Source organism: Sorex fumeus, unplaced genomic scaffold (assembly GCF_029834395.1).
Source record: "Sorex fumeus unplaced genomic scaffold, SorFum_2.1 ptg000010l, whole genome shotgun sequence".
Lineage (NCBI taxonomy): Eukaryota > Metazoa > Chordata > Mammalia > Eulipotyphla > Soricidae > Sorex > Sorex fumeus.
In genome coordinates, this window is record NW_026606067.1 from 6052734 (window position 1) to 6196912 (window position 144179).

General features: G+C 39.4%; 3 protein-coding genes across 5 annotated transcripts; all 3 read left to right on the forward strand.

Moving 5' to 3' along the window:
• Positions 1–525: 525 nt before the first annotated feature.
• On the forward strand, positions 526–44672 carry ZBTB41 (zinc finger and BTB domain containing 41). Its single transcript, XM_056110677.1, has 11 exons — positions 526–619; positions 1446–2625; positions 12500–12707; positions 14061–14130; positions 19819–19966; positions 27624–27753; positions 32811–32906; positions 33471–33577; positions 35326–35431; positions 36360–36448; positions 38638–44672. The coding sequence occupies exons 2-11, from the start codon at positions 1497–1499 to the stop codon at positions 39291–39293; spliced, it is 2739 nt and encodes a 912-aa protein (XP_055966652.1). The 5' UTR covers positions 526–619; positions 1446–1496; the 3' UTR covers positions 39294–44672.
• Positions 44673–48445: 3773 nt separating this feature from the next.
• Positions 48446–92748, forward strand: ASPM (assembly factor for spindle microtubules). The gene is made up of 26 exons (XM_056110729.1): positions 48446–48727; positions 52138–52281; positions 52433–53954; positions 56057–56161; positions 57153–57299; positions 59021–59266; positions 59785–59852; positions 63075–63216; positions 64134–64264; positions 64643–64818; positions 65366–65511; positions 65595–65680; positions 68049–68270; positions 68695–68902; positions 69004–69146; positions 69246–69374; positions 71112–71306; positions 72430–77175; positions 78586–78795; positions 79643–79792; positions 80505–80696; positions 81131–81323; positions 81463–81617; positions 83237–83413; positions 88416–88582; positions 92632–92748. Exons 1-26 carry the CDS (start codon positions 48446–48448, stop codon positions 92735–92737), a joined length of 10188 nt encoding a protein of 3395 aa, XP_055966704.1. The 3' UTR covers positions 92738–92748.
• A 5659-nt stretch (positions 92749–98407) lies between these two features.
• F13B (coagulation factor XIII B chain) lies at positions 98408–126627 on the forward strand. 3 transcript variants are annotated; one of them, XM_056110695.1, is made up of 12 exons: positions 98412–98708; positions 104313–104513; positions 105756–105941; positions 106617–106793; positions 107678–107854; positions 109660–109839; positions 109927–110109; positions 111283–111465; positions 117260–117460; positions 118647–118829; positions 124833–125046; positions 126414–126627. In XM_056110695.1, exons 1-12 carry the CDS (start codon positions 98597–98599, stop codon positions 126445–126447), a joined length of 2031 nt encoding a protein of 676 aa, XP_055966670.1. In that variant the 5' UTR covers positions 98412–98596; the 3' UTR covers positions 126448–126627. The 3 variants fall into 3 exon arrangements, with proteins under 3 accessions (XP_055966671.1, XP_055966672.1, XP_055966670.1); XM_056110696.1 differs by lacking the exon at positions 106617–106793 and having other exon boundaries at positions 98408–98708; XM_056110697.1 differs by lacking the exon at positions 111283–111465 and having other exon boundaries at positions 98410–98708.
• The last annotated feature ends 17552 nt before the right edge of the window (positions 126628–144179 follow it).

The window sequence follows — 144179 nt, forward strand, 5'->3', positions numbered from 1 at the left end:
AAACTAGTACCTTGCCTCATAACTTGTCCTACGACCGGCCAAATTCGTGTCCCCAGAACTGTGTTCGAAACGCAAAATCCTAACGCCAGCTCCGGAAGGCGTCCTCGCACATTTCTTTTTGTTCGGGGCTTCCGGTCCGATGCTGACGGCAGAACTCCTGCGTGCCGCCAGGCTTTCCCCTAAACTCCCCATCATCCGTCCTCTCTCTTCCGTTCCCCTCCCGCGCCACCCGCTCCGCTGTCAGCAGGTCAAGCCACCCCAGGGAAAACCCCGAGTAACGGACCCGGGTCGATGCTAAAGCCGCACCGAGGGAGCGTGGCAGAGCGAGGGCGCCTGCGCGGGGGTCGAGGGCGCGCACATGCGCAGTGGCCCGCGCCGGGCCGCGCGCCGGGCGCTGAGGGCGGCTGCGCGGCTGCGCGCCGGCTTGACGTGTGGGGCGGCTGCGGAGGCGGCGGCGGCGGCGGCGGCGGCGGCGGCGGCGAGGCTCGGGGAGGGACGCGCGCGGGGAGGGAGGGCCGAGCGGTGGGGGGGCTGAACCCGGAAGTGGGTAGCGCCGGAGCGGGCGCGCCCGGAGTGGAGCTCGGCGGCCGCGAGCCAGCGGGGGAGCCCCGGGTTCCCGGTAATGCATCTGTCGGGCGTGCGCCCTGGGGAGCTGCAGGGTGGGCAGCGGGGAGAGGGTCGCCTCCGGGGAGCGCAGTCGCCGCCAGGGCAGGGCCTCGGGACGGCTCTGGTAGTTGCCTGAGTCGTGCCCGCGGGTGACGGTCCGGCTCCTGCCCTGCCCCTCTTGGGGCGATCTCCCCCCCCCCACCCGCCGGGTGCTGAGGGCCGAGGGGCGCTCCGGGTCCGAGATGAGCGGTCCCCTGCCCGTGCCTGGGCAAACTTGTCAAGGGGGAGACACGGATTTTCGCCGCCGCCGCGACGGCCTTATTGTCACCAGCCCTGCACCACGAGACCCCACGAATGTGGGACCCCCACCCCCTTACTCCCCTTTTTTGCACCCTCCCTCCCCCCCCTCGTACTCCCCACTCCCTTCCCCCAGTTGGTGGATCGCGCCTGAAAGGTGTGCCCTGGCTTGGTTTAAAATTATTCTTTTGTTGGCCGCCTGTTCTAACCCGGCCCTCCTTGTTCTCCGCCCTAAAATCTTCAGCATGAATGGAGCTTTGGGGGAGATTAAAAAAAAGGGGGGGTGTGGAGGAAAGAAAAGCAGTTTTGGCCATTCCTGAGTTGTAATAGAGCAAAGGCGTGCGTGGACAAATGTCAGGAATGCATTTGGGGTGGCTTTGCCTTGCCGTGGAGTTCTTTTACCTGCTTCTCACTCTCTTGCAGACCATGAAACCTGGGGCCCGCCCCTCCAAAAACTATTCACCAAGACAATCTAGTTTTATTTTATTTTATTTTATTTTTGTTTTTGTTTTTTCCTCCCCTCTTCTCCTCCTCTCTCGAAGTCCTTTCTGAGACACTTATGAAGTTTCTAGTTCTGAATCTGTCGTACTGCAATGAAGAAAAGGAGAAAGGTGCCTGCAGATCTTGATGAGAGGATTCATCTAGGCTACCACAAGGAAGTGTGCGCAGGCGATGTTGCAGTGGAATGTGGCCACGTAACCTATGGTCACCCGGCAGAGAGGACCAGCCCAGGAGCTCTTCACCCCGGCTACGAGGAGCTACCGCCCTCGCCCTCGCCAGATCAGAGGAAACTTCTGAGTTCCCTGCAGTACAACAAGAACTTGCTCAAGTATTTAAACGATGATCGGCAGAAGCAACCGTCCTTCTGTGACCTGCTGATCGTCGTGGAGGGCAAGGAGTTCAGTGCACACAAAGTCGTCGTGGCCGTGGGCAGCAGCTATTTCCACGCCTGTCTGAGCAAAAATCCGAGCACGGATGTTGTCACCCTGGATCACGTAACACACTCGGTGTTTCAACATCTGCTGGAGTTTCTCTACACCTCCGAGTTCTTCGTGTACAAATATGAGATACCTCTGGTGCTCGAGGCGGCGAAATTCCTGGACATCATCGATGCCGTGAAGCTGCTCAATAATGAGAGCGAGGCCACGTTCCAGTCTGAGCTCAGTGACAAGTCCTCACCGGAAGAGACTCTGAACGAATTAACTGGAAGACTCTCAGATAATCATCAGTGTAAATTCTGCAGTAGACATTTTTGTTATAAAAAGTCCTTAGAGAATCATTTGGCGAAAACGCACCGGTCCCTTCTGTTGGGGAAGAAGCATGGGTTAAAAATGCTGGAGAGAAGTTTTTCTGCAAGAAGGTCCAAAAGGAGTCGCAAGTGCCCCGTGAAGTTCGACGACACCAGTGACGATGAGCAAGAAAGCGGGGAGGGCTCAGACCCCTTGAACGAAGAACACTTTGAGAAAGGCAAGTCCGACAGGAATGATTCCGAGGACCCTGGGAGTGAATGCAATGCGGAAGAAGATGACCTAGACGAGGAAATGTCAGATGAGTACTCCGACACTGAAGAGCCGAGTGAAAAAGAGCCTGATGCAGAAGAGGAACCCGAGGCCGGTGACTCTGTGGGAAGCATTCATGAAGGGTTAACGCCCGTGGTAATTCAGAACAGTAACAAAAAAATCTTGCAGTGCCCTAAGTGTGATAAAACATTTGATCGAATAGGTAAGAAAAGAAAGCACCTCTGTCTGATTCCTTACATTTCGTGGCTATTTTTAAGGTGATCATTGAAAACTCAACTTTGGAAGTAATTCTTTAGAAGAGTGTTTCTCAAGGGCTGTTTTAAATTTTGTTGTGACTCAGGAGTTTATTTCTAATAGCTTGTATTTTCTGTTTGGGACATAAATAGAAAATACAAGCCTCAGTTGATATATTTCCTTTGAAAAGCTAGATTGTTAATAATTGTGAATGTGGAACTTGGATTTGCATGCTAATTAATTTTCATAGGTGCTGCTTTGGGGTTATGGAAAATTACATTTAGTCGTTTTTATTTTGCTATCTTCTGAGTATGATTATATGTGACTTAGAAATATGGTTAACTTTACGATATACAGAATTGGGATTTTTCAGATTAGACTAATCTAGTTTAAAAAAAATTGCACCAAATTTAATACTGCAGGTTGGAGATTTTAGAAGTGTCCTAATTAGTAGTCCTCTGGCTGTTATAGTAACACAAATCAACTTTTTCTTTATTGGAAAAGTTCGTGTGGTTTGTAACTGTAAGTTAAAATTTTCTCTGACTAATCTTAAGACATTATATGTTTAATAGTAAAATAATTTTTGAACTGTTTTGTGAATTTTAAAATTGCACAATTAGGCTGTTTTAATCAAAATCAGAGTTTTGAATTGGGAACATACTAAACACATATAATAATAAAAAAATGTTTTTTACCTGCATTTTGACTTTGTAAAATGATATGCAGAGTTAAAGAATTCTCCATGAGCGTTGCCATATTGAATTACTTAAGTTATTAATGATCAGTTTCATAAAATTATTTCCCTTACTTGTGCTTATAATATTCTACAGTGCACACTCTGGCCTATGATGAACTTATTTTTCCTTTTCATTATGCTTTTAGATATTCTTTAAATACAATACTTTTGATAGTCCAGTTAAATAACTGCTTTTACTATGTTCGAGCTCTATAGAAACATGGATAAAATAACTTTTCCGGGGTTATTGGAAATTGGAAGAACATTTGTATACCAGTAACTTTGTTAAATACTTATGTAGAACCATATGTAAGTACTATCGGGGCTACCAAGAAAATTTTTGGATGGAGATCCCTAAGAGAAGCATCTTACACTTTCTTCTTTCTAGACTTTGTATTCTTAGCACACACTACTTAATTTGACCTAATTTGTCTGGGAGATGGGTAAATAGAGGTCAGTTCACAAACTGAGTTGTGGGCCTCACATTGAACATTCTATTGAACACTCGGCCTAGTGAGATGCCTTATGAGTCAGGGAGTCTACTCTAGTAAGGCCAGAAGCACTATGTACTGTAATTCAACATCTGGGTTAACTCTTGCATTCGCTAAAGAATGTGACATCATTAAAAACAGACTGTGAATTATAGAACATAGTTTTTCTTTGTGTGACTTTTCCTCAAAATTTTTTATTGCAAGACATTCTTGGGGGTACTTCTTTTAATATTGAAACTGGAGTTTTGCACACACATTTTGGAAAAATACTGCTCAAGATGAAGATCCTGTTAACTAGGAGGGAGGCATTTGCAACTTTAAGCAAAGAAGCTCAGATGATTGTGGAAATCAGCAGATCGTAATTTTAGCAGGTGGCTAGTTTCCAGCCACCTTTTCAAATGTGTTTAGCTTTGGACTCCTCTTTTGCTTAGCCTAACTGGGGTTGCTGACTTTTTTTTCCTTCACAAATAAAGTTTTTTAAAAAATTTTTATTAATTAATTTATTTTGAATACCCATCCCTCCACCAGTGACCATTTCCCACCACCACGGATCCCAGTATCCCTCCCACCCCCCATCTCCCCATCCCACCCTGCCTCTGTGGCAGGGAATTTCCTTTTGTTCTCTCTCTCCTATTGGGTGTTGTGGTTTGTAAAAGAGTTAAGCCTGATTTTCAGGGAGAAACGTTGGATGATTTACTTTCCATTGATCACTTTGTATATGAGGAGATGTTGCACGCCGCGCAGTTTGGAGTAAAAGTCCTGGTTTCCTCATGCCTGAGCTATGCTTGTAGAGGCTCATGGTCACCAGGGTTCCATCTGCAGGAGGCAGGAGGCAGGAGGCAGGATGCGGCACCTACACCATCTGGGACTTCCCTGTGATCTCGGCTCTGTTTGGGACCTGGAGCATTCTCCGGGAGCTGTGGAGCCTCCCAGCGGCCTTTTTTCTCTGTGGCTGTGTGCTCGGTTGCTGACTTTTTTCCCAGTACAAAATTGAGAGAGAATATGTGTAGTACTTTTAAATATGAACTGTGATAATGTCAGACTACATGAATTTTTGAATTCAGGGTTAGGTGAGCTCTTAACCTATTTAATCTTGCTTTTCTTCATCCTTACTGTACAAGGAAGCTAATAAGATTACGTTATTTTTTCATACAGGTTATTGGAGTAGATAGAGTAGACTTGTGAAACACTTAGAATATTATGTTAGATTTTGGTTTTAAGGAATGCAAGTTATTTTTATTCATCTTTGTTTAATAGAAGTTATGTGTCTTGAACGTGCCAATGATGCAAAACCAATATGAAACATATTCTCTGCCCTCATTAATGAATGAATACATACAAAACACCCATGTTAAAAGAATGTTAACATGGATAAGTGTAGAGGATGAAAGAAATCAGGAAAGAGCTCTAGATCTGAGATAAAGAAGAATAGAGAGGAATTTACAAAGCAAAAAGTACAGCATGTGCAAAGACATTGTGATAGCTGTGTTCTGGAAAGGGTAGATAATTTCATGATAGGTATGAGACTGCATGAAAATGCTAAAATATAAAGTCCGGCAAAAAAAGAAAATTTTGAATGGCATATATACTGTACTGAGGAATTCAGAGTTTGTCCACTAAGTGAAAGTTGAAAAACAAAAAAACTGCTTTAGGAAATAACCTTATGAAGGAAGTTTTGAAAGATAAATTTTGATGCCAGTGTGGAGAAGAAAATCAGAAAAGGTTGCAAGGATAACTGTAGGCTTAGTTGGTATAGCAAGCTGGGCATTGAGATGTGGTACATCACTGTTGGAATCAGTATAGCAAGGGAACTGGTGATAGCATAAAAATATGTTGAAGAAGACCTAGAATTAACAATTGTCCCCCTTTTACTATCTTTATCAGCCATTCTAATCTTTCCAACAAAAAGTTCAAGGGCCACTTTCTAATCTTCATTATTGATACACTCATTCTTAAGATTAATAGTTTGCTGCTATTTATCTCAGTAGATTGTGAACCTCAGGGTTGTAAATATTTACTTTTGATTAGTATCTTTGTAATACCCTTTGTCATTTCACAAAGAAATGTTTTGTTTTGTGTTTTGGACTACACCTGGTAATTCCCAGGGCTTATGCCTGGCTCTGCTCAGGAATTATTCCTGGTGGGCTCAGGGTACTTTATGGGTTGCTAGGACTTGAACTGGGATCAGCCCCATGCATGGCAAGCACCCTACCTGCTGTACTATTTCTCCAGCCCCTCAAAGAATTTTTGAACACACTGTTGTTTAATTGAACAGAGTTGAAAGGCTTGCTTCTGACTTGGCTTTAAGACTTTTAAGAAGCTCAGGAGACTTGCTTCTGATCTTCCAACCTTGGTATCTTGAAGGGAGTTTATAAAGATAAGACCTTCTACAGGAACGGTTTGTTCCACAATATTCAGTCTCCTTATTTGTCTTTGAATTTTTATCCTTTCTGATAAAAATTTTATCCATGTCTTTGAATTTTTATCCTTTCTGATTCAGGCAGTAGTAGTTGGACTGAGGCTCCCGATCCAATCATATTTCTCCCTAGGCTATCAGCTGTCCTCCTCTTTGCCTATTTTCATGTAAATATTCTTTGACCTTTCACCTTCCCACCAAAACCTAGCGGGTGAAAAAGCAAAAACTGGGAGAAGGTGACAGATGGGGGGGGGGGGGGGAAATTCGGGTAATTTGTCTTTTTGATTTGTTCATATTTGTTCATATGTTCACTTATTGTTCATAAATCTTTCCTTTAATTTTGCAGTCTCTTCTAGAGGTAGAAAATGTTTTGTAGCTTTTTAACAAAAGTAAACTGTGATTCACTAGACCACACTGATAGTGGAGCCACTTGATTTGTAGTAGATAAGACTAGTAATGGTGGCACAATTCCCTAAGGTATTCTTAGTAGGCCAAATGAAACGTTTAATATGTAATTTAAGATTTAGCAGTATCAGGTGCTTAATCAGCTAATTTGGTATTTCTCTTTGTAAAAACTGCATGCAACAAACCTCTCCATAAGTTTATGTTATACGTATAGGGAAATGAGTTGTGTATCACACATCAAGTCAAATGTTTTCATGTGGAAAATATCCTTAGTTCATGTCTTCTGATCAGGACAGTTTTTATCCATATTCTATTCAGAAAAATTCTCTGGATGAAATTTTATACTTATTTTTGGTTGAAGCTATTGACTATGTTTGTAATGTAATGATATGTACGTTATTGTTGAATTCCACGACCATAAAAGTAGAAAAAAACAGGTATAAAATAGATTTAAATATTAACAGTTTATGCTGGAAGTAGCCCCTTAAGCCTGTATTAAGTGATTTAAAATTGGGGTTTATTTGGAAATTGATCAGACTTTTTTTCACTATTCCCTGAAGATATATCAGACTCTTCGGGTTTTATCTTTCTCTAAGAAATTGTTTCTCCTTCTTCAGATATTTGGATATATGGAGATAAGAGGCCCTGTAATATCCCTGTGCATACAATTTCAATTTGCAACTTAATTCATAAAAAAATTTTTATTTTAAAGTACAAAATCATGATGAGATTTTTTAAAAAACTTAATGTATTTTCATTTGTCTCTTTGGGCATTGTTGAATTTAAAGTAATTAAAAAAATTTAATTCTTTTGGTTTAAATTTTCAAACTTTCTGTTTTCTTTCTTAATTCGATCATAATGTCTACTGGTATGTGGTAGATATTTTTAGTTCTTTTGGTTTAAATTTCCAAACTTTTCTATTTTCTATCTTGATTCAATCAATGTCTACTGGTGTAAAGGTAAAGGTAAAGGTAAAGGCCCTCCCGTTGATCGTCGATTTGCTCGAGCGGGCCCAGTAACGTCTCCATTGGAGACTTTGTTGTTACTGTGTCTGGCATATCGAATACTCTCGGTAGCTTGCCGGGCTCTCCGAGAGGGGTGGAGGAATCGAAGTCGGGTGGGCCATGTTGGCCGCTTGTAAGGCGAACACCCTACCCGCTGTGCTATTGCTCCAGCCACTATAAAAGTTTAATAGTCAAAAGTTATTTTTAATTCAAGTGTCATCGTTTTAGTATTCAGCTACTTGTAATTTAATACTTATTTGTAAGAAAGCAAGAATTTTTTTTCTCTAAAGGGAAAATGCTATTTTCTTTAAAAAAAAATTTTTTTTTTAGTGAAGCAAAATAGTTTCTTAAAGAGATATACTTAGAGAAGTGCAAGAGGAAAGAAATTGTATGTACAAGAGGGAACATGGGCTTCTCCAGAGTGGAAAAGGCTGCTAATTGTTAATTCAACTTCTTTTCAGCAAACATTTTCAGGGAACATACTCACACAGAGATTCTATTCAGTCACCTCTATCTCTGCCAAATTAAAACTCTGGGCTATTAATATGTATTGACACTGTCGAATTCTGTCCTTTATCTCATAACCAATAATGTATAAAAAATGTTAAGGAATCCAAAATATATATATATATCATATTATGATATAAAAAAATCACATCAGAAAACATTTTCCCAAAGAAATGGTGAGCAATGATGGCCTCGGCAGTATTCTGTAAGAGTAATTATAAATTAGTGTTTTTCCAACTCTTATGTGGTGGTTCAAGGTTAGAAACACATAAATTAACATCCAAATATATGTCCACATATTATTTTAGGCAGTATTGAAGAACAAATTGGATGATGGTGTGCACAAGAAGCCATCATTAACAGTATTGTGATTCAAGGATCTCAATAAGACTATTTTTTAAAAACTTGGATGATAGTAACATAAATGAACCGTATTTTCTACTCTATTCTTTCTAGTCCCTTTCTTCCCACCAGTGCTTGTTGTAACCCAGGGATTCATTTTGTGAACACTGACAGATATTAGTTTTGAAATGCTAGTTAAAACCCTAACATAACTCAGCCCTTATTTCATAGGACCTACTTATTATTTATGTCAGTGAACAAGAACATCTTTTTTCCAATTAAGTCTCATCATCAGTCTTACTTGTGAAAACAGTAGGGAAAGGAACTTGCCTTGCACGCAGCCTACCTGGGTTTATTCCCCAACATCTCATATGGTCCCCCAGCACTGGTAGGAATAGTTCCTTAGTGCAGAGCCATAAGTAACCCCAAAACATTGCCGGATGTGGCCCAGAACAAACAAACAAAAAACAAAAGATGGGATGTGGTATAGTAAAGTGTAAATTTATGCATGGATAAATGGAGAGTCTATCCCAGCAGAGGCAGAAGGAAAAATGATGACATGAAACAGCTTTTTACAATGGCAAGGAAACGACCAAGTTCATTTATCAATTTTTTTCTGATAAACCCCAGGTGATCAATTGAAAAGTACAACTCATATTTATTCCTATGTTTATATGTAAGAGTTCTCTACATGTCTATGGTGAATAAGAATCCGTATGGTAATAGTAGTGACTAAATATTTGTGCTTACTAGATGCTGGGGTATTTTAAATGTTGTGAATATATTAACTCATTTACTTCTCATAATGCATGAAGTGTTTATACATTCAGGTAGTGAGTATTAAATTATTGGCTTACTTAAGATTACACACCTATTTTTTAGGTGTCCAAATGTAGTTTTTTGACTCTATGTATCATCTATTGGTCTATTTACCTTATGGGTTTTCATCATAATTTTTTTCTTAGCCAAAGATTGTTATTCTTCCTCTTTCTCAAGAAAAATACCTGGTTTCCTTTTCCTAGTATTTCTTATCCAAATGCAGTGTAATTTTAGGTAATATTGTATTCAACCATATATAATAAATTGACATATTCATTTTATTAAATAGATCTGTAGCACTGTCCTCCCCTTGTTCATTGATTTGCTCGCGCGGGCCCAGTAAGGTCTCCATTGTGAGATTTGTTGTTACTGTGTTTGGCATATTGAATATGTCACAGGTAGCTTACCAGGCTTTGCCTTGCGGGCGAGATACTCTCGGTAGCTTGCCGGGCTCTCCGAGAGGGGCAGAGGAATCGAACTCTGGTCAGCCGGGTTGGCTGTGTGCAAGGCAAACGCCTTACCCGCTGTGCTATCCTTCCAGCCCATTTAGATAGATAGCACTGTTTATAGCACTGTCCTCCCATTGTTCATTGGTTTGCTCGAGTGGGCACAAGTAACATCTCCATTGTGAGACTTGTTACTGATTTTGGCATATCAAATACGTCACGGTTAGCTTGCCAAGCTTTGCCATGGGGGTGCAATACTCTTGGTAGCTGGCCGGGCTCTCTGAGAGGGGTGGAGGAGTCGAACCAGGGTCGACCTGGGTCGGCTGCATGTAAGGCAAGTGCCTTGCCACTGTGTTATCGCTCCGCCCCTTATAGATAAATAATGTAATTACTATTTTTCTCCGTGTTCTTGGAATGTTTTTAGGTTTTCTTTATTTCTATGATATATAGGATTTATTTTTTAAGGTACGGGGGGAACCATTCCTGGCTATATGCTCAGGGGACCAAGTGGTACCTGGGATTATACCTGGGCCTCTGTATTGCAAAGTATGTGCTCCACTGCTTTGAGTTGTCTCTGCAGTTCTGTCATAGATGGCTGAAATATACATTCACTAGGGCGTTTGCCTTGCATGCGGCTGACCCGGGTTTGATTCCTCCACCCTTTTGGAGAGCCTGGCAAGCTACCGAGTGTATCCCGCCTGCACGGCAGAGCCTGGCAAGCTCCCTGTGGCATATTCAATATGCCAAAAACAGTAACAACATGTCTCACAATAGAGACGTTACTGGTGCCCGCTTGAGCAAATCGATGGACACCAGGAGGACAGTGTTACAGTGCTACTTCCTCACACAAATTAGCTCTGGCTAATTAGCAGTTGTTATGCATTTAATTTTTAGGAAAAAACTTAGGTTTTTAATGAAAATTTAAGCTTTCATTAGAAATTAATAATTAGGATTATTAGAATCAATTAGGATTATAAGACTCAGGATATTGAGAGTATTGCCTTTTGCTTAAAAGTAAAATTAGTTAAAATTGCTCCTTTAAGTTACTAGTTGTGCACATTCACAACTTTGGTTGCAGAATAAAGCAGGAGCAGCCAATGTTAGTTTTGATGGCTGATGATGTCAGACATTGTGTAAGTGCTTTATGTGTATTGATTTGTTTATTAGTACATCCGTTGAGGTAAATACTGTTCCATTTTTTTCGTATTAGGAAGATTTGAGGCATAGAAAGGGTGCTTGTCCAAGGTCACAGAACCTCTAATTTAGAGTCAGGATTCATATCCAGGCACATGAGGTTAGGATCTGCACCCTTATCTGATGCTGTTACCTGTCTCTACAATGTGAAAAAACACATTCTCAATCATAAGGTGAAAGGATGGTAGTCTTAACTAGGAATATAAATGCAAATTAAGTCCAAGTATATCTTTTTTATTTAATTTTTTATTGTAACTTTTCTCTTTCGAAAGTCTGTGTTAAAATTTCTTGATACTGTGGAGTTCATGCCCAATTCAATCAGCCTAATCAATGGCTGAATAAATAGCAATACTTCTACATTAAAAACAAAAATTCTTGGTACTTTCTGTTGGAAAGATCTGAAACATTTGTACAGAACTCAAATATATATTCAGGATATAGTGCATACAAATCTCACAGCTGGTGTGACTTTGCATTATAACTGGTCATCTTTTCCTACTTTTTCTGTTAATGCTTGTATAGGCTGACTTCAGTTTGTTATTGATCATGCAGTCAAATAGAAGTGAATTGCTTATTTCCTAGTGTCTGCTAAGCTAGAAAAGTTTTATGGAATAGGTGGTATAAAGTATGAAGTTCTGTTGAGTATTCTAGATTGTAGTATTCTTCCCAGATTGCTTCCTCTAGGAAGAGTGATGAAAATAGCCTATGTTATTTTTCCTGTCTAATGATATTTTTTAATTGGGGATGACCACCCAGTAGAGCTTGGGGGGGGTCCCAGGAGCTAAGACCAAAAGTGCTCAGGGGACATGCCTTGCTGGGCATTGCGCTGAGGGCCTTCATTGCACTGAGGACCTTCACATGCTAAGCATGACCTCTGCCATTTAAGCTGGCCATAGAATATTTTTTTAAAGTCATCAAATCTGAAGATTCCTTATAATATGAATATTAGTTTTGAAAGTAAAGTATGAAAGTTCTACTTCTATCAACTAAATGTTCTATTTAAAATTTTAAATGTGCCTTTTAATTTTTTTTTTTTTTTTTATAGAAGACACATTCTGTAGGCCCAGGGCCACTCTTGGCAGCTCTTGACCTGGTCTGGCAGAAATGCTCAAGGGTCACAAGTTCTGTATCTAGCATTGATTGGGAAGTCATGTGGAGCAGGGATTGAACTCGGGGCCTTGCATTTTCTGGCATGTGGTCTACCATTTGATTTGTCTTTCTGGCCCCTAAAATAAAATAAAATTTTATTTAAGGAAATTCAGGGAAAAATTTTAAGTCAATTTTCTTGAATTTGTGACATATGTAATCTTTGAACCATAAACTCAAAATGTAAGCCTTTGAAGCTTATCAGAGATACACGTTTAGATGAGCTTCTGGTTTTGATGTGTGTTTAAGTATTCTATATTCATGATATTTTATTCTCTGGACATATTTCAACTGCTGAAGAATATGTACCAAATTTAACTTTCTCTCTTTTTATAGGGAAATATGAGAGCCACACACGTGTTCACACAGGTGAGAAGCCCTTTGAGTGTGATATTTGTCATCAGCGCTATTCAACGAAGTCTAACCTAACAGTTCACAGAAAGAAGCACAGTAATGAGACAGAATTTCATAAGAAGGAGCACAAGTGCCCTTATTGTAATAAACTTCATGCAAGCAAGAAGACTTTAGCCAAGCATGTTAAGAGGCAAGTATTATCTTGCTTCTGTAGTAGAGTTTATTGTGCCTTTAAAATATGTAATAGCCTATATGCAGCTATCAAGTGCTTTTCTCCAGTTCTTTAATTACTTAACATTTTGCCAGGCTACAAGTTTATTAAGATTAAGTAAAAAGTAAAGGCCCTCCCGTTGATCGTCGATTTGCTCGAGCGGGCCCAGTAACGTCTCCATTGGAGACTTTGTTGTTACTGTGTCTGGCATATTGAATACTCTCGGTAGCTTGCCGGGCTCTCCGAGAGGGGCAGAGGAATCGAACTCGGGTCGGCCGCTTGTAAGGCGAACGCCCTACCCGCTGTGCTATCGCTCCAGGCAGAGGGCTGGAGCGATAGCACAGCGGGTAGGGCGTTCGCCTTACAAGCGGCCAACATGGCCGACCCGAGTTCGATTCCTCCGCCCCTCTCGGAGAGCCCGGCAAGCTACCGAGAGTATTCGATATGCCAGACACAGTAACAACAAAGTCTCCAATGGAGACGTTACTGGGCCCACTCGAGCAAATCGACGATCAACGGGAGGGCCTTTACCTTTACCTTTTATTAAGATTAGAGCAAAAAATGTAAATTTGAGTTTTTGTTTGGTTTTGGTTTTGGTGCTCAGGGCTTACTCCTGGAAGTGATCCAGGGACCATATGTGATGGTCAAATCTTATTTGGCGGCCATGCAATGCAGGTGCCTTAATCCCAGTACTATCTGACTGCAGTTTATTCATATTGTAAAATTAATATTATTGAAATGAAATATTTTGATGTTGAAACAAGAACTAATACTATAAAAGTTTTGAGATACAGCACTTCGTTTGTTTTCTGCCAGCCTCTGGCAAGAATGTTGTCAGATATATGGTTTTTAACATTCTAGGGAATTTATTCTTCAGACTCAGTTTTGTCTTTAACATATAAAAAAATTGCAAGAGAAATGATATTTTCATGTGGTATTGGGGACTTAAATTTGAGACAGGAAGCCAGTACAGGGGTCTTATCGGTCTGAAGTGACCCAGGAGCATTGCTTGGGAGATCCCCATCCCTTCAAAAAAGAACATTAAAAAGGTAATAACTAAAATCTGTCCTAAAAAACTCAAGTAAATTACTTTGAATATTATCCATAAATAACTGAACTCCTGAATATAATTAAAGTATGAATAGGCTTCTCTGTTTCTGTGTGAACTTAGGTATAAGTTTACATTTATTAAAATAATAATGCTCCCTACCTAAATACTTTAAAATTGTGCCTATTTCTTTAAAAATAATCTCTGACTAGTTCTTATAATCACTATCAGTAGATAATCCTTAACATTATTTTTCTACTAATGCTCTGTTTTTAATTTTACAGATTTCACCCTGAAAATGCACAAGAATTTATTTCCATTAAGAAGACTAAGAGTGAAAGTTGGAAATGTGATGTAAGAGCTTTTCATTTGCTGTAGAAAACCAAAATAGATGAATGTTACACTTGGAAAGGTTTTAAAATCCTGGAAACTTACCTTTGATTTATATAAAATTTCTCTAACTTTTCTGGATTCTTAGATGATCAACTTGAGAAGGAAATCTTAATATTCATTTTTATTGTACTGAGTGTACCATTGTAGCACCGTAGCACTGTCCTTCCGTTGTTCATCGATTTGCTAGAGCGGGCACCAATAATGTCTCCATTGTGAAACTTGTTACTGTTTTTGGCATATCAGATACTCTCCGTAGCTTGCTGGGCTCTCCAAGAGGGACAGAGGAATCGAACCCAGGTCAGCTGTGTGCAAGGCAAATGCCCTACTTGCTGTGCTGTCGCTCCAGCCCATGAGTATACCATATATCCATAATTGTGTAGGTGAACTATGACAGTACTATAGTATGTTAGAATCATTCCTCTCTGTCCCAAAGCTTCATGGCCTTAAGCAGCCAATCACTTTTTTTTTTTTTTTTTTTTTTTTTGGTTTTTGGGTCACACCCGGCCATGCTCAGGGGTTACTCCTGGCTCATGCACTCAGGAATTGCTCCTGGCGGTGCTCGGGGGACCATATGGGGTGCTGGGAATCGAACCTGTGTCGGTCATGTTGGCTGCGTGCAAGGCAAACGCCCTACCCGCTATGCTATCGGTCCAGCCCCAGTCAATCACTTTTTTTTTTTATTTATTTATTGAATCACTGTGGGAAAGGTTACAAAGCTTTCAGGTTTATGTCTCAGTCATGCAAATATCAAACACATTTCCCTTTACCAATACTTATTTTTTACCATGAAGAACCCCAATAAAACCCCACCCCCCACCCCTCCCCGTCCCTGTGAGGCAGATGAATTCTAGTTAACACTCTATCTGCTTTGATTAGATTCATTGTTTCAATAAAAGATTCACCACTATTATTTAGAGTTTACCCCCCCCCCCCAAATCAGACATGCTGAAAAAGCATTGTGAAGTGATTTGCTTTCTACAGCTGGGTTCAAGAATTAAATGTTGTTTTGGATTTCTGCTATTTTACCTATTGACCCTGGAAGTATTTCTACTGAAAGTCAGATAGTTAAGAAATTGGTCTCTGTGCACTGGAGAAGTGGCCGTGCTGGAGAGCCGCTCACGGGGGGCAACCGGTGGCCTCGGTAGGGCGTGAAGGGCGGAGCGAAACGCCCCCCTTCCCATGAGGTTTTAGTCGCCCCCACACTCCCAGCTCATACCTGCTGTCCACAAGGCTCCCATGTGGCCGCCATCTTTCTTTCTAGAGAGGAGAGGGCGAATGGGGCAACACCCTTTCCCCTCCGGCAGACTTGATGGGCTGAATCAACGCATAGTCCGTTCACTTTTCTGCTCCAAGCTGCTGGGTTCTGCATTAAGTCCTTGTGCTTCTGGGGCCATGGCCGTGCTGGATAGCTGCTCGCGGGGGGCGACTGGTGACCTCGGTAGGGCGTGAAGGACGGACCGGAACGCCCCCCGACCCATGAGGTTTTAGTCGCCCCCACTCCCCCGGCTCATACCTGCTGTCCACAAGGCTCCCATGTGGCCGCCATCTTTCTTTCCAGAGGGAGGAGGGCGGAAGGGAGCAACACCCTTTCCCCTCTGGGCAGAAATGATTGCCTGGATTAACGCATAGTCCTTTCACTTTTCTGCTCCAAGCTGCTGGGTTCTGCATTAGGTCATTGTGCTTCTGGGGCTGTGGCCGTGCTGGAGAGCCGCTCGTGGGGGCAGCTGGTGGCCTCGGTAGGGCGTGAAGGGCGGACCGAAACGCCCCCCTTCCCATGAGGTTTTAGTCGCCCCCACACTCCCGGCTCATACCTGCTGTCCACAAGGCTCCCATGTGGCCGCCATCTTTCTTTCCAGAGAGGAGAGGGCGAATGGGGCAACACCCTTTCCCCTCCGGCAGACTTGATGGGCTGGATCAACGCATAGTCCATTCACTTTTCTGCTCCAAGCTGCTGGGTTCTGCATTAAGTCCTTGTGCTTCTGGAGCCGTGGCTGTGCTGGAGAGCCGCTCGTGGGGGGTGACTGGTGACCTCGGTAGGGCGTGAAGGACGGACTGGAACGCCCCCCTTCCCATGAGGTTTTAGTCGCCCCCACACCCCCGGCTCATACCTGCTGTCCACAAGGCTCCCATGTGGCTGCCATCTTTCTTTCCAGAGGGAGGAGGGCGGAAGGGAGCAACACCCTTTCCCCTCTGGGCAGAAATGATTGCCTGGATTAACGCATAGTCCTTTCACTTTTCTGCTCCAAGCTGCTGGGTTCTGCATTAAGCCCTTGTGCTTCTGGGGCTGTGGCCGTGCTGGAGAGCCGCTCGTGGGGGGCAACTGGTGACCTCGGTAGGGCGTGAAGGACGGACCGGAACGCCCCCCTTCCCATGAGGTTTTAGTCGCCCCCACACCCCTGGCTCATACCTGCTGTCCACAAGGCTCCCATGCGGCCGCCATCCTTCTTTCCAGACAAGAGAGGGCGAATGGGGCAACACCCTTTCCCCTCTGGGCAGAAATGATGGCCTGGGTTAACTCGTCCGTTCACTTTTCTGCTCTAAGCTGCTGGGTTCTGCATTAAGTCCTTGTGTTTCTGGGGCTGTGGCCGTGCTCCAAACTTAAGTCTGATTTTCAGGGAGAAAGATTGGGTCGTTTACTTCTCATTGATCACTTTGTATATAGAGAGATGTCGGTTTTGAGAAAAAGTCCTCGTTCCCGCATACTCGAGCTGTGTTTGTAGAGGCTTCTGGTCACCGGGGTTCCATCTGGGGGAGGCGGGATGCGGCACCTACTCCATCTGGAACTTGCCGGTGATCTCGGCTCTTTTTGGAACCTGTTTTTTCTTTTTTTTTTTTTTCCTCCGGGATCCCGCACCCTCCATGTGTTCCTTCTCTTATGCTGAACGCTTCAAAGATGGCGCTGGGGGGCGGGCTGTGGGCGTGACTTCCGGAATCAGAGGTTACCTGGGAGGTGTAGTCCGGCAGATTTGAGAAAAAGTCCTCGTTCCCGCATACTCGAGCTGTGTTTGTAGAGGCTTCTGGTCACCGGGGTTCCATCTGGGGGAGGCGGGATGCGGCACCTACTCCATCTGGAACTTGCCGGTGATCTCGGCTCTTTTTGGAACCTGTTTTTTCTTTTTTTTTTTTTCCTCCGGGATCCTGCACCCTCCATGTGTTCCTTCTCTTATGCTGAACGCTTCGAGTCAATCACTTTTATCTCACCATTTTGTGGGTTATCTAAATTTGAGGCTGAACTGCGTTAGGTAACTCTACACAACATGGCATCAGCTGTGTTCAATTTTCAACTTGTGATATTCTAATCTGGTATGATTCGATGTGAGACCACTTCCAAAGTGACTCTTTCAGTTGATTGGCAACCTGGGTATAGGTGGATGACTAGTGTCTTGCTTAGGACCATTGCTTATGAGCCTTGATACTTCTCCACTTGGATCTTTCCACGGAGCAACCTGAGCCCAGTCTGTCATGGCAGCTAGCCTCCAAGCGTGCGTGTGTTCGCAGAAGCCTAGGTCAAGTGTGAGGCAGAGTCCCAGAGGATCACTCCCAAGACTGTCGGCCAAGCAGGTCTCCACGGCTAGGGAAGAACTATGGGAGAAGTGGTCTGCATTTTTAGCGGGAGGAGTGGAGAAAGACTTGGAGATGACTTTATCCCCAACAGTAGTTCTTGTGTATTACATGTTGACATTAGCTATCACTTTGTCTTCCTTACTTCCCAGCTTCAGTTATGCTCACAGCAAAAAATCTCATCCTTTCTCTCATTACAGCTTCTAGAAAATTCAGGTTAGTAAGTATTTGCATCTACTTTAGATGACATTTTATTTTTAAATTTCATCATCCTCATTTCAAAAAGGAGGATGATAATTATGTTTGCTTCTTAGGATTATTGTGATTCCTAGGTGAAATAATCCTTGAATTCCTTGAATTAGAATCATGCCTGGGTATATGTATATGTATATGCTATTATTGTTTTTGTCATTACTATTAGGTAAGCCCCCTCCTCCAGCCCCCCCCTTAATATGTCTGCCAGATGTTTTCTAAAGGTATATCTCTTCATTCTGATCACTTGAAGATACAAATTTTAAAGTGACCTTTCTGGGGTATCTTTTTCTTCTTTCTAATCAATATATGGCAGTAGTAATAAAATCTCTTATTCATGCCATATAAGTTATTTAAAATATATGATATGTGTAAACTCACACAAGAGAGGGCACGGCACCCACAGCGGCGGTGGCTCTATCTCTCCCGCCACCCGCGTTCGGTAGTCTCACCCTTCTCCCACCCCGGAGAGGTCCATGGCGATGGTCAGGCAGAGGAAGGAACGAGGGCCAGGCTGGTAGGTATTAGTCGTAGTTTATTCTGATTCTCTCCTCATCTCTCCTTCTGTCTCTGCCCCCCCTGCCCAATCTACAGTCTCCTTATATCTCTCTCCAAGAGAATGGGGGAAACAATTACATAGGTGCAGTCACAATCAATAGGGGTAGAAATCTTAGCCTCAGGGAAGGCCGCTCCTAGGACAGATCCTCTCTCAGCATGAGGACCCACTAAAGCATAATCCCATGGGCGTGCCTCTCTCTCCTTGTCCGACAAGCATACAAGAATATAATATAAATCATTTTGTATGGAGACAGTAAGAAATATCTTAAACTTATAGAATTGTTCTCCTAGGGCCATCTCGATCTCAGACTATGGTGCTCAGGCCAGATAGTCTTTCCCACCCCTAGCAGGATCCTAGTCTTGTCGTTACCTTTGGATCATGACAGCATTTGTCTATGATCAAACTCTTAACTTATAGTTAAGAATCGTGACACTTTGGGCTGGCCCATTTCGCTGCCAGGGTAGCTCATCGCTTGCCCTGGGTCCATTCAGTCCCTCGTCGGGACCCTGCTTTTGGGGTGTTAGGAACTAAGGGCAACTGAGGCTAAGTCGAGAAAGCAGATGCCCGGGAGTGAATAATATTCAAGGCCAATCAAATCCTAAATTACAAAGCATAATGTTAACGGTCTTCCTGTATCTATACAAAAAGGATATTACTTTAAGGTAAACTATTCATAAGGCATAAGGAGAGGAGAAAGGCAATATTTCACTCATATATATAAAATCATAGATTTCTGGGAAACTGATCTTACAAATTAACAAAGTCTGATTACGGGGAAAGCTGATTAACTGGGTGGGAAGGAGAGCATCGGGAAGACTGTTTACATGTTTACATGTAAACACAATGGAAGTGGAAGTGCCTCTGGAGCACTGTGGTGGGTGTAACCAGATTGATGGATGTAACCAGATTAATGGGTGTAACCAGATAAATCTAAGCTTCTTGTTGAAGGACAAAGCAATGTTACCCAACAATGATAGATCTAGAAATTTGACTAGAATTAAGATTGTGAAATAACTGAAATATTAGAAATTCGGTTTTAAGAAATGTGACAAGTTGAAACTGAGTGATTTGTAGTACTAACTTAATTTTTCAATTCCTCCAATTCCCCCACCCCCACCCCACTGCATTATAGAATTTACTTACGCTTTTGGTAAGTGTCCTGTTGGGAGAAATTTTCCTTTACTAGAGTTTGTGTGTTTATTTCTCATCATAGAATTTGTATTTGAAAATTTGATTCAGATTGTCTTACAATTTTTGTGCTTTTTGTTTTTCTTCAGATTTGTAAGAAATCTTTTACTCGAAGACCACACTTGGAAGAACACATGATTCTACATTCTCAGGATAAACCTTTTAAGTGTACGTATTGTGAGGAACATTTCAAATCTCGCTTTGCACGATTGAAGCATCAAGAAAAGTTCCATCTGGGTAAGCAAGTTACGTTTTCTCGAAGCAGTCACAGCGATTATTGATTCTCATGTCGCACAGGAAGGAGCTGGTTGCCACTGAACCACAGAGAGAGCTGTGAATTGGGAAGAGCATATGATTTGCTGTACTTCCAGGCATGACTAATTCAAGGATTATTTCACCTAGGGATCACAATAATCCTAAGAAGCAGACATAATTATCATCCTCATTTTAGAAATGAGGATGATGAAATTTAAAAATAAAATGTCATCTAAGGTAGATGCAAATACTTACTAACCTAAATTTGCTAGAAGCTGAGGATGAGGAAATAGGTTTATTCTGTGATATTGTTTTGGTGGTAGATGTGTTCCTGGTCGTAAGCTATGTTTATTCACAGTGATTGTTGGATACATGTGTGAGTGCTCAGGATATGGAATTTTGTTTTGAAAAACAGTATTTTTCAGGTGTTGTGATAAATAATAGGTTTGAAATGTAATATTTTTATTTGTCAAATTATCTACCTAATGCCACGCCCAAAATGGGGGCTTGTGGTCTAAATAGGCTTGTAGTACAAGTAGGTCCATGTAGGACATTTAATTCCCATGTATATTATTGCAATCCAAAGTGAAATAATCCCATTCTAGTTCATGTGTCATTGTATTTAATGAAAACTTGAGTAAAATATATGTTTCATGCTTATTAAATTTTCAGGTCACAAAAAACTGACAGGGTAGACCAAAAACAGAAAGATAACCCGAAATTTACCTGTATAAAAGGCCAAAACAAATCAAACTAAAACTCAGAATAGACACAAAATTTTAAGGATGGGAATGATCTGACTTTTAATCACTGGAGATTATAGAACTATAAAAAGGCATAGAATCCAGATTTCTTTTTTATATATAAGGTTACTGGGCTGGATCGATAGCACAGCAGTAGGGCGTTTGCCTTGCATGCAGCCAACATGGCCAACCCGAGTTCGATTCCTCCGCCCCTCTCTGAGAGCCCAGCAAGCTACCGAGAGTATCTCGCCCGCACGGCAGAGCCTGGCAAGCTCCCCGTGATGTATTCGATATGCCAAACACAGTAACAACAAAGTCTCCAATGGATACGTTACTGGGCCCGCTCGAGCAAATCAACGAACAACGGGAGGACAGTGACAGATAAAAGGTTACTAGCAGAGACCTTTTAGACACAATCTGAACAAATACCATATGACTGACAGAGATCAGGGTGGTTATAAACTATATTAACATAAATGTTTGTGGGAACTGAGAATGGAGTGAAGTGGGAGAGCTTAGGGAAACAGGACCTGGGGCCAATGGTGGAAGGGTGTTGGCATTGTGGTAGTGAATGTAGTACAGTAGCACAGGAAGTGGCAAACAACAATTATTGTACTATTATAAACCATGATAATGTAATTTAAAAAATTATATACTCAGAATTAGGGTTGTAATTTACTTATTTCAGATTAATCTGAATTACATTTGTTTCTGGATATGGCATTAAAGTTAAATACAACAAATAACTCATAAAGAATCTATCTTTATAAAACTTGGGTCGGCCAATAGCACAGCAGGTAGGGCATTTGCCTTGCATGCGGCCTACTTGGCGACCTGAGTTCAATTCCTCCGCCCCTCTCGGAGAGCCTGGCAAGCTACTGAGAGTATCTCACCCACACGGCAAAGCCTGGAAAGCTACCCGTGACGTATCCGACGTGCCAAACACAGTAACAACAAGTCTCATGATGGAGACATTACTTGGCCTGCTCAAGCAAATTGATGAACAACGGGAGGACAGTGCTACAGTGCTACAGGTGGGTAATAATTATGGTAAGTGGGGCTGGAGCTATAGCATGGCAGGTAGGGCATTTGCCTTGCACACGGCCGACCTGGGTTCGATTCCCAACATCCCATATGGTCCCCCAAGCACCTCCAGGAGTAATTTCTGAGTGCATGAGCTAGGAGTAACCTCTGTGTATCTCTGGGTGTGATCCCCCCCAAAAAAAAATTATGGTAAGATAGGGTCTTTGTGAGACCTGGGGGCTTGGGCCGCACCCAGGTTGCTCAGAGTTTAATCCTGGCTATGTGCTCAGTTATTACTTTTGGCAGTACTCAGGGTACCATAACGTGGTGCTAGGGGTTGGACCCTGGTCCACTGTGTGCAAGGCAAGCACCCTGCGACTTGAAGTATTTCTTCTCTCGCCCAGCTGGCATCTTAAAATTCTGCCACTTGAGAAACATTTGAAGGAATTTTTTGTCTGGGAAAGGCATATAAAGTATCTATCTTCAAATAGTTTTTAAATCTCAGTTTTACAGTAAGAAATACATATTTTTTTCACTCTACTAATGTATTAGTCTACTATACATAAGTTAGAATATGCTAAAACAGTTTATCTTTTAACTTTATCCCTCTTCGTTAATTGCTTTTAATAAATTGCTCTATTATAATATTTCATTTCAACCTCTAAAACACTATCATACGGAAATAGGTTTTGTAATAATCAGAGCTATAATTAGAGTTTGTTTATGATTACATGTTACATGTGAGAAATTTTTTATATTCTGATTTTAAGGAAAACCATTTTATTAAGGAATTGATAGGCTTCTTTTTTGAAATGAAAATCATAGATAATATTTTCTTGTCCAGTGTTATAGAAAATCATAATAAAAAGTGGTATTTTTATGTCAAAAATATTTGCATCTATATCCTTTGTTTTTTTTAGTTTTATTAAATATATCTTTTACTGAAAGAATGTCTATAGCACTGTAGCACTGTCCTCCGATTGTTCATCAATTTGCTTGAGCAGGTACCAGTAACATCTCTATTGTGAGACTTGTTGTTACTGTTTTAGGCATATCGAATATGCCACAGGGAGCTTGCCAGGCTCTTCCGTGCGAGCGGGATACTCTCGATAGCTTGCTGGGCTCTCGGAAAGAATAAGCATTCTAAAATAATTGAAAGTTCTAAGACATTGGTTTAGTTTCACTTTAGAAATAATTTTTTTCAGTATTGGAATTTACAAATTGAAGTATCTTTTTCCACCCTGAATTTGGGTCCACACCCGGCTCAGGGGACCATATGTGGCTTGAATTCAGGTCGTCTGCATGCAAGGCAAATGCCCTGCTTGCCAGACTTTCTCTCTGGGCCATGGATAGAAGTATCCTGGCACTTCCACAGCACTTTCCTGTCAGTGAAAGTTCATAAGCAGATGCTAAACTAATGAGCAGTTAGAGTTGTTGAAGCAAACACTTCTGAAAAGGTGGTTGGACTAGATTTTTAAAAATAATTTGTTGCTTTGTAGAGATTCCTTTTCTCTCACCTGCAGAATTTCAGTAAAGACAATTCCTGAAATGTCACAAGCTAAGTTTACAGAGAAAGTCATCCCATGGAAATATATTCCGCTTTCAGAGCAGTAAATATTTAGTTAACTATATTATCAGCTCTGTGTCAAGATCTAGGGCAATTCCTGCCCAAATTAATTGCAGTCCAGTAGGTAATCAAACCAGTCATCTTGTTTTATTGCTATGCCTACACAAACAATTTTCAAATAAATTGTTTAATTTTTAATGAGTTGCTATTTACTTCGTTAGGTTAATGTTTATAAGAAGGCAAGCTATTAGTAGGTATAGCATGATGGAGAAATGGAAACTGAAAGACTGTATTCCTGGGCTTGTTTCCCACGTGTGACTTAACCACTTAGTGTGGAGCTGTGAGAGCCTCACAGAGCTCCAGGTTTCTGTTCATTAAAGGAAGAAAATTAATACTTGCCTCATGGATATTGTTGGGGATCAAATAAATGTGTTCCCAGAGCCAAGCAGAGAGGGTCATTGTCTGCTTTCTCTTTTTCTGAATACATTATTGTTATTATAATTATTTCAGATGTCTGAGAAATATGATTTATGAAATAAAGTAGCAGCTTTGCATTTTCTTCCATTTGTTACTTATGAAAAAATATATATATATATACCAAATGGGAGACAACTTTGAGTGCTTTATGTGATTAAAACATATGGGTTGGTATAGTTACCATATTAAATATGGTAACTATATCATATTAAATTATGTATTACATACAAGCTTATATTTAATATATGTGTGTATATGTATATATCGTCCTTTGCATTCCATCTCTATCATCTCTTTTCACAATATGTTTTAGGTTAGTGGTTCATGTCTGAGAATCTGCATTTCTAACTAGTTCCTAGGTAATATTGATGGTCACAATGCTGCACACCTGGGAGTCACTGGTTTAGGATGTTCAGAGCTATACTCATGATACTTATATTAGAACTAAGTATTCTGTAATGAGGGAGAGAGAACTACCAAGTAGAATCTAGGTTTAGACACAGTTTTGTTACACTTTTATTACAAGTGTAAAAACTAATTTGGCTTTAGAAAGCTCAGTTTGGAACAGGGAAGTAGTTCAGGGATGAGGGCATAACCCCAGAGACCCTCACCTGGTGTGGCTTGGAGGTTCCCCAAGCACTGAGAGGAATGTCTTGGGTGGTCTCTGGCACCAAAGGGCCCAAGTTGATCCACATTTTCTGGCCCTGGCATGAAACCATGGGACCACAACCTGGCTCAGTATTGTCGTGACAACCCCCATGTCCCCTGAACACCACCTTTAGTAGGCGCAACCACCCTCCCCAATAAATATTTTAAATGCAATTTTAGAAAGTCAAATTTGATTCTGTCTAGTGTTGGTTTGAAGTGCTGCTTTAGTTTAAGTCCCCAGCTTGATGTCATGAATTAATTCTAAAGAGGATTAGCACCATGCAAAACTGGACATTCAGTAAAGGGGGAAACTGATTTTTCGTTTTCTTAAAAAACTCTTGAGTAAGTGACACTATGAGAAGGTGACAGTGCTTTCACCCAGCTGCAGCCCTCCATGGAGTTAAGAGTTGATAAAAATTTGTATTACTGGATACGTCATTCTTGACCCATCATCATCATTACACTTCCCCTAATGTGTTTAGTTTGGAACTTGTATTTGCTTTGTCTATTTTTTTTTCTTTTTGGGTCACACCCGGCGATACTTAGGGGTTACTCCTGGCTCATGCACTCAGGAATCACTCCTGGCGGTGCTCAGGGGACCATATGGGATGCTGGGAATCGAACCTGTGTTGGCCATGTTGGCTGCGTGTAAGGCAAACGTCCTACCTGCTGTGCTATCGCTCTAGCCCCTGCTTTGTCTATTTATTTTCAAGTTTATATATGCTGATTCTTCTTTTCCCAGTATACTGGAACTCTTTGAGAAGAGGTCTAGGATAGGTGGGATTCTTCTTGTACTTTCCTAAATTAAGTCCCAGATGTGAAGTAAAAATTAAATATTTGTTGAATTAGTTCATAAGTGAATAAAAAGCCCAAGTCCCATGAAATATTAAATATTCTAATGAGAATATATTAAAGGTAAGTATATATTTTAAGGATATCATTCTTTTCTGATGTACAAAACGTATGTTGAAATTCACCAAATTATGCAACTATGGAGGACTGTTAAGAATGTTTCTGAGTGAAAACAGAGATAGATAAATGGGACTATCTTAAACTAAGAAGCTTCTGCACCTCCAAAGAAACAGTGACCAAAATACAAAGACAGTCTACAGAATGGGAAAGGATATTCGCTGAATACACATCTGACAAGGGATTGATATCCAGGATATACAAAATACTGGTTAAACTCCACAAGAAGAAAACATCCAACCCCATCCAAAAATGGGGCAATGAAATGAACAGAAACTTTCTCAAAGAAGAAATCCGAATGGCAAAAAAGCACATGAGAAAATGCTCTACATCATTAATCATCAGGGAGATGCAGATCAAAACAACAATGAGATACCATCTCACACCTCAGAGCCTGGCCCACATTCAAAAGAACAAAAGCAACCGATGCTGGCGCGGATGTGGCGAGAAAGGGACACTCCTTCACTGTTGGTGGGAATGCCGACTGGTTCAGCCCTTCTGGAAAACAGTATGGACAATTCTCAAAAAATTAGAAATTGAGCTCCCATTTGACCCAGCAATACCACTCCTGGGAATATATCCCAGAGAGGCAAAAATGTATAGTCGAAGTGACATCTGCACTTGTTTGTTCATTGCAGCACTCTTTACAATAGCCAGAAACTGGAAGAAACCTGAATGCCCAAGAACAGATGACTGGTTAAAGAAACTTTGGTACATCTACACAATGGAGTACTATAGCTCTTAGAAAAGATGAAGTCATAAAATTTACATACAAGTGGTACAACATGGAAAGTATCATGCTAAGCGAAATGAGTCAGATAGACTCAGATAGAGAGGGATAGACATAGAAAGATTGCATTCATCTGGGGGATATAAAGTAACAAAATATGAGATTAATACCCAAGAATAGCTGAGATCAGCACCAGGAGGATTACTCCATAGCTTAGAGGCCAGCCGGGCATTCTAGGGGAAAGGGCAGCTCAGATAGAGAAGGGAGCACCAAATAAAGGGTGTTTGGAGGATCCTCCCAGGAGGGTAGATGCATGTCGAAAGTAGACTATGGACTGAACATGTTTGCCACTCAATGCCTCTTTTGCAGACCACAACACCCAAAAGGAGAGAGAGAACACAAGGGATTGCCCTGCCACAGAGACAGGGGGGATGGGGGGATGGGGGTGGGGGGGATATTATCCATGGTGGTGGAAAATGGGCACTGGTGGAGGGATGGGTATCTGATCATTGTATAATCGAAACCCAAGCACAAAAAATTGTAAATCTACAACTGTACCTCATGGTGTTTCACTAATAAAAAAAAAAAGAAAGTAAAAAAAAAAAAAGAATGTTTCTGAGTATCATTGTTCATATGCCATTTTTTCCCAATGTGCCACAGTGATTAATTTTTTTAATTAGAAGTCTGTCTTCAGGTTTTTTTCCCCTCAAATTCTGAGATACCTTTTTACAGTCTTCCTTGAACTCTTATCAAGGGCCTTCCTTTCACACATTCTTTTTATTTTATTTGCCATTTCATAGAACTCATATTTATTTGGTCAAATCTTGGTGAAATTTGAGAACCATCTATTATTAAGTTTACTGTGAAAAATATGGGTTAAATTTTATAAAAATAAAAGGTCACATTATTTTTAGTATACCCATCATTAAAAATTTTATAGTTATACAGATTAATCGAACTCGGGTCAGCCATGTTGGCTGCGTGCAAGGCAAATACCCTACCGCTGTGTTATCGCTCCAGCCAACAGAGTCTCCAATGGAGATGTTACTGGGCCCGCTTGAGCAAATCGATGAACAGCGGGAGGACAGTGACCATGACAGATTAATACATTTATAGCCACAAAATCTAAACTCTTTTAAGTCTTTTACCTATTCTTCCAAATTTTCTCTTTAATCTTTTATTCCAGAAGTTTTAATATGTAACATTTTCTACCCTGTTGCAGTCTTATTTTAAAGAATGTTCATTTTAATATATCACTTTATTCAAAATTATATGACATGCTTGAAACTATACTCAATTCTAGAGATTGTAGAGATGATTATGATGTGCATTCTAAATAATCAACAGTCTAGAAGGGAAGAGAATACTATAATTGTGCTGTGTTATGAAACATGTATGATTAATAATAGGCATAAAATTATGCATATTTTAATTTAGTCTTTACTCTTTAAACTAAAAGTACCCACTATTTTATTCTTTTAGGTCCTTTTCCATGTGACATATGTGGTCGCCAATTTAATGACACTGGAAATTTGAAACGCCATATAGAATGCACCCATGGTGGAAAGAGAAAATGGACTTGCTTTATCTGTGGAAAATCAGTTCGAGAAAGGTAAGGCATTATCTACATATCTAGAAAAGGTCAGTGCTGTTATATAGAAATAATGAATAGATGTAATTCTTAAGTGTTAAAAAAGATACTTAAATCATGCTTTAGTTTAAACTCTCATGATAGGGGCAAGAGTGATAGTGTAGCAGTTAGAGCTTTTGCCTTTGCATGTGGCTGACCTGGGTATGATCCCATATTCCATATGGTTCCCTGGGCCCGCTAGTTCCCTGGCCTGGAGTGATCCCTGAGCATAGGGCCAGGAGTAAGCCCTGAGCTCCTCCAAAACAAAAAAGAAAAAAGAAAAATGTAAGGATAGACGTTATATTAAAAATGTTATAGAAGAAAACTAAAAAGCAGACATACTGCGTTTGGAAGGTGATAAATCCATTTGGCAAGAGTTATCCATATAACAATCAGAGCTCCGAGAAATTTGAGACCTGATAGAAACCTTGAGAGAAAGGTTGAGGGATATTTTATCAAAATGCAGAGCAAGAAGATAGAACAGATCAAATACAGATTAGATTGGATAAAGTATTAGGATGACGTGGACTAGGAACATTAGAAGTCAATGCAGGTCCTTCAGTATTGTAAACTAGACTTGTGTATACCTGGTCAAACAATCAAGGTGAGGGAAATACAGCTGTTTTTTGATGGCAAGAAATTAGTCTGTTTTGCAACCAGAGAAAATGCTTAAGCAGAATGAGAAGGTAAACTGATCAAGAGGAAGATTGGTGACAGGAACTGGGAATGTTGACAGGGTTTAAAGAGGCAACAGAAACTCTTAGGGAGATGGTGAATGACTAGACCATGATGTCACATGTGTAACATACTTGTGGTGGACATTCAGCCTCCACCAGAAAAGGTGGTGGGTGGCAGTGGTTGTGATGTATTGATGTCACATGCCTTGTTGAGGGCTGTTGTCGCCAAGATCTCTGGCAGCATGTTTCTTCTTTTAAAACACTGTCACTGTCACTCCCGTTGTTCATCTATTTGCTCGAGCGGGCCCAGTAACGTCTCCATTGTGACAATTGTTACTGTGTTTGGCATATCGAATACGCCACAGGTAGCTTAGAAGGCTTTGCCATAAGGGCTAGATACTCTCAATAGCTTGCCGGGCTCTCCAAGAGGGGTGGAGGAATCGAACCTGGGTCGGCCAGGTCGGCTGCGTTACAAGGCAAACACCCTACCTGCTGTGCTATGGTGAAAAGAATAAAAGTCAATAACAATAAATTTAGTAAACACTTTGATAAAGCTGAAATGTCCATTTCCTCAACTTCCATATTGGTTTGTGTAGTACATGGAGATCTCAAACATGATCAAAAAGAGAAAGATAATCAAAAACTGGCAGAGTCTTCTAGACTAGAATAAAACTGTGATTTTAAAAAACATGGCTCTGGAAGGAAATAATACAATAGCTCTGATCCAAACATTTGGGCTGGGCAGAGTAGGAATCATATAATGTAATAATTAACATCTTAACAACTACGCACTCAAGATTATTTGCCATTCTGGCCTGAGAGATAGTAGAGCAAGTAGAACACTTACCTTGCATACTCACCAGGGGCCAATCCCTGCCACCCCATATGGTCCCTGGACCCCTGCCAGGAGTGATCCCTGAGCGCAGACACTGCCGGATGTCACCCCAAACAACAGCAACAACAAAAAAAGATTATTTGCCATAAATAAAAGGTCAAGTGTTGTTTGTCAAATCTTTAGAATATATTCATGTTGCATAACCTAGACATTATAAGGCTTGAATAACAGCTTCCTATTTCCCCCTCCCTGACCCAAATTCTTATCTGCCCTCCATGTAGTTAGTACCTGTGTATTGATGAGCTCTCATGCTTCTCTGTTAGTATTGCTGCTTGAATTAACTGGGGACACTGGCTTAATTTCACAGAAATGTTCTCCCTGCCCCTTATTCATGAGAATTAGAGATAGACCATAATAAACTTAGAAGCTAATATCTAGAGCAATCTTTTCACATTGACCTTATTTCTGCCAGACTTCTAGTATCTGATCACTCAAGTATGTCACACGCTCTAATTGTGGTGACATCTGTGTTTTTCCCTATCCGTCACTTCAGTCACTGAAAGAAACCTTTGACTGTGCCTAAGGGTTACAGCCAAGGATTGATACAAAGATAATGTTCGCATTGTCTTGTTGGTCAGTCCTTTATCAAATGTTGGTAATATAGTTAGGATTGTGCTTACTTCTTGACTTCTCAAAAAAAAAGACTAGTGATAAATACTATGTAGTGATAGTAATTGTGCTATCAGCTGAGACAAAACTACTTAGGTAATAAAAAAATAAGAAAGGGAATGCTTCATGTGTTTACTTCTAAAGAACACTAGGGCTGATAAGGGCATGGAGGGATGTGTGGAGGTATTCTTAGTTACAGTAGTGGACTTTATCTTTGTCTGCATGCACTTAATTATTATTCTTTAAATAGTCTGTATAAATGGTATGCTCTTCTGTATATAACATTAAAATCCGATAATTTAAAAAAGCTAAAAATGCCACTTTCTTAAAATAACAGATGGATATGATGGCAGTATAGCAATATCAGTGTGCTGCATTTATATGAAAGTTAACCGGATTGAAATGTTTATTTTTTGTCTCATAAATTTTTTTAGGGTCTGGAGAGAGAGTACAGCAGGTAGGGCCCTTACTTTGCACACTGTGGCCCAGGGATCTCCATGCATCCCCTATGGACCGCTGAGCATTTTTAGGGGTAATTCTGGAGTGCAGAGTCAGGAGTAATCCTGAGCATTTCTAGGTGTGCCCGTCCCTCCCCCCCAAAAAATTCCAACCCTCCTAAAATCTAAAATTATTTTTATTCATAAAGACCTTTCTGTTAAAACTAAAAGTTAACAAAACAAAAAAGAATCAGTGAACTCTTCCTTTTTTTTTTCTTGTTGTTTATTTATTTTTTTATTAGTGAAACACCATGAGGTACAGTTATAGACTTACAAATTTCTGTGCTTGGGTTTCAGTTATACAATGATTAAGTACCCGTCCCTCCACCAGCGCCCATCCTCCACCACCACGGGTCCCAGCATCCCTCCCACCCCCCAAACCCCCCATCCCGCCCTGCCTCTGTGGCAGGGCATTCCCTTTTGTTCTCTCTCTTTTTTTTGGGTCCTGTGATTTGCAAAAGAGGCATTGAGTGGCAGTCATGTTTGGTCTATAGTCTACTTTCAGCATGCTTCTCCCACCTTGGGAGGATCCTCCCAACACCCTTTATTTGGTGCTCTCTTCTCTATCTGAGCTTCCTTTTCCCCTAGCACGTGTGGCTGGCCTCGAAGTCATGGAGCAAAATTCCTGGTACTAATCTCGGCCACTCCTGGGTGTTAGTCTCCCATTTTGTTGCTTTATGTTCCCCAGATGAATGCAGTCTTTCTGTGTCTATCCCGCTCTTTCCGACTCATTTCGCTTAACATGATACTTTCCATGTAGTACCACTTATATGTAAATTGTATAACTTCATCTTTTCTAACAGCTACATAGTACTCCATTGTGTAAATGTTCCAAAGTTTCTTAACAGTCATCTGTTCTTGGGCACTTAGGTGTTTTCCAGATTCTGGCTATTGTGCTGAAATGAACAAACAAGTGTAGACGTCACTTCGACTATACTTTTTTGCCTTTCTGGGATATATTCCCAAGAGTGGTATTGCTGGGTCAAATGGGAGATCAAATTCTAATTTTTTGAGAATCGTCCATACTGTTTTCCAAAAGGGTTGAACCAGTCGGCATTCCCACCAGAAGTGAAGGAGAGTCTTCCATTTTTTAAACTTTGTTGTTGTTTGGTTAAGATTTATTCCTGATTCTGTCTTTAGGAATCACATGTGGCCATGCTAGAGGGAACCCTCTGTGGTGACAAACACCTCATTTCTCTCTTCAGGAGTCTCCCCTCCCACCCCCCTTTTTTTAACTTTTAATTGCTTATGAGGTAGAAGTTTGGAGTGCTTTTAGGGATATATTCTACAAAGCCCCGATACCTTTTGAGTAGCTTCCCTAATGTTGGTGTCCAAGTAGAAGAGCGCCATCTACTGGCACATATCGACCTTTGTTCAGATTCAGCTTCAGCCTGTAGACATAGCAGGGAACTGAAATAATAGCAGGCGGTAGTCACAGTTTAAAGGCCCGCAGTGGTCAGAGTACATTCGTTGTCTTTTAGTTTCTAGCCCCCCTGAAAGAATTTGTGAATCCATATTCACCATTTTACAAATACGAGAGATCTCAGAGTGTTAGAACTGTAGGAAATTGTGGAGCTGTGGAACCCAGAGCAGCAATGGGTTCCACGGTAGCCCCCACCAGGATCAGCGGGTCTGGAGGATTTAGGACTCAATAATTTTATCTCTTACTTGGTCTCTCTTTTGACACTGGTATTTGGAAAATTCTATTACCTGGAAAGTTTTCTTCCTAAAATACAATACTGAACACCTGTTTGAAAGGAATAGTACTGATAAACTGAATTATTCCTCCGCCCCTCTCGGAGAGCCCGGCAAGCTACCGAGAGTATCTCGCCTGTACGGCAGAGCCTGGCAAGCTCCCTGTGACGTATTCGATATGCCAGATACAGTAACAACAAAGTCTCCAATGGAGACGTTACTGGGCCCGCTCGAGCAAATCGATGATCAACGGGAGGGCCTTTACTTTACTTTTTTTTATTTATGAAATATTAACCTCCCATCAAAGTTCACAGCAGTTTTACTTAATTTAATTGTGAAAGATTGAGATTTTGAATTCTTGAATGTTTACTCAAGCTATATGGCTAAATCTGTTAGCTAATTAGTCATGAAGAAGACCAAAGTTAAACTTTCTAATTTTTACATTTAAAAGAAATAGCAAGTGTCTTTTTCTGTAGGTGAGAGTTCTTTATTAAGGAACAAAATTATTGTAGAAGAAAGAATTACCAAAGTATCTGTTTTCTTGAATACCTTTCTAGTTTGCTTTCTGGAAATCTCTAGTATATAAATGCCATTAAAATAATCATTATGTATATATGTATATACACATATATGTATACATATATAATACTTTTTTTTTCAAACTAGGACTACTTTGAAAGAACATTTAAGAATTCATAGTGGAGAAAAACCTCATCTCTGTAGTATTTGTGGGCAGAGTTTTCGTCATGGAAGCTCATACAGGTATGCTATTTTTTTCCTAACTTAATATAAAATTATATCCAGTGTTGAATACAATTCCACAAGTTTGAGGCCTGGGTTGAGTCCCAACACCCCCCAAAAAATCTGCATTTTAATTTTTTTGTAATTTTTGGGCTGTTGAGAAAAAGATTTTAGCCCTTTTCATAAGCAAATTTATGCAAAAAAACCCCACATATCGACCTATCCTCTGTATTTCAACTTACAATATTGTCTTTGTTCTGTTATACAATATTATAAGGTAAAGGTAAAGGTAAAGGCCCTCCCGTTGTTCATCAATTTGCTCGAGCGGGCCCAGTAATGTCTCCATCGTGAGACTTTGTTGTTACTGTGTTTGGCATATCGAATACATCATGGGGAGCTTGCCAGGCTCTGCCGTGCGGGCGAGATACTCTCGGTAGCTTGTCGGGCTCTCCGAGAGGGGCGGAGGAATCGAACTCGGGTCGGCCATGTTGGCTGCATGCAAGGCAAACGCCCTACCGCTGTGCTATACAATATTATAAACTTTTTTTCATCCCCAAGTTTGCTGAATGTTTTGCTGTCTTATAGACTTCATTTACGAGTACATCATGATGATAAAAGATACGAGTGTGATGAATGTGGGAAGACGTTTATTCGTCATGACCACCTTACAAAGCACAAAAAAATACATTCAGGTAAGGTGTATTTTGTGATGTTGTTTCCCAAATCCTTCTACAAAGCTTCTGAAAGGGATATATGGCATCATGTCTCGATTGGCTGTCTAATTTTAATAATTTGGTTGATCAACAAGTTTTAAAAGCATGTGACAGAATATAATTTGATAACATGTTCTGTTCACTGCAGTTTTAATAATTTAGTCACTGTTTATAAACTGAACTAAACATTTAAGTCTGCTTTAATTGAATTCCCAAAATTTTATTTTGCGTTAATAATTATGTAGATATGTGCAGTAATTTATTGTTTTTTTGGGGGGGGTTTGTTTGTTTGTGTTGTCTTGCTGTGCTGGGTATAGAACCCAGGGATGAATGCTGTATAGCTGAGCTACATCCCCAGTCCCTTTTGGCACTTTCTTAGAGACAGAAGCCATGATCAGATTTCTTGGGTTTCTTTGGTTCTGAAAGAAAAAAACTGAGGTGTCTGAAGAAAAATTCACAGTTGAGTGTTAAAAATCATTTAGAAGTAGATTTTTTGAAACATTCTCTTTGGAAAAGACTACCTTAATAATCCTGATCCATTTCAGATCTTTGTACCGTATTTATAATTTTTATATCCTGGGGATTTCTTTCATATTTTCCTCTCAGATTGATGTTCAGGAAAAGCTCAGAGAGCCAACTATGTGAGCACAATAATGGGAAAGAGCCGTCTCTATGAGCACAGTAGAACAGGTGATTATCATTATTATTATAACCATAATTCAAACATCAAGTATGAAACAGAGAGCAATTCTTTTCTTAAATGGTCCCCATGAGGTAGGTTGGTAGTGGTTACCTCCACTGTTTTTTTTTTTTTTTCTTTTGGTGGGTGGGACCTCCCCAGCATTGCTCAGAAGCCCAGTGGTCGCTCCTGGTGACACTCAGAACTGCAGGGCAAGGTGTGTTGGTTTTGTTCGGACCCAGTGATGCCTTGCTACTCCCGTCTGGTGTGTGATGGGGCCACCAGAACTCCTGGCCTCACCAGGCAAGTGCTTTGCCCTTTGAACTTTCTGCCCCAGCCCCAGTTATCCCTACTTTTAAATCTGCGAAAGTTCGGATGACTCTTTCACTGGAGTTACTTATTTTCATTTCTAGAAAGAAAATTTTAATTCCTAATTCTAGAGGTCACGTGGTTCAGTCGCACATAGATGTAAGCTGAGACGGTGCTTTATAACAGTCAGTCCTTTGTAACTGAGTATATGTATAGAGATTAGTAATTGAAGTCATCCAGAATTTTCTTTATATTTGTACTTTGGCTCATGCAAACAAAAGAAATACTCACAGATAAAAAAATTCGTAAAAAAAAATCAAAAGTAAAGTACAAAGATCTGAAAATGTTCAGGTCCTTTTTATAAACAATAAAATAGACTCATCTTTATTCACTGTTCATTTGAGGGATTTGACTTTCAGACTTACATATCCTTAAAAATATCCTAAGTTTTGAAGTAATTTCATTTATCTGTGTTCCATGGAAAGGTAAGGTTTGAAGTCTGCAGAAAAGGCTACCGATTTCTTCTTCAGGTGTTGAAAAGGTTTCACTTCCATGAAAGTTAGCAAAATCATTGAGGAAAGATTTGAGTGAAGAATAGAAAGCAAATAGGCCAGAATAAAGGGTGGCTTTAGATTTCCAGCTTATTTCCCACCATTTTATCTCACTGTTTGATGGTTTTTTTTCTGGGTGGGGTGGGACCCGAAATGCATATTGTAATAAAAATATTTGGGTCTTTAAGGTGAAAAGGCTCATCAGTGTGAAGAATGTGGAAAGTGTTTTGGTCGTAGGGATCATCTCACTGTGCATTATAAAAGCGTACACCTTGGAGAGAAAGTGTGGCAAAAGTAAGTAACGAGGGGGAAAGAGCATTTAAAATTGGAGTTTTTCCTATTTCCTTACCTTATCCTTCCCTTTTTGTGGATATGTTAAGGAAGAACATAGTGAGTATCAGTACACTCTGGTGTGAATACCTTGTTTAGAAAGGCCAATAATGTCACAGTATTGCTATGAGAGTAACTTTGACTCTCTTGTCCCACTGGAAGGTTTTAGAAATCCATTTCTGCCCATGAGGACCCACGGATCTGACCTGCTGGCCCACCTAATCTCAGAATCAGGACCCTGCTGGCCCACGTAATCTCAGAATCAGAACCCGGCTCTTTGTTCCAGAGCCAGTTTACTATGGTCTGGAATGTGGAGCCATACAGATATATTGTGGAATCTGTCTTTAATTACTTGTGATTAAAAAGCCATTGAAGGGATTTGAACGATAGCACAGCGGGTAGAGCGTTTGCCTTGCATGTGTCCTACCCGGGTTCAATTCCCAGCATCCCATATGGACCCCTGAGTAATTCCTGAGTGCAGAGCCAGGAGTAACCCCTGTGCATTGCCAGATGTGACCCAAAAAGCAAAAAAAAAAAAAAGCCATTGAAGATTTTGATCAATAGGGTGATAGGTTAGAGCTTTCTTTACTACTGGAGCTCTCCCTGGCCCTTTCTTCCTTACAATTGAAAACAATAATAAGTTAGAAATATAAAACTTGAAATTAAGTTATATAAAGAACCACTTCCTATAGATTTGTTTGCTGAAATATACCAGAAGGAGAAAGAAACCAGAGGTAAGTATAATTGTTAAAAATAGTTCTATCTTTTTTTGGAATTCCTTGTTTCCTTGATATGAGAATTTTATATAAATTTGTAAATAATAATGTTAAAACTTATTTTAATCATGTTATGTATTAAAAATTATATAGAAAATCTCAAACTTTTCTTTTAGATATAAAACAACATTTCATCAATGTGATGTTTGTAAGAAAATTTTTAAAGGAAAATCAAGTCTAGAAATGCATTTTCGAACACATTCAGGTAAAACTTAATGGGTAGTTTGTGTGTTTCTGTGTAATTACCGAACTGTAAAATATTGGCATTTTAACTTTCCTTAAGGTTCCTCCTCCCAAGTGAAAGCTTTATTGATCTGTTCAGTAAGATCATAGTATCATTCATGGTCACGGTCACGGTCCTCCCATTGTTCATTGATTTGCTCGAGTGGACCCAGTAACATCTCCATCGTGAGACTTGTTACTGTGTTTGGCATATTGAATACGTCACAGGGAGCTTGCCAGGCTTTGCCGTGTGGGCGAGATACTCTCGGTAGCTTGCCGGGCTCTCCTAGAGGGGTGGAGGAATTGAACTTGGGTCGGCAATATTGGCCGCATGCAAGGCAAACGCCTTACCCGCTTTGCTATCACTCCAGCCATAGTATCATTCATTCATTAAAATTGATTTCATGAATGAGTAATATTATGATCTTACTCTATATAGAGAGAGTGGGTCTGGAAATAGTCCAATTGGTAAGGTATTTATCTTCCATGTATATGACCTGGGTTCAATCCCCAGTATTCCATATGGTTCCCTGAGCCCTGCCAGGATGATCCCTGAGCACAGAGTAATGAGTAAACCTTGAGCACTGCAGGGTGTGACCCCAAAACAAAAGAGTAATTTTAATATCCTTATTCTTTGGTAATGAAAAACCTCGTTATGATTACTTTGGTAATTTTAGATGCAGTATTTTGTATCCATTGTTACAAATACTGTTTTTTTAATCTTTGCTTAATATGTTGTGCCCTTATTTTCATGACATCTGACATGGTAATTGTACAGAAGCAAGTTGAAATCTAATAATAACAGAAATCCTGAATTCTAGCTTGTGCAAATTTTCTCTCACTGGGTTTTGAATGTTCTGATGGGCTAAAAAATAAGAAACAATAATATTTAACAACAAATCATTTTATATTAGTAATTAATTCTGGCAAGCTACCCCTGACATATTCGATATGTCAGAAACAGTAACAATAACGGGTCTCATTCCCTGACCCTGAAAGAGCAGATTACCAAAAAAAAAAGTAGAACAAAATAATAGAACAAATTACCACAAAAATCATAGAAAATACTATGAACTTATGATCATATAGCTCTGCGGCCAAGATATCTGACTCCAGCTAAAACCCAGATGTTGGCTAGGTCTTACTTCTTTCTGAAGACTTAAAGGAAGAATTTGCTTCCTGCTCATCTGGGTTTCTAGTAAGTCGATGCTTGGAGTTGTAGGACCAGGATCCAAACTCCAGTTTTCCCACGGGTTCTAGGCTGAGAGACTCCAAGCTTCCGGGGTGGGGGTGGGGGGAGCACATTCCTTGGGTCTTGCAATTTTCAAAGCCAGAAATGCTTGCTGTGTTCAGCACACTCTTGCTTCTCTCTGACCTATTTTCCCTTCAGTTAAGCTGCCATTTTTAAGCATTTCATTATATCTGCAATGTCCCCTTTGCCTGTAAGGTTCTGGGGGGACAGAAAATGTGGGTCTTTGGGAGGCCATTATTCTGCTGACCAGACTGAGTGACCAATGTTTTGTAACCTTTTAAAAACCAAACTGCAGTGTAGAATATAACTCTGGAGAAATGGAAAATTTGCTTAGCTTCCTTGTCCTTTTCTATGATTAACTTTCCTTGTTTTGACCTCAGACTAACAATGAGTATCACAACTTTTAATTTTTATCTAAAACACCAAGTTGTCGGTTAACTATTTTTGTTTCTATGCTTCTTGAGTAGGAGGGAATCAAGTGTTTAGTTTTGCAACTTTTTTCAGAGGTTATAAGAACATAATAGCAATAATAACATAATAGCCTAGGTTTATGGCCTTTTTATTGCATGCAAGTTGTAATTCTTAGCACTATTCCTTTATTTACCCATTTAATACATTAACTCTCTTTGAGGTAAGTACTATAGTTTTATCATTTCATAAGGAGGAGACTACAGTTAAACACTGGACCTCTTGCTCAAGTTTGGCAAATAATGATTTTTAGTTAGAATTCAAGCCCAGATCTTTCTTTGTTTGAGCCTGTTCTCTTTACCTTCTCATACTTTTCCCCATTTTTTGTTTCTTAAGAATGTTGCTGTTTTGATTAAGTTCTTGTGAGCATTCACATGAAAAATTTGTTTCTTCAGGTTAGTGTTTTCCCAGCAGAATGTACTTTACATTGAAATTCAGCTTTGTTCACACAGGTGAAAAACCATACAAATGTCAGATTTGCAGTCAATCTTTTAGAATTAAGAAAACTTTAACCAAACACCTGGTTATTCATTCTGATGCACGGCCTTTCAACTGTCAGCACTGCAACGCCACGTTTAAGCGGAAAGATAAGCTAAAGTACCACATTGACCATGTGCATGGCATCAAATCTCCTGACGATCCTCTCAGTACTTCTGAGGAGAAACTTGTGTCTCTGCCGGTGGAGTACTCCTCTGATGATAAAATCTTCCAAGCAGAAACGAAACAGTATATGAACCAGCCCAAAGTTTATCCATCGGAGGCCAAGACTATGCTGCCGAATGTGTCTGCTGAGGTATGTGTGCCAGTGACGCTGGTTCCTGTTCAGATGCCCGACACCCAAAGCGACCTGGTGCGCCACACCACCACACTCCCACCATCATCTCATGAGATCCTGTCGCCACAGCCACCATCAGCTGATTACCCACGAGGAGCTGATCTTGCTTTCCTGGAAAAATATACTCTTACTCCTCCACCTGCAAATATAGTTCATCCAGTCAGACCTGAACAGATGCTAGATCCTAGAGAACAGTCTTATCTCGGGACGTTGCTGGGCCTGGATAACACGACTGCTGTGCAAAACATTTCTAATACTGAACATCACTCATGACTCATTCGACACATTCCACAGACTTTTTGGGATGGTTGTGTACTAATGGTAGCCTTTAGCTGATGGCTTGGTATTAGTAAGGCTGCTATATTTTTTTCTCATTTTCTCTCATTTCTCAAGTCCTCAGAACCATTTCTAATCAGGCAAAGTTTGCATCTCTATTTACTGAACATGAGTATTTGGACACACTTTGAGGCATAATTTTTGAAATGCATTTTAGTGATTTTAAAAGATTATTTAGGGGCCATTTTTAGTGGTTTCTCCAGCTTTTAGCATTAATGGTTGTTGACATGATGGGAGTATTTTTTTCTTAATTTTTAATCATCAGTAAAAGTTTTTGTTAGTCACATTCTCTTTTCCCTTCCCCATTTGTAAACACATTTAAGGACCATGTAGCCTTTAAGAAAGAATATAAGTGTATACTGATAATTGCAACTACTACTTATCATAGCTTAAGATTCATCAGCAATTTTTTGAATTTAAAATTGAAATTAGGAACTGAATTTGTAAGAATATCTTGGTTATATGTTATATGGTTTTTCTTCTGGCCATAATTTCTAGTTATTATCCTTTGGATATTGGACAAACTTAATGACAGAAAACTAATGAAAGATTAGCTTTTTAAATGAAATGAAAAGTTACCCGAATTGATTGACTTTTCCCTATGCCTCCATTATGAACAAGGAATGCAAATATAGATCTAGGCATTTAATTATACAAATTAAAAATGTGTTGAAAGCAACACCTGACAATTTGAGCTTGGTATCTTTCAATTTACCTTTTTTATTGTGCCATATCAGGAACAACATATCATGGTACATATCTTCATCTTTCTAAGGAGGTGCAGTTATTGTAACTAATTAGTAACTAAAAAGCTACTTTGGTCTCATTAATTTTGGCTAACTGAAACTCTGGGAAACAGAATCTAGGTATTCTATGTATAGTTTTTAGAAAAGGTGCCAAACAAATGTATCTGACTAAATTTAATGTTTACTTTAATCAAAGGGAACCACTGCTGGTATACAGATTTGTATGTAATCTGATCTTTATTTTTGCTTTTTGCATAAGCCCAATATCTGTAATTAGCCCTTGATTTTTATTTTTATAGTAGGAAAAAGTTGAGGACTTGGTGAAAGAAAATAGTTATTGCATAACCTTGCTGATAAATTGAGGGAAAAGTCAAAATTATAGCGTAACCTTTAAAGGTGTGCACTTTTCATATTTTCAAGTCAATTTAAATTTAAACTAGGATAATACTTCCTAGTGAAGCTGCTTGAAGGATTAGAATAGGCAGGGTTGATTTATTATTAGCATGTCGTTTTAATGTAAACTACTGGAAAATAGCAATCTTAAGAGTTTTCTATTTCAGTTTTGTTTACACTCCTAATTGCTTTAAGCACTTTTTTTGTGTGTAAACTGTAAAGTCTGGCCCAGCCCTTGTGAAAAAAAATCACAAATAAAATAATGAACTTTTAACGAATTAAATTTAGCCACCTAATAATGAGAAAACTTGTTTGCTGAAGCACTTAAGAAAAGAAGGTACTTTAAGGAACATTTACCTTAGGAGTGAAAATAAAATAAAAGGAAAAAAAACAATGTTGACAATTGAGGCATTTAACCAAAGTATTCATATAGGAAAACCAGCCTGAGTTTGTTCTCATTTATATAGGGTTGGTCACAATTATCCTCAGTTTCATAGATAATAGTGTATTGTTTTAAAAGCATTCTTACTTTGTGTGGAAATACTACATTTGGGTATTTACATTATTGAACTTGACTGTATGAGGTACTATTAGCCCGTTACTCTTTCAGACCCATTAAAAAAATATATGAACAATGGGAGGATCGTGACTGTGATCTTTATAAAGAAGGACAAAAAGTGTCAATGTGCCCTGCCTTATATATAAGTCAGTAAAGATTGGACTTACTAAAAAAGGCAAATGGTATATTTGTTCATATGTATGGTGTATTGTATGTTTAATAGCTGAAAAAGAGGGTGTCACATTTTCACATTGAAAAGAATGCTTTGCTTTTTGAAGGTATTTAGGGTTCTTTTAATCTAATCATCTAAACATGATTTGATTGTAGGAATTGGTTTACAGTATAGAACTTTCTGGAATACATTTCTTATATATAAAGTGAAATATATTTAGTTATTATTGTAGATGACTTTAACTTGAAGAGTGGTTTACTGTTTTGTAAAATGCTTTCGTATACATTTTATCCAGTAAACCTCTTAACTAGCTTTGAAATAGAAATTCTTGTGTTCCTAATTTAGAAATAAAGAATTTGAGGTTAATATAAAATTCAGTTTAGCTCATCATTAAGCAGTAGAGGAAGAACGCCAGCATTAACAGATGCTTACTCAGTGCCAGGAACTACATTTTCACTCGTAACCTTAGTCTGGGAAGTAGATAGGACCATTCTTAAGAAGAAGTAGTCTCAGTGAGCAAACAAAATAACCTGCTGCCTCGAGAGTATTAGAGATTTTTAAATTGTGAGGACCTCATGGATATGGGCAAACTGAATGTATTTTTCTTTTTTCTTGGCACAAGCTATAAAATGAGGCCGACTCTTTTAAGTTAACTTTTTGTAATAATTTGTTTTGGACTATTTTGGACACATTTTCACAACTCTGAAATACATCAATTCTGTAGCTATACTTAAAAATTTTGACCTGGCAAGTAAGTTTAGCCTCATTCAGAATTTTTTGATGACCTTAATTTATTGTTTTAAATTAATTTTTAGCTGATAGCAATTAGTGAATAATGTGTAAATTTGATAATTTATAAAATGTAGAAATTTGTTAACATAATCGGTTTTTACTTAAATGCACCAAAGACTTTTAGTAGGTATTAAAGTAGTTTAAAGGAAATTAAGGTTTTCATTGTTTGAATACATATTTGTCCAAAGAAGCACAGTTGAAGACCTAGAATTATGTGGGTTTTTTTTCTTTTTTAAGAAAAAAATTGTTAGTTTGAATACTAAGATAAAGTGTTTGTGTTTATCTGTATAAAAGGAGAAAATACTCTGGGAATAGTTGTACTGACAAACCAATCACAAGTAAAATACTTAGTTTTTCTCAGTTTAATTAAATGAATGTTATTTTTTAAGTGGACACTATCACTTGCTAAGAAATATGTTTACTTTTTACACTACATTATTAAAATAATTTTGCCTTAGAATTTTTAAAAAAGATTTAGTTATTTTTGGTCAGGAAGCCCCACCTGAGTTTTGCAACCTAAAATATCATTTAAGGTTAGGATTTGTTCTTCATATCAGAAAGATTTAACCAGTAATGGTCAAGGTAATAAATATTTGCATACCTGTACATACCCATTTATTGCTGGGACGAGAGCAGTGAAAAGTTAGGATTCATATCTGGTGCTTTAATATGTGATTTTCTGTTAAGGAAGGTATGCTGTTGAACAGGTTCACTAATAGTTGTCTGTCACCTGAACACTGTCAAAACATTGACAGAATGATAAACCTGTAGTCAAGTGCTACTAAGGAAATACTGTTTATTGCTTTTGACTCTTGTTACACACAAAATACAGTTAAATTGTACGTGCAAAAGTTTGCATTTTCTTCCTGTCATACCAGAATGCGCATAATCAATGCTGGAAAGTCAGTTTGGAGCATTAGCCCTTTGGCAGTGTCCATTTATACCCATTTTTTTCTGGATTGAATGCTTTGTGCCTTTTCCATGTGTTGTAGATGCTTCGAGTTTATTCTGCAGGCTAGATTGTGTTAGTTAATAAATGGTTTTGATTTTGTTGTTGTTAGGGGTCTTGTGTTACCTGCTGGTTGGGAAACACTTTTTTTTTTGATATTTTGTTTATGTAGTGAAAAAATTTACACAAAGTACTGGTACAAACAATTGTCATTGTCCTTTAAAATCTCTGCTGTGGCCTTTAGAGTTAACTGGGAAGCCATCCTGGTCCTGTCTCTAGATTGCTCATTAGAGGAATCTGACAAAAGAAAATGAGTAGCCTGTCTCTCTGTCTCCCCTTCCCATCTGCCCACCCTCTGAAAAAGAAAATAGTTGGTCTCATGACCACACAGCACTACAATGAATGACTTCTTACTTCAGTTTTCCGAAAACTGAACAAGAGGTGATGGTTTGAGATGCATTTCTTGTTAGAACAGCAATGTGATGAATGCAGGGAAACTTAGGACTTTTAAAGTCATGTTTGGGTTATCCTAAAATTCAGTGCCAAATTTGAATTTTGTTATTTAGTAAGGAGCAAGTAGCATTTCCAAAACTTTAAAAAGTATTTTGGTAAATGATATTTGCCATTAGAGTGAATAAATGGAGAATTTTCTACCCAAGTTCTAAGGAACTAGGTAATTCTTCCCTTTATTTTGCACATTCCTCTTAATAAAGTCAAATAGTGGATTTCTGGTGGGGGAAATCACCCTCTTATTCCTCAAATTATTTCTGCTTAAAAATACTTTTATCCTAGATTGTTAGCGTGTCATTATGTTCTTTTTCATGGAGATCACATTTATGAGATATAAGTAATAGGATTAGATAATGTGGAAGGTGAGAGATTTTGATAGAGTTCCCTCTGTTTTGTTTAATCTTAGTGTTTCAGCTTACTGTATATTGATCATAATTCTATGACTATTTAACAAAACCCCCAAATTATCTAAATTTAACCTCTGCAGCTATTTATTCTTTGCAGATAAGAAATATATTCAGAAAACTGGTTATCATGACGTAGGTCTCCTTTCTTTCAAATTCTTAGGTCCAGCAGTAATATCAGTGCTTGCATTATTGTGGGAAATTCTGAAACAGTTCTTGAATGAAGAGCATGTATGCATTTCATTGTTCTTTCACCTCTTTGCTTGATATTCCTGCTCGTATTAAAGTTGGATAGTATACGGTGAAACTACAAAAATTGTGTTCAACAATTGAACTTATCTCTCTAGCTGAAACTGTTACAGTTGATGAGTATGACTGCCAAAAATAGTACAGGGGTGGGCATTTAGCTGCTCTACATCATATAACAAATGTTCCGCTTAAGGGGATTTATGATAGAAATTAAAGTGGAAATGCTTTTGAACTGAGTTTTTTACTCTCAAATTGTTTTGTTGTTGTTTTTTATTTTAATCATTATGGATACTTAAAGGCAATTACAAAGGAAAAAATCTCAACTCTCAATTCATTATTTTGTCAACTGTATGTGAAATATCTTCTGAGTTTTACATATATTTTGACTGTCTTGTGTTTAAGTACAAATGTCTAGAAAAAATTCAGTTCTCTGTGAAGATTATAGGAAGTGTATTGTATATTGAACTAGTTCTTTGTGTTATTTTGATATTTAAAATAAATATGATTCTTTGGTCCTAATAAAGTATATGTAGATTTTGTTGAACACATTTGCATAGTATGGAAACACTGTGTTCTGCTTACTTATACCTCCTTAAATGAATGCGGAGGCTGAAAAGCTGACTCCACATGCTTTGCATTCAGGGGACTTGGGTAACACATGGACTCCTGATCACCACCAGGAGCAATTTCTGAGCACTTCTGGGTGTGACCCTCTAAAACTGAAAAGACAGAAAAGAAAAAAGCAACAACTATGAACAAAGGGAAAGCAAATATTTAGTGGCACATTAAAGTTCATTTCTTGGGGCTAGAGCGATAGTACAGCGGGTAGAGCATTTGCCTTGTATGTGGCCGACCTAGGTTCGATCCCTTGCATCCCGTATGGTCCTCCAAGCACCACCAGGAGTAGTTCCTGAGTGCAGAGCCAGGAGAAATCCCTGAGCATCACTGGGCATGACCTAAAAAGCAAAAAAAAAATTTTTTTTCTCAAAAGTTAAATATTTTTGAGGTTTTAATAGATGGATAAACAAGCTAAAGATTTATATGACTTATTTGTAAGCAGGTATTTTAGAAGTGTGGTATGGGCAAATGCCATGTTATACTAGGATCACTCCTGCTACCCCTCATTCTCAGAACTACACATTCTATTATGAAAGTGACTTTTTATCAGTTTCAGGTACAAGCTATAAAACCTTATAGGTCCTCAACCCTGCAAACAGGTACTCTATCCAATTCCATAAATCAGGCTTCAGTAGCTGCTCTTCTGTATAAGAAGTACAATAAATTTACGGACATGGGCTCATTTCTGCAAATACTTAGAATCTTCTCATTGGAAATAATATTTAGGATATAAGTTACCTAATGCTACACAACAGATTATTTCACACTAGGCTTAGAACAGAAGCAGATGTTTATTCACTTGCAGTATCCATAGTTCAGGAATACTGGTGTAGCTTAGCAGGTGGTTCTGGCGCTAAATCTCATGAGGTTCAAGTCAAACTACCTCAGTAAGGGTACAATAATTAGGGCTTTAGTCTCCAGAAGAGGGAAACCCACTCATGAGTCTGTTGAGCCTCTCTATAGCTCTGTCTCGTTATACAGCTTCCTCCTGTCCTGCCAAAAGAAACAAACACAAAATGAGAATATAAACAGACTGTAGGTTTCTGCTCTTCCTAACCTAATCTAGGAAGAAGTGATACTGCATTATCTCCACCACTGCGCCAGTATATGTATTCAACACCCACAAATCAAGCTTTCACTCTTGAATAGAGGGGTAGTAAAGAATTGTTGAGGCTGGAGAAATAAGAGTAGGACACTTGCGTTGCAGCAATGTAGGTTTTGATACCCAGCACCACATTATTTACTGTCCTCTGAGACCTGTCAGGAGTGATCCCTGAGCTTCACTAGGTTTCGCCCAAAAACAAACCAAGAAAAAATTTGGGATGTTTGTTTTGAAAACTATTGTAGTAATTCTATCTAGAGAAAGCATTCTCTGAGATCATGGGTAAGTACAATAACCTATCCTACAAAAGTGCATCTATCCGAAAGAGGAAAAGCAATTTTGTTTGTAAGCGCTCTATAGTTGCCAGGTAAAACCATTAATAATCTTATAACTATTAATTGCTGGCATAGCAACTGTGTCACAGTCACATGATTTGTGGATGAATTGTTCTGATCATTTCATCTCATTACTTGTCAAACATGAACCCTCCATTCAGAGTCCAACCTAAGAGTCCAGTGACTAAGGCTACTTTTTAAAGGGTTACAAAGGAAACTGTGATGCAGCCCAGTTTAGTGTAAACCTAGGAAAGTTGTTTTTTGTTTTTTTTTTTTTTTTTTGCTATTTGCAAAGAGGTGACCAGGATCTAGCAATAGTGTATATAGATAAGAGAGATAACAAACCCTAGCCGTGAAGGACTCAGGAGAGACCCAGAAGGCAGCTCTTTAGGTGGAGTTATGTTGTGATATAGCCAGCTAGACCCAAGGACTGTGGTTGTCAGAAGTACCCTTACCTTCCACCTGCCTTGGTGATGCTTTGTGTAGCTAACCAGAAGCCACCAAGTGAGGAAGAAGAAAATTGCTGTAGCAAACAGAATACAGTTGAGCATTCCACAGCAAAAAGCAAGTTTTAAAAGACTAGAGAGGGGAAATGAACTATACAATGGCTATAAAGGGCCTGGAGCGATAGCACAGCAGGTAGGGCATTTTTGCCTTGCACGTGGCCAACCCGGGTTTGATTCCCAGCATCCAATTCCCAGCATCCCCAGAGCACTACCAGGAGTAACCCCTGTGCACCGCCAGATGTGACCCAAAAAGTCACTGTCACTGTCACTGTTCTCCCATTGTTCATTGATTTGCTTGAGCGGGTCCAGTAACATTGTGAGACTTGTTACTGTGTTTGGCATATCAAATACATCAAGAAGAAGAAGAAGAATTAAAAAATAAAATGGCTATAAAAATAGCCATTACAGTTTTTTTTTTATTTAACTGTGCTATTCACTTTGGTTTATGAAGGAGAGAAGGTAGAAACAAAACAAACCATCACTGTACCAGCAGTTGAAACCAATATTTCAGTGACTTCAGGGAGCTTCTCTTCGCAGTTTTAATTTGATGAATTAAAATCTTAATTAATCACAGTTTTAATTTGATGAATTAAAATCTTAAGATAACAGGTTTGACTGTGGTTCAGATTGGGCGTTAGCATAGTTTCAAATTTATCTACCTTATTTTTTTCCTTGCAAGGACTTTGCTTTTTACGTGTTTGTTTACCCATAACCATACCTTATTTTTAATTTCCTCCTATCTATAGAGGTAGTGTGGATAGTATGTAGAAGCAAGAATACAGTCAAAATGCCTGCCACTAGAACTGGCTCTTACCACTTCCTACTTGGTTTGTAAACTCTGAATTCTTTTGTAAAACCCATATGATTTGATACCTATCCCATAGTGCTAAATGAAAGTTGAGATACAAAGTAAAACAATCCCAAGCATGTAATAACATTAATACTTACAACAGACTAGAGTTACTTAAAATGAAAACCCAGAGGCATATCTGCCAAGAACGCTGACTGCAGGTTTCACGATTGTTTTGTGTTGCTCCCAGCATCCCTGGAAGGAGGCAGTATGTAAATGTTCCGTCTCTGCTATAGTCACAGCATAATCATCCGCAGACAACCCCCTAGTTTTCTTTTTTTCACTCCTTTCCCACTCGTCCCTGAACATCGGGATAGTAAAGCGAAGGAGTATAATTCTGAGCCGGGTAGATTGCACAAGAAACAAGAAGCCCGTTGTTGCCCCTTTAAAAGTTTTACCGAAGTCAACCCTGGCAAATACAACAGGCGCTGAGACTTAATCGTGTAAATGCTGCTACTCATTTTTCTGCTGCTACTCATTTTTCTGCTGCTACATAACCTATTTACAAAACCAACCGTCACACCAAAACCCGGGCTTCAGGGCTGCACAAAAGACGGAGCAGCGCCCTCCGCCGGGGGCTGCCCTGAGCCCAAGCAATCTTTTGAACAAGGCGCTGGCGTTTCACTGGCCAGGGGCTGCTGCTCGCTGATTGGCCCCTGGGGGAGGTGGGCGGGCCCCGGGAGCGTTCATTGGTGGAGGTGGGAAGTTTAAACGGAAGCAAAGGGGCTCCCGGGGTCGGGCCGTTTTGGGGCTGCCTGCGAGTCTGTAGAATTTGGTTCCTTTTCCAAACTCTTTTTTTTCCCCACCTGTCGGCGAGTGGACGGAGAAGGGGATCGACTTCTCTCCTCGGCCCTGGCGAGAGGCGGCCGGCGTGCCTGAGGACTCCGAGCCTGTCGGAGTAGCCATGGCGACCCGGCCGGGCGGCCGCAGCCGCTGGGAGGTGGGTCCCGGCGAGCCGAGGCTGGAGCCCCCGGGTCGGCCCGAGCCCACGTCCCCCGCCGTCCTATTGCTCAGCCACTTCTGCAGGTCGCCCTTCCTCTGCTTCGGGGAGCTGCGGCTGGGCGCATCGCGGACGCTGTCTCTCACGCTGGACAACCCCAACGAGGAGGTGGCCGAGGTGAAGGTCTCTCGCTTCCCCGCCGCCGAGCGCGGCTTCAGCATCTCGCAGCGCCGTTTCGTGCTGCAGGTAAGGAGCCGGCGGTCGGCTCTCGGCTCTTCTCGCCTCGCCTCATCCCACTTGCAGTGCTGCAGGGAAGAGAGACGCTCCGGCGCAAGCCCCTTGGAGAATAATGTCAGGGGCGTCTCGGTGCCGGTGGAGGAGGGGGAGGCCCCAGAGCGGTCGCTGCTGCAGGCGGGGACCTGGGCGGCGGCCGCGCGCATCCCTGCACGCGCCCTGCGTCTGGAGCAACCTTCCTCCCCGGGGAAGCATTGCTAACCGACCTCTCAGGCGTTGGCCAGCAGGACTCGCGGTTCTGAAGCAATACCCGTTTGTTTCTGTTGTATTTCTCGACTTAGCTTTTGAAGATCCCGAGGAGTAGCTTGGGTTTGAGCAGCAGCGTAGCTCGTCAGGATGCCAGATGTTTTTAATGCACTCTTCTCCCGGGCAAAGCAAGCGATGTTGGTTTTGTCGTGTTGGTTTTGTTGGTTGGTTTTGTCGTGTCAGAGTGTTTGCATTCATTTGCCTGCTAAGCTGTAGGGTGTATCCTGGAGTCAGGTGCAAGCGACTCCAGGTCGGATGCAGTCAATCACTAGCTGTTGTGGTTTTGGCGAAATGCTTGTGGACTTTCATCACTTCAACTGTGAGATCGGCGTCAACACAGTATTCGATTTTAAAAACAAATTCAGTATTGATCGTGGGCAATCACGCTTCCTCGGGAGTTAGAATTTATTTGCATTTTGTTGTTGTTGACTTAATGTGGTTAACAACAGTTTTCATGTTACTCTTTTATGCTTGCAATGCTGTCCCCACACCCCACCCTCAGAGTGCCCAGTATCCTCCCGGGCTCCAGTGATCCAGTGACTCATATCTTTTGGTTTCTCTGAATTGCTTTGGCTCTTCTGGTCGTTTTATGGTTCCAAATACATTTTAGAAGTGTTTGTTCTGCATATGTAGGGAATTCAGTAGGTAGGAATTTTGATGGAGAGTGCACTGAATCTGTAAAGTGTTTTGGGTAGGATGGTCATTTGAACAGTATTGAATCAACCAACTCACAAGAACTATGCATCCATTTCCTTTTGTCTTTATTTCATTCAATAATAATAATAATAAGTCTTCATTAAATAGATCTTTCACCTCTATTGTAAAGGTGAGTCCTATATATTTGAGATTTTTTTTAGCATTATTGTGATTTTATTTTAAGGCTTATTTCTTTTATACATTGTCGCTTACATGTACGGATGCAACAGATTTCTGTACACTGGTTTTGTAGCCTGCTACTTTACTGTTTACGTTTAATTGTTTAAGAGTTTCTTTGGTTTTTTTTTTAGGGCTTTTAATATCCAATATCATCTGCAAATAATAATAGTTTGAATTTTTTATTATCAATTTTAATCATTTTAATTCCTCTCTCATTGCTGTAGCCAAGATTTCTAATACTGTTAAATAATAATGGTGAGAATGAGCGTCTCTGTCTTTTGCCTGATCGCAGAGGAAAGGCTTTAAGTTTTTCCTCATTGAGTATAATGTTGCCTGTGAGTTTGTTATATATGGCCTTTTATATACTTGGGTGAGTTCCTTCAGCCTCCATCTTGTTAAGGATTTTTGTTATAGATGGATGTTGAATCTTGTTGAATGCTTCTGTGCATCTATGGAGAGGATCACATATATGCCTTGCTGTTGATATTTTCCTTCGGTTCTGCTAGTAATTTCTTTCTATATCTTGGAGCTCCTTCATTTGATAAGTGTATGTTAATGATTGTTATGTCTTTTTGATGTATTGTATGATGACCATCTCTGTCTTTACTGCCTTTTTTACTTTGAAATCTGAGTTACAAATGATTTAAGTACTTTGATAGAAGTACGGCTGTCTTTTAGTCTGTGTGTGTGTGTGTGTGGTTGTTTCCAAGCCTTTTGAATTGAGTCCGTGTATCATGACTGTTCTTGTAGCAGAAGGTTGAATTGACCTTTCTTATTCATATTTATCCAGCTCCAATTTCCCCCCGCCCCCCGCCCTTTTTCTTTCTATTTCTCCTGGGACTCTACATTTCTCTTAAAACTTGCAGATATCTCTGATGTTTTCCTCATTCTTAATTCTTTTTTCTTTTTACTCTTCTGGTTGGTTTCTTACATGTTATCTTTGATCTCCTTATTTGATCAGTTGCTTCTCCCATTCTGCTCCTTCTTCTGTCCATGGTGTTCTTACTTGTTCAGTTTCCAACCATGCTCTTCAGTTCAGTGGATTCTGATCCAAGTTTTCTCATACTTTCTCATTCCTGGCTGGAGTTCTTCTAATTGACATCTTCAGTGTAGTGAACAGCCTAGCCATTTTCACTTTAAATTCCTCACCAGAGAGGTTTGGGATCTATAGTGTACTTGAGGACATTCCCAAGTTATTGATATCATGCATTGGCATCAGTGAATTCCTGCACTTCTTTATTATTTCTGGTGCTACCTGAGTGCTTGTGTTGAGGGTCTAGTTTCATGATGGCCCGAATGGCTTCTGTGGGTCTTGTTTGCAGATTCACTCCTTGTAGCAGAAGGTTGGATTAACTTTTCTGATCTGTATTTTATCCAGCCCCAATCCCCCCCCCCCCCTTTCCCCTACTATTCCTCCTGAAACTCTACTTTTCTCTTAAAACTTTCAGATATCTCTGATGTTTTCTTCGTTATTAATTCAGAAATAGGGTTGTTGCTGGGTTGCTGTCTTCGGTTATTGGCTCATTTGGTTACTGATTACTCTCCTTTTGATAATGAGCTGCAGTTCCCTGCCTTTTCCTGAGGTCAGGGGTGTTTGGGTCACTGTGTAGGACCACCAGCCAATTCCAGCACTGTAAGAAAACAGTACCCCTTCCTTTGTCCTGAAACCTGTCTCAAGGACAAGCATTGGATGTGACAGGCAGGAAGGAGTGCCTTCCTACTCTTGAGGGAAGTGAGGATTGAAAGAGTTAAGTAAGATACCAGAAACATCTTGAAACAAAATGAATGAATAATGTCAGTAACATTGAGTTTGGGGTAGTTAATTTTAGAAGAGTTTGTGGAGAACAGGAATTCAGTTGAAAAAAAGTGTTCAAATTGCAGTCATTATATTTGTAATTAAAATAATATACTAATTCTAAGTAGGAATATACAGAAATTAAAAAATCATCCATTAAAATGCAAACTGATTTGGAGATTATTGGTGCTATTGCTTTCTTATGCAATTAAGATTTTAATGATTTTATTTTGTTTTGAACCTGATAATTACTAGTGACTTTTAAAAAAAATGAAATGAGCATATTAAATAGGAAATATGAGTTCTTAAAGTTATAGAGTTTCAGCAACAGTTACGATTTATGGTGGATATAGTATTTTATACTACATGTAGTATATATCTTATATTTTAGTTATTAGATATCATTCTTTATATAGTCACCTAAAATATTTTCTTTTGATTATAGCCTAAAGAAAGAATTGTCGTTTCTGTTAACTGGACACCACTTGAAGGAGGCCGAGTAAGAGAGATTATAACATTTCTTGTAAATGATGTTTTGAAACACCAAGCCATATTACTTGGAAATGCAGAAGAAAAGAAAAAGAAAAAGGTAATATGATTTGATTATTCTGTCACTTAGCCTAAGACAGTTCTGGTAATGTGTAAAAATTACTTCAATGAGGTGAGGTGTTACATCATGTTACTTCTGTAACAGGAATACCAAATAGCTCTCAATTTATTCTGTTCTGCTTATTTGACAGAGGAGTCTCTGGGATACCATTAGTAAAAAGAAAGTTTCAACCTCTTCAAGTCATAACAAGAAAGTTTCATCCTTTTCAAGTCATAACAAGAGAAATCCAAATACTCATGGTATTAATAAAACATTTGATGTTTCCCAACAAGTTGGCAGAGTTAGGAGCCCTCTTCAAGCCTGTGAAAATCTGACTGGGAATGAAGGTTGTTCCCCAGCAGAAAACAATTCTTTAGTTCTCCAAGTCAGCAAAATACCCCTGTCACCGATTAGCCCCACTTTCAAAAACAGCTGTGGGGACACCGGCCTGCCTCTGTCTGCAAGTTCGGATGCCACCTTCACTTCTCTCCATGTGCCCGAAAGTGGAAAACATTTAGAAGTAGAAAATGCCAACGTCTTGAAAGACTTTAGTTTCAGTGAGAAAATAGTCACTGAAACTTCCTTTAACTCCGAAAGTAATATGAACAATCTCAGTGAAGAGGATGGTACACTGACTCGTATCCCAAACTATTCTTCAACTTTGAATGTTACACAAACCCAACAACATTTTCTAAGTCCAGACTCCTTTGTAAATAATATATATGCAGCTAACAATGACCTGGGTTTAATAACTTGTCTTTCTTCAGATATATTTAAGAAAGAGAATTCAAGACCTGGGCATTTGGAGTCAAACAATGTCCATAAAGTTTGTCGGACAATTTTAAGTCCAGATTCTTTCGTAAGGGATAGTTGTGGAATAAATCTAGATCTGGAATCAGAGTCCATTCCTCCCATTCTGTCCCCAAATCAATTTTTAAAGGATAACATCTTATATTTACGTACATCCCCACAAACATGTACATTTTCACCAGTATCAAATGAAAATTCTCAGGCCTTGCAGCCTCCTCCAGATCTGAGAAAAAGTGAAGCATTGCCTTGTATTCCTAAATATCAGGATCCAGAATCTCCCAAAATTCTATTTAAGAAGACTGAAACTACAGAACTGAAGTCAGCAAACCATCACTCCACAAAACAAAAACAGCCAAAATTATTTGCAGTTGAGGATGTTTCTAGTCACAGCCATGATAAACAACTTAAGAGACGCCCAATACTTTGTTCTACGGTTACCAAAAAAAAGCATGTTTGTGCAGGAGAAAGCCAAATGGACACCAATAAACCACGGGCGAAAAGATGTCTCAGTGGTCCGGTAGAGGAATTAAACATTGTAAGAGATAATCAAGAGAAAGATGCTTTTCTTCTGAATCTTCCAGTTATAGATCCATTATTAAATAAATCTAGGCATTACAAAAATGATTCAGCTCCTCCTGCAGAGATGGTGTCAGTTGTTCGTAAGAGGAAGAATGAGGGAAACATGAAAAATGCAACAATGAGGGCTACAATTACAGGGCATACAGAAGTCCAAGAACCCAAAAGAATCCATTTCTCTCCTGCGCCTTCTAAAACATCAACTGTTAAAAAAACCAGAAAGGTGACAACACCCCTTTCAAAACGTGTTAGCAATCGAGAGAAATTCACTGTCAAAAAGAAATCCGGTGAGTGTTATTTATAAAAGCCTATTTTCTCCCACTCTTGGTTTAGGAAATTTGAACCTGCTAAGCTTGAATGAGTCCCCTTTTCACTAACTGGCGTGTTTACTGGAAGGTGGGTGGATGTGGAGTAGTTTCAGGATTAATTCTAAATGTTTGTGATATGGTTCATGTTTAAACTTTTGATTTTTTTTCTATCCTGATGTGACTTCAGCTTTTAAAAAATACTTTAAAGTACCTGATAACCAAAATTCCAACCACATCTACTTCCATATTACTTCTCTTTCTTTTAAAAACTAGAAGAAAACAACAGAACTGTTTGAGATTAATTAATCTAGTGCAAGACTGTGCTTTCAGGTTTTCCATCCATCCATCCATCCATCCATCCATCCATCCTTTTTTTTTTTTTTGCTTTTTGGGTCATACTGGTGGTGCTCAGGGGTTACTCCTGGCTCTACACTCAGGACAGGAATTACTCCTGACAGTATTCCCTGGCAGTGCTCGGGGTACCAAATCGGATGCTGGGGATCAAACCCAGGTCAGCTGCATTGCAAGGCAAATGCCCTACCCATTGTACTATAGCTCCAGCCCCGATTCTCTCTCTTTTTTTGAATACTCAATATTTAAAGCTATTTATTTTCTGAGCCCAATAATTCATTTGTTTTCATATTTAGATAAGCAAGTTACAATCATGGGAATGAATTTATATTAAAAGGAACCCCTTGAAATTCATATAATTATTGAAAGTAGTCTTCATTATTTCATTGTCATCGTAGAAATTTCTTACACCACCTTCCACTACAACCTGCCTGGACTGCACTCCTTAAAACCATTTCCATTTCCAATTACCATCACTAACTTTGCTTTTCAGCCTCATTTTCTAGCACCAGCAGGCTTTCTTAAATTAGGACCCTCCAACCTCATTTTTGATATTTCAGTGTCAGAAGAAGTACTGGGAGGTATTCACTAAGTGTCTCTCTTCTCTTGGGATCCTTTAGTAGCCTTCCTTGTTTCTGAATTATTTATAAAAGTAATTTTATTATTTAAGGTTTTCTTCGTATGATGTTTATCCTACGTGGTATGCCATCGTTCTGTAACATGCTAGCATTGCTAGTCTTACCACTCTGTGTATCCTCTCGTTAATTTTTTTTTTTCACCAATTCAGATCTGCACTTATTTCAAGTAGCATAGTATTTTATTTACTTTCTTCCCTGCTGACATGTTCTTCTAGGTACATTTCCTAGAGAATTCGAGTACAACATATGTGGCAGCTTGTACCTGCTAACACTGTTTACTTGTGTTGGTTTTCTTATTTCCTGTAGATACTATCTGACCTGATAACAAATTCTTGAAAAGGAGCCTATCTGTTCAATCTCTTTCCAAGTGTACAATGAACAACATAATAAATGAAGGAATGAGTAGACAAACCACTCAAACCACCCGAGTGTTGACATTTGAACCTGTTTATTTGAGGCCACCTAGTTGAAATTCTTTTCTCTGTTTAGAGAGAATTCACCATCCTGAGCTTTTAACTTATGAATTTATATGAGAACAGAGTAACTCACTAGGAAGCAAATGTAGGAGAGCAGAGGAAAAAGCCATTTTTTCAGTATGTGTTAAACTTTGGCCTGGTGCTTGCTCTGTGCTATGTGTTGTTGTAGGTTCTGGATGCAAGAATTAAAAATTCACTGCCATCAGTTTTTGTTTTCTCCTACTCTCTTAGGAGAAATTAGCCCTTCTTTCTTGTTCTCCTAACTCTTCATATGTACTTCTTTTTGTAGCAGATTATAATTCATTGAAGGCTTCTACACTGAGAATTTCCTAAGGGCTAAGATTGAGACCAATGTTTTTCAGTTCTGCATTCTTAGACTATAGCCCAGAATAGGAAATATATTCACATAAAAATTGTGATTTAATAAATATGTACCATAGTTATTTAATAAATAACTTATATGACACAAAGTTATTTCTAGATGTAGGTTATTTTTGATCACTGAGTTCATTATATAGCTCCTGACCCATTATGGTTATTTATATTAAACCTCAAAGCAGCACATTCAAGAAATTTCTTGCCCCTGTTAATGCTAGTCTTTTTTCATTCATTTCAGATTCATCAGTATACAGAACTCCTCATTCCAAAACAAGCAGAAGGACAAAGTCCATTATTGCTGTGGCACAGTCCACTTTGACTTTCATAAAGCCATTAAAAACAGGTAAGTCTGCCAATGCAACAGATTGGCATGGCGCATTGATGACATTTGAAATAGAAACGTACCTGAACCTTTCTTATTGTCACTGTCACTGTGCTCCCCTTGTTCATCGATTTGCTCGAGCGGGTCCAGTAACATTGTGAGACTTGTTGTTACTGTGTTTGGCATATCAAATACATCACAGGTAGCTTGCCAGGCTTTACCGTGTGTGCGAGATACTCTCGGTAGCCTGCCGGACTCTTTGAGAGGGACGGAGGAGTCAAACTCTGGTTGACCATGTCAGCCCCGTGCAAGGCAAATGCCCTACTCGCTGTGCTATCGCTCTAGCCCAACCTTTCTTGTTAAATAAAGTATTTGAACAATTGTTGAAGCATGCGTTAAAATAACATTAGGATAATCTGTTAGATGAAATTAAACTTGGTGAGGGTATTTTTAAGCAAGTAGGAAGGGCTGCCTTTTTTCCCTTTTATTTTGATTTTCTGTCCCAAATGTGTTCCGCTTTTTCCAGCAAGTAGTCAGTCACTGTCACTGTTCCTTCCCTTGTTCATCTATTTGCTCGAGTGGGCCCAGTACCATCTCCATTGTGAGACTTGTTGTTACTGTGTTTGGCATATAGAATATGTCACGGGTAGCTTGCCAGGCTTTGCCATGCGGGCAAGGTACTCTTGGTAGCTTGCCGGGCTCTCCGAGAGGGGCGGAGGAATCAAACCCGGGCTGCCCGGGTCGGCCGCATGTAAGGCAAACGCCCTACCTGCTGTGCTATCGCTTCAGCCCACAGCAAGTAGTCTAAAGCAAATATTGTTCTCTATTTTTTGTTTTTGTGGTGGAGCCTGGGTGGAGGGGTTGGAACTCAGGGCCTACTACTTGAAAAGTAGTTGACCACTGAGCTGCATTCCCAGACCCAAGAGATGATTTTGCTAGTAAAAATAAAAACATTTTGCTATAAATAATTTGAAGGACAGTTTTTTATACAATAACATAATTGTTTTCTTAGGTATTCCCAGACACCCAATGCCATTTGTTGCAAAGAACATGTTTTATGATGAACGTTGGAAGGAAAAGCAGGAACAGGGCTTCACTTGGTGGCTCAATTTTATATTAACTCCTGATGACTTCACCGTAAAGACAAGTGTTTCTGAAGGTAAATGTGAAGTTTTGCTGTTTTAGCCGAGAGGTTTTAGCGTCTTTCCTTAGCTGTGCACAATTTACTATCAGGTGAAAGGCCATATGCACCTACTCATTCATAAGAATGTATAGGTGAGAATTATTCAATAATTCTGTACTCAAAGTGCTGAGTTTCGTCTTTTTTATTTTATTTTTTTAATCAGTGCTGCAGATCCCCGTGTTCCAGGTGAATCAATTTTATTTTCTTGCAAGTTTTATTTTAATAACAGATTTCATCCAAGTTAGTAAAAAGTGACTGCCAAAAATCCAATTCAGTCTCATAAGTTTAATGTTCAGTGTGGCCTTATTCGTTATTTCATCCCAACTTTTTTTTGTGTGTGTGTTTACTTTTAACTACCATAGATATATGTAGGCAGTACAGTAACAAAGGCTCTGGGGAGTTTTTAGGACAACTCAGTTTTGGGGCGGTCAGCAATAGTACAGAGAGAGGGTAGGGCGCTTGCCTTGATGGCAGCTGACCCGGTTTTGATCACTGTCACTGCATCTGGTCCTCAGAGCCCAGCCAGAAATCATTCCTGAGCAAAGAACCAGGAGTAAGCCCTGACCAGGGCTGGGTGTGGCCTGAAAGCAAACAAACAAAATCTCAGTTTTTATTCTGGAAGAGAAAGAACTCAAGATGGAGCTCTGCTGCCTGCAAACATCAGAAGGATTTTTGGTCTTGACAGAGAAGCAAACTTTAACTTGGCAGTTCTCTCAAAGAATTACATAGAGCAGTTCAGCTCAACATAAGGAGAATTTTTTTTTGGTTTGCAGGCCACATCTGGCAGTGTTCCTAGCTCTATGCTCAGTAAATCACAGCTGTCCTGCTCTGGGTACCATGTGTGTCCCTAGAAGTCAAGCCTGGGTCAGCTGCATGCAAAGCAAGTGCCTTGTCCACCATGCTATCTCTCTGGCCAAGGACAAATGCTTTTTAATGATTAAAATATCATATAAGCTCTCCTACTATGATAATTTCTTTATTATTATGATGTTCAAGCAGACTCTTGTCTGTAAAGGATTTTTATATTAGCCCTGCAGCTAGGTAATCACTAAGATCACTTCTTTTTCTTTTTTCCGAAAAGCTAGTAAAACCTGATTTTTAGTTGAGATAAAATGTATATTTTTAAATTCAAATTGCTTCTGAAATGGTAACTGATTTTTTAAAAATTTTAAATCACATTTGGCCGGAGCAATAGCACACCAAGTAGGGTGCTTGCTTGCATGCGGCTGACCCGATTTTCACTACCAACATCCCATATGATCCCCCAACCACCTCCAACCTCCAGGAGTGATACCTGAGCACAGAGCCAGGAGTAACCCCTGAGCATCAGCAGGTGTTGCTCAAAAACCTAAAAAGGAAAAATAATCATATTCCTTAGGTGTTTATCTCCTTAATCTGTAAAGTGGATAGAATCAAATGAGCCACAAGAAGCTAGTTGGCTACCTGAAGTTAGAGGTGATTCTGTCTGAAGTTGGAGGTTGTGGAAAGGGATTGAACATGGCATGCATTTTGTAAGTAGAACCAACAGATCCAAAACTAGTTGAGCCAATAGTGGCAATGAATGGTGGTACACTTATTTTGAGATAGAAAATGAAGAACTAGTCAGTAAGGGAGAGAATTATATTGTTTGGACCATATTAAACTGCATTTCTTGGGATTAGTTTTGCCAAAAATATTCCGACTTTTGTCTTATCTAGTAAATGCTACTACCCTTCTTTTGGGAGTGGAGAATCAACATAAAATAAGTGTTCCTAGAGCTCCTACGAAAGAGGAAGTGTCGCTGAGAGCTTACACTGCTCGCTGCAGACTGAACAGGTTACGTCGTGCTGCATGTCGCTTGTTTATGTCTGAGAAAATGGTGAAAGCAATTAAAAAGCTTGAAATTGAAATTGAAACGAGGCGGTTAATGGTTCGAAAAGATAGACATCTCTGGAAAGATGTAGGTAAGTAAGGGAAAGGTCGAGATCTTCAGATTAAAAATCACTAGAGATTTTGTATTCCAGAGTCATGACATGGCTTTGTTTCCTAAAATCTACATACTTAATCAAATATATTGATTAGAATGAAAGTATCCCTGTCACTATCCTCCCGTTGTTCATCGATTTGCTCGAGCAGGCCCAGTACCATCTCCATTGTGAGACTTGTTACTGTGTTTGGCATATTGAATACGTCACGGGTAGCTTGCCAGGCTTTGCCGTGTAGGCGAGATACTCTTGGTAGCATGCCAGGCTTTCCGAGAGGGGCAGAGGAATTGAACCCAGCTCAGCCAGCTGGCTGCGCGCAAGGCAAACGCCTTACTGCTGTGCTGTCGCTTCATCCCAGAATGAACGTATATTTAATTTAAACTACGTTGTTTTATACAAGTGAAACATTCCATTCCCCCCCTCCCCATGTAACTTTCTATTAAACTTTATTGTGTCTGATTAAAAGTCTGATTTTACTGCTTTTAAATGCATTTCAGGAGAACGGCAGAAAGTCCTGAATTGGCTGTTGTCATATAATCCTTTGTGGCTACGAATTGGCCTAGAAGTAAGTATACATTTCAGTTATGTTTTGAAAATGAAGTTTTTTTTATGGTATACATTTATTTTTATTTATTTTTATTTATTTGGATGGGAGGTTTTGGCCACTTCCAGGGGTGTTCAGGGTTTCCTCTTCATGGTGCTAGGGAACCGTATCTGGTGTGAGGGATCAAACCAGGGTTGGTCACATACAAGATAAGCGCCTTAACCCTCTACTGTTTTTCTGACCCCTATAGAGCTCAGGGGCACGTCTGACTCAGTTTAAGGATCACTCCTGGAGGTACCTCTAGGACCATCTATGATTCCTGAGATCGATTCAGGGTTGACTGAGTGGAGGAAGCACTCTACTTGCTTTACTATCTCTCCAGTCTTTCAATAGACTTTTAATAAATTATGACTTTGTAAAGTAATTTTGTTAGTAATTAATTTAGTCTTTTCGTACAAAATTTAGGTTCTTTAGTAAATGCTCATTAGCTAACTAGACTACCGTTACGTATTATGCCAGATCATTACATAACAGGTTTCTTATCATATATTGTATTCCATATATGTGTATATATGTGCCCTTTGGCACTGGATATAATAATAAGTATATTTATCTGCTTTTTGAGTACTTGTGAATGGCATTCCTTGCTTTGGCAGTTTCGAATGTGTTTTCTAATTTAAACCATTTAAAAACTCGGTGTTTCTTTTTTGAGGAAACTTCTGTTCATTTCTTCTCCCCATTTTTTGATTGGGTTGGAGCTTTTTTTTTCTTGTACAATTCTACTAGTGTCTTGTATATCCTTGATATTCATCCCTTATCATATGACCCCGCAATACCACTTTTGGGAATATATCCCGAGGATGCAAAAAAGCACAGTAGAAATGACATCTGTACCTATATGTTCATTGCAGCACTGTTCACAATAGCCAAAATCTAGTGCCCTAGAACAGATGACTGGTTAAAGAAACTTCGGTACATCTACACAATGGAATATTATGCAGCTGTTAGGAGAGATGAAGTCATGAAATTTGCTTATGAATGGATAGACATAGAGAGTATCGTACTAAGTGAAATGAGTCAGAAAGAGAGGGACAGAGAAGGACTGCACTCATTTGTGGAGTATAAAACAACATAACATGAGGCTGCCACTTAAGGACAGTAGATACACGGGACAGATAGATTGTTCCATAGCTGGAAGCCTGCCTCATGAGCAAAGGGGAGAAGGTAGCTGGAATAGAGAAGGGATCACTAAGAAAAAGATGGCTGGAGGAATCAGTCGGGATGAGAGATGTATGCAGAAAGTAGATAAAGGACCAAACATGATAACCTCTCAGGGTCTGTATTGCAAACCATAATGCCCAAAAGTAGAGAGAGATTATGGGAAATCATGTCTGCATGGAGGCGGGGGAGGGTGGGAAAAGGGGGTTATACCGGGGATATTGGTGGTGGGGAATGTGCACTGGTGGAGGGATGGGTGTTTGATCATTGTATGATTGTAACCCAAACATAAAAGCTTTTAACTGTCTTAAGGTGATTCAGTAAAAGAAATAAATACAAAGAGAGGGGAAAAAAAAGCCCTTCAGTGTTATTTCTACTTTATTGGCAAAGAAGAAGGTTAAATGTCAAGTAACTTGTAATTCCATCTTATATCCATTTTGATGGAATATTATTCATAAAAATATTGGAATATTTGAGTGTTTTATATGTTATATGGCACAATAATATTTATAATGTTTCAACTTAGTTAGAAAGCTTCTATTAGACTTTTGAAAATAGTTTTATTTCATAAAGAACCTGCTTTCATTTTCTTTAGTATCTTACTGATATAATTTTATCCTTTTTTTAAATTCTTTTATTGTCATCATACAGAATGTCCTATTTTAGGTTTTAGTAGCAAAATCTTTGAAACTAAAAGGAGTCTTTGAAATTTTCTGGCTTTTGTTGGTCCAGAAATTGGGGACTAGAAAGAACAAAAGGCAATAAAAACTGTCCATGGTCACACAGCCGTATCATTCCATTGCCTAACCTTCCTATTTCAATTTTATCAGCTTTTCATTAATTAGGACATGACCTGTCAACTGGCTCTGCTTCCTATATCAAATTCCAGAATTCACTTGAAATCGGCCCCCTTTACTAAGTATAAAGCCTTGTGTGAGAGAGATAAGAGCAGGCAGTCAGACAGCCTCTGATGCCAGGTGCAGTGTCCACCATTGCACACCAGCCTCGCTGGAAAAGCCCAGTCTCTCGCCACAGTCCAATGAGGCCGCAATGGCTTATTGTCCCACAAGGGATGTCACTGTTACTCTGTAGGATACTTTTATGGGTGTGATCTTTAAGGGTTATATGGAAGTATCAAAGTTTAAAAAAAAAAGTAAATAGAAATTTTGACAACTTATACTTTCTCATACTTTTGTATCTATTTTAGATTATAGAGTAAAATGTGATGTGGTTTTAATTTCTAATTGCTTTAAAAATCAATAATAGATATAATGATATTTATCTGAGTTCCTGTTTAAATCATCGGTTATGACTTCCGAACTTCCCAGATCTGAACTTATTATTATATGAAATAATTTCAGTGATTTTCCACTCATTAACTATTAGAAAAGATTTCAGTATTAGGTTTCTTTTGTAACTTTGTGTTATATTTAACGTGTCAGAGTCAAACTCGAACAGCATGACCACATTTGATAGTTGGCGCTTTTTTTTGTTTAAGTAAAGTAATAAAAATTTAGGTATTACTTATCAGGTGAACTTGAAAAGCTTGTCTTAGTCCTGAACTTTTCACCCTTTTCACCGTGAAATATATAGAATGTACAGTAAGGAATGTAGAAAACATTTGCATATAGCTTAAAGAGGTCATTTATTCACCTGTGTTGCTTGATTCGGCTACTTGATCGTGAGCAGTTTCTTAGTAGGTCTAAGTCTCTAGTTTCTTTTTCTTCTCTTTTTCTTTTTTAAAATTTTCTTAATTTTTTTAAGCCTCTAGCTTCTTAAACTGGATTAAAAAATGTGTTTTAAAATAAATTTATAAAGTTATTTGTGATTTATATATATTGTCAGTAAATATTTGACTCATACACCTGTTTTGTATATGGTGTTACATAAAAATTTCTTAGGCTAAATCAGGGGGCATCAGTGGGAAAAGTTTAAGAAGGTCTGGTCGAGTCTTTTTCCACTCTTGTATCCCTTTGCTTCTTAGAGATAATGTCATTCTGACTTCAGATTTATTCTCTTTTCAAGACAGTTTTTGGAGAACTCATATCTTTGGAAGACAATAGTGATGTCATGAGTCTGGCCGTGTTCATTCTGAATCGCTTACTCTGGAATCCTGACATAGCAGCTGAGTATAGACACCCCTCCGTCCCTCATCTATATGGAGATGGTAAGAAATTCTGCCTCTGCTGAGTTTTTTTGGTCATTGACTCCTCATTCTCCCTTTTCTGTTTCAGTGTTATTTTTTGCACAAACTGGTTTTAATGGGCTCCTCTTTCTACCACACTCCTTCCACCACTGTCATTTTATATCATTTCCTCAACACTATTTACAGTTTTTCTTACGTCTTTGTTGTCTCTACCCACTTTGCCCCCTAGAAGGTCTAGGAGCGTCATATTTATTTAGTTTGCTGTTGTATACCTGGTACCTAGAGTAGTGCAGCTTATATTAAAATACTTGTTAAATATTTACAAGTGATATGACTTAAAGTTCTTGGTCTTTATTTTTTTTCATCCATAAACTGAAATTACTAAATGGGACCTGTCCCATAGAGTCATTGGTTGAATATTAAATTGGTTCATGCATATTCAACACTAAGGAAAACTTATTTCTGTTTACTGTTTTTCTTTAACGTCATATCAAACAACAAACAAACACTGTCCTCCCATTGTTCGTCGATTTTGCTTGCGTGGGCCCAGTAACGTCTCCATTTTGAGACTTGTTGTTACTGTGTTTGGCCTATTGAATACGTCATGGGTAGCTTGCCAGGCTTTGCTGTGAGGACGAGATATTCTCGGTAGCTTGCCGGGCTCTCCAAGAGGGGTGAAGGAATTGAACCTGGGTCAGCCAGGTCAGCCGGGTACAAGGCAAACACCTGGCTCGGCTGGGCTGGCTGCGCACAAGGCGAATGCCCTACCACTGTGCTATCACTCCAGATGTCATATCTTTTTTAAAAAATTAATAAGTTTTATTTAAACACCATAGTTTACAAAGTTGTTTCAGGTGTTCAGTATTATGTTATCATTTCTTGAAGTGAAACCTTTTTTCCTAAACTAATCTGCTATATTTTTCTGAACTTTTTTTAAGGTCATGAAGAAGCTTTGTCTAAGTTTACTTTGAAAAAATTACTGTTGTTGATTTGTTTCCTTGATCATGCTAAAATATCCAGACTCATTGATCACGATCCTTGTCTCTTCTGTAAAGATGCCAAATTCAAGGTACTGTTTTTACTCTCCATCTTGTGGTTTATATTTCACACTTTATGACTTTCACATGCTTTTTTAATGTAGGTTCTCTTTAGAAAAAAGGGAGTTTCGCAAAGCACAGTACTCTGGAGCAAGACAGGAAGTCAATCAGTAGTTCTCACCTTCCTCACTCTGATGGTTCACTACAGCTCAGCCCCTTACTCTCAACTTTGACTTGGGAATGAGTGCAGCTATGCTTTTGAGGAATTAGTTTGGGGAAATTTCCTTCTGTAATTTTACAATGTTATTTTTGCTTTGTTTCTTCATGTATAGAACTACTTAAAGAATTGGTCTTTCCTTGAACAGAAACATGCTATTGGAATATAATTCCTGCAATTTGTTTCTTTGTAGACAAGTAAAGAAATTCTTCTGGCTTTTTCCCGAGACTTCCTAAGTGGTGAAGGCGATCTCTCCCGACATCTTAGCTTACTGGGCTTACCTGTTAACCACGTTCAGACACCATTTGATGAATTTGATTTTGCAGTTACAAATCTGGCTGTAGACTTGCAATGCGGGGTGCGTCTTGTGTAAGTATAAGAAACTGAAGTATTTAATGAAATAAACTAAAAATTTGCGGAGAAGTATTTTTCCTCCTGCAGTTTACTTTTTTTGCTCCTTTATATACTAAAGCAAATGTAGGGTTTAAGAACTTTTGGGTAAAAATCAGCAGCACTTAATCTAAGAATCTGAGCCAGGAACACTATTAATTCTAGGCCTTGTTTGTAACTTTGTCTCCTATTTATCTATAGTTTTTTTTTTTTCCTTTGCTGACCTGTTACTAGGAAGTTTAAGTAGGAAATAATTGATACCCAGGAATCAGAACTGAGAAAAGTATAGAATAAATTAAAATGATATTAATATTAAAATAACACTTTGTCTACAGTGGTTTTTTGAGTACTGCATCATTTGAGACCAGTTTTGGTCATATTTTTCTTTGTTCATCATACTTGCAGAAAAGTAATCTGACATAAAATGGATTGCCCATGTTTTACACAATAGTTTTGGGACATAAACTCCATTTATTTTCATATATGTTTTTACATACTAATTTCAACTGAAAATATCTGATGGTAGGCGAGCAATGGAACTTCTTACACAGGACTGGACTCTCTCTAAGAAACTCAGAATGCCAGCAATAAGTCATCTTCAAAAGATGCACAATGTTGACATTGCTCTTCACGTTCTTCGGTCACGAGGCATTTCCTTAAATGATGAGCATGGTAAGTTGTGCAACAATAAAGTTTTTTTCACCGATAATTATATGTATAAAAATTGAGCTAATGGACTATCTTTTTGTTTATAGGAAATACAATCCTAGCCAAAGATATCGTGGATAGGCACAGAGAAAAAACTCTCGCATTGCTTTGGAAAATAGCGTTTGCCTTTCAGGTATCGTACTTTTGGTGTATTTTGTATATATATTTTTTTTCTAATTTAATCTTCACAATAAAGTTGGTGTTATCACTACTTCATAGGCGAGGACATTGAACTAAAACTTTACATCACTGACAGGAAGCAGAGCTGAGATTATAATTTAGGGTTTGTATACTTTTAAACCTGCAGCTGCTCAAATACCTCCTGGTTCATCCTTTGATCTGCATATTTTCTATCTGCTATACATATTAATCTATAGTTATTTGGATTTCTAAACAGAATAGATTTTAAAAAAAAGTGTAAATTGACCTTGGCAGTTCATATTTGTGCTGTTTTTCAAAGTCATCTGTACTTAACCAAGACACAGCTATCACTTCCAGGCAAACTCTCTGCCTTTTGTGGGCAAAAAATTGCCTGATTTTGGAGGGTTAAAAATAGCATAAAAGGTGGGGGTATGATGCCGCCAGCAGGTCAATCTGTACCTGTGAGGCTAGTGCATCAGCAGCCTGATGCCACCGTCAGGCTTTCAGATACCCCAAAATTGCTGCTGTGCCTTTGGCCAGACCCCAAAAACTTGTAGCAAAGTTTACCAAGAAAGTAAACGGCCCATAGTTAGGTATGTGGAGACACACCCACAAGCCACCTCTGGCTCAGTTATGTAATTGGAGGCATGGCCTCTCTGGTTCCTGATCGAACTGCTTAACAGCCATGATCACAGAAGCTCAGAAACGAATCTTGGAACCCAAAAGCTTTTGGGAGAAATGCGTCCTGTTCCTGCCTTAGGTTACTGGGGCTGGGCCACTCCAGGTGGGAATAGGTTTTGTGCCTTAACCTATTCCCCTTGGCGGCCTGGTGACCATCATCCTCCAGAGGCCACTGGACAGTCAGATTTGGGCCTGCAGTGACGAGACACGCGGGGCCTGACCAGATGGGGGTGGAACCGGCACTTTCCTCCCCATCCCAGCAAGACCCCAAGTCGCCGCCTACAAACGGCCTCTCTGGCTCCTGATCAAACTGATTAATGTCCATGATCCCAGAGACTCAGAAACAAATCTCGAAACCCAGCGGCGATTGGCAGAAATGCATCTGGACTGCATATACGGCCATGGCTCCAGAGGCAAAAGGACTTAATACAGAGCCTGGCAGCTTGCAGCAGAAAAGTGAATGGACCATGCGTTAAACTATGGCGCCATGCCTTCCCGGGAGAGAAAGGGTGTTGCTCCCTTCTGCCTTTCTCCCCGCCAGCAGCAAGGTCGCCTCCTCCTCAGAGCCTATAGGAAAGCCACATATGAGCCTGCATTGACGGGGCAACTGCAATCTCATGGAAAGGGGAGCGGTACTGGCTTGTCCTTCACGCCCTACCCAGGTCACGAGTTGTCCCCCATGAGCGGCTCTCTGGCATGGCCTTGGCTCCAGAGGCAAAAGGACTTAATCCACAGCCTGGCAGCTTGCGGCAGAAAAGTGAATGGACCTTGAGTTAAACTATGGTGCCATGCCTCCCCAGAAGGGAAAGGGTGTTGCTCCCTTCCACCTTCTCCCCCCCCCCCCAACCCCTGGGCAGCAAGGTGGCCGCCACCTCAGAACTTATAGGAAAGCCACATATTAGCTGGCGGTGACAGGGCAACTGCAGTCTCATGGGAAGGGGGGCGGTACCGGCTCGTCCTTCACGTCCTACCGAGGTCCTGAGTTACCCCCCATAAGCGGCTCTCCGGCACAGCCATAATACCAGACGCACAGAAACCAGTCTCGTAATGATCTGGCTGGCTCTTTGCAGAAATCCAAAATTACGTGGCCACAATAGTGGTCGCGCAACATTATATGGTTATCATAACCAGCTATATAAAACAAAGTACTTCACAATGCCTTTTCAGCAATTCTGATTGTTGAGGGGGAGGATTCTAAACAATAATGGTGCATCCTTTGTCGAAATGATGAATGTAATCAATGTAGAGGAGTTAAGTAGAAATCATCTGCCTCACAGGCATTGGGTGGGTGGGAGGGGGGTATATTGGGGTTCTTGGTGGTGAAAAGTGAGTACTGGTGAAGGGAAAGGTGTTTGATCATTGTATGACTGAGACTTAAACCTGAAAGCTTTGTAACTTTTCCCACAGTGATTCAATAAATAAATATAAGACGAAAAATAAATACAACTATGAAAAAAAAATAGCATGAAAGGGGCCAGAGCGATAGTGCAGCGGTGTTTACCTTGCATGCTGCCAATCCAAGTTCAATTCCCATCATCCTATATCCTGAGTACCTCCAGGAATGATTCCTGAGTGCACAACCAGGAGTAACCCCTGAGCATCACCAGGTATAACCTAAAAAAAAAAAAGCCCCCCAAAAAAAAACCCATGAAAAACAAGGATATTTGTCATTGTTTTAGGTGGAGATTACCCTCAACGTAGATCAGTTAAAGGAAGAAATTCACTTTTTAAGTCACACGCTAACTATAAAGAAAGCAATATCTGCACTGTCTTGCTATTCTGATGCTGTTGTTGATAAGAAAAAAGAGAAAAGAAAAAGTAGTTCTTTTGAACAATATAGTGAAAACATAAAGTTGTTAATGGATTGGGTGAACGCAGTTTGTGCCTTCTATAATAAAAAGGTAAGCTCTTTTGTTTTACCTTAGTATCTTTAGATACATTTTGGTTAAAATCAATCATATTTAATGCATAAACCTTTTCTTGCATTCCTTAAATAATTTATCTATGTAAGGAACCCATTACTTACATTAATAAGAGAATTGTGTACTCTGCTTTACCTAATTTAAGATAGCACTGATTTTGAATGCACACTTATTTTATGTGTCACTAAAGGAAAAAATTTACTAGGTATTTATGAAAGAAACATATACAGAATTGGGGAGCAAAGGATCACAATCTTATAAAGGTAACAGCAAATAATTCCACAAAACAAAGGATTAGTAAATTTACCACCAAAAAAAAAAGGATATGGATCATAAAACTAGTAATATCTTTTTTACTATGTAGTACAACTTATTGTGTTTTTTTCTGGTATTTTTTAATCAGGTGGAAAATTTTACAGTGTCTTTCTCTGATGGCCGTGTATTATGTTATCTCATTCACCACTATCATCCTTGCTATGTGCCTTTTGATGCAATATGTCAGCGTACCACTCAAACCGTGGAATGTACACAGTCTGGTTCAGTGGTGCTAAATTCATCCTCTGAATCCAATGGAAGTTCTCTGGATATGTCTTTCAATACACTTGATGAAGGTTTGCTGCTTTTGTTTAAGTAACTTTTTCATTTTCTTTACCATGTCTGAACTTTGCCTTGATCAGTCTGACTTCCTTCTCTCTTTTTATTTGCCTTGTAGAAAATACTTCAGAACTATACAAAGACCTACTAGAAAATGAAAAGAAAAACTTTAAGTTGGTTCGGTCTGCGGCTAAAGACCTTGGTGGAATTCCTGCTATGATTCATCATTCTGATATGTCAAACACGATTCCTGATGAAAAAGTAAGTAATGTTTCTTATTTAATAGCTCTTACTACTAAGAACCTCAGAAAATAGTACTTATATATATTCTCTGTTATATCTATTATATATATTTCTTAGGTTGTTATTACGTATTTGTCATTTCTTTGTGCAAGACTTTTGGATCTTCGTAAAGAAACAAGAGCTGCTCGGATTATACAGACGGCTTGGAGAAAATATAAACTGAAAAAAGATCTAAAACGACATCAGGTACTTCTTAAAAAATGAAAGCACCTTACATGCATTGTAGTATATTGGGTACCGGCTGATTCTGATCTTTACATTTTATGGATCTGTGAAATTGTTCTCTATTATAATAATTGGGTTTTGAGTTGTGGATAGATATTTTTCTTTGACTTCTGATTTTTTCCACTCACTTAGTCTGCTTTAGGGTAAATGAGTAAGTTTTTTTTACTTTGTAAATTTGTGGAAGAGAAACTGGATACACTTTATTCTACTTTTGTGCTTTCCCTGTTGGAATTTTGTCTGTCTCCAATAGTTGGAGTTTTCCATTGGTTGCATAGGCCCACGCTGTTTCCAATACTGCTTGACCCTGGGTGTTAAGTGTCTGAATTTGCAGTTTATTTAGCCAGTTCATTTGTTTCTCTTGAAACTGTCTTTTAATTCCTTATTCTTTATTAATTTAAATAAACTATGTTGTTTCTGTTGTTTTATTTCTTAAAACTTTTTTGATCCAGGATGCTACTTTTTAATTTCAGTACAGAATTTTTCATTAATATTAAAATAACTTCCTGAGCTTATGAGACATGTTATTCTGAACAAGATTAATTCTTTTACCGTACTATTTCTACTAACAGTACTTATTTATTGGGGGAGGAGGGATGGGGAAAATACAGCAAGTATACATAACATGATTGCTCAGCTATTTCAGAAATCGGTTCAACCCAGTATTGCTCTTCACTTTGGGTTAAAATATATTTAAGGTAAAGTTCTTCATAGAACTTTATATGTAGCACTGTCCTCCCGTTGTTCATCGATTTGCTCGAGAAGGCACCAGTAATGTCTCCATTGTGAGACTTGTTTTTTGGCATATCGAATATGCCACAGGTAGCTTGCCAGGCTTTGCCCTGCAGGTGGGGTACTCTCGGTAACTTGCTGGGCTCTGCGAGAGGGACAGAGGAATTGAACCCGGGTCGGCTGCGTGCAAGGCAAACTCCCTACCTGCTGTGCTATTGCTCCAGCCTATAGAACTTTATAATACAGTTAAATTTTGGCAACTCTATTCTATATAGAATGTATTATCTCATATCAGACCTAAAAGTAAGATGAGTTGAAATTATTTAACTTGACCTGCACAGAATCTTGGTTATAAATGTAGGAAGGTTACCCTCTTCAGTGACCTCTGCTATTGTATGTTTCCTGCTCATCTTCACAGAATCTGCCCTCTTGCCCACATCCCTTAGAGATGTCTCTCTACTGTCTCTCTTATCTCCTTTTGCTGCTTTTAATTTTGTTATATCCAATAAATCACTGCTAAGTCTGGTGTTAATGAAACCTTTCCCTGTTTCCTACCAGTAATAAAATTTTGGGTATCCTGTTTGGCTCATTAATCTATTTAGAGTAAATTCATGTATATACTCTAAGATGTGTATATACTCTAAGATAAATATTGAATTTAATTCTTTTGCATGGGAATATTCATATGCCCTGTCATCATTTATTGCAGTATTTCTCATAGAATGAGTGTAGCACTCAGATTATTTATCTGTGGAATTGAGAATTCCAACCTCTCCCATTCTGTTGCTCTAACATATTTGTCTTTATGTGTGCACCATATGACCACACTATTATTGTAGTTTTGTACTATGCTTAAAAATTGCAATGATGTGCTTTTAACTTGTATCTCTGTAACCTTCTGGATCATAGGTTTTAGAGTGTTAGTCTTAAGTGATTAAGCATTTAATTCATATCTGTTTTGTGTTTTAGGAGAGAGACAAAGCAGCAAGAATTATTCAGTCAGCTGTAATAAAATTTCTAACTAAACGACGATTGGAAAGAAAGGTTAATGCAGCACTCACCATTCAAAAATATTGGCGAAGATACTTAGCACAGAGAGAATTGTTGATATTGAAAAAGGAAAAACTAGAAAAAATTCAAAATAAATCAGCATTAGTAATTCAGGTATTCAATCTATGTTTTTAATGATAATAGTTTTAATTACATTTTAAAGATGAGAGTATAAAATTTTAAATTCCTATATTTTCTGTTTCTATATTTAGTCCACTATTAATATAACAGATATTTAATATTTTCTAGCTACCAGTGAAACTGCTGAGTTCAGCATAAGACTCAATTTGACATGCCTACTTTGCTCTAAAGGGGTCAACAGTTTCACTCTACACTATTTACTTTATTACACATAGAAAATTAAAGGAATCACAAATGTAGAGTAAATATAGTTTTGTTTTCCTTACATATGATGGCTTACACTGATTGATTTAAATCTTTGAACTAAATTGACATTCCTGGGATAAAATATACATGTTTGTAATGTATTATTTTTTATATATTGCTTGAATCCATGTGCTGATATTGGTTTAAGAATTTTAAATCTATGTATATGAACCACAGTGATTTATTTTCTTCTACTTTTTTTTTTAATCAAGTTTTTAATGGCTTTATTAAGTCAGTTGGAACTTTCTTGGTTTTGGGGGGAAGAAGTAATGTAAAATTGGCTTTTTTCTTCTTTAAAGTTCTAATAGAATTCAGTAATGCTTCTCTCTTTGTGTGGATATCACAAAAATTTTACATAAGAGAGAGAGAAAGAGAGAGAGAGTGTGCTGATTTCTGTTTTTTTTTTTTTGGTCGTTGTTATTGGTGTTCTCATATTCACAATGGCACTGCCATCAACATGAATTTAAGGCTAATCTTTTTTTTTTTTTTTTTTTTTTTTTTTTGCTCTTAATCTGTCTCTTTACTTACCCGTGAAGGACAAATCATCCCCTCTCTTAGCAGTAGCAAAGAACATTACCCTTACTTTTTACTTTTCTCTTTAAACTAATATACATAAGGTCACTTATAGTCATCTCCAAAATACAAAGCATTATAAATATCATTAGTGTTGGAACAAGGCCTTCTGAATTGGTTTTAGCTATGTAAACTATAAACCAAAGAGAAATTCTCTTTCAAAGTATATATTTTTTAATTTTAATGTCTTTATGTTTAAGCAAAATGTTAAAAAAAATAGTACGGTCAAAGGTGTATTTAATATAGGAAACTTTATTTAGTATCTTTTGTTCTACAGAGGCATTGGAGAAGATATTCTGCTAGAAAGAAGTTTCTGAAATTGAGATATTATTCAACCATTGTGCAATCTAGGATAAGAATGATAATTGCAGTTAATTCTTATAAGCGATATCTGTGGGCTACAGTTACAATTCAGAGGCGTTGGCGTGCTTGTTTAAGAAGAAACCATGATCAACAGAGATATAAAATGCTGAAAGCATCAGCCCTTGTAATTCAGTCTGTGTTCAGAAGATGGAAACAACGCAAACTGCAATTGGAACTGAAAGCTACCACAGTATTGCAGAGAGCTTTTCGAAAATGGAGTGCCAGGAAAAGAGCTCAAGAAAAATCTGCTGTTGTCATACAGTCATGGTATAGAATGCACAAGGAATTGCGAAAATACAATCACATTAGATCTTGTGTTGTTATCATTCAGGCCAGATTTCGATGCCTTCAAGCTCAAAAGTTATATACAAGGAAAAAGGAAGCGATATTGACTATACAGAGGTACTACAGAGCGTATGTAACAGGGAAGGCTGAACGAGCCAGTTATTTGCAGAAAAGGGCTGCCGCCATTCAGCTCCAAATGACCTTCAGGAGAATGAAAGCTCGGGCCTTGCACAGGCAGAGTAGAGCTGCTTGTATTTTACAGGCCTACTGGAGAATGAGGCGAGACAGAGCTCGATTTCTAAACCTTAAGAAAAGTGTCATCAAATTGCAGGCACATGTAAGAATGCACCAGCAATTCCAGAAGTACAAGAAGATGAAGCATGCCGCGCTCATACTCCAGCTTCATTTCAGGGCTTTTGTTTCCGCCAAGAAAGCTCTGGCCTCTTACCAGAAAACTCGTTCTGCTGCCATTGTCCTACAGTCTGCATTTAGAGGGTGGCAAGCCAGAAAAAAGTTTAGATACATCCTCACATGTATTACAAAGATTCAATCATCTTTTCGAGCTCAGAGTTCCAGAAAAAAGTTTCTGAGCCTTAAAAAAACTACCATAAAATTGCAGTCAGTTGTCAAGATGAAACAAACTCGCAAGCACTATTTGCATTTAAGACAGTCAGTGTTGTTGATTCAGCAATGGTATCGTGCCACCAAAGTGGCCCTCCGCCAGAGAGAGGAATACTTGAAGCTGCAGAAATCTTGTGTGAAACTCCAAGCTTTTGTTAGGGGATACCTGGTTCGAAAGCAGTTGAGATTGCAAAGAAAAGCTGCTGTTGCACTACAGGCTTACTTCCGAATGAGAAAGATGCGGCAGCACTACCTGAAGGTTTACAAAGCATCTCTCGTCATTCAGAACTACTACTATGCATACAAAGCACAGGTCAATCAAAGGAAGAACTTCTTACAAGTCAAAAGAGCAGTCACTTGCTTGCAGGCAGCTTATAGGGGGTACAGAGTACGCCAGCTAATCCAACACCAATCTGCCGCAGCTCTCAAAATTCAAACTGCTTTCAGAAGTTATAGTCAAAGGGTGAAGTATCAATCTCTGCGTCAGAGTACCATCAAGATTCAGAGATGGTACAGGGCCCACAAGACTGTTCAGAAGATAAAAACACAGTTTCTAAAGGTAAGGGCTGCTGTGATTTCTCTCCAGTCTGCTTATCGTGGTTGGAGAGTTCGGGAGCAGATCAGAAGGGAACATCAAGCTGCAGTACAGATTCAGTCTGCTTTTAGAATGGCCAAGGCCCAGAAACAGTATAGGTTGTTAAAAACAGCAGCGTTGATCATCCAGCAACGCCTGAGAGCATGGGCTCTTGGAAAGAAGCACCACGCGGAGTATATGGCACTCCGGCACGCAGTCCTTGTGCTTCAGTCCATCTGGAGGGGTAAAAGAGTCAGAAGGCAGATTCAGAAGGAACATGAATGTGCAGTCATCATACAGGCACACTATCGAATGTATGTGCAACAAAAGAAGTGGAAAACCATAAAAAGAGCTGCTCATGTGATTCAAGTGTATTATAGGGCTTACTGCATTGGAAAGAAACAGTGTCATTTGTACTTGAAAACCAGAGCAGCGACAGTAGTTCTACAATCAGCTTACCGCGGTATGAGAGTAAGAAAAGAAATAAAGCAGTGGACCAAGGCGGCAGCCACTATACAGGCTAGGTACCGAGCTCACAGAACCAGAAAGAAATATGCCTCCTTCAGAGCTTCAGCTATTATGATTCAGAGATGGTATAGAAATATTAAAATTGCAGACTGTCAACGTAAAGAATATCTTAATTTGAAGATGACAGCCACTAAACTACAAGCTGTTTATAGAGGTTTTAGAGTAAGGAGACATATTCAACATATGCACCTGGCAGCCACTGTTATTAAGGCCATGTTTAAAATGCACCAGTCTAAAATGAGATACCAGAAACTGAGAACAGCAGCTGTTGTAATTCAAGTAAGATACAGAGCCTATTATCAAGGTAAAAGTCAGCGGGCAAAGTACTTGACAATTCTGAAAGCTATATCTGTTCTTCAGGCAAGTTTCAGAGGAGCAAGAGTTAGACAGACTCTAAGGAAGATGCAGGTAGCAGCCACGCTCATTCAGGCAAACTATAGACGATACAGGCAGCAAACACAGTTTAACAAATTAAAGAAAGCAACAATAACAGTACAACAACAGTACCGGGCAATGAAGGAAAGAAACAGACAATTTCAAAGGTATAACAAATTGAGGCATTCTGTGATATGCATTCAGGCTGCTTATAGGGGCATGAAAGCCAAAAGACGTTTAAGAGTTATGCATTTAGCTGCAGCTCTTATTCAGAGGAGATTTAGGACTCAAATGATGAGAAGAAGATTCCTATCCCTCAGAGAAACTGCTGTCTGGATTCAGAGGAAGTATCGTGCCAATGTCTGTGCAGGGTACCACAGACAACAATTCCTACGCTTGCAAAGGGCAGCCATTACAATCCAAGCATCGTACAGGGGGTGGCTGGTAAGGAAAAAGGTGCAAGAGATGTCCAGAGCTGCCAGGCTCATTCAGACTGCTTTTAGAATGCACACAGCCCGTGTGAGATATCAGGCCTTGCAACATGCCTCCATTGTAATCCAGCAGCGATATCGCGCAAACAGGGCTACAAAATTGCAGAGATATCAGTACCTTCAACTGAGGCATTCCGCTCTGATCCTTCAGGCTGCATTTAGGGGTATGAGGACTAGAAGGCTTTTGAAAACCATGCATTTCTCTGCAACCCTCATTCAGGGCAGGTTTAGATCACTAATGATGAGGAAAAGATTCATTTCCCTCAAGAAAGCGACTATTTTCATTCAAAGGAAATATAGAGCCACCATTTGTGCCAAGCATCACCTGCGCCATTTCTTGGAGTTAAGAAAGGCAGCAATTATAATCCAGTCATCCTTCCGAAGGCTGCAAGTAAGAAAAATGGTGCAGGAGCAGCACAGGGCTGCCCTTCTTATCCAGGCTGCTTTCAGAATGCATAGAACATATGTTACATTTCAGACTTGGAAACACGCCGCCGTTCTGATTCAGCAACATTACAGAGCATATAGAGCTGCAAAACTACAAAGGGAAAATTATATCAGACAACGACGTTCTGCTGTGGTCATCCAGGCTGCTTATAAGGGAATGAGAACAAGGCAGCTGTTGAGAGAAATGCGCAGAGCCGCCATCATAGTTCAAAGCATGTATAGAATGTATAGGCAATATTCTTACTACCAAGATGTTCAGTGGGCTATAAAGGTTATACAGAAAAAATACAGAGCAAATCAATACCAGAAAGCACTTCTACGCAATGCACTTGAGAAAAGAGCCTGCATTCAGGCAGGTTTACCGGTCGGGGCCCTAAGGCAACAGATGCAGAAAGAGCATCATGCAGCCGTTATTGTCCAGAAGTACTTCAGAGCCTATAGAACAAGGAAGCACTATCTCCACTTCAGAGCAGCAGTAGTTTTTGTTCAGAGAAGATATAGAGCCCACACTGCACTGCGAACCCCAGCAGCCATCTGCACGCAGACTCCTAGAGGCTTCCAGAGGGATGTCCAGCACATGCACCAGGCTGCCACTTTGATTCAATCCTTTTACCGAATGCATAGGGCCAAAGCTGATTACCAAGCAAAGAAAACTGCAGTTGTCATCATACAGAAGTATTACAGTTCATATGTTAGGGTACAAAGGGAAAGAGAACAATACCTAGCTGCTCAGAAATCTGTAGAAACTCTTCAGACCACTGATAGAGGCAAGAGCGCTGGACAGGAATGGAAAAGCCTACTTGAAGGAAAGGTGACGGCGACTGTTAACCAAGCTGCCTTCCTCTGCGACAGAGCTAGGGCTCAGGAGGAGGCAGATCAGAGCTCAGTGGCTGGGGCTCATCAATGGGGAAATGGTAACGCCTCCCTGGTGGCTCATTCAGGGGAGGCACAGAATCATTCTCATGGCACAGCTGCAGTGACAACTCCAGAGACTTTTCCAACCAGGGACGTCGCTCTGGAGACCCAGCTGGCGGCTGCCCAATGTGTCCAGCGCTTCCTTCACATGGCCGTGCATCGGCGGCGCTTTGAGCGGCGGAAGAGAGCGGCCATCACTTTGCAGCAGTATTTCAGGATGTGGCGAGCTCGAAAATGGTTCTTACGGTACAGAAAAGCAGCCGTGGTCTTACAGAATCACTTCCGAGCCTTTTTGTCTGCAAAACATCAAAGAAACGTTTATTTGCAACTTAGAAGCAGCGTCATCATTATTCAGGCTTGGACTAAAGGATTTCTCCAGAAGCGGAGGTTTCAGGAAATGAAGGTTAATGCCAGACAAATTCAGGTATGTATGTATTTAATGGTCAAGCTTTCATTCTTTGCCCCGTATTTGCTAGAACTTATTTAACGAGTTAAAGCAGATTATGAGAATCATGCCTTGAGTTTGTATCTTCTAAAGTGAACTATTCTTGAGAGTAGGAAAAGGGCAATGATAATTCAGTGAAGACAACCCAGAACTGGGCTTTTCTGCCCACAGTCACACCAGTGCCTTTCAACACTCCCAGGGGATTTTGAGCGCTTAGGTTGATGAATGGAATTTCTTTATTAGATAGTTCATTTCTTTATATATTTTTAAGGTAACATGCCTATTTGGCATGGCCCAGGCCAAATGATATATCTTTATTCTACTATTATTTGGAGCTACTAGAATAGCTAGACTTACAAACTATATTCAGAGTCTTTGGCTCTTTTGGTTCTCAAAGCATTTTTTATATTTGCTTTATTCTCCAAATGTGTGAGCTTTGTTTCTTTTATTTTTTACCACACCAGCGAAGTTCAAGACTAACTCCTGACTCTGTATTCAGGACGTGAGGCCGTGCTTGGTACCAGAGATCAAACCCAGCTATGTACAAATTCACCTGTGTACAAAACCAGCACATTACCTTCTGTACTACACTCAGCCCTGAAATGTGTGAGCTTTGTACAATGTGCTCTCTCTCTTTTTAAATACGGAGGAACTAAGAAAGGTTAATAATTTGCTGATGTGAGAGAAAGAGAAATGGAGAGATTGGGAATTGATTCTGGGTACTTTTCGCTGTTATTTCTAGTCTAATAGGAATAAGCCAAGTTTTGTAAGTTGGTATGTAAGTTGGTATGCGGCTGGGTTCCTGGTAAGCTTGGAAGCAATGTTTTGCTCAATAGATGCTCAGAGCTAACAGTGTGCCTACTGCTCTTTAGTGAGTAAATCTGAAATGAGCATTTGGTTTGCTGTGATTCTTAAAATTACACATAGCTTCCTTAAAAGCTCTTCATAGTAGCCAGTCTGCTATCTAGAATGTAGCTTGAATTTTTATTAAGTGTAATTTGTCCTGTAATAACATATTCCCTGTACCTATGGTAAGGAAAGATGTAATCCTTTCCTACCTCACAATGAAAATAATTTTTAAAAATGAGAAGAAAAGATCTCTTAGATATTGGTCCTAGTATGAACTTTCAGAAAAACTTCATTATTAGCTATAAACTTACCTAGGTTTAGAAATCATACACATCTCCTCTTATCTATGAAGTATGATGTTTTAAGTTTAAATGTAAAAAAAGTCATTATACCACCTCCCTTTACATTGAAGAAATTTGCAACCTTTGACAGCTCTCCCTTATTTGTTTGTATATTGTTATATTTGAAAAATTATTAAAGTATTTTCATTTATTAATGTCAGTTTTTTTGCAAATTATTTTTGCAAAATTTTCACTACAGAGACATCAAGCTGCTTGTTTGATCCAAGCATGTTTTCGAGGCTATAAAGAAAGGCAAGCGTTTCTCCAGCAGAAGACTGCCGCCATTACCATACAGAGGTACCTGCGAGCCAGGGAGGCTAGGAAGCAGGTAAGGATAAAATACATTAAACTGAAAGACTCTACAGTTATTTTGCAAGCACTGGTGCGTGGCTGGCTAGTAAGAAAAAGAGTAAGTACTTTTTACTTATTGTTTCTATGAAAGTATTCTGACATGAAATTGTGTTAAGAAAATTAGGATATGGATGGTGATTTCAGAATTAATATGACAGTTAACTCAATTTATTGGGCAGAGCCACTAGTTCTGCAATCCTTTTCCCACAAATATTTACCACCAAAAATTCAAATTCAACTTGCTCTTTGTAATAAGCAGAAAGGACTGAAAGAAATTGGGTGGGGGGCATATCTGAAGGGGGTTACTTGTCACTCAAGTAGCCTTTTTTATCCATTAAGGGACTCTGAGGTGCTACAGCTACCCCTGATGTGGTCAGTGCACGCCAGAGAGACTCCGTTGGGAGTTCATGATGTTGGGGGCATCTGTTGGTATTTACCAGTGCTTCAGGTCAATGGAAGAGAAACGATAAAACAAGTTAAAAGAAAACTTTTGCATTGGTGTTCATTAACTATAAATTCAAAGTCTTAATGTATTACTGAAAACCCATGTCTTGTACTGGCTGGTGCAAATCTGTCTAATACTGGGGAAATTATTCAAGTAATTTCGTTATCACTCTCAAAAACTTCTGCTTGAAATGCTGTATAGCTTTGGGAGGGGCTTTAATTTTCATATATTTTCCTCATTATAATTAGTACATAGCAAAACCTTGTTAGTATTGGATAATCTGGTGATAGTTGAGTTAGTTTTTCTTTCTGTACCCTCAATTAAAATTTTTATTACTGGAAATATTGTATAAAAAAAGGGTTATAATCATAAGATAGTTACAATGTAACTTTTAATATTTTCATTAAAATTATCTAAATTTAAAATTAATGTATCATTGCTAATTTGCTTTCTCCTCTAGATTTTAGAACAACAAGCCAAAATTAAGCTACTTCGTTTCACAGCCGCTGCATTTTATCACTTGTCTGCTTTTAAAATTCAAAGAGCATTTAAACTTCATCTTGCTGTAAAGAATGCTAAGAAGCAGATCGATTCAGTCATCTATATCCAGGTTAGCTTCTCTTTACAGTACAATCATGTGATGTTTTTCTTTTATACATATTTTTATATTCAACATACATATTTTCATATTAAATTTTTTTAAGTAAAATATTTTATGCAGAGGACATATATTATTTAGTCTTTTGCTCTATAGCTTTTCGGGGATTTGATGGGTTATAAATAGGTTGATGTTTTATGAAAGACTGCAGAATTAAGTTGTAAACTTTTCTCTGGAATAGTTTACACACTAGCAATATCTAGGTGTGCTTATTTCTCTATACCCTGTTCAATACATGGCATTGGAAAGCTTTCTGATTTTTGGGTGAAAAGTAATTTTTATTTTTCTGTTTTAGATTTCCTAAATTGCTAGAAATATTAAAATATTTTGCATGTTCCTTATTTATATGATCTGTATATTATATGATCTGTATAGGAAATGCATTGTTTGTTTTTATGTACATATCGTCAAATGTTTAATATAGAAGTATTGATTGAAGAGACAGGTGCATTGTGGTATAGTTTATATAAATTGTAAAATGAAGGCAGTGCTCAGGGTTAAATACAATCACTGATCTGGAAGAATTTTTTTTTTGATTATCAAGATATAATGTCACTGGGAGGATTGGAAGTTAACTTCAATATGATGTTTGTCTATTTCATTTCTGATCTGTGTGTAAGTATATTTAAAAAACCTGAAATTAGAAATATTTTCACGTAAACAGAAATGGTTTCGAGCAAGATTACAGCAAAAGAGGCTTATTGAGAAATACCGTAACATCATAAAAATTGAGCAGGAAGCTCGAGAACGTCTGAGACAGCAAAATCAGGCAGCATCAGTAATACAGAGAAATGTCCGCCGTTTTCTCCTCCAGAAAAAACAGGAAAAGGTCAATAATGGAATCAAGAAAATTCAGGTAACTGGGAATGACTGATACCTTATCTTATGTAAAAGAATGTTTTGTGTGTATGTTTATTCATATTTATATTTCTCATTAGGAAAATTTATTTATTTACTTATTTACTTATGATTTTTGGGTCGCACGTGGCAATGTACAGGGGTCACTCCTGGCTCACGTACTCAGGAATTACTCCTGGCGGTGCTCGGGGGACCATATGGGATGCTGGGAATCGAATGCAGGTTGGTCACATGCAAGGCAAAGGCCCTACCCACTGTGCTATTGGAAAATTTTAGAACTGAGTTGAAAAAACATCTAAGTGAATTGAAGATGCAGAGTTTCTGATCACATTATATAAATATTTTGAGAATACACCCTTTCTGGAAATAGATACAAAATCTCAAATATTAATGGGTTGTAGCCTTAAAAATTATTGCATTTATCCCTTTAAGGCATTATGGAGAGGATATGCAGTACGAAAGAAGAATGATTGTAAAAAAATTAAGGCTATACGACTAAGTCTCCAGGTTGTTAATAGAGAGATCCGAGAGGAAAATAAGCTCTACAAAAGATCCGCACTTGCACTTCATTATCTTTTGACATATAAGCACATATCTGCTGTGATTGAGGCATTAAAACACCTGGGTGAGTTCATGATGACAGTCTCTTATGTGAGGAGAGATGTAGTTTAACTTAGAGCATACAACAAATATAGTGCACACTAACTGACGCCTCATTTTGCTGCTGTGCATTTACCTGTTGTGACTTGTTTTTCCCCTTTCAGAGGTAGTTACCAGATTGTCTCCCCTATGTTGTGAGAACATGGCCCAAAGTGGAGCAATTTCTAAAATCTTCGTTTTGATCCGAAGCTGTAATCGCAGTGTTCCTTGTATGGAAGTTATCAGATACGCTGTTCAGGTCTTGCTCAACGTCGCGAAGGTAGTTGTCTGTTTTGATAATGGTTATAATATTTGATCCAGCAAATTAAGTTTTTCATCACTGATTACTAGCACTTTTTTTGTTTCTGAGAATCTTACATAGGTCAATAGAGGAGTCTTGTCTAACACATTTGTGAGTAGGAATGGTAATAATTTTTACAATTTTTTTCTCTTTTAATTATAATGGTGGCAGCTAACATATTGAGTACAGGATATATGCTAACATCTTTGATGTGACATTTAATTAAACCCTTAATATGATCTTTCAAAGTAACTTATTCCTATTTTATAGAGAGATAATAAGTATTTTTTTTTAGAAATTATGTCCTTGCCTAAAAACTGATTGTGATAAATATTGTAAAACTGAATTTGGATCCATTTCTGTCTACCTTTATAATTTATTTTTTATTCACTGCATTTGGCTGATATAGTCATAATTATATCTGTGAAGCATGATGGAGATTAAGCTATTACTTAATCATCCTGTAATTCTCGAGATAACTCAGATTTGTTTTTTGGCTTTAGCATTGTAATGGATATCTGTATCAAACTATAATGTATTCAATTCAGAAGTATTTCATAGTAGTGTATCTTTCTACCCACTGCTTCAGGCTTAACTTAGAGTACTTTAATTTTACTCAATATGGGGTTTTGTTTTTGTTTTTGAGAGGGAGTCCTTAAGAAGAAACTTTAATACCAGACTTCTAGGTTTGAATCCCAGCTTTGTAGCTTATAGGTTTCTTAGCTCTATGTTTCATATTCTTAAAAATGGAGATTGCAATAATCATACCTCCTCATGACATTATTGTGAGTTTGTTTTTCCCTCTGAGAAGCGTCCCACCAGTGTTCAGGGGTCCTGGGACCCCCTCCTGATGATACTTGCCAGGCATGGGTTCATGGGTGCAGAGCTGCTTCACCCCTGCAGCGCCAGGGGGCACCAGACTCCCCTGCAGTACTTGGGGATATACTGTGAGGTTTGAGTGATTCAACAAAGTCAATAACACTTAATACAAAATTGTCTGATATGGTGTTAAGCATTAATTGTTTAGTTAATATTTTAATGTAAATATCATTATTATTCATATCATGCAAATTTCAATATGACTCTAATAATACAATTATATGATTAAGGCATAAACATAGATTCCATACAAATTAGGATCAATTAAAATATTTATTTTTGCAGCAATCTTTCTTTTAGAAAGAATGTAATAGGGCAACTAAATCCAACCTTTTCGTTATCATGCTATCACCCCGTGATTAGCCATTACAGATAAGTCACTACTTTGTTGGAGACATCTCACTAAAATGGTCTTATCATTAAGTTTGTTTTTGTCTCAGCATATTCATTTTCTTAGCTTTTCATTGTGTGTGTGTGTGTGTGTGTGTGTGTGTGTGTGTGTGTGTAATTTCACAGTTAGGTTGAATAAAAAGAAAGTTACATAGTAGATCCACAGACAGGATGGATCCAGAAATGATAGTAATAAACACCATTTTGTGAAGTCCTCTGTCTTTGCTCTGAATGGTGCTGAATGTTGTCCCTAAACTCTGTTGGTTGGGTTGTTCCTCAGAATTGTCTGTATGTCTTTTAACTTTTCATTTTATTGTGTTCTCTTTGAGTATGAGAAAACGACGTCAACTATTTATGCTGCAGAGAACTGTATTGACACGCTCCTAGATCTTTTGCAAATGTACAGAGAAAAGCCTGGGGACCGAGCTTCAGACAAGGGTGGGAGCATCTTCACAAAAACCTGCTGTTTGTTAGCTGTGTTGCTGAAGACAACAAACCGAGCTTCCGTATGTCTTAATAAGTCTACTTTTCTTCAGTTGTTTTTAGTTTATTTGGAGGCCATAACCAGTGATGCTCAGGGGTTACTCATGGCTCTGCTCCAAGAGGATTACTCCAGGCATACTGGGGGCAACCATATGGGATGCCAGGGATCAGGATCGAACCCAGGTCAGCCACATGCAAGACAAATGCCCTACCCACTGTACAATCTCTCCGGCCTCTTGACTTTTTTTTCTAAAATAGGTTCTTAGATCTTAGGCTTAGGCTTCTTTCAATAATGATTCCAACTAATATGCAGTTGTATATGTGTCCAGGGCTGCCTTTTGTGCAGAGAGTGTGACTTGCCAATTAGTATTGAGGAAACTGAACACTAAAATTAGAATTCTTCCAGCTCTGTGAATACCTGTTTCTTAATCACTTGAGGACGTAACAGATTGTCTTAGCTAAGTCAAAGACCAGGAGTATATGGCTCCTTGTCATCATTTCCCAGCTCTTCTGTGAAGAGACCCTGGAATGATATGTTCAGTGTCATAGGATAGTGTCCCCCAAACAGTGGGGACTATAGATGGAGCTTAAACAAGGAGCTAGTTCTAGTTCAAGTGTCATCATCCATCACTGCTGATTACTGAAGAATTACTGAAGAATATATGTGGAAGGGTGTGTGTGCCCAAAAAGGGCGGGTGGGCAGGTGGAGAGTGGGGAGAGAAAGAGAAAGTGCTGCCATAGAGTACAGGCTAGGAGGGGTGGTGATAGGAGACAGTGTTGGTGGGAAATATACACTGGTGGAGAGATGGGTGTTGGAGCATTGTATGACAGCCCTAACCATGAACAGCTCTATAACTGAGTGTCTCACAGTGATTCAGTTAAAAAACAATTATAGGTTAAATTTATTTTTAACACCTTGAGACTTTCAGTCTTCTGCCCTCTACAAGTTTAACATGAAGTTCATCTCTCTATTCTTTCTTGTCCAATCCAGACATTTATCACAGAATTCTCCCACATCTTATATAGAATCCGTTCACTATTATATGTCTTAGATGTTGATTTGTTTTCAAAGGCATAAAATATATTTTTTCTCTTGACTTGGATCATTTGACTATGATTTTTTCCATAGGGTCAAGTCTTATTTTTAACTCTTGAAAATCAGCAAACTAATCAGCAAACACAAAAGACATTTGTGTGCTAACTAAAACTCATTTTGTGTAGTAACATACCAATTATAATAGAAGTTCTCATATATATGCCAGAGGAAAATATTTTGTTAAATAAGAGAATTAATTTTTAGCAGTACAATTAAACTGTAAATATTCTATAAACCACTTTTTTTAATATATGTAATTTAAAAATGCACATACTGATTTTTTCTTAATTATTTTAATTATTTAATTATTATGGTTTTTATGTGTATTAAATTAAATACATACATAGTTCTATTGTTTAGAAAAGTGCTCAAAAGGAAAATCACAAGAAATTCCATTTTCAAGAACATTATACTGCTATTATGATAATAAAGCTTATAAAGGTTTACTGATTTATGTCAAATATGACAATTTGTTTAGTATCCAGGTAGGTTGGAAAATGTAAAAGTAGAGCAAAAGCTAATAAAATGAATATTAAAGATATTTGACTTTCATAGTGTGTTGCAATCTTGAATTGATTGTAATTCATTGCAAAATGAGTTTGATTGGAGGGCAATATTTTGCTTTTATTTTTAACTTTTATTTTAACTTTTATTTTTAACATAGCATAGATATGAAAAATAAGAAATCATCCAGGTTAAATAACCACAAAATTATTCACCATATAATCATATTTTCATTTTAAAAAGTAATTTCATGTTTGGGAATAAAGATTGTGACATCAAGATCTGATCTTCTGAAACAGTGTAAGGCACATAGAACTCAAATAAAAATACTTGAGTCTCCACTAACATACATATAAGCCTTCTGTATTTTATTGTATTGGTCTTTGGCTGACACATGAGGATGCTCAGATTATTCCAGAGTGTTTGAATCACTCTGATCAGCTCAGCGAACTAATATTTATATTTTCTTTTTAAAAAATTTTATTTAGAGCATTACAAAGCTGTTCATGATAGAATTTCAGTCATACAGTATTCCAACACCCATCCCTCCACCAGTGTGTATTTCCCAGCACCAGTATTCCCAGGTTCCTTCCCATCATCCCCTACCCCCCAACCCTTGCCTGTCTCTTTGGCAGGCACTTTTCTTCTCTATCTCTCTTCCTTCTCCTCTCCTCTCTCCTCTCTCCCCTCTCCTCTCTCCTCTCCTCTCCTCTCCCCTCTCCCCTCTCCCCTCTCCCCTCTCCCCTCTCCCCTCTCCCCTCTCCTCTCTCCTCTCTCCCCTCCCCTCCCCTCCCCTCCCCTCCCCTCCCCTCCCCTCTTTTCTCTTTCTCTCTCTCTCTCTCTCTCTCTCTCTCTCTCTCTCTCTCTCTCTCTCTCTCCCCCCCCCCCTCTGCATTTTGGGCATTGTGATTTGCAATATTGATACTGAAAGGTTATCCAGAATATCCCTTACCTACTTTTAACCCTCAGATCTTGTCCAGTGTTATCATTCCCGGCTATTATTGTCATACCAGTCTCTTCTCTATCTTACCTGCCCTGAACCCCAACAACATTTGTGGTTAGTTCCAACCATTGACTATTCCTCTTAACCCCTGTTTATCCTGGCCATAGATATTATTCTTCTACTATATATATTTTTATATCCCACAAATGAGTGCAGTTATTCTATATCTGTCCTTTTCCTTCTGATTCATTTCACTCAGCATGATACTCTTCATATGTCCACCATTTATAGGCAAATTTATGGCTTAATTTTTTGTGACAGCTGCATAGTATTCCATTGTGTAGGAGTGTCATAGTTTCTTTATCCATTCGTCTGTTCTTGGGCACTCGGGTTGTTTCCAGATTCTAGCTAAGGTGAATAGTACTGCAGTGAACATAGGAGTGCAGATGGTGTTTCTGCTGTGTGTGTTTGGGCCCCCAGGGTATATTCCCAGACTGGTGTTGCTGGCTCAAATGGGAGCTCAACTTCTAGTTTTTTGAGGAATGTCCATATTGTTTTCCAAATAGGCTGGACCACTCAGCATTCCCAACAGTGAAGGAGGGTCTCTTTCTCCCTACATCCACACTGACACCAGTTGCTTTTGTTCTTTTGGATGTGTGCCAGTCTCTGTGGTCTGAGATGATGTCTCATTGTTTTGATCTGCATCTCTCTGATTATTAGTGATGAAGAACATTTTTTTATTTGCCTTTTGTTCGTTTGAATTTCCTTTGAGAAAGTTTCTGTTCATTTCATCACCCCATTTTCTGATGCGATTGGGTGTTTTTTTCATGTAGAGTTCAATCAGTGCCTGTGTATCCTTGATATTAAATACCCCTTATCAGAAGGATATTGGGTGAATATCCTTTCACATTTCATAGACTGTCTTTGTATTCTGGTCACTGTTTCTTTTTTTGAGATGAAGAAACTTCTTAGTTTAATGTAGTCCCAGTTGTTTATCTTTGCTTCACTTGCTTGGTCAGTCAGTGGTGCTTCATCCTTGAAGATAACCTTTAGGTTCAATATCATGGAGAGTTCTGCCTGCATTTTCCTCCAATGTACCTTATGGATTCAGGTCTGATACTGAGGTCTTTAGTCCATTTTGATCTGTTTTTTGTGCTTGGTGTTAGAGAGACGTCCAATTCTTTTTTTTTGCATGTAGTTGTCCAGTTTTTCCAGCACCACTTGTTGAAGAGGCTTTCCTTTCTCCACTTCACATCTCTTGCTCCTTTATCAAAGATTAAGTGATTGTATACTTAAGAACCTGTGTCAGAATATTCAACTCTGCTCCATTGGACTGCAGGTCTGTTTCTATTCCAGTACCATGTCTTTTAATTACTACTCTGCTTTGTAGTACAGTTTGAAGTTGGGGAAGGTGATGCCACCCATCTTTATTTTTTTTCCCAAGGATTGCTTAAGCTGTTAGTGGGGGTTTATTACTCCATATGAACTTCAGGAGTGTTCTTTCTATTTCTTTGGAAAGTGAGTCCAGTCATACTGTCTGTCCCTCTCTCTCTGACTCATTTCACTCAGCATGATACTCTCCATGTCCATTCATTTATAAGCAAATTTCATGATTTGCATTTATAAGAAAATTTCAAGCAGATTTTTTTTGGTAGCTGTGTAATATTACAGCCACTATTGTATAGATATACTATAGTTTTTCTTCATCCAGTCATCTTTTCTTGTGCACTTGGGTTTTTTCCAGATTCTGGCTGTTGTAAATAATGCTACAATGACCATGGAAGTTGAATTTTTTGATGCATGCCAGTCTCCATGGTGTGAGATGATATCTCATTGTGTTTTGTTTGCATGTCACTGATGATTAGCAATGTAGAGCACTTTTTTCATGTGTCTTTTGGCCATTTGTATTTCTTCTTTGAGGAAGTTTCTGTTCATTTCTTCTCTCCATTTTTTGATGGGGTTGGAAGTTTTTTCTTGTAGAGTCCTACCAGTGCCTTCTATATCTTGGATATTAACCCCTTATCAGATGGGTTTGCTCAAGCGGGCCCAGTAACGTCTCCATTGGAGACTTTGTTGTTACTGTGTCTGGCATATCGAATACTCTCGGTAGCTTGCCGGGCTCTCCGAGAGGGGCGGAGGAATCGAACTCGGGTCAGCCATGTTGGCCGCGTGTAAGGCGAACGCCCTACCCGCTGTGCTATCGCTCCAGCCCATCAAATGGGTTTTAGGTAAATAATTTTTCTCATTCCGTGGACCGTCTTTGTATCTCGGTCACCATTTCTTTTGAGGTGCAGAAGCTTCTTAGTTAATATAGTCCCATTTATTAATCTTTGCTTCCAATTGTTTGGTCAGTGGTTTGTGATTCTTAATGGCTCTTAAATTTACGGTATGGTGTTTATTGTGATTAATTTTACTAACAAAATAGAGGTACAAAACTTGATTCTTTTTAGTGTTAGTTAAATGTGATTTTTTTTTTTTCCAGGACGTTCGAAGTAGGGGCAAAGTTGTCGACCGTATTTACAGTGTCTATAAGCTCACAGCTCGTAAGCATAAAATGAATATGGAAAGGATACTTGTCAAACAAAAGAATTGTTCTTTAAATATCACCTTAATTCCAGAAACACCTGTAAGAACCAGAGTAGTTTCAAGGTAAGCTGTGAATCTGCTCTATAGTTTCTTTCACCATTCATTCATTCATTCCTTTAGCAAATATTTAAGACTACTAAAAGTAAGCTCTTGTGCTGAACTAGGGGAGTACTAACATGCAGTCAAGAATAGATTCTTTGGTAAATCTAAACTAATTCTCTGTAAACAGTGAAATAGTAACTCTATTGAATATTATTAAACAATTAATTTTATTTTAAAAAGTATTAAAACTAATGATTTTTATTATAATTTTGGCCATGACATATTTTCTTTGTACACAAGCTATGATGGGAGCTGCCAAAATTTCCTCTTGGTTAAAATATCAACTTCCTTCTCATATGTAATCACCTTAATCATTTGAAATTCTTCCTAGAGATGTTCTTTCTAATAACTTGTATTTGTTACTGCAGCTGCTATGGCAGATTGTCACAAATTTAATTAGGTTTAACAACATTTTTTTTTATTCTTCTTGAAACCAGAAGTTCTGAATCAGTCAGTAGGTGCTCCTTTTGCCCGAGACTCCAGGGAAGTAGCCCCTAACTCGTCCCTTTCTAGCTACTGGGTGTCCATTGTTCAGCTGCTATAGTCTTCTGTCACCTCTTGGGTTTCCTCTTCAGCTCCACCCCCACCCCCACCCCCACATCCCGCCCGTGTGTGTGTGTGTGTGTGTGTGTGTGTGTAAGTTTTTAAAATCGAGTCACTGTGAATTACAAAGTTAAAAAGTTATTCATGATTGTATTTCAGGCATACAGTGTTCCAACACTAATCCCTTCACCAATGTCCTCTTCCCTCCACCAGTGTCCCCAGTTTCCCTCCTGTCGCCTAGCCTGCCTCTATAGCAGGTACTTTTTTCATTCTTGCCTTTTAGGTACTGTGGTTTAATACCCTGTTTCTAATAGGTCATCATGCAGGCCATTGTACCTCTTTTCAGCACCTAGTCCTGATGCAGAATGAATGAGTACTTCCCGCTTTCATTGTCCTGCGGTTCCTTCCCGTTCTCCCCTTTCTCATCCCACCTTCCCATATGCCCCTCAGCCCCCACCACCAGCAAGCTTCCAAGTAAGAACTCTCCAGTTCTCCTATTCTTTGGGCTTGAGTCCCTTACTGTGTTTTTTTGTTTTTGTTTTTGTTTTTATCCCACAGATCTTTTTCTGTGTCTCAGAACTCACTTGCTGTTGAGTTTACAGTCAATCCAGATAATATAGAGTAATTTTCTCTTGAGATCTTTGAGTTAAGGACATCTGCCAGGAACCTTTTTGTAAATAAGTAACATTTACAAATTCTGAGATAAACCTTTAGGAGGCTCCGGGGAACAATCACACAGCCTACACAGTCCTATAGATATGCTAGCAGACTTATAGATATATTATTGCCTTAAGTAGTTTAAAACACATAAAACAGACTCATATAACTGTCAAGAGCAGGTAGCTGCATCCTGGGAACCTTCAATGTGCTGAACTTGTTTTTATTATACAGTATTGGCCTGTGTATGTTCAGGAGACTTGGCAATGAATACATAAATAAAGCAATAAAGATTGTGAATATTCTAGATACAAAATAATCAAGGCCTGCTGAAATAGGGTAACTGGGTAATCTCTGGGATGTACTTATGGGACGAGTTGAGGAGAGGATGTGTGTGTGTGTGTGTGTGTGTGTGTGTGTGTGTGTGTGTGTTAAGGGGAGGAAGCATTAAATTATCGATCTGGTTTTGGAAAGCTGGGAGGCCTGTGACATAAATAACAGGAAAATACAAATAAGTCAGTCCAAAATTAGGAATTCACCCCCCCCCCCCCCGCCCCGGACAGAATAATTAGTGTAGAGATAAAAGTGGGGGAACCATACACCTAAAGCCATGGAAATGAATGCAGTTACGTTGAAGGAAGAAAAGAAAGTGCTACACCGAATCCCAGGGTGACCTTAGTTTTCCTAGAAATCAAATAGATGAAGAGCCAATCACCAGCTCTGAGAGGAAGCACCAGCCAGAAAGGAAATGGTTCCAAAAAGAATCATGTCACTGGGTGTGCTGCTGAGAAGGCAGGTCACAATGAAAGATGCGCATTGGATTTGGCAAGATGGAGTTTATTACAAGGATTGATTTATAGACAAATGGAATACAATTGAGGAAAATTCATGACTTTATGATATTACTGTTGAGAACGGTAATGGGTAAACTTTATCCTTGAAGTTTGCTAGAGAAATAATTTGCTGTGATGCCAAACATGGGTAAAAGAAAATCAGATATTGCATTATTCTTAAATACACTCAGTGTAGACCTCATGGTTGCTGGAAAAATACTCTGGCTAATAAGTACAGAAGGAATGTGAAATGTATTTACTCATGGAGATCAACTCTAGATTATGACTGACAGAAGCTTTAGATGAATTGATGTGATATTCATTCTGAAAAAGTTAGATCATCAAATATTCTTTCTCCTAACACACAAAATTATCTTTTTTTTTTTTTTTGGCTTTTTGGGCCCCACCTGGCGATGCACAGGGGTTACTCCTGGCTCCGCACTCAGGAGTTACTCCTGGCGGTGCTCAGGGGACCATATGGGATGCTGGGAATCGAACCCGGGTTAGCTGCATGCAAGGCAAACGCCCTACCCGCTGTGCTATTGCTCCAGCCCCACAAAATTATCTTTTTAAGGATTCTTGTCACTAAAAACAACCCTGAAACAACTTGAACTTTTTTGTCCTATTACAAGTGTGACCTACAGACTGGTGTCAGTTATAAACCATGTCACTGCTCTGTGTTGAATACATTTCCTCTGTCAAGCAATTTAGAAACTTCTGTATTTAAAGTAAAAGTAAAGGCCCTCCCGTTGATCGTCGATTTGCTCGAGCGGGCCCAGTAACGTCTCCATTGGAGACTTTGTTGTTACTGTGTCTGGCATATCGAATACTCTCGGTAGCTTGCCGGGCTCTCCGAGAGGGGCAGAGGAATCGAACTCGGGTCGGCCATGTTGGCTGCGTGCAAGGCAGACGCCCTACCCGCTGTGCTATTTAACCTTATTACATTGTTTTCAACAATTTGTTGAGGTCTAATTTAATGTACCATAAATTTCACCTTTAAGTATAAAATATAGTGATTTCCTTCTGACAAATATTGGCCCTCTAATGTAGATTTATAGTAATATTCTTTCATCTGATGACATGAATTCAGAATATAATGTAGTGATTATGGTACAAGTTATTCATGTTCATTTATAGTTTGAAATTTATAGCAGGACTTCAGGTATAACTTTGCACTTTTTTAAAAAGTTACATTTTATATTTTAATTATTAGCATTTTCCTGATTGTACATTATTAATCAATTTTGATGGTTCAGGTTAGCTTTATTGTTTAATGTCTTCTTTAAATCCGCCTGTCCTCACACCCTCCCTCTCATTTTTATGACTTACTAATCCTCTATGATGTATGCGTCTTTGGTGCTGGGAATTTGCTATTTCTTGACATGGATTACATAGCATTTACATTTATAATCACTCAAGTATATGGCAGTTGTAAGTTGGTTTTATGCATGCTTATTTCTCAGTAACAAGTATAATCTGCCTCCTAATTTATTAATGGTCTGGAGCGAAGCACAGTGGGTAAGGCGTTTGCCTTGCAAGTGGCCAATATGGCCGACCCGAGTTCAATTCCTTCACCCCTCTCGGAGAGCCCGGCAAGCTACCGAGAGTATCTCGCCTGCACGGCAAAGCCTGGCAAGCTACCCGTGATGTATTCGATATGCCAACACAGTAACAACAAGTTTCACGATGGAGATGTTACTGGGCCTGCTCGAGCAAATCAATGAATAACGGGAGGACCGTGATCGTGAATTTATTAATGGAAAGGCTAATCATGTAAGCATCAAAGGAGCCAGGATTACAATTCAGGGAGATGGAGAAAAATGGTCTTGTAGTAATAGCAGAAGTAGGAAGACTGCCTTCAGTTAGAGAACTTTGAAAAGGAAATATTTCATTTAGGAGGAGCCTACTATTTGTTTTAGGTGAAGGCAACTCTTTGAAGGGAAAGACTTTATTAATCCAGACTTTCATTCCTTTCAGACTTAAACCATACTGGGTTTTGAGAAGAGATAAAGTGGAAGAAATTACAAATCCTCTGCAAGCTATTCAAATGGTGATGGATACACTTGGCATTCCATATCAATAGATGTAAACATTTCTAGTCTGTAAAGGAAAAGGAAACTTTAATCATGAATATGTAAAGTTACTTTCTTTGTACAACATTTAAAATCTGTTTTTATATTAAACTTGTAAATATGTACCAGATAAATTGTTTATGTTCGTTTATTTGCTTTATGTATGTAATGTCAGTAGCTTTTAAATAATTGTAACTGTCATTCCTGTCTATTATCTTTAAATATATTGTTTTGAAATTAACCTCTTCTTTTTTCCTCTATCTCTCCCCTTCCTTAATTATTGTGGGGGTAACTGAGCGGTGTGATGAGGCTGCATTCTCATCAGGCTCTGGAACTCCCACAGCTCTCAGTTGTGTTATCTGCCTGGGCATAATCATATACTTAAGGAGAAAGAATTGGTTGTTACTCCAGCTTTGTAGAGAAATGGAGGTATTTAAAAACAAAAAGCAAATAGAGAAAATTTCAGATTATGCCAACTCACTCAGAGTATAAAGAGAATAAATGAACTTCACAAAGGCCAGTGGGTTGCACTTGCATTTATTTCTTCAACTGAATAGAGCCGTCCAGACAGGCCATCAAACAACTCCAGGGAAAATCTGAAAACAGCCCACCTGATACAAGCGTAGGAGAAAAACTCATCAAATGCCACAGACCCAAAGTTTGATTAAACGTTGCTCTTGATTTTGTCAACACAAAGTACTGGTTTTATCGTAACTATGAAAGGCTTCTAGTTTCTGATATGCTGACACTTATTTGAAATGTGTTTTTTAAATTTTTTAATAATTGCAAAAATTGAAACTATGTTGTTAGCTCTTCGGTCTACTTATTACTATGTAACTGGTGGACACATCATGCTCAGTGACCAAACATGCCTCTTTTTTTTTTTTTTATATTTGTCCATTTGCAACACCATTTTTTTTTTTTTTTTTTTTTTTTTTTTTAGTGAAACACCATGAGGTACAGTTGTAGATTTACAATTTTTTGTGCTTGGGTTTGATTATACAATGGTCAGATACCCATCCCTCCACCAGTGCCCATTTTCCACCACCATGGATAATATCCTCCCCACCCCCATCCCCCCATCCCCCCCCCGCCTCTGTGGCAGGGCAATCCCCTGTGTTCTCTCTCTCCTTTTGGGTGTTGTAGTCTGCAAAAGAGGCATTGAGTGGCAATCATGTTCAGTCCATGGTCTACTTTCAACATGCATCTCCCCTCCCTCCTGGGAGGGTCCTCCAAACACCCTTTATTTGGTGTTCCCTTCTCTATCTGAGCTGCCCTTTCCTCTAGAATGCCCAACTGGCCACTAAGCTATGGAGTAATCCTCCTGGTGCTGATCTCAGCTATTCTTGGGTATTAATCTCATATTTTGTTACTTTATATCCCCCAGATGAATGCAGTCTTTCTATGTCTATCCCTCTCTTTCTGACTCATTTCGCTTAGCATGATACTTTCCATGTTGTACCACTTGTATGTAAATTTCATGACTTCATCTTTTCTAACAGCTACATAGTACTCCATTGTGTAGATGTACCAAAGTTTCTTTAACCAGTCATCTGTTCTTGGGCATTCAGGTTTCTTCCAGTTTCTGGCTATTGTAAAGAGTGCTGCAATGAACAAACAAGTGCAGATGTCACTTCAACTATACATTTTTGCCTCTCTGGGATATATTCCCAGGAGTGGTATTGCTGGGTCAAATGGGAGCTCAATTTCTAATTTTTTGAGAATCGTCCATACTGTTTTCCAGAAGGGCTGAACCAGTGGACATTCCCACCAACAGTGAAGGAGTGTCCCTTTCTCGCCACATCCGCTCCAGCATCGGTTGCTTTTGTTCTTTTGAATGTGGGCCAGTCTCTGAGGTGTGAGATGGTATCTCATTGTGGTTTTGATCTGCATCTCCCTGATGATTAATGATGTAGAGCATTTTCTCATGTGCTTTTTTGCCATTCGGATTTCTTCTTTGAGAAAGTTTCTGTTCATTTCATTGCCCCATTTTTGGATGGGGTTGGATGTTTTCTTCTTGTGGAGTTTAACCAGTATTTTGTATATCCTGGATATCAACCCCTTGTCAGATGTGTATTCGGCGAATATCCTTTCCCATTCTGTAGACTGTCTTTGTATTTTGGTCACTGTTTCTTTGGAGGTGCAGAAGCTTCTTAGTTTAAGATAGTCCCATTTATCTATCTCTGTTTTCACTTGCTCGGCCAGTGGCGTGTCATCTTTGAAAATACCATTAGCCTCAATGTCATGGAGGGTTTTGCCAACTTTGTCTTCAATGTACCTTATGGTTTCTGGTCTGATGTTGAGGTCTTTAATCCATTTTGATCTAACATGCCTCTTTTTTGATCACTTACAATTTGAATTTCAATAAACTAAGCTGCAGTATTTTCTTGTAGAGAACTGAACAATAAAAAGGATGGACATATGGATTTACATAATACCACGGATGAATCCCCAAAGCATAATGCTGAGAGAAAGAAGTCTTAGCCCAACCCCAAAAATCTACTTTTATTTTTCCATTAATATGCACCCTGAGCAAGAAAATGATATGGGGAGTAGGGAAAGAGGGATCACAACAGTACTTCCCTGTAAGAGGAGTGCAGGTGGGGATGGAGCAAAGGGAACTTTCAGGTAAGGGAAGGATTTGAGGGACTTAGAATAACCATCACTTAAGACCCATGAGTGTGCCCTTAAAAGTTGTCTCTTTGTAAACAGACTCTTTGTAGAAAACATCCTATCAAAATAATCTAAAAAATATTAAGCTCCAGGTAGTGACACTTTTGCTCACATATTAAGGTAAGGTAAGGTAAGGTAAAGGCCCTCCCGTTGATCGTCGATTTGCTCGAGCGGGCCCAGTAACGTCTCCATTGGAGACTTTGTTGTTACTGTGTCTGGCATATCGAATACTCTCGGTAGCTTGCCGGGCTCTCCGAGAGGGGCGGAGGAATCAAACTGGGGTCGGCCATGTTGGCCGCGTGTAAGACGAACGCCCTACCCGCTCACATATTGAAAGGCGCAAACACAGGATGTATTTAGAAGAGACACCCACTATAAAGCATGACTGGACAGATGAATAGGCATATATGGCAGAACCGAGGTGGAGATTATATTTGGAAATTTTCAAAGTAAAAAAATCCTTGAAATTGAACACAAGACTAATATACCTCAACTGGAATGTCACCCAAATCTTGAAAAGTAGAATGATGGATAATTTGTGGCATATCCACAGGATGTGCACTCCAGAGCTATTGATGTCAGCTTAAGATATGGGGCCTAAGCAACTCTACAGTGGGTAGCATGCTTGTCTTACATATAGCCAATTTGTATTCAATTCCCAGTATCCCGTATGGTTTCCTGAGCCCCACCAGGAATAATTACTGAGCATTGCTAGGTGTGGCCTCCAAACAAAATAAGAACAAATATCCCAAGGGAAAGGTGAAAAGTCAGATTTTTTTAAATACTGTATGAACACATTTCTATAAATGTACAAGGTGAGACAAATTTGCCTTGCGCTGTTAGAAATCAAAACTTATTGTCCCAGGGGATTGTAGTGTGAGTTGGAAGGGGAGTTTTGGAGTGCTCATCTGTTTTATGTTTTTTTTTTTCAATGTTAGTGTCACGATGGTCTCTGAGAATCCATTGATCTGTACACGTACATATTTTCAGGATGACATTCCACAAAATGAAACCATGAAACTGATATGATCTCTCCCCCGTAATAGTATTATTTTGGGCTTTAAGTTAAACTTGGGGACAGTGATAGGAACATGGGAGGCCCTGGTTGTGATTCCAGTTACTGCACAGCCCCCAAGCACCACCTGCAGTGTTTCTGGTGGCCCCAAGAATCACTGGGTGTAGGTCCCCCATAACAACCATGAGGGGGGAAAAAACTCTTAATAGGTCAACTTTAAGAAGGCAGTGATTTTAGTTTTGATTTTGTGTGTGTGAGTCAGTGTTTTTTTTTTTTTTTTTCCCCTGTGGGTCAGTGTTTGAGTGTAAGTGACTGAGGATGTGACTCACTGCTCAGTCCTGCTGTCTGGAGATTACCCTTTCCCTTCTGCATGGACTGAATCCATGGACCTGACCACCTGAACATCCGCTGCTGACGTTGACCCCATTAGCCTCCATGCTAGACATGCACCCTAATCGTTATACTAATTCCTGGCCTAAAGATTTTTTTGTTTTTTATTTTTTTTAAATGTAGGAGTACTGCTATTTATAAAGCCATTGATTAAGCTGATTGAATTTGGCATGAACTCTACTTAAAAAAATTTTTTTAATTGAATATGCGTGAGATAGACCCTTACAAAGCTGTTCATAATTGGGTTTCAGTCATACAGTGTTCCAGCACCTATCCCTCCACCAGTTTACATCTCCCACCAACAATGTCCCCTGTCTCCCTACCACCATCCACTAACACCCCACCCCCTCCCATCCACAACCTCCCTCTATGGGCGGCACTTTTCTTCTTGCTCTCTCTCTCCTTTTCCTTTTGCGCATTATGGTTTGCAATCACTGTCACTGTCCTCCCATTGTTCATCGATTTGCTCGAGTGGGCCCAGTACAGATGCTAAAAGGTCATGGTATTTGTTCAGGGCATTCAGTATTTTTATTGGGAGGGTAAGGCTGGAGTAGCTTTTCAATTGGGTGACTGCTTTGGAATGTGAATGTGACAGCTGTGACTTCTGTAAGTACAGGGAGGTGGGGGAAGGTAGCGCATCCTGACCCTGAGAAAGTCTGGAGATTTCAGTCACAAAACCTGCATACCTGAATTTTCAGCAGATTATATCTTAGTGAGGTCTGTCAGAGTCAGGCCGGGGGTATGGCAGCGATTTGGGGTTGTTGGAAGCAAGTGGCAAGGCAGTGATTTTAGTCTCTCCCTCCTCCAGGACTGTACACTCAAAACCAGAACATGATCTGAAACTCTTGAACATCCAAAACATTTTTCACAAGTGAGTGATGAGACAATAAGATGTGATAATGATAGGATATGCACTATGTTTATCATCCTCTGGTGCAGAATACAACTCTCAAAGCAATAGACTTAACAACCACTATTTCTACTACTACTACTACTACTACTACCACTACTACTACTTCTACTACCACCACTACTACCACTACTACAAATATTCTGTCATTGCTTGAGACAAGTTCATTTCTCTGTAAGCAGTGCAATCTATACAACACAAAATGGACTTTTAAATTTTATTGAATATATTTTAAAAAGATAAATCAATAGGTTATAGGTATATTCAATATAATTTGACAATTGTATATGCTTTTGCCCATCTTCATCTCCTTTGCCTCCAGAGACCACCATATTCTCAAGATGTTTTGTTGCTTATTTTTCTTTCTAGTGTGCAGCTTGATATTCAGATATCTAACTATATTACACCATGATCACTATGGAAAATCAAGTTTCCATTATTTAATTTCTCCACTTTTCCTGCCTGTCTTCTACTTCTGATCTGTAAATCATCACTCCGTTCTTTTGTTTTTGACAACACCGTATTTTAACATTAGTTACTCATTATCTCATATTCCTGTTAATTTTTTTTCAAATTTGATCAATGGTGGTTAAAAAATCAATACCACAGTGAACTTTACTCTGTGGAGTTACATTTGGAAATGAAAGCTCTGAATGCAGCTTGCTTTTCCTGCAGTCTGAGTTCATTATTATTCCCCTGCTATTTTACCCTTATTGTTAATATTGCTAATCCTTAGCCACCTCCAGTGTCAGATAATATAGCTATGTTATTTTAGCATCGTTCAAATAAATATTTTAAATGAAACTTGTGGCTTGTTGAAATGAACTTAGAAAGATGTTGTAAATAATTAACTTTTTCTTCAAGAGAAGTGTTGTGTACTTAATGAGTGTTTTCAGATTATTTAATTCTGTTTTAAGGACAACACAGAAGATGTGGTCACAAGACTTGATTTTTATCATCATATTTATCATCTCAGGAGAACTCAATGCAGAAGGTAAAGTAAATTCTTAATATACTTTATTCTAAAACTATGAAAAAGTTCTAAAATTAATTTAACTTGAACTAGAATATATCCTTTGCTTATATAAACATTATGAACATAATTTTTCAAATATAACTTGATATTTGATATTTTAATATCAATTTTGATAACGATATATGATATTTTACCAACATGTTTCCTTGGGCAAAACTAGTAAGCTAATCTTGTAGTAACAAAACTTAGAAAAATAAACAAAATAACTTACCTTTTGTGTGTCTAGATTTGTGTTCTAGAAGATCTAAGTATTTTAAAGGATTTTCAGATAAAGGACACCTCTAATATTTAAAGATTGTGTATTAACTTTAATTCTAAATTGTATGGTGGTTACCATAAAGTGATACAATTTTAATTCTCTATTTATCGAGTGAAATTTGGGAAAAGATATGACCATAAATCGAGTGAGATCTTCAACCCTAGAGACTTTGATTTTTTTTTACACTGATTATTTACTCACTGGTTGAAATCATTAAAATATTGATTACAAACAATATTGTAATCATAGAATACATAGACGAACCATGGAATTCAATCAATCAATCACCATCCTCCGGTTGTTCATCAATTTTGCTCGAGCGGGCCCAGTAGCGTCTCCATTGGAGACTTTGTTGTTTCCCTGTTTGGCATATCGAATACACCACGGGTAGCTTGCCAGGCTCTGCCGTGCCGGCGAGATACTCTCGGTAGCTTGCCGGGCTCTCCGAGAGGGGTGAGGGAATCAAACTCGGGTCAGCCATGTTGGCTGCGTGCAAGGCAAACGCCCTACCTGCTGTGCTATCTCTTCAGCCCAACCATGGAATTAAGTATGCCAAAAAAGATAATTTGAGGGAGAAAAGAGGCTCTGTTAATAATTATGTGGATCACTGATGTAAATGGAAACTGCCTAGAAAGCGCAGTATCTGTGGACACCTTATTTGAAATCTTCATGGGGAGGCTGGCTAGTGTGAGGTCAGGGTGAGAGTGGGCAGTGGGGTGCCTTAACTATCAATGTTGTCAGATGGAGGGGTAAGAAACCAGACAAGGAATTGTATAAACCAGAGAGACTGCTTTACAAAGTTGGAATCTAAAGCATCAAAGTACCCTCCAACCTTTTTTTAAATTTAGTTTTTACCATTAATTTTTTTCAAAGCATCAAAGTTTTAATGAAATAAGCACCAAAGGAATTTCTTAAAATACCCTTCTGACGGTAATTGCCTTTGAGTAGAACAATTTATTTCAAATTTTCTGTTCCCAAAAGGGGATCTACATATAAGTTGGTAAAAGTTACACAACTTGTTTGACACATTTATCTTGTTTGATCATTTTGGGCATGAATAGTTCGCTCTTATTTTTCTCTCTAAATGAGGGGATAAATACCTGTTATGAATGTCTTTTTACTATTCCTGTGAATACTGCAACACTCTAATTTCTAATAATTATACGGTTATAATTTTACATAAACAAAATAATGTAAGGCAGAGAACACGTATCGAATTCCTGGTCTTCCAATTCCCCCTGGGAACCGAACTGAGTCATTGCTCTTTGGATCTACTCTTTGGATCCTGCATCTCATAGGTCGTTAAGCCTCTGGGCTGGTTCTTGTTCCAGTCCAGACAGTGTTTCTCTCCGATAGGACACCCCCCCCCTGCCTGCATGAACTTCAATTCCCAGACTTCAGTCCTTAACTCTGCTCAGACCTCCAGTTTTCACAGCAGATTTCTGCGATTTCTCTATAGACAAAACAACAGTTTAACCTCTTGCCAACTTGGCAAATGCCTTCTTCCGAAACTTTTTCGATTTGGTCAATACTTGTACTGAAAGACATTCTTCATTTTCATGCCACCAGCTTTTGTCTGACGCTTTCTCCCCTGCCCCCATCTCTGGATCTCTCTATGTGAGAGATCCAGATGTGCCTTTGCAACTGTGTCTTAAAGTTGTAACTGAAAATTCCAACTAGGAAACCTGGTGTCATAAAGTTGTAATTGGAAATATTTCTATTTCTGTGCGCCCCTTTTCATTCCCAAGGTCAATCGTCCTATTTCCTGATTTACTGGGTTATTTACAACAAGTGGTCTGTTTCCACGCCCTCCTATCGTGTGTGTGTGTGTGTGGGTGGGGGCGCATTTGGTGTATGGGGGAGGGGCGCACACTACAATGCTCAGGGGTTACTCCTAGCCCTACCCTCAGGACTCACTCCTGGCGGTGGTCAGGGGACCACATGGGATGCTGAGGGTAGAACCCAGGACGCCGGGTGCATGGCAAACCCCTCCCCACTGTACTATCGCTCCAGTCCCTCTGCTTGTTTCTTTACCCCCTTTCCTCCTGCCGTCCATGGCCAGCACCGTTCAGGGTCTGGGTGGGAGAGTCATCAGGCAAATTTACCATCATCCATCTTTCTCTCCTGGTGCTCCATTGTCCCCATTGTCCAGCCCTGCTTCCTTACTTTATGACCCAGTTCCTCGCATTCCTCCTTGCTTTGCTTGTGAACCTCCATGCCTCCAGGCAGGCAATGCGCCCCTTCTGGGGAAGAAGGGGGCGCCGTGGACCCCCAGGAGCTTCCTGTATGTTGATCATAGCTCCGCTCAGGAGAGTCTTCTCTCAGGAAACCCTAGTTTCCAAACCATAGGTATGGGGGAAAGTTTGCAGGAAAGGAGAATTAATCTAGGCGCCCAATCCTCCAAAAAAAATCCTTCTTTGAATGTTTACGTTGCAGTACAAAAATCAAGTGACAGAGCACGAACAGCATTCTAAAAGCATAAATTTTGCTCCTATGGAGAGGCTGTTTCGAGGTGATGAGTATTGGAAGTTCGTTCCGCTCTCCAGACCCAGCTGGGCAGGCCTCTGGGGGAACCCCACTCTAGCAGGGCCCAGCTCTGCAGCGTGCAGAGGAGAACGCCTTGAGAGTTGTGGGTCCAGTATGGTCATCAGTTTATCCTCTTCCTCCTCACCCAGGGCGAGGTGGCAAGGTACAAGGTCCCTCCGGGATGGAAGAGTGAGGGCGTCCAGAAAGGAGAGTGAGGGGCTTGGGGTGGGGGGTGTCCCAGGGCAGCGTCCAGAGGGATAAGTGCAAGCTTTCGACTCTGAGCTCCACCGTAGCCCCGCATCTCCTAGTACCTCCAGAAGAGACTTCCTCCGCCACTCCCGAAGAATACAGAGCTGCGACTAAGTCCCAATTATTCCGTATGGGTTGTTTCCAAACCACAAAACCCTTAACATAGCAAAGGTGCTGGCTTAGGCCGTGGCCGTGTCCTAGCCTCTGAGGTCCACCAGAGGGCGCGCGAAGACAGGCTTCCAAGAAGGCCAGGCGGAGGAGAAGTGGAGGGAGGGAGGGGAAGGGGGACCGGGCAAAAGCAGAGGCAGGGGCCCCTCACAAACCCCGCCAGACAGCCTGGGCTGAGGGGAGCCCTCTTCCACCATAGGGGACGGGAAGCCCTTGAGGCCCAACTGCTGCTCTGAACGGTGCCACCTCTGCTGAGGCTCTTTGCTCTCTCCTGCACCTCGCCTCCCACTCCCAACGCTAGACTGCACCAAGCAGGAGCGCAGGGAGGGCTTGGAAATTGCTTCCTCCTTCCTCCTTCCTTCCTTCCTTCCTTCCTTCCTTCCTTCCTTCCTTCCTTCCTTCCTTCCTTCCTCCCTCCCTCCCTCCCTCCCTTCTTCTTTCCCTACTCTCTCCCTTCTCCCTTCCTTCCTTCCTTCCTTCCTTCCTTCCTTCCTTCCTTCCTTCCTTCCTCCCTCCCTTCTTCTTTCCCTACTCTCTCCCTTCTCCCTCCCTCCCTCCCTCCCTCCCTCCCTTCCTTCCTTCCTTCCTTCCTTCCTTCCTTCCTTCCTTCCTTCCTTCCTTCCTTCCTTCCTTCCTTCCTTCCCCCTCTTTCTTAATTCTTTGTCCCCATCCCACGCTCTCTAGACTATCTTGACTCTTTGGACTGCCCAGCCCCCAAGCACAGTCTTTCTCTTCCTCTCCTGCCTCCTCTGCTGTGTGTTTCTGGCAGCTCTGCTGAGCCTTGACCCTGCTAGGAGGCTCCTTCTTGGGGGCCGAGGGGAGAGACCCTGACCCATGAGAACAACTGTCTTACAAGCAGCTCCAACAGGGAGCGATCCAGATATGGCAGCTAGAAGGGCCTGTAGGAGGATGCCCCGTCCACACTCATAAAATCGTTGCTGGGGAGACCCAGGACTTGCCCTGCAGCTCACTCCCCCTCCAACAGGCCTGGCTCTACTGCCCTTGGCAGGCAGTTAACATGTGGTCACGGGATGGTGGGCCAGGAGGGGAGGTCAGGGGTTGACAGTAAGTCCTTGTCCGGTGGCCTGCATGTCTAGTATTCATGCCACCAGCATCCCTCACCCCAAGACAATAGGCCAGGGCAGTTCTGTGGGCACCAGTTGCCTCCACCTTTGGATAAAAATGAGCATTTCTGTAAATACCCCATTGCGTGCATAGCCTAAAATGTGTTTTACCTTTCATCACTGATGGTTTTTGGATTATTTCCAGACTAGGACTAGATGAATAGTGCTGCTGTGGATATTCCTTCGTAGGTCTTTGGGCTGCGCAGGTCCTCTTCCTAAATATGGTAGATGTCTGGTCAATTCCCTAAATGCAAATAAAGAGGCACACTAATGTCATCAAAGATGGTGGTACCACTTTATTGTCCTTGCAGTAGTGTAAGATGTTCCTTTTTCCACAATATCTTTAATTGAGATGGTCTCTCCCTAGTTATCATGACAGTGGATGTGTATTTTTCTCTCTGGTGTCTTAAAAATATGCATGTCTCTGATTACTCACAAGTTGAATACATTTTCTCTGACCTCAGACCATTTGACTAGTGAGTTTAGTAGTAGGCTCTTGCTCAAGTATTTTAAAACTTTTGCTGGTTGTCAGTCTTTTTCTTAAAACAGAAAGAGACTTATTTAAATTTCTTGTAAGTTTGCCTATCTTAGGGTCCATTCTAGAGCTCTGTTTTTCCACGTGGCAGCTTCTTATCCAAATGGCATGGACTATGTCAACATTCAGACTTAGTAAGAGAAATATTTTAATATATTAAATCAAATCAAAGTTAACAAAAATTTTTCTTATTTTTGTGAGTTATTAAATCAAATAAAAGGTACTCTCAAATTATCTCACTTCATCTGCTTTCTTTCATCAATATGGCTACTAGAAATTTTTTTAATTTTTATTTATTTTTATTAGTGAAACACCATGGGGTACAGTTGTAGACTTACAAATTTTTGTGCTTGGGTTTCAGTTTTACAATGATCGAGTACCCATCTCTTCACTCCACCAGTGCCCATTCTCCACTTCTTTTGTTTGTAGTAGTTTGTAGTATTTGTTGATTAGAAATGTGTTCCTTTCCAAAGATGGGTAAAGTATCCCTCCAAAATTGTCTTCCTAGTTAATTCTTACTTTAGGTATTGGAACCATTTAGCCTATTGAACCATTTAGCCTATTGTTTTCATTGCTGGAAAACACTGCCTCAAAAGTGATTTAAAATATATCTAGCAAACACATTAAAAGCGTATTGCCACTTGGTCATAAATTTCATGGTGATAGATATGTTTTTCAGTTTTATGTTTTGTTCTTTGCAGAGAAACCCTGTGATCTTCCTCATGTGGAAAATGGAAATATCGCCCTATATTACTATAATTTTAAAAAATATTACTTTCCAATGAGCATAGGCAAAAAAGTACCATTTGCCTGCTCCGCTGGATTTACAACTGAAAATGGGAAAAAAGAGAGCCAGATTACATGTACTGCAGAGGGCTGGTCTCCAGAACCAAGATGCTTCAGTAAGTCTTGGGGTGTGTCAGCATGATGCTCAGACTACTCAGGTAGAAATTCAAGTCCAGTAAAACATAGCAGATAGAAAAGAACAAAATGTTTGGTCCACTCCCCTGCCCGCCCCCAACCCTTGCTTTTTTAAAACAAGATGAACATATATCCTGAAATTCTACTGAAATTTGCTTTCAGGGATGAACAAAATAATCACTGAAAATATATATATTGCATTGCAAAAAAATTGACGCTGGTATTAGGAAGTTTAAGATTATGTTGTGTGCCAATTTCTTTTCTTATAGTGTTCATTGAAAAGTGTACTTTTAAAATAATTGGTGAAAAGTAAATCAATAATCTCATTATTTTGAGTCAGGTTACGGTGTAGTTGAAGTATCTATAAATTGGCTTCCATGGAGTCAGTGACCACTCTTGTGGAAATATTATCCTAATTCTGCTTTGCAGAGTGAAATCTTCGTTTGGGTCAATTTCACTTAGAAATTGAGGCTGTAGTCATAGTGTAATGATGCTTTATATATAGTAAACATATCCATTTGGGGGTAATTAACACCTCCAGGGCATGAAGGCAGATCATAAATTTAAGCACTGAACTTTCAATTTTAACAAAGACCAGATTATTGCTAATAAATAGATCTTATTCACAATTCGAGCATGCAAAAATAAATGTCTTAGTTATCAGCTCTTCTATATTTGAGGTGAGAGCAATGACATAGGAGGCAGAGGAGAACTCAGACTTTAAACTGTTGTATAATAACCAAAATTCAAGTCAGATTGCCTTGTGTGAATCCTGTTCCATCCCTGGCACATGATTTAACCTCCCCCCCCCCCCCAAGCATGTTCCCTATTTATAATTGGGGAGAATGCTGCTACAATAAGACCATTCTTATAATGTAACCCCACAGCCAATGCTAAACATATTAAACTCTTAAGCTTAGGCAAGTATTATAACTGATTATAAAGGTCTAATAATTGAGCTTTAAAAATGATTGAACTTCATACAATGTTGATAAATTTATTATAGAGCCCATTGTGTTGCAAGTACTTAAAAATAACTATATAAACTCAAAGGACTTGAGTAACAGATCTAAATTCTATCACACTCAGCATAGAATGACTATGAGCAGCAAAAAAAACAATTTGCTGAAAAAGGTGATTGAATAAAGTGTTCAAATTAAGAGTTATTTATAAATGTGTGAGGTATATATCTGCATCTATCCAACAACTATTTTTCCCTACAGAAAAATGTGCTAAGCCTAATTTGAGTAATGGTTACGTTACTGATTCAAAATTATCATACAAACTTAATGAGAACATGAGCTATGGCTGTACTTCAGGATACAAAACCACTGGAGGGAAGGATGAAGAAGTGGTTCAGTGTCTTGCTGATGGATGGTCTTCTCAACCAACCTGTAGAAAGGAACATGGTATTGTGTACAGTAATCATTTCCTAAGATGGAAATAAAATGCTGTGTGGCTGGTACTTTTATATATTGATAGACAGCTTTATGTACTATAATTACTCCTTATTATGTCTACAAATATTACTTGAATACTTTGTGTTTAATTCAAATAATCTCAGTTCTCACAATATACTATAATAGTTCTTGATAATGATAAAAATAAAATAATGGGAGTAGAATAAAAAAAATCTTAGCAAATTTTTTCTCCTAACATATGAATCACCATTTCTTTATTGTGAGATAATCCAAGAAAATTCATATCTATATTATGCATCCTAATTCATTATTTTATATAGATTCACATATTGTTAACCAATAGCATGTTTTTAATATAACCCAGTAATTTGAATTACATACTGGCTGTATGCTATATTATACAAACCCACAAATGTCATAGAATTATTTAAGCTTTTCATCTACTACGTGGCCCAGTCTTCAATTTGAAGATTGGAAGTCTGGTGCTTTAGAATAAAAGGTGGGTGAGAAAAGTGAATAGAGATGCAGAGACTACTGTTGACTGTGTTGCCCAGCACACATCCAGCCTTTATGTCTTAAATGTAGTGAAAATAAATTTCAGTATTTCTCTTTAATCTTCTAGGCATAATAAAAAAGTTTATATGAATAACTTTTTTTTTAAAGAAACATGTATAACTCCTGAATTATCTCATGGAAATTATTCCACATCGCGGCAAGTGTTCCAAGTGAATGACAAAGTACGGTATGAGTGTGCTGCAGGCTACTATACCACTGGAGGGAACAGGACAGAGGAGGTGGAGTGTCAGACATACGGGTGGTCTCGCACACCAACTTGTACCAGTAGGTGCTCATTTTGGAGACATCCCACCTTCACTATGGAAACTTCTTCTCCAATAGCCATGTCTAGAAGTTGTCATGCTAATTATGGTCCACTTTCCTACTCCCCACCCCCCCCCCCCCACGATCATTTCAAGCTCTCTGTCATCACTGTCATCCCGTTGTTCATCTATTTACTTGAGCGGGTGTCAGTAATGTTTCTAGTCGTCCCAGCCCTAAGATTTTAGTAGCCTCTCTCTCTTTACTCATCTTTCCCAATGATTGGAGGCTCTTTCATGGACAGGGGAAGGAGACCTGTTATAGTTACTAGTTTTGGCATATTGAATATGCCACGGGGAGCTTGCCAGGCTCTGCCCATGTGGGCAGGATAACCTCAGTGGCTTGCCAGGCTCTCTGAGTGGCATATATATATTTCTCTCTATAATTCGTTGCCCATCAAACATGGTGTGGTAATTACGGAAAATGGGAAAATGGGTAGGAAGTGTCTTATGAAGCGAAGGGGCTGCACGGTCTGGAAAGCCTCCTGGAAAGTGACCTGGAGCATGGAGGTGTTTGCGTAGTGGAGGTCGGCTGCCAGGGCCGGGTTCCTTGGGGTTGGGAGGGCTCTCACTCACCCCACTCTGGGGCTCCCCAAGGAAAACAGCCTCAAGCTCTCAATGAGGAGAATTTGTTTTCTCTCTGCTAATTTAGTCTAATATTATCTACTAAAGTATAACAGGTTATTTCTAAATATATAACTATATTTATAAAATACAAATGAATAAACTTATGTTACTATAACAGAAAATGACAAGTTTATTCATTTTATTTTATATCTGGCAAGTAGAAGGTAAAGTCTTGTGATAGCAGGAAAAATAATAATTCTATATAATTTGTTTATTTTCTAGAATTAAAATGTTATCCTCTAAGCTTAATTGAAAATGGCTATTTTCATCCTATAAAGCAATCTTATGATGAAGGAGATGTGGTGCAATTTTTCTGTCATGAAAATTACTTTTTAAGTGGATCTGATTTAATTCAGTGCTATAATTTTGGTTGGTACCCAAAATCTCCAGTATGTGAAGGTAAGTTTTAAAACATAAAATCAAATAAATATACGTTAATCAGCTTTAATCTATATAACCCTAAAAATGTCTTCAGTGATATCTAATTCTTGCCCTCCATATAATTTATTTTAAATACTCTTTTAAATATTGTCTTTTCAGCAATACTTATTATATGTAGCACTGTAGCACTGTCCTCCCATTGTTCATCGATTTGTTCAAGCGGGACCAGTAATGTCTCCATTGTGAGACTTGTTGTTACTGTGTATGGCACATCAAATACATGACGGGGAGCTTGCCAGGCTTTGCCGTGTGGGAGACATACTCTCGGTAGCTTGCTGGGCTCTCCGAGAGGGTCGAAGGAATCGAACCTGGGTCAGATGGCTAGACTGCGTGCAAGGCAAACGCCCTAATCTGTGCTATCGCTCCTTAAATTTGCGGTTAGTTTGTAGAGTCAATATGTCTGTTCAACTTGCTTTTTAAATCTCTTAGGAGTTTCACATCTCTTTAGGACAGCTGGTAGGTCACTTACCTTACACACAATTGACCCAGAATTGACCTCCAGCATCTTATATGGTCCCCTGAGTCTGTCAGGAGTTGTTCCTGAGTGCAGAACCAGGAATAAATCCTGAGCACTGCTGGTGTGGTCCCAAAACAAAACAGAACAAAAGAAAATTCACATCTCTATTTTTGGGAGGAGGACTGTCCTCACACATGATCAGAGGTTACTTCTGACTCTGTCCTTGGGGTCATTTCTGGAATTAATTGGGGGGACAAGTGGGCGTAGGATTGGACCCCGAATTCCCACATGTAATTTGTGTGCTCAGTCCTATCTATAGGATGAATAAGTTTTCTTCCTGGGAATTGTTAGATCTTATTTTCCTAAGATGGAAGCTTTGTTGGATGTTTTCATTTTCTTTTTGCTTTTTGGGTTACACCCGGCGATGCACCCGGGGTTATTCCTGGCTCTGCACTCAGGAATTACTGCTAGCGGTGCTCGAGGGACCACAGGGGATTCTGGGAATCAAACCTAGGTCAGCCTCATGCAAGGCAAACGCCCTGCCCACTGCGTTATGGCTCCAGCCCCTATTGGAAGTTTTCTTATTGGGTCATATATTTTCTGATGTGAAAACACAGTCTCTGAAATAATAGAACAGAGAGCAGGAAATATAGAGAAATGTCATCCAAAGTGAAAATAATAAGTGAGGTTGTCTAGGTAAGGATTACCACAAAAACACACTGACTATGATTAAGATGGTACAGGATATGTTCAACTGAATATGTTTAAAAAAAAAGATGTTAAAATGACCTACTAGATGGTTGCAGGAGTCCTAAAACATTCCTATAATGAGATTTGGAAAAGAATCTCATCTAGTGGAGGAAACTAGAAGAATAACTGCTAAAATATGACAAGTGCTGGGACAAGTGATGGAATCTGTTTACAGTGTGTGTAGATAGTATGCAGTGCGCTGAGACTGCTGGATGGAAGGGCTTTTCCTAATAACTGCCAGATGGATGCAGCCCTCTGCTCCCCATTTACCTTGCAGCAAGAGTGTACTGAAAGCTCACTCATGGCACCTACTTTTTGTAAAACCAACAGGAAAAAGTGCCTTTTAGTATGAAAACGCTACAATATTAAGAGCACAATGAACTAGTAGCAAGTCTAGTATCTACTCAGGGATAGGGTTATCAAATGCAAAAGATCAGGATCAAAGGGGCAACCTTAGAATTCAGCTGTAACACAGTATGTACTTGGCACAATGAATGTGCTTATTATATCAGTTCTGATAACAATCCAACAAAGTATACTTTTTTTTTGTCATTAGGAAGAAGAAATCGATGTCCTCCTCCACCTCTACCTGCAAACTCCATAACTCAAACATATCCAAGAACATATCGACATGGGGAAATACTTCGTATAGAATGTGAACTTAATTTTGAAATACAAGGACCAGAAGAAATACGCTGTGAAAATGGAAAGTGGTCAGAGCCTCCAAAATGCATTGGTTAGCAATACCTTAAATAAACTTTCCCTAAGGTGAAATCAGCACCAAGAGCTAACTGATCTCCTCTCTTTCCATTGACCCTTTCAGGAGGAAAGAGGATAGTCTGTGAGAGACCGCCCTTCATTGAGAATGGGGCCCCCAACCTAGCCTCTGAGAATTATTACAATGGAGACAGAGTCACATACAGATGTGAAAGAGGCTACCATCTTCGTGGGTCAAGAGAAATAATGTGTCAGCGTGGGAAATGGACCCTCCCCCCTGAATGTGTGGGTCTGTATACCGCATGGAACAGCAACGACTAAGCTGCCATGTCAAAATCTCCATTCTCCTTATTTCTTGGCTCTTACAGCAAGCGATTGCTTCTTAGTCAAATTACAATCAAATCCATACCGACCCCGTTCTGCTATTTATTTGTGTGTCTGAAGTTATCAATAGAATTGTAAGGATTAAATTAGGAATTTAATTTAGGGACCTAGAATATTATTTTGGAATATGCATTAGTACTAGCTACCCGTCCTCCTCCTCCACTCCTCCTCTGTATTACTAGATTAGGTGCTTCCCTATGGCCTTTGGGTCCATCTAACTGATGCTCCTTTTGTGCCAGGCCGTTCTCAGCCCCCACATTCCTCTCAGAGCTGTGCTAGAACTTTTGTCTTACGAGGTCAGGCCTCGGGCCAGTCCTGGAAGCTGACTTCCCCAACTTCTCACTGCTTGATCAAATTCTGGAGTGCTCACTTCAAACAGGTTTATTTAAGATGTGCTGCATAGGAGAAAAAAAAATGTTCAGGTTAAAAAAGAAATTAATAGTAAGACAAAATCTCTAAAAAGAGTAAAAAAGAAATTTTCATACCTGATTTGAGACTTGAGACAAAAAAGCAGTACAAATGTAAAACATAAAAGTGATAATGATAAAGGCAATTTTAGGATTGACCTCAATTTTAGGCTAAAGAACAGTATTTTACTTTGCATGCTGAAGTGATAGCACAGCAGTAGGGTGTTTGCCTTGCAAGCCACTGGCCCAGCCGAGCCAGGTTCAATTCCTCCTCCCCTCTTGGAGAGCCCGGAAAGCTACTGAGAGTATTTTGCCCTCATGGCAAAGCCTGGCAAGCTACCCGTGACATATTCTATATGCCAAACACAGAAACAAGTCTCACAATGGAGGCATTACTGGACCCGCTCAAGCAAATCGATGAACAATGGAATAACAGTGCTGTATCATAAATTTCTTACAAACAAGAAAAGTGAAAAATAAGCAAACCTACTCTTAAGAAAAATAGTTGCTGTTCATTTTTGCTTAGTAACTTTATCTGTGTAACATTTATTGCACTTCTAATGAGTGAATTTTGAAATAATAGTCAATAGCTATTGAGGTAGTACAGTATGGGACAACTACTTTATCATACTGTTATGTGTTCATAATAATTAAATTACTTCTTTTCTTAGAAAATATTGAGAATTGTAGCCCTCCTCCTAATGTAATAAATGGGGCTGTTATCGGTGGGGTATTGCTGTCCTACACATCAGGATCCTCTGTGGAATATAGATGCAATGAGTATTATTTATTGAGGGGAGCAAAAACATCTCAGTGTGAACAAGGAAGATGGTCACCACCACCTGTTTGCTTAGGTAAGACAGAATTAAATTTTACCACAGTTTTATGGAGCTATAATTGATATATAACATTATGTAAGTTTAAACTGTGTGATGTGACTTTTAAAAACATGAATATATTGGGAAACTATTACAATAGGGTTAGTTATCCTTCACCTCTCATAACAACTACTATTATTTATTGTTGTTAGGATGAATACACTTCAAATATACTTTATTATTTATTTATTTATTTATTTATTAGTGAAACACCATGAGGTACAGTTATAGACTTACAAATTTTTGTGCTTGGGTTTCAGTTATACAACGATCAAGTACCCATCCCTCCACCAGTGCCCATTTTCCACCACCAAGTGTCCCTCCCACCCCCATCCCTGCCCATTCCACCCTGCCTCTGTGGCAGGGCATTCCCTTTTGTTCTCTCTCTCTCCTTTTGGGTGCTGTGGTTTACAAGAGAAGCATTGAGTGGCAATTATGTTTGGTCTATAGTCTACTTGCAGCATGCTTCTCCCATCCTGGGAGGATCCTCCCAACACCCTTTATTGGGTGCTCCCTTCTCTATCTGAGCTTCCTTTCCCCCTAGCACGTGTGGCTGGCCTCCAAGTCATGGAGCAAAATTCTTGGTACTAATCTCGGCCACTCTTGGGTGTTAGTCTCCTATTTTGTTACTTTATGTTCCCCAGATGAATGCAATCTTTCTGTGTCTATCCCGCTCTTTCTGTCAAATATACTTTATTACTCACAATCCAATGTACAAAGTAGATTGTTAACTGTAGTCATCATGCTGTGCATTACACCTCCTGAAAATGTTCCTCTTATGCCAGAACACATGCAATGTTTTATATCCTTATGATTTTAATATAATGTTTATAGTATGGAAAGGATTTTGCAAACTTTTTTCTAAATTTTTTCTGTCTCTATAAGCAGAGTAATGTCTACATATTTATATAACATTAGTTCAAACTCGACAACTTAAAAATAACATGGTAGGGCATGAATAACACAGTTTTCATAAGCATTTGGGTGGTATTAGGTCAGTTCATATTTTTGTGACCTGTTTTTCTTTTAACTTAAATATTTCTTTTAACTTATCATATTTTTCATTGTCACTGCTTGCAACACAATGCCATTTGGAGAGAGGAATGATTAACCCAATTCTGTCCTGAGCAGAATATTCTGTTAACTTTCTTTGCTGCTACTTTCTCTCTTGAATAGTCCTCTTTGTTCTATCTGATTGAGCAAATTGAAACATGTTGGTAGCTATTCTAAATAGAATTTGGACTAAGGTATGCATAAAATGAATATTTATGTTTCAAGTGGAAAACTTTGCTCTAAATAATTAGCAAATTTTGTTTTGATTTGGACCACAGAGAGAAGGGAAGTTGGGGGACCACAGCCTGATGGTAAAAATGGCCTGTTTAATGCAGAGCTGTTAGCATACTTATAGAACATTTGAAGGGGGGTTGAGGCAAGGACATAGGTGTGATTGATCATTTACATAGATAAACATTTGGTGGAGAAAATTCTCTTGGGGAGATTTAACTCAAGGAGACACTCTGTCTCCCAGGGACATCTACATTTCTTTTATCTTTTCCTCTAGTTGTATAAGTTATCAATACTTGCAGTTGATTGAATAAACACAATAAGAGAAAAAGATCACAACACTTAGTTCTCTGGGCTTTGAGAGCAAACAAGGCTTTTGCCATAATTCCCAGACTAAGTCCTCAGACCAGTTCAGCTTGTCCTTCCCCATGGGGGTCCTGTCTCTTAAGTCGTAACAGCTTGCATCAAGACCATGCATTCATGCTTTCTAGAATGTCCCATTTTGATGCTGGGTAGCTTTGCCACTAGCCCTGGGTCCATCCCAGTCCCATGGCAGCAGGACCTCCCTTTTGGGGTGTTAGGAACTATAGCAACTGAAGCCTGAGTCATAATCATAAGTAATTATGACCAAGTAATTATGTCCAGGAGTAGGTATATTTCGGATTTAGTCAACTCCCAAATATTAGGAGTATAGCATAAATGGTCTTCCTGGGTTTAACCAAAGAATATTGCTCTATAGTAAAATATAAAAAGGTTATAGTGGAAATAGAAAAGGAGGTACAAATACACAGCACTTCAAATACAAAGTAGTGAAAATACAACGTTCAGAATTACCAGAAAGTTTTAACTTACAAATAATCAAAACTGACTTGGGGAACTGTTACAATGAGAGGTAAAATACAAAGAAAAGGGTAAAGATAAGTTTTAACCAAATTAGGGATGTTAGCAGGGGCATAGTAAGCTTCTCTGGGAGGAGGAAAGGGGCAATTCACCAGTGAAGCCTAAGATACTTAGAGTTGGTATCTAACATCCCTCTAAACTGCACTGCACTGTAGCACTGTACTCCCATTGTTCATCGATTTGCTTGAGTAACGTCTCCATTGTGAGACTTGTTGTTACTTTGGCATATCGAATACGTCACAGGTAGCTTGCCAGGCTTTGCCGTGCGGGCGAGATACTCTCAGTAGCTTGCCAGGCTCTCTGAGAGGGGTGGAGGAATCGAACCTGGGTTGGCCGGGTCGGCCCTGTTCAAGGCAAATGCCCTGCCTGTGCTATCGCTCCAAAAATAAATAATAATTTTTTAATTTATTATAATAAATAATTCTATCTACCAAGATTTAATCAACATATAGAAGCAACTATGAAAAAATAGCTATTTACAAGTGCTGTGAATGACTTAGATGACGATCTTCCAATTTCTTAATTTTTTTTGGGCCACCTACAACTGTTCTCAGGGCTTACTCCTGGCTGTCCCCAGGATTTACCTCTGGGACCTATATATGGTTTGGAGTAAGACCAGGACCAGGAATAGCTGCATGCAAGACAAGCACCCTCTCTACTGTACTAGCTCTCTGTCCCCTCTTAACATTTTCTACAAACTCATGTGAATGTGCACACACACACACACACACACTCACACACACATACGCGCACACATACACACACACACTCAAAATATATTACATCATGAAAAGGCTATGTTGGGGATTGGAGAAATAATACAGAGGGTAGGGCACTTGCTTTGCATGTAGCTGACTTGGGTTCAATTCTAGGCATCCAATGTGGTTCCCTGAGCACTTCCAGGAGTGATTCCTAAGTATAAAGCCAGAAGTAATCCCTGAGCATTTCTAGGTGTGGACCAAAAGCTTAACAAATAAAAGGCAATGCGATTTTTTCCACTCAGCTATATTATGCATATGTAGGGTTTTCTACAATATATATTTCATACTGTAACTTATTCCATAATGCAGTTATGCTATAATGAAATCAATCACTGGTTGCATAAATTATTATTGTGCATACAACATTTTATATGCTAAACATATTTTGTACAAAAATTTTGTAAAATTTTAAAGCATGCTGTTAATATTTAAAATTAAAAATATATTTAATTCACATGCTTTATCTTGTTAAGTTTGCTGAGAGGTATTCCTGGATCAAAAAGTTCGAGAATTTTATTTTATTTTATTTTATTTATTTACATTTCTTTAAAATTGAAAATTTGTCCTGCAGGATATTTAACTCTAACTAGTTTTCTTAATCTCTGCCATCTTAAATATGTTAGTCTTCACCTGAGTTAGCAGTTAAAATTTATTTGCTTTGTATACTTATTAATTATGGTTTTAAAATTTTTCTAGTGGCCACAGGCTTCTTTGTAGTGAATTGATTGTTCATATTTAAGTCATCTTTTCATATGCATAATAAGAGTTTTTCTCTATTACTATGACTTAATAGTGTTTAAATATACATAAGTTTATGTTTTTAAGTTTTCAGCTCTTTTAAGACCTTTGTAATTGCTCTCTCAAGTCATTCTTAGGCTGCTGTTCTTATTCAAGTTCAGGTATATTTTCAAATACAATTTAACTATTGTTTTCTTATTTTAAAAAATGTTTTGATAATAGGATTTGACATTGCACTTAACAGCTGTACTGTTCTAAGGATAAGTCTGAATTGAAATAATAAAGGAAACTCAATTTCTGCAACAACATAATAAGGAATAACAAGTTTTAAAGAAATCTGTCCTTTTCTCTGGAACAATTACCACAGGCATTTAGGCATAGATGAAAATGGATCAAAGTAAATACTGAGCAAAGCTCATATATTGTCATCAGGGCAAGAAGATTCATGTGGTTTATCCTTTGGCACTAATGGTCTCAGGACAAGTGGGTACAGCAGTGCGATACATCCGCAAATTATTGTTCCAGACGTTATGAACCTATCAAGCTTCTTCCGACTGTTCTTTTTCATGCTCTTATTTTTCACCAGTCACTCTAGTCTCCGAATTCTTCCTTAAGCCAAGGGTATTCCCACTTCAGGATTGTTTGCTCTGTTTGAAATATTCTTAGAAGAGAACATGGCTCATTCCTTAATCTCCTCCAAGTGTTTGTGCAAACAACTTTGTATTTAGGCTTAACTCAGATTCCATCTTAAATTAAAAGTGACCTCAGGCCCCCTTGACCAAACACTTTATTTATTTATTTATTTATTTATACATAGGAAGGAGTCTAAAACATTTTTTGTTTTATTTTTTAAATGTTTTAAATTTATTTTTATTTTTTTGGTGAATCACTGTGAGGTACATTACAGACTTACAAACTTTCTTGCTTCGTTTCAATCATACAATGATCGAGTACACATCCCTCCACCAGTGCTCATTCTCCACCACCAATGATCCCAGTATCCCCTACACCACCCCTACCCCATCGTCCCCCCTCCCCCTGCCTCTGTGGCAGGAGTATTCCCTTTTACTCTCTCTCTCCTTTAGGGTGTCGTGGTTTGCAATACAGGTATTAAGTGGTCATAATGCTTGGTCTATAGGTCTCCTTTCAGCACACATCTCCCATCCCAGGTGGGCCCTCCAAGCATCTTTTACTTGGTGGTCCCTTCTCTATCTGAGCTGCCTTTTCCCCCAGCATGTGAGGCCGGCTTCCATCAACCAAATGCTTTAGATAACTCCTTTCTACCACTGGTCATAAAGTCATAAGTAGTTTTAAAATGGCCAAATATGATAAAATTCTTATCATTGTTTATTTTTGCATGTTTCCTCCAGTTAAAAGGAAAAAATTCCGTCAAGACAAGAACTTTTGTTTTATTCATTGATGTAAACCAAATAACAGATGTCCCATATGCTACTTTCACTTAGAATATTCATTAAAAATTTCTAGCAAGAAATAAACTTTCTACTCAAGATTTTTAATTTATAGGAAAAAATAATCATGAACTTAAATGGTTGATGGCCTTAACAGTGGCATACAAGTTTCAAATTAAATGGCTTTACCCTGAGATGTGACTCAGCGGTAGAACTCTTGCTTAACTGTGTCAAACCCAAGATTTGGTTTCTTACAATGCCCTGCCCCAAAACAAAAGTCACATTAAGTGACTTTGATTTATCATGAAGACAATAAGAAGCTTTAATAATTAAAAAACATCAACTTTAAAATACTTTTTGGATTTCTGTCATAATTTTTTTATGGTGAGACCCCAGAACTAATAAAGGGGTCACTGATAATGAAGTTACTGCTTTAGATGCTCCGCTAGGGGTCTGATGTTCAGTGCCAGTGGCTGCAGAACAGTGCTCAGGAGCCATTTGGGCCACACTTGGTAGTGTTGGGGGTGGTCATACAGTAGCAGGGAATCAAGTTCAGAGCATTTCATGTGATTGACGTGTTCTACCGCATGTTCCCAGCCTGAAATCATTTTTTAAATTATCCATCACTTTCATATTTGTTAAGTGAGTAAGAAGTTAAAAGAACACTTTGTATTACAGAGCCATGCACTGCTGATGTGGAAAAAATGAACAGAAATAACATAGAAATAAAATGGAAATATGAAGGAAAGATTTTACATGGAGATTTAATTGATTTTGTATGTAAACAAGGATATGTATTGTCTTCATCGGCCTCACGATCTGATTTATCTGTGCAGTGCAATCGAGGAGAATTGAAATATCCTGTATGTGTTAGAAAAGGTAAAATAATGCTTTCTAAAAATTCTTCCTTGATCAATCTTTCCAGTTGGGCTAAAAGTATAAATCTATGCAATTCATTGCCATTATCTTCTAATCTATAAATTTAGGAATGATCTGATAAATTTTTGGTCAGCGCATGTAATTAAATAGCATGATTATGCTGACTTTTTAAATTCCAGCAAATCAGTTTTGTGAGAGGAGATATTAAATGCCTTTTAAAAATCATTAAATTCAACTTATGTGAATAATCAACGAACTATAAAACATTGTTTTGTGGGATTTTCTAGAGGTCTTGTTTCAGACAGCTCAATAAAAATGAGAGATTTTGGGTACTCCATATAGGAGATAGTTATTTTTAAGAAATGAAAAGGGAAGAGAATATATACAGAAAGTATATATTCAAGCAGGATCTCATATTTTAACTCTTACCTTGATATAACAGGAAAATAAAAATCATGATTGTTAGTACTCTGATAGTTTAAATTTTTTGTAGTTTTATTTTGTAAATAAATCACCATGAGATATATAGTTACAAACTTGTTCATGGTTGGGTTTCGGTCATACAATGTTCACCATCTGTCCCTTACCAGTGAACATTTTCCACCACCAATGTCTCTAGTTTCTCTCCTTCCAATCCCATTCTGCCTCTATGGCAGGCATTTTCCTTCTGTGGCAGACATTCTTTCTCTCTCTCTCTCTCTCTCTCTCTCTCTCTCTCTCTCTCTCTCTCGCTCACTCTCTTTTCCTCTCTCTTTCTCACTCCCTCTCTCTCCCTCCCGAACCCCCCCCCCTCTTTCTTTCTTTTTGGACATTATGGTTTGCAATACAGGTACTGAAAAGTTTTTATGTGTATCCTTTTACCTACTTTCAGCACTCAATTCTTGTCCAGAGTGATCATTTCCAACTCTCATTATCATAGTGGTCCCTTCTCTATCCTAACTGCCCTCAATCTTGTGGCAAACTTCTGATAGTTCTAAATGTAAATGTAAATACTATGAGATTTCAATAGAAATAAAAATGCATTTTTATAGTATAAAGTTCACATATATATGCTTTCAATATTTAAAAATTACTTGAAGACCATCCTTAAGTGTTTTTAAATGGAATATCTCATTTTATTTCTGTAAGACTAATAAAAACACTAGATGCTTATACAGAAATTCATTATCTAGTATTGTTTTTGCAGAATCTAAAGGACAATGTGGATCTCCTCAAATTATTAAAAATGGACTTGCTATTACTGCAACAGCGGGACCCTACGAAAATGGTTCCTCTGTAGAATATATGTGCTTTGAACACCATTTTCTACAAGGCTCTAGGAAATCATACTGTTTGGGGGGAACGTGGACTAGACCACCATCGTGTTTAGGTGCGTACCACAGCCGTGTCTAATAAACTAAAATTCAAGATTCTCAGATTCGTCAATATTTTCAAAAGTAAAAATGCTAAATATTAAAGAAGCTTAGACTCAGAGAGAATTGAAAAATAGAAGAGATGGTACAGCTGACCCAGTTTTCCTGCCTGCACCCCATATGGTTCCCTGAGTTTGCCAGGAGTGATCAGAGTCTAGAGCCTGGAGTAAGCCCTGAGCAATGTGTGGCCCCAAAACAAAACACACACAGAGACAGACAGAGACACATAAAGAGACAAGAGATACACACACACACACAGAGAGAGAGAGAGAGAGAGAGAGAGAGAGAGAGAGAGAGAGAGAGAGAACCAAAACAAAGCCCCAGTTCCCAGTTACAGGAGAAACTTAATCACAGACTAAATTCAAGTATGGCTCTTTGACTTTTTTCTTTTTTCTTTGTTTTGGTCTAGTTTCTAAGTAGTAAATTTGAGTCTTTGTGCTATGAGGCCTTTTCATGTTAATCTTACATCCTGTATTCCCTATTAGGCCCAAGGGGCTGTCATCTTCCTTAATCTTTGGTTATTTAGGATAGCTTGGACTGCTGACTGTTTTCTCTGTTACAAACTGTCTTTTGATATCTCTCCACCTTCTTCCCTCCAGCCCAAGGCCTGGGGCATAATTAAATCCCTTTGCTCTAAAGCATGGCTTTGAAGAACTGCAGATTCTCTCCCTTTCAGAGAGCACAGAAAACTGCTAGAATGTTTCGAATGTAAAATTGGGGAAAGCTAAAATAAAGCCACTGCCAGCAGCTGGCAGGGGAAAACTGAGGCTTTCTCTTGTTCATTATTACACTATATAATGTGTCTGTTCTATCCTATAGTCTTATCTCTCTTCTTTTCATTCTTATAAATCAAGATTTTTTTTTTAATCAGCTGCTGTTGTCATAGGAATTACATAACACAAACTCAACTTCCTGCCACTGAATCGAAATTTGAACTTTTGTTTCCTTGGTACCAAGAATACTTTAACTTCTTTACCCTTATCACTTTTGTATTGTTTGTGGTTCTACATACAGTAAAAATTCCAGAAATACTATTTATATTATGGTATTCATCAGCATTCTTTGTGATGTACCTATTCTTTAATATCAATGATTTATTCCTCATCTTCTGTATACCTGAACTTTAAGAAATTTTTAAAAGTTCTTTGTTATTTCTCTATTATTTTCTCAGTTTTTATCAGAAAATTTAGTTATTTTCTTTCACTCTTAAAGAATAATCTTTTAAATAGAATTCTAGTTAGCCCTTATTTTCTTTCTCTGTTAAAAAGAGATATTTCGTGCTTTTGAGTAACAAGCATTTCTTTTTGTATTCTCCAATTATTCAATTGCCTATAACTTTCTCAACATTTGAAGATACCTAAATCATGGGGATGACTTAGTGTTTCAGAGGGCTTTGGGTCACAGTGAGTAATCTAACAATGTGATTTAATATAGGAACTGACCTCATCAGATACTCTTAACGATGTGATTATGGGGGACGTTGGATCCTCTAGTAACAGTAGCACTATAGTACTGTAGCGCTGTCCTTCCATTGTTCAATCATTTCTTCGAGCGGGCACCAGTAACTTCTCCATTGTCAGACTTCTTATTACTGTTTTTGGCATATTGAATACGTCATGGGGAGCTTGCCAGGGTCTGCCGTGTGGTTGGGATACTCTCAGTAGCTTGCCCGGCTCTCCAAGAGGGACAGAGGAATCGAACCCGGGTCTGTCTGTGCAAGGCAAATGCCGTACCCGCTGTGTAACCGTATTCACTTGAAATTCAAAGGTTCTAGAAAATCAGATCAGGTAATTGGACAATGAACTATGTCTATATGCTGGAGGACCCATACTCATTGCTGGGGACAGCAGCTTCACGCTCGGAACTTTTGTGAACTCTGCTGTGCGTCTCTTTCTTTGGCTGAAATAATCTGTATCTTCCATTGTAATAAACAATGACTACAAAGATTAAAAAAAGGAAAAAAAGTAATTTCATCTTTCTCTATTTAGCACAGCGGTAGGACATTTGCCTTGCACACAGCCAACATGGCCAACCCGAGTTCGATTCCTCCGCCCCTCTCAGAGAGCCCAGCAAGCTACCGAGAGTATCTCGCCCGCTCGGCAGAGCCTGGCAAGCTACCCGTGATGTATTTGATATGCCAAAACACAGTAACAACAAAGTCTCCAATGGAGACGTTACTGGGCCCGCTTGAGCAAATCAATGAACAACGGGAGGACAGTTTCTTTCTTTTTTTCTACACAAATGCCATTCTTAGTACCATTTCTGTAAAACTAGGCTTATTATAGTTTTGAGATTCTCTGTCACTTTATTTTTAATTTACTTTCAATTTACTATATTTATGTCACATATTGAAATATTTGTTTCTTATTTTTTCTCTATTAATATTGAACCTATAAGTGGGTTTTTAATTTTGTGTGTGTATTTTATTCCTCATATTGCTAATTTTTAAAATCTATTGTTTAATATTTTTTACAGGTCTTGGTGTTGTCTTTTCTCTGTTTCATTCTGACTGTTTCTGATATAACTCCTACATTATTCATTCCTTGTTTAAATGGTCTCAGTTTACTTTAATCTTGTCTATGGGATTCTCAGTTTTTGCTATTTAATATGCATTTATAGAATTTCCACTCCATTTTTTTATATTCAAGTTGTATAATTCAAAAACTCCATTTTAACATTTTTTTGGTCTGTTTCTGAGCCACTCCTGGGAATACCCTGGGGATACACTTGGCTGGAGCTCAGAATTCTCAGTGAGGCTGGAGGGATCATTCCTTTTCCTTCAGGGGAGCAAACCCAGGGTTCTGACTTGCCAAGTATGCATAGGAGCAGGTTGAACCATCTCCCCAGCCCTTAACACCCAAGTCTTTATCACATTCATCATAAATTACATTTATCTGTAATACTTCTTCTGTAAATCTACTATTTGGATCACCTGTAAGTGTATTTCTATTTTCCAGTCGCATTTCTTGTTATTTCTGTTACTAATTGAATAATTGGAAAAATGTAGGGTCTTGGGATGAAGATGTCATGTTCTTCTAGAGAATTTTTATTCCATCTTCTGGCTGATAGTGTGAAGGCAGTTCAGCCTGAGACAAAGCTCTCTCTGAGCATGTTCTGCAACCTTTGCTTGCAACCCAACTCCTAGAATACAGGCAGGAGTGCCTCAAGTAGAGTTTTGTGTATATTCCAATGTTCTTCCTTTCCTGCCTGTATCTGGTATGACTGGGAGGTTGTCAGATATTCTTGTACTTTTTGTTGTTGTTTTGGGCCACACTGGACCATGATCAGGGCTTGCTTCTCGTTCTCTGATCAGGGATCCACTCCTGGTGGGCTAGGGGGACCATCTGTGGTACCAGGGATCTACTATACTATGACTGTACTGTCACTCTGGCCAGTACTAAAGATAGCTTTCATTCCCCTTCTTCTTAACTTTTTCCTATATCTCAGCAAAAGAGGAAAAGTGAATATTGGTGCTACAGTGCTAAGTTTGGTGTGCTAGCATTGTACCCCAAATTCACACTCTTGTAAACTAAACTGACAAAAAGCTGCCAGAAAACAAAACAACAACACACAAACTCCCCAGAAGGCAAATGCCTCCAGGGAAAAGTTAGAACCCAATTATTAATTATGAACAACCCCCCCTTTCCCCCATTCAAAATAGACTCTTATTAGAGTTTAAGTAATTTGAGTTCTCTCTCTCTCTCTCTCTCTCTTTCTCTCTCTCTCTCTCTCTCTCTCTCTCTCTCTCTCTCTCTCTCTCGCAGGGGGTTTCCTCCTCTGGCTGTACTCAGGATTTACAACCAGCTCTAAGGTCAGGGATCACTCCTGGAAGTGCTTGGGGGAACATATATGGATTGAATCACTGTACTATCTCTCTGGCTTCTCTGAAAAATTCTTTCTTGCCTTTAAATACTTAGTATGTGTCTGTTTTGAGATTTTTCAGTTTTTAGGAAAAAATTCTTGTTGATGTAAGCACTTTGTCATAACGAAGAGCAAAGTTTCATGAATCAATTTTTAGGTTGCTTGAATTAAATTTGTGCATTTTTGTAGAACACTTTCATGTCAACTCATTTTCAAAATGATTTTTGCAGTGTCTGTAAAGCTTATTGAGTCTTTCTAATAATTCCTGTTCATTTTATTATGTTTGTAGTGCTTAACATCCAATGAATAGAAGTTTAATAAATACTGTGTGAGATTAAACATATTTTTTAATGTACTACATTTATAAGACTCACATTCAGAACAACTCATTTTGGACCTCTTTTTTGTTCTTTTCTTTTTTCTTTTTGGGTCACACCTGATGATGCACAGGGGTTGCTCCTAGCTCTGCACTCAGAAATTACTCCTGGCAGTGCTTGGGAGACCATATGGGACAATATGCTGAGAATCGAACCCAGGTCGGCCATGTGCAAGGCAAACACCCTTCTCCACTGTGCTATTACTCCATCCGTTCATTCTGGACTTTTAACCTATATTAGAAATTACTACTTAGTGTTAGGTTATCTAGAAAGCAAAAGAGAATACAAATAAGTCTATTTTCTGAAATAATAGCAATGTAGTACTCCCATTGTTCATTGATTTGATTGAGCAGGCACCAGTAACATCTCCATTGTGAGACTTGTTACTGTTTTTTGGCATATCGAATATGCCACAGGGAGCTTGCCAGGATCTGCTGTGCGGGCAGGATACTCTTGGTAGCTTGTTGGACTCTCCGAGAGGGACGGAGGAATTGAACCTAGGTTGGGCACTGCAAGGCAAACACCCTACCTTCTGTGCTATCACTCTAGTCCTGAAATAATATGATACTTAAATATGAATAAAAATGAAATAATATGATACTTAAAAAATTCACATTTTTTATCATAAAAAATCAAAGAATTTTGAGTATCCTGATGCCTAAGTTTGTTTTTGTTTGCTTAAGAGGGCTGGAGTGATAGCACAGAGGTAGGGTGTTTGCCTTGCATGCAGCCAACATGGCCAACCCGGGTTCGATTCCTCCACCCCTCTCGGAGAGCCCGCCAAGCTACCGAGAGTATCTCTCCCGCACGGCAGAGCCTGGCAAGCTCCCCGTGGCAAGCTCCCCATGACGTATTCAATATGCCAAACACAGTAACAACAAGTCTCACGATGGAGACATTACTGGGTCTGCTCAAGCAAATCGATGAACAACAGGAGGACCGTGACCGTGATAGCTTAAGAGGAAGGGCACAATAATACTTCTGTACTTAGAGTTTAAAATATCTTGATGCAGTCTTGGTGCTCCCTCATCGAGAAGAACTCAAAAGACAGGATATTAAACCATAGATGTAAAACTTCAGCTCCATTTTTCATAAAATACTATTTGTGCTACAATTAAAGAGATTAAAGAGATTGGGAGATATAGGTTATTTGAACTTTATGAAAAAAAGAGAAAAAACATATTAATGACTAACTGTTTTAAAATACAGTTTTGTCTTCTGTCTTTGAAAACTTGATATCACAAAACAAAGATACAGGGAGGACATACCCCTTTTCTAAATCCAAACCATGGTTAAATGTCAAACTGTTTTCTTCTGAGCACTGATCATAGTGTCTAATTCACATTTTAATTCTAATTCACTTGCCACACTGATAACTGGGAATTTTATGATTATTCCAGGGCTGGAGTGATAGCACAGCTGTAGGGCGTTTGCCCTGCACGCAGCCAACATGGCCGACCCGAGTTCGATTCCTCCGCCCCTCTCGGAGAGCCCGGCAAGCTACTGAGAGTATCTTGCCCGCATGGCAGAGCCTGGCAAGCTCCCCGTGACGTATTCGATATGCCAGACACAGTAACAACAAAGACTCCAATGGAGACGTTACTGGGCCCGCTCGAGCAAATCGATGATCAACGGGAGGGCCTTATGATTATTCCAAGTAGGTAATAGAATGCTTCTTGTGAAGATGTATCAAAATTATTTTCTTCCTTTTCCCCCTTTCAGAACCTTGCAAATTATCTTTTCATGACATGGAAGCAAATAATTTAATCCTGAAATATGATTTTGACTACAGACCATTTATTCTACATGGTGAATATATTGAGTTTCTCTGCAGAAGAGATTCTTACTTGGCTCAGAGATCTACTCTTGGATCTGAAATGAGAGTGCAGTGTAACAGGGGCCAGTTAAGATATCCACGATGTATCCAAAGACAAAGGTAAGAAGAATCATGTGCCAGAAACTGTGTTTTGGAGGTCAAAATGGTATTCAAATGATTCCTAAGATTACAAATTACAGAAATATTTAGAACTTCAATTTTTCGACTTTCTGGTCATTATAAAGAAAAAAACTTTATTTAGTTTTTTTAACCAAAAAACCCCAAATGTACTGGTTAGTTTGTTCATCCTAGAAGTATTTTATTAATTGTTTGAAGTCAAAAGATAGATTGCTAGTTAACATTTATGACACTTTGACAATATGTTCATTGAATCAGTTTGTACAATATTTAAATGAGATAAAGTTACATCTTCTGTGATAAGATAGAAATTACATTTTCCCCATTTTTCTAGTATAGGTTTATGAACAAATAGTAAGAATTGGAAACAGTTATATAGATTTTTCTATTCTGAAAAAAGTTTTTTTAAAATGAGTAAAATAATGGTATATATTTTCAGGATACATGTTTCTATATAAAAATTTGAAATCAAAGAAGTGTTTTGCTATATGGCAATTGAAATACACATTTACCCTTACTTGTAAAACAATCCCATTTTTATTATAGAAAAATATCTAAATTAATGCAATAGAATGATGAAATTAATTTTCTAAAATCAGAATTTTAACTTTAGAAGATACGGTATAAAAGGAACCAGTCATGTGGTTAGATGGTAGAGCATGTACTTTGCATATGTATAAGGGTATTCGAGCACTTACACACACACATATCACATGCACACAATTATAAAAAATTATATTTTGTGCTTATACAAGAATATTTAAAAAATAATTTATGGCAAAGTGCACATGATATTGTTTAATGGAGGATGGGGGTTCAGGTTCTTGCCTTGCACAGGGCCCACCCTGGTACCTTCCAGAGTGAACCCTGAGGGCTAATCCAGGAGTCAGCTCTTAACACTGCCAGGTGTGACCCTGAAAACAAACTCTGATATAAATACCTAAGTGATAAACTATATAAGGTTAGTTTTTGAAACCCTTTACGTTTTGGAAAAAATACTTTTTAAGATACATATGGGTGATTTTTTTTAATTTTTAATTATGGTGAAATCAGGTTAGATAATTTTATATATAATTTTATTCTTATTTGAATCTTTCATTCTCAAGAGGAAAAGGACGTAAATAACAAAATATTTTAAAAATGGCATTTGTGTTGTAGATGGCATAAGTTTTTAAGAAAAAAATTGGTAATATAATATGATCAGTATGATCAGTTGCTTTTATTACTAGCTGGTCAAGATTATAACTAATTATATGAAATCATGAAGAACTTAGATTATAATAAATTGACTATTGAACAGAAATGTTCTAATTTGATAAATCACTTAATATTTTTTCTTTCTCATAAAGGGCTCTGTCTTATCAGGAACCAGTAAGGCCATGAAAGGAAATTACAGAATGAAGAAAAGCATTTCAGTGCATCATAAAATCCTTTACAAAGCATGATTTTCAAAGAAAAATCTTGAATGAAAAATCTCTAAGCTTTTACTTTGCTTGATTTAAATCTACATAGTTTATACTGAACATTTTCTTTTTTATAAATAAAAGCGGTATTATGTTGTTATATTTCCAGTGTGGCTGATTTGACATATGATCTAGCATTTTCTCCTGTGTAAAATTGACCTATATGCCAAAATGTTCATTTTCTTCTATCTAGCACAGCTGGTAGGGCGATTGCCTTGTACGCGGCCTACCCAGCTAACCCAGGTTCAATTCCTCCACCCGTCTCGGAGAGCCCAGCAAGCTACCGAGAGTATCTTCCCTGCACAGCAAAGCCTGGCAAGCCGTGACATATTTGATATGTCAAACACAGTAACAAATCTCACAATGGAGACGTTACTGGGCCCGCTCGAGCAAATCAATTAACAATGGGAGGACAGTGCTACAGTGCAGTGCTATTTTTGTATATATTGTTATCTTTAACATGTGCAAAAAATGATATTTGTATTCAGCATCTTTCTTCATATTAGGCCTTTCTCTATGCTTAATCCCATCGTATATTTATACTAAAGCACCAACTATACTAGAGGGAAGAACTATACATTATATTTGAGGATTTGCTTTATCTTTAATTAAATTATTTAATCCAATTTTGATTTGGTACTACATCCAGTGGTGCTCAGGAATTTCTCCTAATTTTGTGCTCATGGATAATTCCTGGCAGTACTTGGGCATGCTGTACGCAATGCTTTAGAGACTTCATGCAGTGCTGGGCATCAAATCAGTGTGGGCAGATACATGCATAGCAACTACTCTACAGGCTGGATACACTCTTAGCAGTACAGAAGTACCTGTAGAAAATAGTTAGAAGATTAATAATAAAATTGTTAGTTAAAGAACTATCTACATTTCTGAAAATTAACTGAGGTCTCTGTTGAAATAGAAGAGTCTATTGAACAATAGAGACGTTCAGGTGGTGAGAATACACTTGGGATGATCAAAGTCCTTTGATTCCCTAGTACCACATGGCTAGAGAAGCACCTCTGGGGGTCATGCTGGGGGCCATCCAAGCACCATGGTGTCCAGCAGCATTATTGTATCACTGGACAGCCATTGCTCCCAGTAGCCCTGACTTTGTGAGCTTCACTAGGTATGACACATATTTTTTAAAAATAAAATTAGAAACCTTTTTTTTTTTTATAACATTTTGTAGTTTTTAGTAATTTGGGGGAGATTTAGGTAGTTGTTAGAATCAAGAAGTTTATAAAAATCTTAAGTCACTGACACCTGCAAGTTCTAAAAATAGACATTTGAATGTTATCAAGATATTGGTGGCTTGAAATAACCTCACTGTCACTGTATAGCTTGAAATAACAGCTATTTGTCTAATTGTTACTATAGTTAATGCACAGCAATGTAATAGCACTATGTGGGTATTAGTAATACTCCTATAAGGACTGGTTATTACAAGAATCACACATTTTTCTAATCCATAAGTTTCTCAGTTTATCTAACTCAAGCCCTTATTTTTTTAGTGTTATAATCTCCAAACCTTCAATTTACAATTACCTGCTAGAGGGCTATGAACAATCACAAATCACACAATCATCCTGTTATTCGTCGATTGCCTCGAGCAGGCCCCAGTAATGTCTCTTTCATCCTAGCCCTGAGATTATATTCAAGGCTCTTTAGGACAATGAGACCCATCATTGTTACTGGTATTTGGCATATTGGGTATGCCACGGGGAGTTTGCCAGACTCTGCCGTGTGGGAAGGCTACATTCGGTAGCCTGCCAGTTTGTCCAAAGTAGGAATGAGATAATGAGATGTCATAATAAGATGTCGCACGGCCGCGAAACGCGATTCCGGGAGCTGGTTTTTATAGTCTCTGAATCTTGGCCGCTGATAGGATTACACGGCACCACGGGGCCAGTTGGTGGGTGTGACCCCCGCCTACTGGAATTTGGAGGATCTGGGTGGAGGATGCTCGGCCCTGATCCGAGTAGGCTTGGAGATCTTGGCCCCGGAACCCGCGTGGCTTTGTCCCTCTGCCAGTACCTTCATGTGTGCGGAGAGTAGTCTCAGCATGGTGGTGGCTGGTCCTGGAGGTCTTCGGCTGCCGGAGCTCTGGTTGGGGCGGGGAGGAAAGCTCAACCCGCTCCCCTCCAAGGGGCCCAGCGAGGACAGCCAGGCGCGGGGGCAGGAGACTGCACTGTTCTCTTCCAGGAGCTGGTTTTTATAGAGGGCTATGAACACCATAGACTAATCCTAGCTCTATGGATTAAATATTCCTCAATTCATTATTAATCTATGTCCTTAAATCAACCTTAAGTTCCAACTTTTTAAAAATTCTGACCTTATAACATTTTTTTTCATTTTTTGCTTTTTGAGTCATATCCGGTGATGCATAGGAGTTACTCCTGGCTCATGTACTCAGGAATTACTCCTGTCAGTGCTTGGGGGACCATATGGGATGCTGGGAATCAAACCCGGATTGGCTGAGTGCCAGGCAAAAATGCCCTACCTGCTATACTATCACTCCACCCCCCGTATAGTAGTTTTCTATAGTGGAACTCTTATATCTTAAATCTTATTGAAATTCAATCTCAATCTTAATTATTTTCAATTAATTAAGATATCAATTAATAGATAGTATTGAACGTCTTTCTAAGTGCCAGAAAACATGATAGGAAACGCCAGATTTAGAGATGAATAAAAATTTAGTTCATTATTTGAAAGAAGTCATAAAGTAGAGTCTGGAAACCCAAATTCTTGGGGTGGAGGCATGTCTACTTGGAGTGTAAGTGCGGTGGGCCAGATGACTTATCAGGTGCCCTGTTGGTGGGCGAGGTGACTTCTCAGATGCCCTGTGTAACCCGGGTGGCTGTTCCTTCCTCCAGCTTCTTCAATGTCATGTGGGAATATATTTTTAATACATTCGTATCTTCAGACTTGTTTATTGTGAAATCTGATTTTACAGAAAATGGGGAAAGTGAAAAAAGAAAACAACCATGAGTAATGTTGCTCCTAATTGCCAAACTATAAATTCTGCAAATTAAAAAAAAAAGTGAGATGGCAAGAAGAGCAAAAATGCAGACTTGTACAAAGGCAAGTGACAGTGGTGTGGAACTTTCCTGGTATGGGTGAGGTGTGTGAAGCATCCTGGAAAAATAAGACTGTGGTTTTACAAGACAAGAGAAGATATTTGAAGCTGCAGGAACAGTATACCACAATCAAATATTGAGTACATACCATATGCTTGGCATTATGCTAAGTTCTAAAGGAAAAATAATGAAGAAGAAACACTTTCAGCTCTTACAGAGCTTGTGTTCTGGAGGGGTTGAAAGATGTTAAACAAATCCTTGAAGACAAATTATTCCAAGACAGCCATGTATTTGTCAATGAACACCAGGAGAAGCAGCCCAGCCTGAATACTTCAGAAAGATTTTTCTGAGAAAGTTATATATGGGTGCAGATTTGAGAGGAGAAAAGAAAAACTAAAAAGATAGAGGGAGATCCACATTATGAAAGCAATTTAAAAGGACATGAAGTTTCTAAGAAGCTAATACAAATTCATTTGGAGTGAATGGAGAGCGTAGAATCAAGTAGAGCAGAGAATGACTGGAGACATGATGAAAAGAAAGATTTGGAAATTGAATATTGACAAGAGACACTCTTCAGGCAATGTGGAGAGACTGATCTGAAGGAGAAAAAGTGTAAGCACAGAAAAATCCGCTCCAGGAAATAATGTATTCATCCAAGAAGAATATAACAGCATCACTGAAGGCAACAACAGTCGTGATGCATATCTTTTAAAACCAAGAGATATTTAAGAGAATAAGCATGTAAAAATCATCCTTAGTGGTGATTGGTGAGCTACGAAGTGGAAGCCCTGCAGAGAAGAGTTCAGGAGAAATTCTTGCTTCCTGGCTTTCAGAAGTGGATACAATACCATTAAGTGTGATAGGAAGAATGTGAGGTGTGGGCATTCGTGTTACTATTTTAATTGTAGAAATGTTATTTATGAGTATCTGGGGATAGCCCAGTAAAGAAAATAAGTGATCAGTTTATTCTTGTAGTCAATTCTGTGTTCCCTTACTACCCAGATGCCTTTCCAAAAATTTAAACTGGTGGTGGTGGGGGAGGGGGGTCAAGTAATCAGCACGTTAAAGGAATTATCTCATCTGAAGAGAACCTTTATGACAAAAGTCATCACTTTCCAAGGTGACTTGTACTGAAGACTGACCAGCAGGAGTTTTGCAGAAAATTCCCCCTATGTCTGCTAACCCTAAATGGTCATCCCTGCTTCAGAATTCACCATTCAGGTTGCAGATATCTCCCCCCATTCTGCTTCATTACTTCACTTCCCACAGGTATGGATGACAAAACTGCTTTGCAGCTAGTTTCCATTTCAAAGCTCACTGCCTTCAGAATCAAACCTGTGAGAATTATATAAACTTCAAAGACTGGTGTAACTTTTTTCATTTCACTCTTTATTTATTCATTATTTTTTTTCTTTTTTTTTTAAATTTATTTATTTATTTATTGACTCACCATGGGAAAGGTTACAAAGCTTTCAGGTTTAGGTCTCAGTCATGCAAATATCAAGCACATTTCCCTTTACCAAAACTTATTTTTTACCATGAAGAACCCCAATAAAACCCCACCCCCCACCCCTCCCAGTCCCTGTGGGGCGGATGAATTCTAGTTAACACTCTATCTGCTTTGATTAGATTCATTGTTTCAATAAAAGATTCACCACTATTATTTAGAGTTTACCCGTCCCCCCCCCCCCCGAATCAGACATGCTGACAAAGCATTGTGAAGTGATTTGCTTTCTACAGTTGGGTTCAAGAATTATATGTTGGTTTTGGATTTCTGCTATTTTACTTATTGACCCTGGAAGTATTTCTACTGAAAGTCAGATAGTTAAGAAATTGGTTTCTGTGCTCTGGAGTCGTGGCCGTGCTGGAGAGCCGCTAGTGGGGGGCAACTGGTGGCCTCGGTAGGGCGTGAAGGGCGGACCGAAACACCCCCCTTCCCATGAGGTTTTAGTCGCCCCCAGTCCCCTGGCTCATACCTGCTGTCCACAAGGCTCCCATGCGTCCGCCATCTTTCTTTCCAGAGAGGAGAAGGCGACTGGGGCAACACCCTTTCCCCTCTGGACAGACCTGATGGCCTGGATTAACGCATAGTCCGTTCACTTTTCTGCTCCAAGCTGCCGGGTTCTGCATTAAGTCCTTGTGCTTCTGGGGCCGTGGCCATGCTGGAGAGCCGCTCGCGGGGGGCAACTGGTGACCTCGGTAGGGCGTGAAGGATGGACCGGAACGCCCCCCTTCCCATGAGGTTTTAGTCGCCCCCACATCCCCGGCTCATACCTGCTGTCCACAAGGCTCCCATGCGGCCGCCATCTTTCTTTCCAGAGAGGAGAAGGCGACTGGGGCAACACCCTTTCCCCTCCGGACAGACCTGATGGCCTGGATTAACGCATAGTCCGTTCACTTTTCTGCTCCAAGCTGTTGGGTTCTGCATTAAGTCCTTGTGCTTCTGGGGCCGTGGCCGTGCTGGAGAGCCGCTCGCGGGGAGCAACTGGTGACCTCGGTAGGGCGTGAAGGATGGACCAGAACGCCCCCCTTCCCATGAGGTTTTAGTTGCCCCCACACCCCCGGCTCATTCCTGCTGTCCACAAGGCTCCCATGTGGCCGCCATCTTTCTTTCCAGAGAAGAGAGGGCGAATGGGGCAACACCCTTTCCCCTCCGGACAGTCATGATGGCCTGGATTAACGCATAGCCCGTTCACTTTTCTGCTCCAAGCTGCTGGGTTATGCATTAAGTCCTTGTGTTTCTGGGGCTGTGGCCGTGCTCCAAACTTAACTATGATTTTCAGAGAGAAACGTTGGGTCATTTACTTCCCATGGATCACTTTGTATATAGAGAGATGTCACGCGGCCGCGTGAGCAGCCGTGCGGTTTTGAGAAAAAGTCCTAGTTCCCGCATACTCAAGCTGTGATTGTAGAGGCTTCTGGTCACTGGGGTTCCATCTGGGGGAGGCGGGATGCGGTACCTACCCCATCTGGGGCTTCCCGATGATCTCGGCTCTTTTTGGAACCTGTTTTTTTTTTTTTTCCTTCGGGATCTGTGGATCCCGCCCTCCATGTTGTTCTTCTCTTTGGGTGAATGCTGTAAATACGGCGCTGGGGGGCGGGCTGTGGGCGTGACTTCCGGAATCTGAGGTTACCTGGGAGTTGCAGTCCCGGCACATTTGAGGAAAAGTCCAAGTTCCCGCATACTCGAGCTGTGGTTGTAGAGGCTTCTGGTCACCGGGGTTCCATCTGGGGGAGGCAGGATGCGGTACCTACCCCATCTGGGGCTTCCTGATGATCTCGGCTCTTTTTGGAACCTGTTTTTTTTTTTTTTTTTTCTTCGGGATCTGTGGATCCCGCCCTCCATGTTGTTCTTCTCTTTGGCTGAATGCTGTAAATATGGCACTGGGGGGCGGGCTGTGGGCGTGACTTCCGGAATCTGAGGTTACCTGGGAGTTGCAGTCCTGGCACATTTGAGGAAAAGTCCAAGTTCCCGCATACTCGAGCTGTGGTTGTAGAGGCTTCTGGTCACCGGGGTTCCATCTGGGGGAGGTGGGATGCGGTACCTACCCCATCTGGGGCTTCCCGATGATCTCGGCTCTTTTTGGAACCTGTTTTTTTTTTTTTTTCTTCAGGATCTGTGGATCCCGCCCTCCATGTTGTTCTTCTCTTCAGCTGAATGCTGTAAATATGGCGCTGGGGGGCGGGCTGTGGGCGTGACTTCTGGAATCTGAAGTTACCTGGAAGTTGCAGTCCCGGCACATTTGAGGAAAAGTCCAAGTTCCCGCATACTCGAGCTGTGGTTGTAGAGGCTTCTGGTCACCGGGGTTCCGTCTGGGGGAGGCGGGATGCGGTACCTACCCCATCTGGGGCTTCCTGATGATCTCGGCTCTTTTTGGAACCTGTTTTTTTTTTTTTCTTCGGGATCTGTGGATCCCGCCCTCCATGTTGTTCTTCTCTTCAGCTGAATGCTGTTTATTCATTATTTTTTAAAATGAATCACAGTGACAAAAAGTTACAAAGCTTTCATCATTAAGTTTCAGTCACACAATGATCAAACACCCATCCCTCCACAAGTGTACATTTCCCACCACTAATGTTCCCGGTATCCCTCCCGCCATCTGCATCCCACTTCACCCACTGCCTTTATGCCAGGCACTTTCATTTTTACTCTCTCTTTACTTTTGGGCATTATGGTTTGCAATACAGATACTGGGAGGCCATCATGTTTGGTCCTTTTTCTACTTTCAGCCACATCTCCCTACTGAGAGATCTCTCCAATCATCGTTGATTTAGTGGTCCCTTCTCTTTGAGAACTGACCATTATTTGAAGGAATCAGATAGCAGATGTCTGGCAACAGGAAGGTGAGTTTTTCATAGTGAGAAGAAAATTAGTTCACTGAGCACCTTGTTTGTATCTGAAGTTTAGCTATGGTTAAGGAAGAGGTAAGAGAAAGGAAAATGATAATGAGTGACTGAACTAGTTCATAAAATCATGGAGAAAAGGGATGTGAAAATGCTGCTTGGGAATTCACATCATTAAGTGTGAATTTAAGGTTGGAACAGGTTAAGGAATAAATATTAGAGTAAGTGCTTGAATAAATGAGACATAAATATGGTTAGTTTGTCAATAAGTTTGAGTGAAAGAGAGAAACGTAGGGTGATATGGAAGGTGATAATCCCTATATTTAAACATTCTCAAATTAAATGCAAATAGATAATGAAAGCAGGTTAGGTTCACAATAAGAGGGAGATATTACAGAATAGATGGTAGAGGATTTCTGAGTGAGGAGAGAGGGAGTTTGGGGCACAAATAGAGAACTGACCTTTATCTAGAGGAAACACTGGGATTATGATTGGAATGAAGAAATTTGTGACATGGTTTTTATTTCTTGTGAGAGGGGGAAGTTACATAGTGAGATAATAGAAGGACATATGGGGAGAGAAGGACTGAAACTCAGAGAAATTTGAACAGGTCATGCAGAGAATGAGAAGTGATATAGGAGAATGAGAATGTAGTGGAATGAAAGGATTTGCTTGGCAAATGCTCTTTCATTAGATTATTGCTTCAATTAGATGTGCATGATATGTTGAGGATAATGTTCTGAGAATCAACTATTTTGAGTTTTAGAAAATTTTATGTTGTAAGATATATTTTTATGTTGAACATGAAAACAATCTTTGCTTAGGCCATTTTGCTCTATTGTAGAGTATGGTTGCTAAGTCAAAGAACAAATGCGTACTAAGGTGACAATAGCCCTAGGATATTGCCAAGTTAGAACAGTACTGCCTGGTTTTCAGAGAGATTTAAATTTTTCAAGGGGGAGTTAAGAATTCACAGATAGCTGTCTACTTCTTCATAAAAAGATCAAAACATTGTAAAGAACTTTACATATTAAAACCAAAGTCATGCCCAGATTCCACTGAAGAAAAAATGGAAGTTAAAAAGTCTATCCCAAACTGAGAAGTAGTTTGCCTAATAGACTTTTAAATAGTACTTGTTAGACAACTTGCCAAGTTTCTGTTTGGAGGGTTCTTTAATTTGATTTGATATTCTATCAAAGTCAATTACTGGTGACCGGAGAAGTCAACTGCATGCAGGAGCCATCTACTGGGTCCATGGAAGATTGGCACTTCCCAGGCGTTTGAAGTTGGGTTTTCCTTAATGGTTGGGGTGAGGTTTGTTTTCCATATTGTCTTCCCACCACGTGTATCACCAGATGGATGTGCTATTAACAAAGTTCCTGAATAACATTTACCCCAAACAGAGCACCTACTCCTGAGGTAGACAAGAGCTGCATGTTTTTCATGTTAGGCATCATTAAAAGCTAATTATTTTTGATTATTGGAAAAACTAAAATATACACTTGAGTAAAGTGAAAAAAAAAAGACTTCTTGTTCATCACTCTTCTGCTTAGAATTCTGCACTTGGAGCTTTCTCTTCAGAAAAAGCTCAAAGATTTAATTCTACCTCATAGCTCCCTATGATAGAGATCTTTCCTACCAGATTCACTCTGTTCTACTGTCACTTTAGGTTTAAAAATATAACATTGCTGGATATTTCTACAAGAAAATGTTGTTTTTCATTCTTGCGTCTTTGATAATTTGGTTTTCTCTGCCAAGAATGTTCTATCTGTCCAAGCCCCATCTCCTCAGCGGCGGAGACTTGGATCACAGTGCTTCTTCCAGATGCTCCTTCCTCCAGGTTTGATCTGTTCCTCTTCCCCTCCTCTCAGAACAACCAGTTCACAAGACTGTTTCAACACAAAGTCTCGGAGCTCAATGAAGGAAGCTGATGATGGGTGTCTCTCTACCAGCACCTCGGCTCCTTGAAGTGGGGACTGCATTGGTTTATACCCCCCATTCTAGGCATGTCAGTAAATAGACCAGCAATATCATTCGGTGTGTCAAATTGAAAATGATAATTAATAGAGTCAGGTAATGAACAATTTCTATCTGGTGCTTCATGAAATAAGCCTGGATTTGAGTCCATAGTATACTAATAACAGAATCCATTTCATTTCTCCTTCTCTGTTGCCACCCTATCTTGTTCTTCAATTTTTTTAAGGTGCCATGATTTGCAATATTTTTTATAATTGAGTTCCAAGCATTCAACATTCCAATACCACACCCACCACCAGAGTGTCAGCTTCTTTCTATCAGTCTCGGTGTTCACTTCCAGCCTATCCTCTTGGTAATTTCAGTCCTGTAAGTTGACTCTCAGGGTCTATTACCATTGACCATTTGTTATTCCCTTACTGTGTTTCATTATACCCCACAGATTAGAGAGATCATTCCATGTCACTAGATATTGCCTTTCTAGGTTTAAGGTCAGAAAGCAGTGGAATATACAGAGCCACAGCTTCAGCTCTCTCCATGATTCCTTATGTTAATAATCAGTCTTGTGAATAGTTGTATTTTATTTAATCAAGATGTTGTGACCTACTGACTCCTGACTCTATCACCCCTAACATACTGTGTATGGCGGACTTGCAATATCAGAGTTGTCAGAATAAGCATCAGGAACTTGAGAGGGCAAAACAAATTTAACAATCAATTTGGAGAATAAACACTGCATCTTACATGTGAGGATATGTCCTAGTTACTTGCTACAATGAAATCAAGCAAATATTACTGGGGTGACTTTATCTCTATGTAAACTTCAAATTTTATTAGTATAGAATTATACTATTAATTTTTCAGCATACATTTGTACAAAGGAATCATTTTTGAAAAAAATAATCACCATATCTTTGATTTACAAATTTGTGGAATCTCAGAAATTTAGGTTTATTCACTGAATTTATGTAGCTGTCACCACACCCACAAATCAGTAAAAGAGCTCTCCCATATCCGGGTTATAAAAATGGAACAAAAAATGAACAGTGATGAAACAACAAATGAACAAAAGCATCAGAACTGGAGATTTTGTTTCACTACTGAGCTTCCCTGGGCACAAAACAATGAATAGATGGCATTCTCAGACCATTGGTGGACAGAAGGGGGTGCTCTTATGGTGGTGTGATATTGGTACAAATTGATACAATGAAGCATAAAATTTAATAAGAGTGAGAACAAGATAATTTTTAAAATTTTTTTTTATGAGTGAGACATCATGAGGTACAGTTGTAGACTTACAAATTTTTGTGCTTGGGTTTCAATTATACAATGATCAAACACCCATCCCTCCACCAGTGCCCATTTCCCACCACCATGGATCCCAGTATCCCTCTCACCCCCCATTACCCCCCTCGATCCCACCCCGCCTCTGTGGCAGGGCATTCCATTTTGAGAACAGGATAATTTTAAAGTTATATATATATATATATATATATATATATATATATCATCACTTCTTATCACTTAATCCCCGTTATTCATCGATTTATTCGAGCTGGTGCCAGTAATGTCTCCATTCATCCCGGTTGCGTGCTAGCGTAGCCCAATGGTATCTGTTCGTTTTAGGAACATGCAGAGCCTCAAACCGATCATTTAGGGTCTTGACGAAGAAGTCTGACCATCTTATAGGTGGGCGTCCACGTGATCTTTTGATGTCTCGTGGAATCCAATCAGTAATGGCTCTAGTCCAGCGGTTGTCTATAAACCTCATTACGTGTCCAGCCCATCTGATTTTTGATGTCTTGGCAAATGAGACAGCATCCCTGATTCTTGAGCGTTGACGAAGATCAGAACTCCGGATTCTATCTCTCATTTGAGTGAATCGTGATATTCCAAGCATAGTTCTTTCGATTCCTCTTTGAGAGACCCGAATAGCGTTCTCATCCTGTTTTCGTAGGGTCTAGGTCTCTGAGGCATATGTTAATGCAGGAAGAATAGTGGAATCAAAGAGATGTGCACGTAGCTGGAGGTTCTTTGTCCTTTTAGTTATTTCTTCAATGCTCTTGAAGGCATTCCAAGCCACTCTCTTCCTCCTGCGCAACTCAGGTGCCAGGTCATTCATCATGTTGATTTCTCGACCTAGGTATATATAACTGTTGCATTCGGAGATGGTGGTTCCGTTGAGAGCGAATGGAGCGTCAGGAACAAGGCTGTTTCTCATAAACATTGTCTTTGTAAGATTCAGCTGTAGTCCGACCTTTCCACATTCACGGTCAAAGTCGTTCAGCATTTGTGCTGCTTGGTTGATGTTTGGTGTTATTAGAACGATGTCATCAGCAAAGCGGAGGTGGTGTAGTTGCCGACCATCTATCTTCACCCCCATGTTTTCCCATTCCAGTCGTCGCATGATGTTCTCGAGGGTGGCACTGAAGAGTTTTGGTGAAATGGTATCACCCTGCCGAACCCCTCTCTTGATATGGATGATTACTTCTTTGTAGAATGGTGAGATCTTGGTAGTGAATCCACAATAGAGCTCACGAAGGATCCTGATGTATTGAGTTTGTATGCCCTGATTGGCTAGGGCTTCCATGACCGCTTCCATCTTAACAGAATCAAAGGCCTACTTTAAATCAATGAACGTTAGACAGAGCGGCATCTTGAACTCCCGAGATACCTCAATGCGCTTGGTTATTGTGTGGATATGGTCGATGGTACTGAATCCTTTTCGGAATCCAGCTTGTTCACATGGTTGTCCTTCATCTAGTGTTCTGCTAATCCTATTCAGGATGACTCGAATGAATAGTTTGTAGATGACAGACAATAGGCAGATTGGGCGATAGTTGCCAATGTCGTGGATGTCTCCTTTCTTGTATAGTAGTACAGTCCTGCTGGTTTTCCATTGGGATGGAACCTTGCATTCAGACAGGTAGCGTGTGAAGAGTCGAGCCAATGTATTGATGAGTACTGATGGTAAGTTCTTCAGGTGTTCAGGTCTGATCTTGTCTGGGCCAGGTGCTCTTTGTTTCTTTACCGACGAGATGGCATGTTGGATTTCGGAAGGGAGAACATTGGGAACGACATATCCATCATGTGGTATGTGGTATGTGGGCAAGTGGATGTGGCTATTAAAGAGATCTGAGTAGAATTCATGAATAATCTTCTCCATTGCCTTTCTGGAAGATGTGATGGATCCATCATGATGTCGGAGGGCAGTCATCTTGGTTTTGTAGTTGGTTAAGGACAGGCGGGCATTACGAATGTTTTTTCCAGCTTCTGCTGCATCTACCAGTACTACTGCTCTCCTGTTTTTGAGGTCATCCTTGATGGCTTTTCTGCACTGTTTTGCCAGTTCGGACGTTTGCTTGTGGTTGCCTGAGGCACGTGCCAAGCCACGTTGGCGAATAAGTTCAAGAGTGTTCGAAGAAAGACGGTTTTTTGTGGTTATCTCTCTCTTGGTATTCCTTGCACAATCATGGAGGTGCTGAATCATTCGATCGTATTCCTCATCAATGTTGTCAATGACGGCATCTTCCCATGTTGCCGCAATAGAGCCAAAGAACTCCCAGTTGGTGGTTGTTCTGGGAGTCCTCTTCTTAAACCTTGCATTCTTTTCTCCTCGTTCTGTGAGGTAGAATTTTGCACGAAGAAGATGGTGGTCTGATCCCGTTTGGAATTTTGGGACAACAGCAACATCGGTTAGGCAAAACCGCCGATTGAATATGATGTGGTCTATTTCATTGTGGAACCGTCCATCGGGAGACTCCCATGTCCAACGTTTAGATTCAGCCTTTTGGAATTGTGAGTTACCATGGAAGGTTTTGGTTGACATGATGAACTCAGACAGTCTGTCACCCTGTTCGTTCCATTCCAGGCCATGGGTTCCGATGTGGAGTTCATCAACTGATCTTCTTGGTCCTATCTTGGCATAAAAATCACCCACAATGATCTTGTAGAAGGTGTGATCTTCTTTATAGAACTTCTCCAGCTCCATGTAGAATTTCTCTGTTTCTCTTTCACCATATCTGGATGTTGGTGCATAGATAGAAAGATAGAAACTGCCGGTAGTGAGCCACATTTATTCAAGTGTAATCGTCCGATTCGGGTTGTTAGGCATTCAAATGAATCAATGCTCGTGACTAAGTTTGTGTTGACAAGGATACCGACACCACTGACGCCTCTTTTATCACATGTTCCAAGGAACAGTTCTTCTCCAGTGTCGAAAACAGCATGATGGGCTTGATGTGTTCTCGTTTCGGTCAGACCAATGATGTCGTACTTGATCTTTCGTGCTTGTACCATAAGGTCTTCAATGGATGCAGCAGATGCCAGCGTACGAGCATTAAAAGTACAGACAATCATTTTTGTTTTTCTGCGTTTTGGCAGCCTATGTCTGCCTTGGTGTTTTATCAGCCTCTCCTTCCATATCCTTCTCGACTCTGCATATTCAGGGTTAGGGAAATGAGATCCATTTATTACTGGATTTGGCATATCAATTTGGTCTATTTGGCATAGACTACGGATAGCTTGCCAGGCTCTGCTGTGCGGGTTGGATATTTAAGGATATTTAAGGTACCCTGAAATCTTAGAGAAAAGTATTCGCGGCCGTGCGCTCCTGGGAGCTTGTTGTGATAATCTCTGGATCCTGGCCGTTGTTGGGGTTACACGGCAGTTGGAGGGTGTAACTGTCTAGCTACTGACAGGTCCAGTCCCAAACCGTGCAGGCTTGGAGATCTCAGCCCCGGGTACCACACACCTGGGTTCCTCTGCCAGTTCTGTTATGTCTGAGGCTTATTCAAGTGTGTGGAGAGTGGCCCCAGTAAGGCCTTGGTTGGGGCCTGGAGGTCTTCAGCTGTTGGGCCCTGGTGAGGATAGTCAGACACAGGGTAGGAGACTCTTATTTATATATATCTCATATATGTCTAGCACAGTAGCACTGTCATCCTGTTGTTCATGGATTTACTCAAGCAGGTACCGGTAATGTCTCCATTGTGAGAGTTTTTGCTACTGTTTTGGGCATATCAAATACACCACGGGTAGCTTGCCAGGCTCTGCTATCCCGTGCGGGTGGGATACTCTTGTTGGCTTGCCAAGGTCTCTGAGAGGGACAGTGAATTCAAACCCAGGTTGCCCACGTACAAGGCAAACGCCCTACCCACTGTGCTATCGCTCCAGCCCATCATATGTGTGTGTGTGTGTGTGTGTGTGTGTGTGTGTGTGTGTGTGTGTATATAGCAGTGTTCCCAGCAGATCAACTTGCACTTGCTGGGTGAGTGTATCAGCAGCCTGATGGCGCCTTCAGGCTTCCTGATACTCCCAAATATCTGCTGTTCCTCTGGCCAGACCCCAGCAATTCGGGACTAACTTTACTGAAAAATTAAATGGCCAAAAGTTAGGTATGTGGAAACCATTCCCACAAGCCACCTTTGGCTCAGCTATAAAGCTTATTTTCTGCCCTGGCTTCAGCTAATTAAATATATAAATACATCTTTAAAGATATATATTTATATATTTATTTATATATAAATAAATTGGGGCTGGAGCGATAGCACAGTGGGTAGGGCGTTTGTCTTGCATGCAGCCAACATGGCCAACCTGAGTTGGATTCCTCCGCCCCTCTTGGAGATCCCGGCAAGATACCGAGAGTATCTCGCCCGCATGGCAGAGCCTGGCAAGCTACCCGTGACGTATTCCATATGCCAAACACAGTAACAACAAAGTCTCCAATGGAGACGTTACTGGGCCCGCTTGAGCAAATCAATGAACAACGGGAGGACCGTGACCGTGACCGTGACTTTATCTTACTTTATCAAGCTCCTATGTGGAAGGTTTGTTTACTCAAATGAAATATGCATTTTTCCCACTAGAGATCTTACATATACATTCTGAATACAACAAATTCATAATATTTAAATATCACAATAGTCTGCGTATTCTGCTAGTATTTTCACTTGGTATGATGAATAAATTTGAACAAAGATTTCTGAAATCAAGAGTATGGGATTGACAAAATGCCTTTGGTTCAAAAGTTGCATGCATTTAAAAAATTTAAAAATATTCAAAATTTTTATTTGAAGCATTGTGATTTATAATACTGTTAATGATAAGATGTTGTGCATACAATATACCAACACCACACCCTCCACCAGACTGTCCCCTCTCTCCACTATTATCTCAAGGCTCCCCCCCTCTTCTAATATCCACTGCAAATATTATCAAGGAAATGCTCAAAATAACTTATCAAATAGTTGGTTATTTAAGCAATGATTTCTTTTACATTATTTTAGAGTTTTCTCATCTATAATTATTTTAAAAATATTATAAATATTTGGAAGATGGACTTTTAAGTTCTATTACCACAATATTATTGTTATGAGTAGTTAGTAATGAGTATTGTTAACATTATTGCTGGGTTTACATGTGACTTTGTGCTCAGGGATGTCTCCAGGGGTATGGGTGGGAGCAGACCATACGTGGTGCAGGAGATCACACCAAAGTGTCTTAACCCTATAATATGTCTGTGGTTTTTATGTGTATTTTTCAACAATACATTCAGAGCTTAACTCTAGTAAAAAATTTAATGTTTTTCATCACAATGTAAGGTTTTCAGCTACATACATCTTTAAAAATTTATGTTGTGGATGATACTTTAATCACAAATGTGGAAGTTCATACTCTATCATATGTCTGGTTCTATCATATTGTCTAGATGGGGATACAAGCCCACTCCTAGCAATATTCCACCTGACTGTGCAGGTTTATGGTGGCTTTAGTGCCTGAGATCAAACTCATGGACTCTGTGTGAAGGCAAGTAAGTGCTAGAGTTCTGTGAGCCATCTCATTGTCACAGGGCCTTTTTATCACATTCGAATTTTTCTATTTACACAAACTCTGAAAGAAAACAGTGACTGGGCTATCAATATGTGTTAATGAGAGCCTGGAGAGGGTGGAGAGGTTGGAGAGATAGTACAGGGGTTAAGGAACTTATTTTGCATCTTATCAACCCTGTTTAGATATCCCCAGCTCTACTTATGATCCCCCAACATTGCCAGGAGTGAGTCCTGAGAATAAGGACAAAACTAAGAATAAGCCATTAAGGAATAAACCACATCACTGGATGTGTCTCAAAAGCAAAATAACTAAAAGAAAAAGATGTGTCAGTGAAACTGATGTGTGACATGCTCAGTACTTTTGCCAAGAGGGCAAAGCCTCATTCTAACATGATGGCAGGAGATATTGGACAGACAAGAACAAAATACAGTAGGATTGTTTGGAGTGGAGGAGTCCTAATTTGAGCATTTAATTTGGAGATCCCAATCTGCCCCTTTATTTGCCTTTCTCCACAACAGTTGACTGCTTTAGTGCAGAGATGGAGAAGACAGATGTGTAAGTTCTTGTAGTGCTAGAAATTTGTTTGGCTGAGACTATTAGGAAGACAGAGCAAGAGACTTGATGTTGGTTGTTCAGGATTTGTTGTTATAATAAGTCTTTTATTTTAAGGAGATATATGAAGAATAAATGTGAATATTAGAAGCTACTAAGAGAGAAGAAAGTACTTGAATACAATTTGTGTAACAACTATTAGATCAGACATTTATATGAGACAAATAAAAGTTTTGTCTAAATTGATGTCTAGTAAATGTACATAAAGTTAAACAGTGGGGGCTGATCTGCTGAGGAAGATTTGTTCTTCATGTTGATGGAAGCAACATGTGTCTTCTATCCATGTTGCTGTCTTCTGAGATGACTGTTTTTAATATCCAGTCAACTATTTTTCTTATGGTTATTGTTTTTCTTATGATGCAAATGTACTTCCAATTCAGAGTCTTCATAGCTAACATTTCCATTGTGAGACTTGTTGTTACTGTTTTTGGCATATCGAATACACTACGGGGAGCTTGCCAGGCTCTGCCGTGTGGGTGAGATACTCTTGGTAGCTTTCCGGGATCTCTGAGAGGGGTGAAAGAATCGAACCCAGGTGTGCAGGGTAGGTAGTGCGCAAGGCAAATGCCTTACCCACTGTGCTATTGTTAAGACCTATTCTAATAAAATATAAACTGAATGGGAGAAATCAATTTCACTTCTAAAATATATGTTAAAAAGAGCTGGCTTCCAAAATAGCTACATTAAATTCAAGAATTAAAAATATGACCTAATTAAAAAAGACCTATGTAAAAAGATATTTTGCCAAAGATGTTCAATAGGCAGATGAAAGATGTTCATTGTCTCTTATTTGTAGGAAAATAAAATAAAAACA

Excerpts from the sequence above, each read along its gene's own strand:
- ZBTB41 (XM_056110677.1), top strand. The coding sequence starts at position 1,497 with ATGAAGAAAAGGAGAAAGGTGCCTGCAGATCTTGATGAGAGGATTCAT. Across the intron at positions 33,578-35,325 it reads GCACAAAAAAATACATTCAG|GTGAAAAGGCTCATCAGTGT; the intron begins GTAAGGTGTATT and ends TGGGTCTTTAAG. Across the intron at positions 36,449-38,637 it reads GCATTTTCGAACACATTCAG|GTGAAAAACCATACAAATGT; the intron begins GTAAAACTTAAT and ends TTGTTCACACAG.
- ASPM (XM_056110729.1), top strand. The coding sequence starts at position 48,446 with ATGGCGACCCGGCCGGGCGGCCGCAGCCGCTGGGAGGTGGGTCCCGGC. Across the intron at positions 78,796-79,642 it reads GCTGGCTAGTAAGAAAAAGA|ATTTTAGAACAACAAGCCAA; the intron begins GTAAGTACTTTT and ends TTTCTCCTCTAG. Across the intron at positions 79,793-80,504 it reads ATTCAGTCATCTATATCCAG|AAATGGTTTCGAGCAAGATT; the intron begins GTTAGCTTCTCT and ends TCACGTAAACAG.
- F13B (XM_056110695.1), top strand. The coding sequence starts at position 98,597 with ATGAGTGTTTTCAGATTATTTAATTCTGTTTTAAGGACAACACAGAAG. Across the intron at positions 110,110-111,282 it reads CCTCCCCCCTGAATGTGTGG|AAAATATTGAGAATTGTAGC; the intron begins GTCTGTATACCG and ends TTCTTTTCTTAG. Across the intron at positions 111,466-117,259 it reads ACCACCACCTGTTTGCTTAG|AGCCATGCACTGCTGATGTG; the intron begins GTAAGACAGAAT and ends TTTGTATTACAG.